Source organism: Pararge aegeria, chromosome 20 (assembly GCF_905163445.1).
Source record: "Pararge aegeria chromosome 20, ilParAegt1.1, whole genome shotgun sequence".
NCBI classification, from domain to species: domain Eukaryota; kingdom Metazoa; phylum Arthropoda; class Insecta; order Lepidoptera; family Nymphalidae; genus Pararge; species Pararge aegeria.
The window spans coordinates 15,222,654-15,344,549 of NC_053199.1; the positions used below are offsets into that span (position 1 = coordinate 15,222,654).

Consider the following 121,896-nt stretch of genomic DNA (forward strand, 5'->3'; position numbering starts at 1 on the left):
TAGGTTAGTTATGGCGTGAAGGAAGGGCAAACAAGTAAACACGCTTTCCCGTTTATATTATTAAGAAAGGAGTAAGGATGTTGATTAGAAGCAGGCGATATATCTTCGGCAATGTACGCTCCACGCACATTTAGCTCCGACACCGGAGCATCCTCAAGAGATGTTAGCTTTACAATAAATAATACTTAGAACAATTATTGGCATGGTCCCATAAATGTTCTATATGAGAGCAGGAATATCTTTGATGGCAAGAACCCATTATGGCCATGGCTAAACCAACGAAATCGCAGCATAACCACACAACCTTTAAAAATTTCACAAGTAGAGGTTACTATCATCGCTAAAAGCATTATTCTTTTACTATGGTTGGCGTTATGATGCAGAATTATATTCCTCATTAATGGGATATCAAGGTCCTTTATCCCATATTTTCTTTTACACAATCTATCCACGTCTTCTTAGGTCTAACTCTACTTCTTTTTTCTTCCATAAAAATATTGAATATTCATTTGCACGGCTAACATAAACATAAGACAAAAATGTGTCTCCTGGCTACGTTAGCCGTGCTGGAGACAAATCCCCCGTTTATAGAACTGACAAGGGATAACATTTACTTACCCACCTTCCAAAACACGGATAAGAAAAAGACGTGTACCCCCGTTTAATATTTACTGCACGTATAGTATTTGAATATTATTTCCACCCGTGGGAGTGGATAGAACGGTAGAAGATAAACATTTTGTCCTTTACCCGTGGCCAAAATATCTCATGCCCTAACTTGTCGTGCTGGTAACAAGATATGGTCGAAATCTTATCCGGTATCCAGCTGGCACCCGCACCTGGCCTCGTAAAGGCCTTCAATCTTGTAGAGAATACAGCAGCTGCGGCACCCGTGAGTATTATCCTAGACAGTAGATACCGCAGTCCCTTAAGGATGCGCAACGACGGACAACAAAGGTTTGTAACGATCAGCGCGGGCGTCAGCTGCCGGCCATCTTGCGCCATAAAAAATAGGCCAACAACTCCGATGGCGAAAGAACTTGTAGGCTGAGACACGGCTGCAAGGTTATCTGTAGATCGACTACATAAACTTAATCGAATGGCTTAAATTAGGACATTTACCCGCAGCTTCGCTCGTGTTATTGCATACATATACATAATATAAATATATAAATAAAATAGAGAATGTTAAGTAGTAAGCCCCATTTTTTTGCTAATCTCTTCGGATCGTACATTTCTAAAAGTAAAATAAACATAATTTTTTTTCTGGTTTAATTGTAACTTCGTCTTTTTCTGTATCAATGACAAAATGTATGAAAAATCCCATGAGTATTATTCGAGTAGTAATGCGTGAAACAAACAAACTTACAATCACATTAATAATATCTCGTCGTCTCGTGGTTAGCATGTTCAACTTATGATCACGAGGTCCTGAGATCAAATACCAGATTGAGTCAACAATATTTGTTGGGTATTGTTTTTCTGCAAATAATCTCTCAGTGGCGTGCATAGAGGGTATGCAGATGGTATAAAATGAAAAAATCTCCAGTACGAGTTATAAAAACTAAAGAAAAGGCATTGTAAGAGTTATAAAATGCCTAACCTTAAATATGCACGCCACTGCTCTTAGTGACAACTTACTAAGAGTTTATTTTTTGAAAACTCTATCAGTCCAATAAGGCAGTGAGAAATTGTGATAATAAGCGATGATGAAAAAACCTCCATGAAAAATTTCAAAGCCCATATCATCATTCGGAGAGCGTTTGACCTCTTAAGGTTGATTTAAAAGAAAACACTGCTTTGCGACGATATTGATATTAACAATTGATATTAGGTAACACTGAAATACACTGGATTTAAATAATTATTTGGCTTGTTACTGCAGAGTTATACCACACTTCGCGTGGTTGGCTGCAGCTCGCTTGAGCTTATCTACCTAGTCTATAAGGCTCAAAATCGTGCATACTTCTACAGTTCATTTTGTTAAATATTCTGTACGACTGATTTGCTACTCTAAACGGAGTGATACTAAGTCCATTTTACTTTGTCGTTATAGTGCATGTGTTTAACTTAGGCTTAGTAGTACTGTTAATAATTAAAAAATAATCTTTGCGATGCGTATCTTTTAGAAGTAAGGAGGCGACTTTGATCAGTTTACTAAGCCATACAACCCTCAGTAATTTCTTACGGCTCTGTAAGAGGGCTTACTACCATTGCATCGCTAAAAGCAATAATACTTGGGAGGCTATTAGGCTGTGGCTAGTGACCACCCTTTTTTGGCTACTAACCCTTGGGAAGGATGGAGGTTATGTGGAGCTCAGCTAGTTATTACCTTACCGAAAAGCGATTTAGCGTTCCGGTACGATGTCGTGTAAAACCGATTAGGGGTATGGCTTATAACTGCCATGCCTCTAACAGATTAGCTCACGTCCGTCTTAGACTGCATAATTACTTACCATCAGAAGAGATTGCATCCACCATCAGGTGCAGTCAAGAATTAATTTGTAGTTGGTTTTTTTTTCAGAATTATATTCCGTATTTTTAGAATGTAGGTTAAAATATTCGCTTTGCCATAACTTACAGCCGTCTCTTCAACTATAAACTTCGATGGCGAAAAAAAAAAGCTAAAGAAATGCTAAAGATGGCGGCAGGTGTGGAGTCAGCTGCGCACGCACCTTTGTATTAATTGCCTGCGCCCGCGCCGTGTTATTTTGTATTTTAAACCGACTTTTAAAGGAAGGTTATCAATTTAACGTAAATTTCATATTTACGACGATGTCTCCACCGAATTCCAAGTCATGTCAAGTCAATTATTTCTCTATTCAATTCAGGGCACATAGATGGCACTTTTGATGCGTTATTTACATGCAAAATATGTAGTAGCAGTAGTAGTCAGAAGTGATGGCAATAACTTCATTCGCAAACCTAAAACTAAAGATACGAGGGTTCCAAACGCGCCCTAGTCTAAGAAGAATGCTTAGTGTTAGATTTTCTACATATTCGATCACGTGAAAGTTAACTACGATTTGTATGAAATCTAAAGAGCGCAATCTAGTGAGAAAACTGTTCCGCAGTATTTTAAATAGATGGCGCCGTTCTGGCACTCTAATTTGTAGCTGTAGGTACTGGTCTATTTTTCCTTAGTTAAAAGCTCCACTACATTGCAAGCATCAATACAATACAAGAGAGGATCATTAAGAGCAAGAAACTGAAGTATAAACTTCTTTCGCCTAAATACTTTCGAATTAGTTTAGCGGTTCATGCCGATTGCGTTAGCTACTTCAAAGGCTCGTTACGTGCCATCCGTAGTGTATGGGTATAACGCGATTTTAAAATTCAAGTAACTAATATAATTACTTTTTTATTGTAATAAATATAAAAAATTCCCATTCCCATCAATTTAGAGCCTACCCCTTCGATACTGCTCATTGGAGCGGTATCGAAGGGGTAGGCTCTAAATTTCTGCTGGCTGGCAGGGTACCATTCATATATATAACGAAAAAGAATTTCTGAAAAACCATATTTAATCATTTAATGAGTATTTTGAACAAAATATTTTTCTGCTACAATTTTTAAAGTTTCCAAATTTCCACTAGAAGCTCCGGTTTTTAATAAATCAGTATCCAGATCAAATTGCATTTTAATTTCAAATGTACACATAATTCAATAATTATCAATTATAATTTGAATAATTTAAACATAAAAAAACAGTTCGAAGTCAACTAACGGGTTGGACGATTAATCTAACAACCAGGTGTACAGAATTAGTTAGATGTCGGTGGTACTGAACCACGACACGCGGCGTCGATGCGCCGCACGTGTCCACCCATCTGCCTAGTTAATTGCTTCTACCTGCAACTTGCAACAATTATCTTAAAGCCACTGACCGCCTGGTACTTACGATCGTGAACCCATATTTTATATGTAAAAGAATAAAGTTGGGTGATCGAACCATCTGCCCAAACAATTTGTTGTTTTTTTAAATCGACCTGAATTTATTTTTATTTTGCCTAGGTAATAAAAACCAAAAATGATGACTACAATTGGATTTAAAAATCGATATGGTTTCAGTTTCATATTGGATTAGATATAGCGCCAGCTCAACGTAAGTTAGGATGAAAAAAGAGAGAACGAGGTACGCACAATAAATTTAAAAAAAATCTGCATGAGTTGTAAAACCCATTTTGGTCACGTAGGAAATGAGCTGATAATCTTAAAACACCTAAACAAATCTTCATAAATTATAGTTAAGACATCGACCGTTCCAACGGAGTTAGAGTGCCACATATAGGTGGCACTGTAACTCCGTTGGAAGGTTTATCTTCGGACTACGTAAGTTTGACCACGTGTCCGAGTATAGAGTCCGGTTGAAATGGCTTCCGATCAGGCTGCCCCGCAATTTACGCTTACTTTAATTTCTATATTATATTCTATATAACCCCCATGCGCCATCTTATTTAAAGGAGCGTTTTTCCTTTCTTGGCTCTAATATTGAACAGCAAAATCTAAGATCGTGTTGTGACAATCGTTTACATATCCCTGCTAGTCACACACGATACTATAGTAATTTGACGGACTTACAGGTAAATACCTGTACCCCGTCAAATTGTGGAATAGCCTTCCCTCTGAAATTCGCAATTCCAAATCCCTACCCATCTTCAAAAGCAGATTGTTTAAGTATTACCTAGCAGATTCTTTTTATGAGTAGGTAGTATTAGTTCAAAAGATTGTATTACTATGAGGTACATACATTTGTTTATATATTTATGTATATATGTTTATTTTATTATATATTTATTTTATTAATTCTTATATGTGTATGTTATATACTATATATATATATTATTGTTTTCTTGCCTTTGTATGTTTCAATGTTTGCACTGTCCCTCTTGTTTTCTATTATTACTTTCGCCAAGGGTTGTCTGTAAGAGATTGCTTTTGCAATAAGGCCGCCTTTGCATACAACTGTATTTAACTTTTTTTATTATTATTTTCTTTAAATTGTTTTTAATTTTACTTTTTTTTTTTTTGTTTTCTTGTGTGTTTCTTGTATTGTTTCTAAGTTTGTGCAATAAAGTATTCTAAATAAATAAAAAATAAAAAAAATACAGACAATTCTTTTTCGGAAAGGTTTAAAAGATTTAAATTTTTTGCTAACAATGGTGTCAATTCCTTTCTACGTAATCATTATATACCATTACCGGCCCACTACAGGGCACGAGTCTCCTCCCACAGTGGGAAAAGGGTTAAGGCTGTGTTCCACCACGCTGGCCCAGCGCGGATTGGTGCACTCCACACCTTTGAGAACATTATGTAGAACTCTCAGGCAGGTTTCCGCTTGATTATTTCCTTCACCGTTAAAACAAGTATATTTAATTATTTAAAACGCAAATAACTTACAAAGGTTTTACTTTTGTAGCTGGGGTTCGAACTTGGCCCCCCGAAAGTGCAGTCGATGCCCTATAACCGCTTCTATTATTAGTATAAAAAAGGAGGACTTTAGTTGGCGTGGTGCGAGGATAGTACGGCGAGTTTTTACCGATCCTATAGGGGGCTAGAACTGGTGAGTCTCCCTACTGTCTGAGGGGGGGGTCAAGCTGTCCTGATCCCCTCCTCCTTAGCGTAGTAGCCCTGGCAATCGGTTGGGGCAGTTGGTAGACGTCTGGGAAGTATACATCGGGTTCCCCGGACTACTAAAGCCAACGAGAGGGACATGCCGTGGTGTTCTTCAGTTTGGGTAAACGAGTCCAACCTCACCTCTGTCGTGCCCAAAAGGACAGAGGTAGCCATAAAGCTTTTCCGAGACAATGGGACAAGGGGGCTATACTGGTGAAGGGTTCAGGTTTCAAAATCTGCCATACCCCTTCCAGATAAGAGAGTTGTTTTTTTAAGACTGGACAGGCAAGAAAAGATTTAAATGAAAAACAAACAATGTAATGTAGATTTTGCTAGCTTTTAATCAAAACCTTCAGATTATCTTAATTAGCCACATATAACATTTATCGTAGATAATATACAATGTACCTTATATAGATTTTGCTAGTATTAAATCTAAGCCAACGGATTACCTACCTTATTTAGCGACGTATATAACATCTATCGTAATTACATATAGGTAATAGGAATCTTATTAAGTCAGCAAACGCCATCGAAAAGGGATAGTTATTGTAAATAAACTTTTATGGTATTTGCATGCGGGAAAAGGACAGCTAGTATCGGTGTCCTTTTCACTCGCACGGAAATATGTCTATTCGTTAGCATTTGTTTATACACGGTAATTTTTTGATCGTCAGACATCGGCAGCCCGAATAACCCACCCGATCTACACTATGTAAACAATATACAAAACGATTGAAGTTTCAAGAATTTACAAAAAAATTAAACATTTATATCTGCATTTTGAAATTTGAAAACAGCTGATCATTTGAATAGGTTGCAATTGATTAAATTGATACCGCCGCAACGCGCCGCTAACACTTCATGCAGGATGATTCTTATACACGTAATTATCAATTTAATTTCCTTAATATATTTTTACCAATGAATTGTATTTATTGGATTGAATAACTGCGTCATGTTGTAAGACGAAAAAAAAAGTCACTATGTATGAAAATATAACGCCACTATTAAAGGTTCCTATTTTTATTTTTTACAGATTATTGTATACAAATTCTCACTATACACATATACTTTTAGTTACAATTTACAAAACAATATGTGGTGTGAATTAGAATAATAGAAATCTTAATAACAAGACACCAAAAAATGCCTCTTTAGCTCTTTAGGAAGTTTAACACTTAGGCACAGGGTTTTAGCCCATCCCTAAAACCCACCCTATATTAAAATATTAGATTTATATTATCGCAAATGACTTAGTGATGTGATATTTGTGATGTAATCGATTCTTCCAAGAATATTTTATACCTTTATTTCTATTTTATTTATTTATTTTCTATTCTTTATAAGTGTTTTTTTGGCATATTTCATTAAAAATAGCAGAAAGTTCTCGGTCTTGTAATTCCCGTCATTAAAACTAACAGCTTTTGTTCAACGACTTTTCAGAATTCAGTATTAATTTATTTCATAAAAAAACATGTTATTTTCGTAAAGTGACATCACACTGTGAAACCCACACATGTCCCTGTTGCGTAACCGCTGCGAGCATGCACGATAGAGTCGTTGTTCGCGGGCTTTTGCCACCGTTACATAACAAAGTAGTAAAAATTAGAGAAAATATTGAATATTTCACAAACTATCGAGTTAAAAAAAAAAGTCATAGAACATTTTTATTAAACCCTGTATATGATAAAGATCGTCGAAAAGTGATAATCATGAATGCAAACAAACTTTGAAGACTTATTTTTTTTATTCCACTAAAAATTTGCTCTTGACTGCAATCTCACCTGTAGGTAAGTGATTAGGTATGGCTTATGTTAAGCCCTACTGCCAATCGGTCTCTACCGTAACATGAATCGACTAGCTTCTTTACGGATAATGACTACAGTTACGCACTACAAAACCTATTTCGTCTCAAACTATAATATACAATACTATATTAACAATTTTTACAATGATTTTTACGCTATATGTTTGGTGGAATTGATGAGTCGAAATTTTTAGACAATATTATTTTAATAGTTTAAACTGTTCCATAGATTTAGACAAAAATTGGTTGTCTGTAAAGTCGGCTTACTGACGATAGTTGAACGTGACAACGTCGTAAGAAAATACTGATGGAATGGTTGCATTTTTCAAAATAAAAAATAAATTTTATTTGTTTGATAGATATTATCGTTGCTATAAAAAATTGACACCACATTCACTTTTCACTGCACTTCATCCTTGCCGAAAACATGTTAATGTATTATTGTATAGAAGCTGTCCACGCGGACGCATCGCTCACTCAAGTAGGAGAGAGACAGATGTCGAACACGGAGGCCGACTGTGCCTCTTTGTCACTCGTTCCGCGCTCTCGCTTGCACTTCAAGCCTTGAATGGAACACCTCAGAGCGAGGTAACGCCGCATACGTCATGTTTTTTCGTGCGTGCAGCCGGCTCCATCGAATTATAAGACGTTGTCACGTCAAAAGAAAATAAAATACGTATATACATACATCACTAGAACATAAATGTATTTTGAAAAAAAAAAAAGCGTATCGTATGGGCGCGTCTGTCTCTGCTGCCTGATTTAGGTACCACTGTGCCAAAGGCACAAGCGACCTGTTCTCCTAAATAACAGTACCAAAATAACAAAATCCGTGCTTCCAAGATTAACTTATTTACCCGACTTGTTGAACGGTATGCTTCGTTATTCGAAATTTAGCTTAGCCATTTATGTTTTGGTAAATACCTTTTAAATCTACCGAATGAGAGATCAGAACGATTGATAGAATACCGTCATAAACTATGGACACTGTGATAGAGGCATGCAAGTTTTGCATTGTTACTCCGGAAGTTAGAACATCATTATCATCATATCAACCTATTACCGGCCTACTACAGGGCACGGGTCTCCACCCACAATGAGGAGGGGGTGGGGGGGACCAGTGCAGATTGGTGGACTCCAAACTCCTCAAGAATATTATGGAGAACTCTCAGGCATGCAGGTTTCGTCAAGATGTTTTACTTCACCGTTGATGCAAATGATATTTTAATTGTTTAAACGCACATAACTTAGAAAAGGTAGACGTGTGTGCTGGGATTCGTACTCGGTCCCCCGAAAGTGAAGTCGAAGTCTTACCCACTGGGCTATCACCGCTTTAAGTTAGAACCCCGAAAGCAAAACCAAAATCTCCAGATTATCAACCTTCAGAGCTATCCTTCAATAGCTAAAGTACAAATCAATACATACGAAAAGTATAACCATATTAAATTAAGGTTCCAATGTAAAGATTTTAGCTTAGACTGATTATAAATTTTGAACATAAGTCGTTTTTGTTAATCCGAAACTTCAGAGCAAAATGAACCTTATGCACTCGTGAATTCTAAACCACCATGTTTATTTTACTGCCATTCTGTTGATTTTTTCTTACCTGTCTTAATCGACAACAATAAATATTGTAAATGAAACAAAAATAGTTTAATTTTTATGTATGCATCTTTTTATTATTTTAAAACATATTTAGGACTAAAAAGTAATGAAATGTTTACATTTTTAGGACAGGTTAGAAAAAAGGGCACTATGCCGAATGCAGAAGTTTGCTTTCAAAGGTGAAATCGGCGACCAGAAAAAAACATAGAAGCATAACTTTTGCTCAAAAATAGCCTAACGATAGCCTCAGTGGGAGTGGCTTGTATTTAGGAGACCGATTTAACGATTTTTTTCCAAATCTGTGTTATTATAATTAATATTAATATCAATTAAACTTAAAGATGATTACCATTTAAATAAACATTTTTATTATTTTTATTGTTTTACTATCAAAATAAGTTAGAAATTTATTTAAAAGTGCACGCTTTTATTTTGTCTTTTATGTTCGTTAATAATTTATATGTATAATAGACACATAAATTCAATTCACGGTTTAATCGAAGTTTGCTCACCTTCCAAATGGAACGCCTCAGAGTTATTACAATAACTAACAGCAACATGTGGAGACCATATCTTGTCTTAATTCCAAACAGGATGATCAAAATATTTGTAAGGTCCACAGAGAACGTGAGATGCATTCAGCTCGTATTTTGCGTCTCGAACTTTAATAAATTGTCCACATATATAGAAAAATGCATCAGCATCATATTTACACAATCGCGATGACATTTACAGTTATTCTGGACTTCTACAAAACACCTGATCGTTGTCATCATTCTAGTGCCATCTAGCTCTGTCGGAACGTTAAAACGCAACTCGGATCGCGCGGTATTTTGTAACGTATTTTAAATAATTAAAATTTATAAAATAAATAAAAATGAGTATTTTTACTACGACTACAAAAGCTAACTTTATACAAAAAAAAGGTATTTGTGTTTGTTTATTATTAACCAGGAAATCATTAAATTGGAAATCATTAAACTTTAGGACGCAGAACAAAAAAAATTCGTGGAGCCGTGTGCAATTTTGGGCGAATTCTATGTTTTTTTCATTCGCTGGGTGTAGTACATGTTATTTTAAAGCTATCCTCTGTATTTACAATTTTTCAGTGTTGGTAAATGACTCAAACGTTTGCGTGCATATAAATATAAGTGTCCATACTTCAAAAGTTGAGTCCCATTCATCCATTTTGAATAAACTTCCCCGCTAGTTTGATTTACTATCAATTTCAAAAATGAAAATTATTACATTTACTATGACTGCATGAAACCTTTTTAAACCATAACTTATGGTTTATTTTTTTATATTTAAATAGTGAACAGCAACGATTTTCTATAACTAGGATATTTACAAAATTTACAATTAATTCAGCAGTTTTTTTTTAAATAAAATAAAAAGAAAAATAGTTGAATACATTATGCATATTCAAAGTTTTTTTGTAGGTAGATTACATATCACTAGTGTAATAACTTAGATTTTTTTTTTGTATAACAAGTGTTTGTATACTCAACTAATTTATTGGCTACATCCAAACTGTATCAGAGTCTCAGAGTGGAAGCATACTAAAAACACATAACTGATCGATCGTATCAGACCTTATTGAGCCAAATGGTGTTTAAATAAGCGTAATCACATCCAGTGCAAACATTTTATCAATTCCAGTAAGTAAGAAAGCAGTAAAATGTCTTTACTATCAAAATATGAATACAATTTCTTAAGAAATAACAATTTTGCAACATCAATTACTGACACATTCTGTGATGTGAGCTTTTTAAAACATGATGTCTTAGAGATGCGTAGTTAGAAGTGGTCCACATCCATCTCATCCACAAAAATATTTTATTATAACATATGACACAAAACAAACAAATATCTGCTCGTATTCCAATACTATAATTTAAACCGTCACTTCAAAGTCAATATGGTGTAGGGCATAAAGCAACTGGACCCTGAGACATCTGGTAAAGAATGATACAGCCACACTAAACAAAATATTATTAAATATTTATTAATCTATATGTACACACTACAAATCTTTTATTCATATGTATAATATGTATATACATATATATATTCCTAACAGGCAATGTCCTTAGGCATCATTCACACTAAAGAAATTATCAGGTTAAGAAACACTTATGATGGAGCTGCACATCAAAATACTGTAGACAGCATGGCACTTAGTTAAAATTGAGGTTCAATTTAACCTCTAAACATAACCACACAGTTATAACGGATTAAACTAGCAACATACTTATTCTTCTTAACCTTTTCGCATGATATATGGGTTTATGCTTAAAGACAGACTAGTTGTTTTGGTATTGTTATATTATTTACAACCAACCGACCTTCTGACCTGAACCCTTCTTAGTATGTAATTTAATTTAACTAGCCAGATTACTGTCTTACATTGTAGTTGCTAAAAAAGGTTATAAGGTCAACTTGCGTAAGACGCTGCTGACACCATTTAATGAACAGCACTGGCTTAAGGCAGGCAATATATGGACCAGGATAATATTGGATATCAAGTAAACATTATACTAGTCCAAAGAAAAAGAAGTCACTTAAGAGACTTGTGAGACTTCTTTATGCATGCTCGCATTAATGACAATTACAGAACACAGCATATTATGCCAGGTGCCATAAATAGTGTGAGTGTTGCCACAAACAGACACATTGCTAGGATAAAATGAACTGCTATGTAACACCAAACAATAACAAATTAATTACATTATTCTATAATTCTATGGTGTGAATGATACCTTTAATATATACAATATGTTTGTTTTAATAAAACACCATCAAAACTAGTATATGCAACAAAAACTAAACCCCCAAGTGAAAGACTACATATTAATAATATTGTATTAATGATGACTATAATATTATTTTTAACAATCATGTTTTTTATTACAAATAAAAGGCACACGACTTTTAATATGGTACATTCACAATGATGTAAAAAAACCTGACATCATCTTATCAACCAATAGTATACAGCTCTACATTGCCACTGCCTTGTGTCTCTTGTGTCAAACAGCTGTCATTCTAGTAGCTTGGGATTCCAATTCAACTGTTTAACCACCACTTGCCACTTTCCACTTTGCTTTATCGCCGCTTTTTGAGTTATGTTGGTAACTCTGGGTCCGATTATCTTTAAGATTGATTGATTGATTAGATTTGGTCATGATAAACAGTTCAATAAAAAGTAAAAACAAGTTTGATAAAAATTATGTTTGACAATGTAACCATAAGCAAAACAATTGCTTGATTGGCACTTTGAAAAACTGTATACTGATCTTGCAGTCATCTGCCATCAACTAATTTTTGATTTCTTATCGATTGTCAAAGTAATGGTGAAATAGAAAAAAACAAAATAAGCCATTCTCCTATCATACAGTATGGGAAAATGATAGGTTTAAATTTTGAAACTTTACATACATTTACATAAAATAAATATATTTTTTAATCTTTTTTAATGATACCTAGACTCTTAAGTCATACTCATAAAACATAACATTCATTGTTATTAAATTTTGAGTAGTTAGTCAGTTTTCCAGCATTTTCAAAAAACACCTTTATAACTGGAACAATATTATTAATATGACATTATTATAAAAGGAATAAGTGTGGATACATACTTCACATTGCAACATCTGTGTTGACTCAAATAAATTTGTAGGATCACTTATCATACTACAAAAACCGTAGGCAATGTGTTGTCAGTTTTTGTAGTGACAGTAGTTTTGCCCCTAACCTGTAAGAGGGTTGGGCCAGTTTATATAGCACCTACCCCTTTGTTGCCACCACCTAGGTGATAACAATTATTTCATTTGAATCAACACACTTTGTATCATATTGTGTTACAAGCATGTAACTTACACAATGATCGTCCCGCTATATCTGGGTTTGTGAATTCTAGCAGTTTCTTTATCACTTCACAGAACGACCACTGTGTAGCACGATTAACTATCACTTTATTTTTACTTTTTAATCATAGTGCATGACACTGTGCTCACTGTCCATGCTTCTTCTAATCAAAGTCCATGTCCAGGTTGTACTGTCGATCTCTGTCGTTGGAGTTGAGTGACGTTGATGAGTTTGTTGAGCCCGTTGAGTTCGATGGTCGGGTCGGTGCGGCCCAAACGCCCCCGGCCGTCACTGATGAGGCAGGGGAGCCTGACGTGCTGGAGCTGTTCAAGGAGTCCCAGGTGTGAGTCTGCGATGGGATCCTCCGGATAAGTGTAGGCAGAGCGCCCACGCGGCGCTGGATCACGATGTGCGGTGTTGCTGAAAAATCAAAAATTCAATTTAAAATATAGTTAAGCGGTGATAGCCTCTTGGTTGGTACTTCGGCTTCTCTTTCGGAGAGCAGAGTTCGAATACCAGCATGCACCTATAACTGTTGTAAGTTATTTGCATATTTTTTTTAATAGCTTTTCAATGAAAACGAACGACATCACTTTTATGTGTACTATTACACATAAAAGTGATGTCGTATTTATCTATATATATTAAAGAGAAAGTGTGTGGGTATGTTCCGTACAGGCTCCGAAACGGCTGGACCGATTTCAATGAAACTTTCAGTGAATCTCCGGATTGAAATCCTGTAAAGTTTGGTGACGATCGGAGCACTCCTATTTTTGAACTGTCAAATACAGCTTTTATTTACTATGATTATATTCTATTGTTGGGTGTACATGGGTGTAGATAATGAACTTCACCCGCTCGAGAAGAGAATAGAAGAGAATGAATACGGAGAGAAATAAATGATTTAATATATTATGAGACTTAAATAAAAAAATTAATGATGTAAGTTTATTGTTTAAATAAAATAAAGCAAAATCTAGCCTGGCGAATCAGGCTGGGTACGCTAGTATATCATATAAACAAGTGAAAATTTAAGCAATAAATATATCACTTACTTTAACAGTGAAGGAAACATTGTGAGGAAATCTGTCTTTTTTAAAAAGGATTGATGTTTGTTAGTACATGGATATACTACTTTCGTGGTCTGAATTTGTCCATTCCACCTTGCCTCGAAAAGCATGTTAGCATGGAGTCTAAACCCCAAATCTACAAAAATATGTACTTATGCCAAATGACAAATACCAGCAAAAAAATTTTTTATAAGTTGCATAATATCCCATATGACATATGGCACAAGGGTCAAACAAGGGCACTCATAATGACAAACACTAGAAAGCTACAAATATATGATTTTCTTTTAATAAGATAGGTAACTTTGGTTTGGATTCGTTGATTATAACACGAGACCAGAGTAATAATATACATTATATAGATATACATACTTGTATTTACGAAGAGACTTGACAGTGGAGTACCTGCAATTAAAGGTAACAAACATTTTACTAAAAGTCACAGATATTAATAGAGGCTATAGTGTGTTCTATTATACGTTAATTTATCAAAACAGTAAAGTTCTTTGGTTCATGCTATTTTTTTTATATGATTAAATATACAATTAATCCGTACAAAAAAAATTTAAATTTAAAATTTCTTTGATTGTGATAATTGCTTTGATAATACTTTAAAGCAGTGGTATTCAAATAGTAAATTTAATTTTGGTATAAAGGTTGTTTTTTTAAGGTTGTTGTTGCGATTATTATTCTATGCCTAAAAATAACGGTTGAAATTTTCAAATTTCACATTTGAATTATTGATTTTTTTGTGTGTATACTGATAACTGTGTTGATTTACAAATACTATTATTTCAGGCTGAAATCTTATTTTTACCCAAATAAAACATGTCGTTTATTGCGTTGGGGGTTAAAAATAATATGACTCACGTAATCGAATGCGCTGCGTGTCGACAGTGATGGGCGGCGTAAAGGTGATGGGCGGCGTGAAGGTGTTGGTGGTGGCGGCGGTAGTGTTGGCAGCGGTGGTGCCGGCGTTGGCGGCGTTGGCGGCGGTGGTGGTGGTGGTGGTGGTGGTGGAGCTGGCGTTGGTCGGCGCGGCCGCGGTGGTGGCGGGCGCAGGCGCGTCGGGCGGCATCAGGGATCGGCGGCAGATGGGGCACGTGGCGTGCAGCTCCAGCCAAGGCGTGATGCAGGCCTGGTGGAAGAAGTGCTCACACTCCAACCGGGTCACCGTCTCGCCTGCAACGCAACGCAACTGGGTTAAAGCACATGCTACTAATTTTGTTTTTAACAGACTTGAAAAAAGAGGAGGATCTCAATTCGTCGGAATCTCTTTTTTTTATGTATGTTACCCGATTACTCGAAGACGTTTGAACCGATTTGAAAAACTCTTTTTTTGTTTTAAATAGGCATATTTTCCAGATGGTCCCATTAAAATTTTATCGAAGTAGGTCGAGCTGTTATTAAAAAATCAACAATAATGTATACCAAAGTAGCAAATTTCTTGTTTTAAATAGGCATATTTTCCAGGTGGTCCCATTAAAATTTTATCGAAGTCCGACTGACTTCGATGTTGCTGAGCTGTTATTAAAAAATCAACAATAATGTAAACCAAAGTAGCAAATTTCCTGGGCGTATGTTAAGGTCGGTTTCTTTTTTAATTTAACAATCATTTATATATTATAAATGAGGATACTCACTACAAGTTAAAGAAATTTAACTTGTAGTGAGTATCCTTATTATAAATATATTTATATTATTTATTTTTCTTTACAAACAAATCCAAAACATTCTCAGTTCCTACGCTACAAGGACACGGAGTCACATTATTTCAATTTTGCATGTGATGTTAGCTGTCTCTGATTTCTTTCAGTAAAAACTATGGTAGTGGTTACATCAAAAACTTTATTATAGTATTACTAACAACAGAATGGGGGGATGAGTTCCATTCCCTTTCAGAGTCCAATGACAGAGTGAAGATTGTCAGGGCATCATACGTAGGATATAGATAATAATCCTTTAAGGCCATACTATTTTACTCATTAAAGATATGGCAAATGGCCGCAAACTCAGTGGCAACAATGCATAGCGCTGATTTTCAGTCTGCTCCGGTATCAAACAGTTGCGTTATTATTATAACGGACACTTGCATTTTTTTATAAAATATTGAAATTGGAAAAAAAAATGAAATAAAATGTAAAAAAGAACAAACAAAAATGAACACAGTCAGTACATATTTATCAGCGAAAAGTAAAAAAAAAAAAGGTTTAAGAAAAATATTTGAAAAATAATTGAATTTCTTTAGTCTGTGTTTTACTACTACTACTACATGTAATTGTAGAGTCCGCCCCAAAAATGGGAGACGAAGCTGTGAGGGACAAGGAAGGAGACATAGATCATGGCACCCTCCAGCGATTCTGATATATAACCGTGAGGTTGGTGGGGCCATGGGTATAGTGGCGTGCATTGAATGCACAGGGTATGCAGATGATATAAAATGAAGGAAATCTCCAGTACGAGTTATAAGAAACTTAGGATAGGCATTGTAAGAGTTATAAAAAGTCTATCCTTAAGTAAATAAATAATAATAAATATAATAAATAAATATATTACGACAATACACACATCGCCATCTAGCCCCAAAGTAAGCGTAGCTTGTGTTATGGGTACTAATGAATAATTTTTATGAATAATATACATAAACACCCGGACACTGAGAAACATTCATGTTCATCACACAAATATTGTCCAGTTGTGGGAATCGAACCGAGGGCCTTGGAGTCAGAAAGCAGGGTCGCTGCCCACTGCGCCAATCGGCCTTTTAAGTATTTATGTACTGGAGATTTTCTTCATTTTTTATCTGCTGCATACCCTGTGCATACCCTCTATGCATCCCACTGCATGGGTGGCGGGTCGCCCCGACAGTTGCAACCATCGTACCCTGCTGGAAGTTCTCCCAGCACACGGAGCAGGCGGTGCTGGCGGCGGCCTGCTCCGCCGTGACCTGCTGCGTCGGCAGCGCCGCCAGCGTGTCGCGCGGCAGCGGCGGCGGGCCCGTGTGCTCAAGCTGTCCCAGCAGTTGCGTCACCACGGCGTCCAACCCTGCAATGTGCCGTGCCTTGGTCACTCCACGAGGATTTAGATTCTCGGAATTTAAAATTTTAAAATTGGAAACCAACTTTTTATTTTTTTCAAATTTCGAATAGAATGTTTACAATTAAATTATAAGTTACTCCGTATGTACTTACATACATACTTACATACGGAGTAACTTATAATACACTAGCGTACCCAGCTCGCTTCGCCGGGCTAGATTTTGCTTTATTTTATTTAAACAATAAACTTACACCATTAAATATTTAATTTTGAGTCTCATAATATATTAAATCATTGATTTCTCTCCGTATTCATTCTCTTCTATTCTCTTCTCGAGCGGGTGAAGATCATTATCTACACCCATGTACACCCAACAATAGAATATCATCATAGCAAATAAAAGCTGTATTTGACAGTTTGACAGTTCAAAAATAGGAGTGCTCCGATCGTCACCAAACTTTACAGGATTAATCGCCAGGTCAATCCGGAGATTCCCTGAAAGTTTCATTGAAATCGGTCTAGCCGTTTCGGAGCCTATACGGAACATACCCACACACTTTCTCTTTTATATATATAGCTATTATTCAATTTCTATGGTAAATAAATAATTCTCTCGCCTTTTCGTTTCATCGAGTTTCAAATCAAAGAACCTTTCCTACCCAGTACGCCACCCAGTACGTAGTTACCTTCGCCACCCAGTACGTAGTCCCCTGGCGTTCCGACCAGCACGAATGGCGAGCCCGCCGTCATAGCCCCAGCGGGGGGCCTGCCGCCGCTGATCATCCACAGCAACTCCTCCATAAGGGTAGGACTTCGGTTTGGATTGGGGTTGGGATCCCGTCGTAGCATGTGTGATGCATCGGTGGATCGCAAACCGACCGGGGGGGCTGGGGTGGTGCCATTTGATGTAGTTGTATTAGTTGTACTGTTGGTTGAAGTGTTCACTGATGTATTGCTTGGCAGGGTCGTGCTAGAACATAAAGAAATTAATATTATTACCACTAATGTTAGATTATTTAGACAGTTGGCGCAGTGGGCAGCGACCCTGCTTTCTGCGTCCAAGATTGTGGGTTCGATTCCCACAACTGAAAAAAAATGTGACGAACATGAATGAAGTTCAGTGTCCGGGTGTCTATCTGTACATTATAAGTATTTATGTGAATTGTATTCATTAAAAAATATTCATTAGCTATTTTAGTACACATAACACAAGCTACGCTTACTTTTTGGGCTAGATGGCGATGTGTGTACTATCGTTATTTATTAATTTTATAAAGTTGGTAAATAATTAAACTTCGGTTAACTATACATAATTTCATTTATGCCAGATATTTTATTAAATTAAATATAAATCCCAAATAAAGCGTAGCTTGTGTTATGGGTACTAAGATAACTGATGAATAATTTATATGAATAATATACATAAATACTTATAGTATATAGATAAACACCCAGACACTGAAAAACATTCATGTTCATCACACAAATATTGTCCAGTTGTGGGAATCGAACCGACGGCCTTGGACTCAGAAAGCAGGGTCGCTGCCCACTGCGCCAATTGGCCGTCAAAATTGCTTGGGATTTTAACAAATTTGTTCATAATTATTATTTAATTATAATAAATAGTTTTGGAGAGATAATTTTAATCATATTTGATTGACAACCATGTTAATGACATTGAGTATGTGGGTATTTTTATATAAACATGACTGCATTATCGATACACTTAAAGTCCTACATGCACTCGAACTGGGACGACACCGGGAGGTATCTTTGCATCGTAAACTAGCTGTCACAGAAGCCGTGATAGCCCAGGATAGGACTTCGACTTCACTTTCGTGGGGCCGAGTTTGAATCCCAGCACTCTCTAATTGGTCCGAGTTATGTGCGTTTTTTCAGTTCACACAGTTTTCCCTGATCAATTTCGTGACGGTGATCAATCTCCAGAGGTTTTCCAACTACGCGGTAGATATTACAGTGCGCATGTGTGTGCGCAAGCACAGGTGAACTAGGAAAAAAAGAACTAATAATGCCCGTTTTCACTAAAGACGAACAATAATCTAAGAAGATTCTTAGGCAACCGTTCACTAGTTATCACCTAAGAGTTGGTGAAACATTTTTTTTTTACCATAAGCTATGTTCCGGCACGATGTCGTGTAGTAACCGATTAGGGGTATAGGTTTAATATAACTGCCATACACCTGTAGTGGAACAAAAAAATTAAAAAAAAGACAACCCCTAGATCAGTAGGCGTTCAATTTAGGTGATGTCTAGGTTTAGTGTAAACGGGTGTCATATTAAAAACAAAACAAAAACTTACCGCACACGTCCGCCAGACATTAAAAATGCTAGGTCATTCAACCTAGGTGGATTACTCTGCAAAAAAAAACATTGATGATTGTATTTACAATATTATTAGTTGTCACCTGCGACTTTCTTCTCCTTTGTTTTTGTATTTAGGGCATCCGTAGGACCAGTTTATTTGAAAGATGTGTGGCATTTCATTATTGTGTAGTTCTACAGATATTTTTTGTTCTTATTTTATAAATCGAGTGTAGTTTTCAATCAACTGTATCTCTAGAAAGAAATGTTTCGTATAGATGTTGTACTTAAATACTTAAAACTCGCGATAACTTTTAAATTAAATGTCCAATTGGTTGTGTTAAAACCACAACTTGCACTGTTTTCTTAAAGTCAGTCATAATACTGTGTTCTAAGTAACCATTATTTTAAACAGTTTTTTCATTTATTTTGAATGAAAATACATATTTGTATATTATTTTTAGACTACCACAAAAAAAATGTTTACAATTAATTAACACAAACCACAAATATAACAAACATATGGTTCTGTGATAACATATAAGTGATAACAGATATATCAATATAAAAAATGATAGATAATAAAACCATAGACTTATTGGAATTCTATTCCTACGATTATAGAACAGATTTCACTGTCACATCACACACTGCAAAGCATTACAAAAATCCTCCCATATAAATGGGGTGTACATTTTCTATTAATCACTGCACACAACAGACATCAGGATTGTTTGCACTGTCACCCAGCGTGGGCCTGGTCTAGGTAGATATGTGGATTCTGATAGTTCAATGTGTTGCAGCAAGTGAGCTTTGAAGCTAACCCTTATAATACAAAGCTAGTTTACTGTATTAAACTCGTCGGAATTGTCCAGTCCCATCTCATCAACAGTCATATCCCCAATATTGCTCATGTCTGCATCACTGTAGTCATCACGGGGTACGGCAATTACCCCCTCTGAATCTGCCTCAAGCTGCTCTATGAAACCACCCTCACAATAGGGGCATATGTACTCCTGGAAAAAGAATTGTTAATTATTATATACAGATCACAATTAGTAAGGTAAGTCATAAAAACAGGTCATAGTAATAGAAGTAAATCTGCCTTCCTCTGATGGTTATACCTAGTAAGTCTAATATACAAATGTAAGCTCCAAGACAGAAATCACTAAATACTCAAGATCTTTCATTGATATAATAATTTTCTGATTTGCTGTTAAGGCAAGGATTTAACTCTCCAGTAAATTGTAAAAAAAAAAAAAAAAACAAGTTTCCAATGTCAGAACTCATTTAACAATATGTTATAATAGCTATAAATATATAAGTGTATAAGATAATATATAAGATTTACATTATGGTTGTAAAAGTTCCTGAAGAAAATTAATGCACTGATTATTGTTTGAGATATAAGCCTGAAAGGAATATCTTGGTTAAAATTTATAAAGACCAAAGAAACAAAACCCGGTTTCTTTCTTAATTGGGTATTTTTCTTTATTATTCTATGTGTAAAAGATATTGTTGAGTCATTGGTTTGTTTAATATGCTTTATTTTCAAACTTTCCTCAAGTGGTAACATTATTTGCCTTGTTGTTGTATGAACTTGAAGTTAATCTAGAAGATATGGTTGTGACTGTGATTATACCTCCATTCATATTTTGTAAATCCAAAGTAAACTTTAGGAATGGAGCAGGTTTCTAGAAAAAATCCTGCAATTCTAGTTGATGTCTAAACTTAATAATCCATACTAATATTTTAGGGAGTGGAGAGACAGTGGGAAATAAGGTTTTTTTTTTTTTAATCCAGTACAAGTTAGTCCTTGACTGCAATCTTACCTGTTAGGAAGTATGGTAGTCGTATCATTGGTTTCTACGTGACATTGTACCAGAACACTAAATTGCTTAACAGTTAATTTTTGTTGGTAGGGTGGTAACTATCCACAGCCAAAGCCTCTGACCAGACAGACCAGAGAAAATTCAGAAATTATACATTCCCAAAGTGCCCCTGCCAGGATTTGAACCCGAGACCTCCTATTTAAATTCATAGCGCTCACTGTTGCACCAAGGAGGTTCTCACACATTAGGATAACAGAAGTTTTCAGATTAGAATATGTTTGAAATAAAAGAAGTCTTGCAGTAGTTAAGCAAAAAGGATCCAACCCAGATTAGGTAGTTTTGGGATATTAAGAGTCTTTAAAAAAATGAGGCATGCACAGTGGCGTGCACTTCATACATGCACAAAAGCACTGCATACCCTAAAAAGTTTGTATTACTCATAAAAGGGGAAGGAATTTTCCATTTTATGCCATTTTCCTTCTTTATGCATACCCTGGTCAAAAACCCTGTGCCCGCCACTGGGCATGCAATAGCTAGGCTTTGTCTTTCACACTCTAAAAGGTGCTATCCATTAAGTGTATCAAAAAGCTGCACAACTTTTTATATGTTATGCTGTACCTTCTTTAAATCTATTTATTTTTAACATCAACTGTATTTGGCTGAGAAAAAAAATTTATGTAACTTTTAATATAATTTAAAAGGCAATAAATTAATTGGGATCACAAATTAAATTAAATTTCTATTTGATTTCAGGCTGACCCAGTAATCTTTTAGCAATGTTTATATATGTTTTAGAACTAACAAAAAAAAAAAAACTACATATACAACAAAATAAATGTTAATTTTACAATGTATTTCTATTCAATTATTAAAATCATTGTCATCAATGTTTATACCTGTCTACTCATTATAAATACTTTTATTATTATGATGATGATGTAATTGCATGTTAACATTGTTAAATGCACGACAGAGTATTCAAATTCATTTTATTAAACGTCATAAATGTAAGCCGTAAGCCTAAATTAAGATTTCCTACCGGTTGGTCTCGAAAAAAAGCCAAATTAACGATTGATTAGGATGCCCACGTCCTACACGAGCCGATTGCTTCATCTAGGATACTTAGTTGAAACGGCTAGACCTTGAAACTGCATCACGCAGGTCGTGATAGCAAGGAATTTAGGGGAAAATGTGTGAGAATAATAAGTAAACTATTGATTTTACCTGTTCAACATCTTGGAATTCCACAAGACACCGATGACAAAAGAACCGTGACGGTGGTCTACGCTCTACCATAGCATCGGCCATTCTTATTGTTTATTCACAGTAACACCCACAAATATTTTACAAATAATATGACACAGGAACTGCGTTTTCAATCAATGAACAAAAATTTATCATTCGCCATTTTTTAAGACATGCTTGCTTTTTTTTTAAAATACAGATTAAAAATTTTGACAGATGTGACAAAATGTGACAAGCAAAACAGGTAATATTATTTCTTAAGTATTGTTTATAAATCGCCTTCACTGATGCACTTATATCCATTTCATATTCTTGTACTTCCCTTTCTTATAATATTTGTCCTTTAACTGATTTAGTGATCCTATAGGTATTATTATATCTTTAAGAAATAATATTCTTTATTTGTGGAAAATTAAATGTTTTTTAAGTTTGTTAACAGATGATGATACTCAAAACTGTAACCTATTGTTTGGAAGTTATTAAGCGAAAAATAAAACAGAAATTGAAACACGACGTATTTTGGCTCTCATTAACACGTAAAAAACAGTCGGTTCAGTATGATTGTTTTTTAGAACCATAGATAATAACCGAAACTGATAACAACTTATTTGCTAGCAACATTTTCGATATCTGTCGTTGCGTCGCGACATGAATAAATTTACAAGTTAAATTTCGCTAAATATTATCCTGTAACCGGAGAACTATCCGTAGAAATGGTACATCCTTATTTAACGACCTATAAATAGCATAATGCCAATTACGGCAATGGTTCAAAAATGGTAATCAGTATACAAGTTGGTAATCTAAGCGTATAAAGCTTTTTGAGGTGATGTTATCGAATCCATGTGAAATAAACGCTAATCATGTGAATAATTGCTAACATAACAACTCATCGCCGTCCGCTGCATTGAGTTTAAGTTTATATATAAAAAATTAGTGCAAATATACAGTGGTGAAATCTAAAGTGGCACAATAGTTCAAGCCATATTGATCAAAATGAATGAAAAGGTGGTGCCGAATTTCACGAGCTACATCAATGTACTGCCAATGGTAACTATATTATCTGTCACTGATAAATTTCTACATTAACTGATAAAGGTAAATTTTCTACGTGTACTATATTGGTTCTTAGTGAACATGAAAAATTTTTTGATAAATAAACCAAATTGCAACTATTAGTCAGCTACTCAATAGTAATTTTATAAACGCAAAAGTTTTTCTGTATGTTTATTCATTTGTTAACTATGTTCCGCTCAAACACTGCACCAATCTTACATTCCTCTAAGCAAAACACTAAATTTAAAATAATAGTAATAGAATGTTCCCGGAGGAATTTAAAATATAGCTGTAGGTTTTTTCACATATTTGACTTTAGTTCTTTTGAATTGCAGTTAGTGTAGCTGATATTTAGTATTTATTTATTAATTAGTACAGATAAATCCACTTACACTTCGGACAAATTCAATTATCAATTATATTATTATTCTATTATTACCTACACAAACAAAATGTTATTTAAAATTAGGGCATAAAAAATAGAAAAGAAAAAAAAGATAGAAATACTATTAAAAATGCTAGCAACAATTAAAAGAAAACTAAATAAAAAATGAATAAAAATAAAAATCACATAAATAAATTATATAAAATCAAAGTAGTAACAGTAGTAAAGTCAGTTACATTCTTTCAGGGAACTAAAGTATCTGGTGTAGTTATTTTTTTCAGTCATTTGCAAATATGTCAAAGTTAGGAGATTCTATCAAAAGTCTAGTAGTATAAAAACTTTCTATAAAAGACTATGTTTTTCAAAGTTTAAATTGCAATTCAAATTCAAAATTTCTTTATTCATGCACTCCTATCACAGGCAAATAATATGTTTACATAATTGTAAGGTGGATTTTGACGGCCAATTGGTGCAGTTTGCAGCAACCCTGCTTTCTGACTCCAGGGCCGTGGGTTCGATTCCCACAACTGGAAAATGTTTGTGTGATGAGCATGAATGTTTGTCAGTGTCTGGGTGTTTATATATATATTCTATGTATTTATGTATACTATTCATAAAAAAAAAAAATATTCATCAGTCGTCTTAGTACCCATAACACAAGCTACGCTTACTTTGGGGCTAGATGGCGATAATCTGTGTATTGTCGTAGTATAAAAAAAAAAAAAAAATGGTCATAAATTTGGTCGCTAAATTAAACCTTAAACTACGAGGGTTCCAAATGCGCCCTGGTTTTAGAAGAGCCACAACAAACTTAGCCAGGTAATCACATTTAGAATCACATAGCTGTGAGAGCATACCACTTCATCCCTCCTGAAAATCCCTCCATACCAGATTTAGTTTTCATAGTAAGGTTTATGGGTACAATATTTGTCAAAAGGAGACCCATTGAAAATAAACATTGTAAATTGAAGTTTTCACCGTTATAGGTTTACATTTTAATAATTCCTAAAATTTATTTTCTGCTAAATATTACCTTGGGAATTTCAAATTTATGTTCTGCAAAAAGTCCTCATCCTAATTATTAAAATAGTTTCACGAAATGTTTTTTCATTAAAAATATTTATTTGCAGAACAACGGTGACAAAAATGGATCCTTACCAGAGTTAAAACCAAAACTACTGAATGGTAAGTAAGTTAAGATTTTTCTCCTCAAAGCTGGTAATAATAAAATTCTCTATTGCACAGAAAATGTAACATACTATATTACCAACTTATAAACGAATTAGGCTATATTAGTTCACAAGGCACGGAATTCCTTCCAGAATGAGAAGAGTACAGGCTGTGGTACGCACTGGTCAATTGTGGATTGGTGGACTCTTCAAGGCAATCACTTAGTGCAAGAACAAAAGTTGCTTGTGATCTGTACACAATTTAACTATTATAAGTTACACACTAATATACTGATTTGTCTATAAAAAATTAAGGGTGATTCTGATCAAATAATTAAGCAAATATCATTATTACAATAACAGTATTGATAATTTCTAGGCCAATCTTGGAACTGTGTCTTCAACTTTTTCGTCAACTTATCTAGATCATTTATGTTGATCAGAGATTATAAATTGAACCTTAAGATAATGATAAGGTACTAACCTTAAAACCATATCAACTTTCTTTTGGCAGCCATGTAAAAGCTGAAGCCTTACACAGTAGATGTTTAATGTAACCTGATACATTTATAAAGTTAATCCAATTAGGTTTGGCTGATCAAATTTTTACATGTTGTTTAGTATTAAACAACAAATTGCTTATTATATGAGCATAAGGGATGCAAAAATTCCACTAAGAATAAGTCCAGTCAGGTTATTTAAGATGATGGGATTGAGGGTTTATGAAATCTATGCTTGCATGAATGACTATTTTATTTAATGTTTACTGTTTTGAACCATAAATAACAAAATTCCTGGTCGGGTTCAGCCAAAAATTGCTCTGTATTGGGTTTTCTGCCCAGAAATTCCGAGTAGAAGCCCAAAGTTATGAAATAGGTATGTACATCGCACTACCTCGGAGCGCACGTATATATAATATACGCCCGCCAAACCGCATTGGTACAGCATGGCAAGTCTAAGCTCCAAGTCTATCTGAGGGTTAGAATGTTGATTCCCGCACAGCTTCCCTTCATCCCTTCGTCTTCGCTTCGGCATAAACTATTGCTAACAGCTATTCATAGATACAAATAAGCACTGCCTATTAATAGTAATAATTATGAGAGATAATGTGATGTCCCGCTAAGGAAAAATACGTGCACGGTACGAGCCACAGCACCGACTGCGATGATGTAAATGTCAATAATAACTGAATTACGTATGCTATGCGTGAGCCTACTAACTGTACCGCCATTTATGCAACGAACAAAACTGTAGGCACCAATACTTAACGACCGGATCTGTAAAGATGAACGCACATTCATCATGAGCGTAATCAACGCACCAGCCGAAAGCGACAAATTATAGATTACTTTGTGTAGAGCAATTAATACATTTTTAAGTTTGTCTGGTTTCTCCCTGGTGCAGCGATGAGCGTGAGAGCTGTGGTTTTGAGGGCAAGGGCCCGCTTCTGATTCCCGGCCAGGGGAAATTTAGGAATATATAATTTCTGAATTTTCTCTGACGTGAGACTTGCCGCTAAGCGATTAAGCGTTCCGGTACAATGTCGCCTAGAATCCTATTATAGGGGATGAAAGAAAAGGGGTATTGGTTTTATAACGACTGCCATTACCCCTAACAGGTTACCCCAAAAAAATGCTTTTTTTTAAGTACCTAGATAAGATATCGGGAAACCACTGTTGGTGGTTTAATTACGAAGTGGGAATGCATCCTTACTATAAAAATCAAAGTATTGTAAAGCGCATCATTGCATCTAATTGACTATAAATAATTCAGCTGCGCGTACGGCGCTTGCGGTGCTGACAAATGTGCAATCAGCATAAACGGAAACGCGCATCAAAAAGTTTGCGATTCTATATCTTTTGAAATTAGGTCTAAATTAACATGCGTGCCGGTTCGGTGAGCGATGTTTTCGCACCTTACTTTATGGTGGTGCTAGAAAAACATAGCAGTACTTATGGGAGTTAGTTGATAGGTGCTAGTGTATGGCGATGGGGGTGCTTCAACGAGGTATTTTTTATTTTATTTAAATTGTTCAGCGTAAATATAATAATTCCATCAGTTTAATAATCTAGGGGAAATCACTCTAAATTAATATTATAAACACGACAGTGAGTCTGTATGTTGCCTATAAGGCTATCATCACCCGCAACTTGTAGCCTAATTACGAGATTTGCTCTCTCGCAATCGAGGAGTCGTTTTCGAGTACCAAACTCTGTATTGTCAAAGTGAAATAGACCTAATTTTACTCGTTTTAGTGTCAAACCACGTATTCGTGATTTTTGTTCTGTCAGAAGCTCGAGCTTAAGATTTATAGGCAAATTTGAGCATTAGAATAAAATTAAAAAAGATTAATATTACTCCGATCTTAAAGCACAGGTCTCGTCTCTCCTAGGCGAGACGGTTTTCAGAACATAGACCCACCACGCTGCTCCAATCGTCGAAAGCCCAGCAACCTGGGCTTTAAAGTCTATAACCACTAAGGGGAATAACCGAGACCGATGGTATAACTCGCTCTCCGAGGCACGCCGATTTCCTAACTCAGAGCTGGTAGTGAAAATTCTTTCCAAGAAAGTACACGATACCTTATATAATTTTTGGCCCGAATGGGAATTCGAATCCTGGAACTCGTAATCAGTAGTTTACACATGCTAACCACTAGACCAACGAGGCAGATAGTCACCTATGTTAGGCTCTATTATTGCACCGATTTTGATGGTATTTGGCACATATATAGCATACATCCTGTACGATTACTATCCCGGCTACATAAATGCTCGCGGGAATTATAAATTTATAGCGGGAATTACAGTACATTAAATTTTAATTCAATAAGTCTTTATTCAGGCCTATCACAGGCACTTATGACGTATTTAAATCTATTTACATAATTGTGAAGCGGTGCTAGAAAATATATTCGCCAACTTAGGCTAGGTGGGTTCCAAACGTGGTGGTCAACAAACTTAGCCGGGTAATTTTTTTTTTACCATCTCACAGTTAATGTTTGCTATGAAGTTAGTGCAATTCATACCCAAGCATTTTTATCGTTTCTTCGTGGCGCATAAGGAACCGAGACCACTGGCATCCAAACCTATCCCCATTTGACCCCCCCCGCCCCCACGCTGTTGGTCACATCCAGTTTTATTTTCTACGCCGTACTTGTTTAAGGATAGGGTTTTCCTTAGCAAGGGCCCAGAGACCTGAATTGGAAATGGTGTCAGGCCAAAAGATACCAGATGTTACGCAGGCACTCATTAATGAAGACTTACAGCTTATTGACAGTGTGCTTCCAATTTTCGCAACCATATAGTAGGGCACTGTTTTTTTATCCTTTCATCAACATCATTATATCAACCCATTACCGGGCCCGCATAGTGCTCGGGACTTCTACAATGAGAAGAGGTTTATTTCTTAGTCAGTCAGTGTGGATTTGAGAATATTATGGAGAAGTCTCAGGTATGCTGGTTTCCTGACGATGTGGAAGCAAGTGATAAAACGCACATAACTTAAAAAACTTAAAGGTGCGTGCTGGGATTCGAACTCGGCCCCCTGAAAGTGAGGTCGAAGTCCTACATACTGGGCTATCACCGCTTCGTTCGCTATTATCGTTTAAATAATCCCTAATAGGATTTCTCTATACTCTTACGTTTTATGTAAACTTTGAACTTATTGAGTGGCATCTCAAAGATTTCATTCGGAAATTGTTATAAAACAATCTATAGGTATATATATGAAACAGACAGTGTGTGGGTATGTTCCGTATAGGCTCCAAAACGGCTGGACCGATTTCAATGAAAGTTTCAGGGAATCTCTGGATTGACCTGGCGAGTAATCCTGTAAAGATTGGTGACGATCGGAGCACTCCTATTTTTGAACTGTCAAACTGTCAATGACAGCTTTATTTACTATGATGATATTCTATTGTTGGGTGTACATGGGTGTAGATAATGATCTTCACCCGCCCGAGAAGAGAATTTAATATATTATGAGACTTAAATTAAAAATTTTATGATGTAAGTTTATTGTTTAAATAAAATGAAGCAAAATCTAGCCCGACGAAGCGGGCTGGGTACGCTAGTGTAAAATACAACATACAAGGGATATCCCTTGACTGAATTTATTTAGCCCATCAAACTGCACACAGGCACACAGGTCACTACTTCCCGTTCTACGTTATATTACCTTAGTTTCCTCGTTCGATACCCACGGGAAGATGGTGAGTTGCTCTCACCCTGTTGCTCTTTAATCTTATGAGACAGTAGTCTCATAAGATTAAAGAGCAACAGGGTGTAAGGTACACACAGGTGTAGCCGCGGGTAGTGCTAGTTAATATAGTTGAATGCATACTAGTTTATCGTGGAATATAAAATTAACTATCGTACCCACTTGACATTGTTATTTATCGTAAAGTGTAAATCAATAAAATAAATACAATTGTATTTTGTTGTTATGCATGCGAAACGTAGTGGTGAGCGCTGTGATATTGTGAGTAGAGTGCCCGGGTTCGATACCCGAAGGATAATTGTGTAGATTACATTTTCAGAATTTTGTCCGGTCTGGTGGAAGGGCCACAGGCTTAGGCCGTGACAAGTTACCACCCTTTCGACAAAGACGTGCTGCAAAATGATTTAGCGTTCCGTTGCGATGTCGCGTTGAAGCCGTTCAAAAAATTGCCTCCGTCAGACGCGAGAAATCAACCTCTACTAGAGGTTAAACTACGTATGGGTATACATTGTTTGTCCAGATACGTATAGTTCATAAGGCCGAGGATCTGTTTGGTGTGGAGTATACGGATTGAAGTAATTATAAATTACACCATACAGATTCTGCTGCTGTTCGCGGAGTATAGTAAATTAAGCTTTATTTTCATAATAAAAGAAGCTTATTAATTTTTCCATACAAACGAAATCAAAATATTCTGAGTGTTTACTTATGACAACCCTACTGAAGATAAAAGGTTGACACGCGCACAGTACCTCGCATAGCAGTCACGTGATTTTAATTTTGCATTTGATGTCGGGGCCTGTAACTGACTTCTTTCAGTAAAAACTATGACGGTGGTTTACTCAGAAACTTTTAGCTTACGTTTTCACAGACTAGTCTCAGCGACAGTACACAATGTACCTCTAAACCCTGTGGAGTATTGTCCTGATTTTTCGCATAGAGTTAGTTGAAAAGACGGAGAGTTACGTAGGCTAATTTGTATCCCGGTTGTTCCCGGAAAACAAACGGTTCCCGCGGGATTTACAAAAACCGTAATTAACGCGGACGAAAAACGCGGGCCACAGTTAGTATTTACATTTATCCCACTTGACCTAGTGAGTTAGAATTTTGATAATTTATTATTATTCATACTCTCAAGTCGAAAACATTAGCAGTTAAATACTAAGAAATATGAAATAGAGACAGACTGAATCCTTAAGAGGTTTATTGATAGGGAAAACCGTCGTAAACAAAATTATCACGACCATCGAGGGTCAATTAACTCGCCAGCAATATAATCGTTTAGTATGTAGGTATGTATAATACAACCGATTATGACTATCAAGAAGAATATATATTGAGAAAGGAAACATTCAAACGCGAGAGGAAAGCAGAAAATACATATGAAGTTATACTTCTTTTGGAGCGTTAGGGAAAAATGATGCTAGTAAATTTTTACGATGCGCATCAAAAACTAACTTAGCACCCATAACACAAGCTACGCTAACTTTGGGCCTAGATGGCGATGTGTGTGTACGTGTATTGTCGTAGTATTTGTCGTAGTATTTGTCGTAGTATTTATCTTCTAACGATCTAACGCGTTAGAAATTATACTTCTCCTCCTAAGTACAAACACGTTTTTTATTTACTTAACTGTATACCCCGAGTATGATATGAGTAGTGGATGTTTCAAAGGAATTTCACCCCGGGAACCTGCTTAATAACTTCAGACTACGTATACCTTTTTTATCGTTATAAATGACGACCCAAGCCAGATAATGGTAAGAGAAAAATCGGAGGAGCTTACAAGGAACACTTCCCACAGAGCATCACGCTGTGTTCGTCAAGCTGAGGCGTAGGTGTTAAGCCTTATGTGCCTGTACTTGACCACCGGCCGTACATTGCTGTGTTCAGACCGTAACACAGCAATGTTGCTTGGCACAGAAATAAGTATGGCGCTAACGTACTCCCTCAGAGGGGCTCTATCAGAAAAAAGCTCTACTAATGTTGCATTCAAATTCAAAATTCAAAATACATTTCTTTCAAGTAGGCAAAGTATAAGCACTTTTGAAACATCAAATATGTCTGTTTGTAGTGACACTCTACCACCGGTTCGGAAAGCAGATACTACAAAAAAAGAGCCGGCAAGAAACACAGTAGTTGCTCTTTTCTAACATCAACATTTACTATGACTTTTATATCTTGCGGGAGATGAGAGCGACGCAGGCTGCTCCAATCTACCTTGTCATTAAAAATTCATCAAATGTTTAGTAAAATCACTGTATTAGATTTGTTTTTACCCATTTTTTTTATGTATGCATTGTTAGATCCAGAATTACCTGATTGCTTGCAATGTTGTAATTTAACAAATAAGAGGTACTTATATTGATCATATTATCCCATTACCGGCCCACTACAGCCCACGGGTTTCCTCCCGGAAAGACATGGGTTTAGGCCATAGTCTAGCACACTGGCCCGATTGCTAGATAGAAATATAAAATTATCAGATCTCAAAGACCAATTATCAACGAAATTCATCACCAATCTTGTCTCCCTTCTTTCTCAGTAAATCGTTATTCAATAATTCTGCATAAAATCTATCAATCGACAATGCTAACAGAAAATCCACCCCAGAGATTTTATATCCCTCACGGTCACTGCATTTTAAAGGTTATTACGCGAGCTGCAAAAACATTGGTATCTGGTTCAATGTCAATCACTAAGGTCAATGGAGAAACTCTTCAGGGATTCACTTTAAAGATTGGAACAACCTTCATTCATTTTATGTGTCGTTGTTAAATATTACTTTGACCCAGCGTCGTTTCACATTACCTAGAGTCATCGGATTAGTTAAACAGTGATCTATCCTCGACCAAAAGATTACTGCGACCGTAAAAATCTTAATAAGAAGAAACTAGAAATGTTGTGTACGCGTCACCTTGTCGCCGCTAAAGAGACTCAGGGTAGGTACTCGAATTTTAACAAAATATTTTGAACAGTTATCGACTTCATTTAAATTATTAAACTAACAAACAGCAAATTAAGTAACAGAAATGTATGAGCGTGTAGTACTTTTAGTAATATGGCTGCTGGGAGCCGTCGTTTGGTGACAAGCGTTTTCTATACTTAAAGTTGGCTAAACTAATTGATAGCGTCTCATTAAGATTACTATGACTGCGGCGGAAACTGGAAGATAGATGGACACACAAACACTTACATTACATTTCAAACCACAATGTTTCATTTAGAAATAGATAGCACCATCTTTGGACCTTTCATTATTAGTTTATCTCTGAGAATTGTTTGTTTTGTAAAACCGAATCAGCAATCTATATTTAGATTTCAAATGCAGTTTTTACACCTACATGTCTAAAGATAAAAATGACCCTTCTAAAGCTTTTGTTTGTGATTAACAATAACCTTAATATTCCCTAAACCATGGTTAAAACACTTCACTTCAATCATATTGCTTTATGAAACTCTTTTACCTATAAAATACCCAAACAAGTGATGCTAATAATTAGACATAGCACCAGTTATGGGTTCTTCAAGGTTCATTTATAGGTCCTTTCATATTATTGTTGTGTATTGCTTTTTTATCCCTTTTTTTTATTTATATATTTTTTATGTGAATCAAAAATAACATAAAACAAGCAGATGCCGGCCTCATAATATTTTTTTCGCAAGCACAGTACTGATAAAAACAGATGTATGAGTAACGTAATATGAAAGATAACGTGCAGTGCACCCAAATAACAACGTATATCGTTGTATGATATCTGCATTATGTCATACCTTTTACTTGACCGAAGGAAACTTGGAATTTTATGAATCATACATATTTTAACTGGCTCGTGTATTTAGGGCATTAACGTTGTATAGCTGGCAAAGAAAGACAAGAGACAGCTTTTTCTGACAGAGCTCGTCCAGCGAGGGACTATCGCCATGCTTATTTGTGCCGTAAATCAGCATCGCTCTGTTCCGGTCTGAACGACGTGGTTCCTCTAATAACAGGAACCTTGCCCTGCTTTATGTTGCCCTGACTATCAGCCATGAGCCATCTGCTTGGCGTGTCACCTATTAGGGTGCGCTCATAAAATACGTGAGATGTTTAACGGGGTCGGGTCAAATCGAGAGGGGGGGGGGGTCTTGGCAGATATCACACAATTTTTTTTCCTGATTGAAACAAAAAATTATCAGGGGGGAAGGGAGGGACGGGGAAAATAAAACACCTCACGTAATTTATGGAGGCCCCCTTACCATAAAAATAAGCGAAGCAGCTTCGCTTTTGGCAATTTTTTAATCGTATTACTTTGTCTTGTCATCAGGCGAGCAAGTGGTTGGCGTGGCGGAAAGCGTGGTCTTGTTAGCGCCGCTGAGCGAAAGAGAGCGCGGCCGCTTCGGGTCACTCTTCGTGACCAACTATAAGCTCACCTTCGTGCCTATCGACGCCTCCAGCAACGATGTAAGCTTAAAACGCAGCAGTAAAATCCCAATAAAACGGGCAAGCGCCAGTCGGACTCGCGCACGTAGTGTTTCATGTCATATCATCTGTAAAAACGGCCAAAAATCATGGCTGTTGTATTGAAATCCCCTTTATATTTTCCATTATATTCCGCTTTTTAGTATTTGTTGTTCTAGCGGCCAAAGACATATATCATCTATGAGAATTTCTACAAACAGTCTAACTATCACACTTCATGAGATAAAGCATGGTGACAGACGGACTGACAAACAGCGTCAGTCTTAGTTATCCGGTCCCGTAAAGCTGTCAACATTGGGTACAGAAACCTAAAAATCAGTCATGCTTACTCATTCGAATCTTTTGAAATATCAGGTCTGTCCGTTTTTAGTTTCTCTATTATTGCGTCGGAAGGCGGAGTCTGCTGATAGGAACCTGGCAGATAACTCAGCGGCGGCTCTTTTCCAAACAAAAAAATTTAATGTTCATTTTTCTGTAATTAGAGAAATTAAATTTAAGAGCCGGACAAGCAATTTTGTTATTGACGACAGGCAGAAGTCTGCCAGTTTCACTAATACTGTTTAAAGATGTAGGGCAGTTAGTCTTATACATTGACGGCTCCATATATTTTTCTTGTGAATAGTGTCTTAGTAAAAGTAGTTTAAAAAATATATTACCTTCCTTCCAGGAATATGGTCAAAGGAATCAGCTAGTTGGGGCATTCGATGTACCGTTAACAGGAGTAGGTGCACTGTGGCAAACTGATGGCGGTCTCACGAGGCGTAGGAGGCTGGTACCGCGGTCCGATGTGCCGGCCAAGTTGAAAGGGTTACAGGTGGTTTGCAAGGTGAGAAATAACAGCTCTCCTTTCATCTATAGCTAAGCCAGTTTAAGTTAGTGTAGTGGTAGTGTTCCTGTTAAGTTTAAGTTCGTGAAGAAAATATTTCCGTTTTTAGACTCTTTTTCCAAGCTATTATAAGGAATTCAGAACCACAAAAAAAAAATTCACACAGGCACGTTTCCCGCTAAAGTTAATATAAACAAACACTCACCGTTTCCTGGTAGTTAATTTAATAGTTTCCAATGAAAATTTTAAAATTTCTTGCACACATAATTGAATGGAATGAAATAATTAATATTTATTTAATAATTTTTTGCGTTTTTGGGTTAGCATAAAGATTTTATTCCTAAAATTGTAGGTTTATTTATGCAAAATGAGAGGTGTTCAACAAACGACTCTGAATAAAATTCACGCCGGATTCCGTTATCAAAAATATCTTTATCAAATATTGTTACATACATAGAATGGGCTTGTATGATCTTTGTCTGTCCTGAAGGATAACTCATAAAACAACGGACACTACAAAAATCTCTGAGACTTCGAAAATCTAATAATTTTTGTGTAAACCACTGCCATAGCTTTTTTACTGAAAGAAATCAGATACAGCCCTAACATCACATGCAAAATTAAAATCATGTAACTCCTTTCCTGTCATTTTATTAGGTACTCCTTGCATAGCGTAGGTACTATGCGCGTGTCAGTCTTTTATCTTCTATAGGGTTGTCATAAGTAAACACTTAAAATATTTGGAATTCGTTTGTATGGAAAAATAGATAAGCTTCTATTGATTTAACATTTTAACAGGTTTGGTTGGTTGTCCTTATGAAATATACTTATGCTTCCTTCAATATTATTTCGTAATTCTGTTACACGTTGTATATACGTGTACGCTCACGACTTGTTACAGTTTTAAGTTTAATGTTTTCTCTACTAAGCGATTTTTTGTAATTCTATTGGGAAATAAAGATCGTGTGACAATTCTATTCCAGAACATGAAAGTGCTCTCATTCAATTTCACGAACTCTCCCATCGGGAACGGCAGGCAGGTCGCGATAGCGCTACTTCACCACGCGTTCCCGAAAAGACACGACCTTCTCTTCGCGTTCGAGTACCGAGAGCCGTACTACCCCACTCTCCCCTCAGACCTGAACATGTTCCAACGACCGGGCGACTGGAAGAGGGAGCTCGAGCGGTGCGAATGCCCCCATTGGAGGATAACGTGTATAAACGGGACGTCCGATGCGTTCATGCTGACTGCTGGGGAGACCCTGATAGTGCCCAGCTCGGTGCTGGACTACAACTTGATAGAGAGTGCCAGGCACTTCCGCTCGGGGAGGGTGCCGGTGTGGGTGTGGGGGAGGGCGGAGGGCGCCGCGCTCTTGAGGAGCGGCGAGCTGTTGCCGACGGAGCAGTCCGCCACTGCCGAGAGCGTGCTCTTGGAACAGGTGAGAGCGTGACAAAGTTTATACATTCCGGTATTTCTTATGTTATTTAGATACATTTAATTATCTTACATAAGCATTTTTGTACATATCTTTAATATGTACTATGTTTTATGTTAATTTAGTTTAAAATCCTAATATTTCACTAATGTTTTTTGTACCACCTACAACATTTCATATAGCATTTTCTTGTATGCCTTTGGTTGCCTGGAAGAGATCGCTATTTAGCGATAAGGCCGCCGAATTTTACGTTCTACCTTAATGTGCTGTTGTATTTGTATGTCTGTAAATTTTCTCTGTGGTGTACAATAAAAGTGTATTCATTCGTTCATTCATTCATAAGCAAACATATACGCGAGTCCGGTGGCGTGCACTAGGTTTCTTACCAGGTTATGAATACAGCCGGGAAATTACATAACACGGCAAATCAAATCCTCCTCTTCAGAGTTATATATTAATTTTTGGGTAGGCAGTGCTTTTGTGCATATATGAAGTGCACGCCACTGCGCGAGTACAAGTACGTACGCGACGCAAACTCACACACTCAATCATCGAGTCAACAATTTAAGGACAGCACTGTCGCCTGTAATACAAGTTTTTACCTAATTCAGTTGATTTTAAATTCCACCATTAAATACATTTATTACATACTCACCAATATAAAATGTGAAGTAAGCATTAGAAAAAAAACGTCCCTTGATAAACAATGAATTTTAAGCTTAATTTGTTATATTCTGTGAAAAGCAGAAGATTCCGTGCGGTGTTGTTTAAAACTAGTCAACAAACATGCTCTACAACAAACATGTCTTGCGCAATGTACTCTCAATAGAAACGGCTTAGCTCTCAAACATTTTATATAATTTTTTTTTTAAATAAATAAATATACTACGACAATACAACCATCGCCATCTAGTCCCAAAGTAAGCGTAGCTTGTGTTATGGGTACTAAGATAACTGATGAATAATTTTATGAATAATATACATAAATACTTATAATATATAGATAATGTGTTCATCACACAAATATTGTCCAGTTGTGGGAATCGAACCCACGGCCTTCAACTCAGAAAGCAGGGTCGCTGCCCACTGCTGGCGCAGTTGTCAATTTAAAGAATAACTTTATTACATTTTTTATATGAGCAGCCTGCCTAATGTGCCTATTAAATGTCATAATTACATTTTAATCGTTATTAATTAATGTTGCAATTCATTCATCTGACCAATTATTATTATTTTTTTTGACCTCAATTAATTTGACGTATGATACACAACGACGAAATACAACGAGTTATCTAAAAAGGTACCTGGCATCGATATCTTCCACAGCTTATAGGAAAAAAAACTACCGAACACTTATCGGTGAGTTGAATTTTTTGTCAATGCTATTTGCACTTGTAATTGACGTGCAAATAAAGTGCAAGTTTTTATGTGTGTGCTATATTTAAAAACGTGTAATATGCATGTTGTTAGTGCTCTTGATAAATAAATAAATAAACATTGCATGCCGAATTACTGGCAATACACTGTACCCTAAACCGATATTATTATCGTTTGAAAGAACTGTTTGATCTAGTTTCCCCCTCGCCTTTTTACCATCGTACCGCGAGGCACCGTAAGGATCTGTCGATATACCGCGGACGCGTACGAAGCACTTCGCATTTTCGTTTCTGATCCGCACCGCTAGGATCTGGAATGCCCTTCCAGCTTCCATTTTCCCCAGTTCCTACAATATGAGTACCTTAACATCAAGAGTGAATAGGCATCTTCTAGACAAGCGCGCTCCACCTTAGGCTGCATCATCGCTTACCAACAGGTGTGATTGCAGTCAAGCGCTCGTCTATAAACATTACAATATATATATATCGACTCCTTGAAGTTGACCCGCACGTCTGCTTTCCCCAGGTCCGGCGCTCCCACCCCAAGTTAAAACCTCCGCACGTGCTGTACCTGTGCGGCAACAGCTTTTCCAGTATCAGCAATGCGGGCACGCTGCCCTCTCTCAGCACGTTGAACTCCGCGTACAAGAAACTCGCGGACCTCTGTACCCCCACCACCCTGTCCGGCTTCTGGGTAAGATAATTTTTACTAATATTTGAAACGTGAAAGCTTGTCAGGATGTATGGATGTTTGTTACTCTTTCTGGGAAATAATACTGCACTGATTTGACTGGAATTTAGAGTTCCCGAATATTGACACTATTTCAGGCCTTGAGATGACATAGAATGCTTTTTTGAGTTTAGAGCTTAAATAAAAATAAAACAAAAACAACGAGCAACCACCTCGAATCACCTTGTAAAGATGTGAAATAAAAATAAGGAAATTCATTTTTTCATACAAACGAATTCAAAATATCCGTAGTGTTTACTTATGACAATCCTATTGAAGATATAAGACCGGCACGCGCATAGTACCTACACTACGCGACGAGTGTTTAAAAAAGTGACAGGAGTCACACGTTATGTTAGTCCTGTATCTAATTTCTTTCAGTAAAAAAGATTGCTGATTGAATTTGAGTACACCACTACTCAAATTCTAATTGTTTTTTTTATTTTGGCAAATACAGTCATTACATGGAAATAACTTACTACATATATAATAACAATGTTATAACATAGACTAAACATTGCCGAAAAAGTACAGTTAATTTACAATATTAGAAAATTATAAAAGCACTGAGCAGAGCAGTAAGGCAATAAGTGGTGGGAAAGAAAAGAAAAGGTACATAATTATTTAAAAACAGCAAGAAAAAAAAGATACAGTTGAATATAAAGATAATGTATAAAGCAGTGGCGTGCATTGGATTCCTTACCAGGGTGTGCATACTGCAGGAAAATTGAACATAACGGCTAAAACTCTCCTCCTATACAGGTTATATATCAATTTTAGGGTATGCAGTGCTTTCGTGCATGTACAAGGTAAATCAAAAGTATTTTTTAAAAGATGCAATGTTAATTTTCTTTTGTTGTTTTGAGCTAGAAAGCAGATCCACGTCAAGAAATTCATCATTATATAGTCTCACAGCACGAGAAACGGTTTAACTGATAAGTCTCAGAGACAGTGCATAATGCCTGTGAAGTATTATTTCGGGTTTCAATAACAAGTTGTATAACTCTTATAGGATAATGACTTTTATGTAGAGCTACATGCATACCAAGCAACTATATACTTGTTGACGGCCGATTGGCGCAGTGGGCAGCGACCCTGCTTTCTGAGTCCAAGGCCGTGGGTTCGATTCCCACAACTGGAAAATTTTTGTGTGATGAACATGATTGTTTTTCAGTGTCTGGGTATTTATCTGTATATTATAAGTATTTATATGTATTATATTCATAAAGATATTCAACAGCTATCTTAGTACCCATAACACAAGCTACGCTTACTTTGGGGCTAGATGGTGATGTGTGTATTGTCGTAGTATATTTATTTTATTTTATTTATACTTCCATTTCAAGGATTTCTTACTGTTCGCAGATACAAGACTCCCAGTACTACTCGATCCTTGAGTCGTCCCGCTGGCTGCGCTACGTGGCCAACTGCCTCGCCTTCGCGGACGACGCGGCCTCGCACCTCGCCAACAACCAGACGGTCGTGGTTCAAGAAGGTACCATCATCAGATCACATCAGAGCTCAGCAGAAATAAGCTTCTTTATTTCTGCTGAGCAGTATTGTTGCAATGCTGTGCTCCGGTCTGAAGGGTGGTTGGTGTAATTTCAGGGAGATGTGGCTTGATACCTACGCCTTAGTGCATGTTCTGACATGACTGCAGATCACAAGGTCCTTTTTTTTTTTTGTCGTGGTGGAAAAGCTTTATGGCTACCTCTGTCCTTTTGGGCAGGACAGAGGTTATGTGGAACTCGTTTACCCGAACTAAAAACCACCACGGCATGTCCCTCTCGTTGGCTTAATTGGACGTCCGGGGAACCCGTTGTACACTTCCCAGAAGATCACAAGGTCCTGGGAGACTATGAGAGTGCACCTGTGTTTCTGCCCACACATGAGCACAAAGTATAAGTAGCGGCACGAAAGTCTAGCGGTGACCGTTATTGCGCAGAAGTCGAAAATAAGGTATCGTGGGGGAGTAAGAGGGTCGCGGGGAGGGTGTGCGTATTGTTCGCACGCGCTTATTGGCTCTCCAGTCGTATTCCGTCTCCCGTACCGATACGACACCCCGCGCACTTCCAGTGTACAGTCGCGTTCTGAATTGTATTGTTATTATTGTTAATTTTTGTTGTTGTTTTCATTTATGTTATTATTTTTCTACGTAGCAGATTATAAAAAAAAAAAATGAAATAAATATAATACGACAGTATACACATCGCCATCTAGTCAAAAAATAAGCGTAGCTTGTTTTATGTGTACTAAGTTGACTGATGAATATTTTTTAATGAATAATATACATAAATACTAATAATATGTATACATATAAACACCCAGACACTGAAAAGTAGTCATGTTCATTACACAAACATTTTCCAGTTGTGGGAATCGAACCCACGGCCCTGGACTCAGAAAGTCGGGTAGTAGATGGCGCATTTGCGATACCATACTAATTGTAGTTAAAATGTTTGTTTGTTGGCAGGCGATGGAGTGGACTACAGCGCGGTGGTGTCGTGCCTCACTCAGCTGCTACTTGACGTGCACTTCCGGACCATAGCGGGCTTCCAGTCTCTGATACAGAAGGAGTGGATAGCACTCGGACACCCATTCTGTGACAGGTGACAAATACATCTTTTAATACTAATGTAATACAGGTTCTTACCTAAATCAGGGATAATAGATTTTAAATTGTACCATTATAAAATAAAATAAAAAATAAAATAAAATAAAACATTTATTGCATACTCACCAATATAAGATGTGAAGTACGCATTTGGTTGCATAATTATTATAATTACTTCACTTTACTAGAATAGAATAGAATTTTATTGTTCACTGTTTACACATAGAAAGGCAGTTGCCAAGGCCTAGAAAAGTATTCAAATCAGTATACCCACAGCCGGGCGTACAATTATATTATTAAATTAGTATAAAATAAAAAAAATAAAAAAATCTAAGTATAATCACAATGTAAAATCAATGTCAAAATAAATATAAGTATAAGATTATTAATAATTAAACGAAAATGAAACAATCAAATAAAAAAAGAATCATTAGAAGAAAATAAATTAAAACTAAACAGATTCTTATTTTATTTTTATTCCTTTTAAATCTCTCTCTACTTGTACATCTACCTATGATAAATAAATATAAATAAATAAAATAAATATTTTGGTAGTACTAAGTATAAAATAAGGTAAAATGTAATTTATAAGATTGTTAATAAAGGCTTCCATTATAACTTTTATGAAACGTGCGAAAATCATAGAATCAAAAATATACAGAACCCTTATTCAGCCATTATTGCATGAAGTGAATTGTGAATTGTGTGTTAAAACGCTCCACGCACGTCTAGAGCTCACATACTTTTTCTCATTTTCACATTTTACGTTTAGAATGGTAAAAAAATTACTACCAACATGGAATGTAATGAATAACCGCCTGTTCGGGAAACACTACTAAATTGGAGTGGTTTTTGATGCTTCAATATCAGTCGTGTATATGGTTATTGTATGTTCTTAATGATGTAAGTAAAATGTTGATGATTTCTATTTCTGGTTGCATTCATTTCGTTGGATATATCTATAAAAAGAATAACCTAAATTTAAAAAACATATAAAAATTTTTGGAACCGACAGGATTTGAACCCGAATTTATAAAAATTTATAATTCCTTGAAGTGTAGGTAAAAACACTAATAAAAATTATAAAAATAGTCTGTAAACTTTACATTTAATTTTAATATTATATTTAATTATTTTTTTCAATTGTTTTTTGTTACTTATATAACTTTTGCTTGGTTTATTATAAATTAAAATATTAAAATTTGGTCAGTGGATGGCTACGCATTTCCGTGGTGTCACAAGGTGCCAACTGAAAATCAGCGCTGTATGCTCCCACTGGCGCATGCAGCACAATGCTGAGCTGGCACCTTTTTTCTAGGTTGTTCCACACATAAACCACGTGGTGTCGTTAATATTGTAATGTGTGGCGCAATGTAAAAAATATATTTTTTCATTCTTTATTCTGAGCAACTGTATTGAACACAAATTTCCGTCACTCATAGGTTCGGTCTACCCAGACCGGGCAACACGAAAGAGGAGTCAGAACGGGAACCGACAGCTCAGATAGCGCCCGTGTTCCTCCTGTTCCTGGACTGCACCTGGCAACTCCAGCGACAGTTCCCGGCCGCCTTCCAGTTCACGGAGACCTACCTCACGACGCTGTGGGACTGCGCACACAACCACCTGTTTGATACCTTCCTCTTCAACTGCCCCCGGGATAGAGAGCTAGCCGTATCTAAGGTGAGATAGTCAAAGACAGAACTTTCTTTCTTCAGACTTAACAGTAGGGGTTCAAAACCTGTTTCAAAATTCAAAATTCATTTATTTCAAGTAGGCCTAATACAAGCACTTTTGAAACGTCAAGTCTGTCCGTGTGTAGTGACTCTACCACGACGACGGTTTATTTACTTTACCGGTAAGGGATTGAGACCAAGACTAATGAAAGCGATTTAATTCTTTAAAAAGGTCTAGTTAATATTTGTTAGCGCTATCAAGAAAGGAAATATTCTACGTCCGTCTTTTATTGTAATTATATATATATCTATTACGATAACGCACACATCGCTATCTATCCCCAAAGTAAGCGTAGCTTGTGTTATGAGTACTAAGATGACTGATGAATATTTTTATAAGTAAAATACATAAATACTTAGAATATACATGTAAACACTGAAAAATATGTATGCTCATCACACAAACGGCCTTGGACTCAGAAAGCAGGGTCGCTGCAAACTGCGCCAATCGGCCGTCAATAATTGTAATTAAACCAATCCAATATCTTAATAAAATTAGATGATCAGCTAATAATGAATAAATTTAATCGCTGATAGTTTTGATGAGCGGTTGACCGGGTTGATTGACCGCTTGTGTACAATCTCACAATTAAGAGCCCTCCCCGCTTCTAGATACCTTTGAAAGGATCATAAATATCGAAGAAATTAATTACAGTCAAAGAGAAAATCAAATCAAAATTCCATAAAACGCCAACAGGCAGATTCTCCGCATGATTCACATTAAAAAAGTCGATAACTATACAGGCCTGACCTGGGAGTCGGATCCACTCCCTCATGACACGTAGTCGAACATGCTAGCAAACCTGAACAGAACTGCTAATAAAGGGAGTCGACTAATCTCTGTCATCTCGTTTTGCAGAACTTCGTCCAAAGGCCGCTGTGGGACTGGGGCGAGCAGTTCTCGGAGCAAGACATTGCTCTGTTCTACAACCCGCTGTTCGCGCGCCGGCCGCCCGCCACTCCCGTGCAGAGGCTATGTGAGTTATTTTTATACATCTAATATTTAAATTACGAAACTGTGTTTGTTTGTTTGTCCTTTCTTTACGCCCTAACAAAGCCACCAATAAAGTTGATTTTTGGGAAACGGGTAGTATTACGTATTTTACTTAACTTTGCTATACTTGTGTTTTGTTTATGGTGTTCCGATGAAATAAAGTGCGTACCTGACTGCAAGATGGTGAAACATTTAAGTTCAAATAAAGAATGTAAATTTTTAGAATATGAGGTATTAAATAGTAAATTATGAATCAAGTGTGGTATTGTATTTTCGCCGATAGTGTAATTATCAATGCAGGCGCGTTTCATACGTCGTTTTTCATGACACATGCGAAGAAAAAAACAGGCCGAATTTTTAAAGTTCCTAAAAAATTCATGTTATCAGAAAACAACTGACCATTTCTTAAATATAGTTTAACGGGTACATACCACGATAATATTTTAGGATTTGTCGTCTCAGGCTGTATAGATTGTGTAGGCAAAAGGCAGGCATGCACTCGCGATTCGTCTCTCGATTATTATTTCCGACGGAGTCAAATCTAATATCGATCTGCTTCTCTATTACCCGGTTAAATTACAAATCAAATGGTCCATCTTCATACAATATATCTTGGAGTGAAATAAAATGAAGTTGGAAAAGAGCAATCTGCTGAATTTCTCAGTGGTCTACCTTCCGAACTGACTTGACGTTTCAAAAGTGCTTATAAACTAGGCCTACTTGAAATAAACGAATTTTGAATTTCAGTGAGATACAAACTTAATTTATCGGAACACCTTATATAAAACATTAGTGCAGTAATGTTAAATAAAACACGCGTTGGATTATAGGCCTTAAAACTATGTAATAAGGCGCTGGCTGAAAACCAGTCCCACGCTTTTTAGTTTGCAGCTATAATAAACCAGCACCTCTGTCACACATTTTTATTTTAAATAAATTTATGATACAAATTTAACATTTTACACAAATGTGTTGAAGTAAAAAAGTTTTATTTATTAACACTACACCACTACACAGTTAGGAAAATAAAGGATGAATAGAGAGAAACACAAAAACTGGAGTAGAAAACAAAAGGCGGCCTTATCCCTGCTGCTAAAGCGATCCCTGCAAGGCAACCTTAGGATTAGGACAACAAGAGCGAGAACAAATTTTTAATTTTTTTTTTATTTTTTCCTATGAGAAAGTTTGAAAAAAAAAGTTACGGGTGAAATCTGCACTATAATAGTTACCCGTTAAAAATGTATAGTAATAATTAATAATGTCTTTGCACTCGGAATTGTTTTTAATGTTCAAAATTGAAACCGACTTGAAAATCATTGACTCCTTTCCAGCAACTGAACTATAACGAACACTGTCAAATGTCATCTGTCAGATGTCATATCTCAAATGTCACTTATGACGTATGACGTCTCAAATGTCCGTATGACGCCATCTAGCGGGTTTTGCCTTAATTTAAATGTTAAACCAGAAAATATAGGCACTTAATTAGTGGGCGTAGTGTCCGCAGGGCACGCGCCGGCGGGCAGCGAGCGAGCCGGGCGCCTGCAGCCGTGCACGTCGGTGGCGGGCGCCGAGCTGTGGTCGCAGTGCTACGAGCGCTGGCTGGCGCCGCTCGATGCGCCGCGCGCCGGCCCCGTGCAGTACTACCTGCACCACTGCGCCGTCAGCGACCAGGTCGGGCTGCGGCTACACTGTCAAGACTGATATTAGGCTATTTTGTTTATTTATCTATTAGCTGTTCAAGGGAAACAAACAGTACTATTACACATATAAACCAATGAAGTTTCCACAACTTAGTTCTACATATACGATAACATTAACCACAATTGCTCAGGAATAAGTACCTACCAAGCGAAAATTATACAAAAAAAGTTAATTAAAACAAAAAAGAGAAACAAAAACTTTAAAGCTTATTATACTTATTTTGCCATAAAAAAAATCCTTAAAGTGCCAATTTTGACATGAAAAATGTCCGTCTCACAATATTTGCTGTTGAAAGCATTGAACGCATAAGAAGTTGTTTGGCGAATACCTTGTGTTCCATCTAGCCCACGCAAAGGGAGGTTTCCGCCTTGCATGTAACCTACCTACATGCAAAATCGATATTACTTAGAAGAAGTTGAACTACTATAAACTTTTTATTTAGATTCCCACAACTGGAAAATGTTTGTGTTATGAACATGAATGTTTTTCAGTGTCTGGGTGTTTATATGTACTTATATTATGAGTATTTATGTATGTTATTCATAAAAATATTTATCAGTCAACATAGTACCCATAACACAAGCTACGCTTACTTTGGGGCTAGATGGCGATGTGTGTATTGTCGTAGTATATAAAAAGAAAAAAATAGAAAACTTAATTGCGACATAGTGACAGTTCATTTCTTCCACAGATACAAAAACTAAACGATAAGCTGTCAACCATGTCCATACTCAACCGTCATTCAAACGGCGACACGGAGTTAAGAGAACTCCCTCCCACTCCGGTAGTAACCCGCTTTTACCCCTTCAGCGTCAAGAGTAACGAGACGGTAACAAGAAGTCTAGACTCTATGCAGGTGAGTCTGATAGACGCAAGTCAGTTATTGGACTCGCAGTCACTGCTGAACGCACCGGATTAATATTAATGTCATAATTAAATATAATTTTTCTGTTTTGGCTTCAAAATAATGAAAGTTAAACCGCTCATGGCGCGATGAAATGTAGATTATTATTTTAATTATTGTTTCAATTGCTGGAAATTAAAATGTAATTTTACACGTTTAACCGCAATAGTAACTAAGTAATGCATTTTGCATTTACTCTTATGATGTGCGTAAAGAAAAAAAAATATAATTACCTCTCCAAGTATTGAAATTTCTATTCAAAGATTCATTGTGATTCAAAATAAAATGATGTAACCTACACATATATGTGTAGGGTATATATATTATTGGGAAAATAAATATATATTTTGCATACGTGTAAAACTCTTAGTCAAATGATTACGAAATAGTATTCGGTATTACTAGGTTCACCGAATTTTCATTCAAAGCCCCAAAGTTGGTGACAAGTTATACCTAGTACTATAAGTAGGCTATAACAGTCCATTGATGGACACGAGGCCTCACCAAACGGGTGGGTATGCACACAATAACCACGCTTTATATATATATATATATATATTTATTCCCAATCGTATATATATTATTGGGAAAAAAACTACCTACCTAATAAGGTATATATGCATTATACATTTATATAGTAGTAGTTCATATACCTCATGTATTATGGGTTTTTGATGACTTTGCTTATGAGTAAATTAATACGATGTCAGTAAATACTTAAGTTTATATAGTTAAGTGGAGTCAAAAATTTAAACAGTAAGCGGGTCGTCTTGAAGCAGTCTATATTGTATTATAGGACTGAATTGTAGTGCTTATGAAACAAATTTATTATCAAATGACATTCAGTGCCGATGTATTGAATTAATTTTGCTACAATCACTGACCTGAGGAAAAAATAGACGGAACGAAAATGTTTACAAAGTTGTCAGTATCCCTAGCACGAATTTGCGTTACGTGCATGCATACAATAAATCTGCTTTATTTTTACTATCCTACGCTGAGGGTCCTTTGATCATTTCCTTCGGTCTCTGACTACGTCATAATGCAAATAAACCCTATAAATAAGTGGACGGATTTCTTTTTTAATGAGATTGTCTATTTGCACCAATATTCAACCAGAAATAAATGGATAATGGTTGGTCTTATTGTACATATTTTTGGAATAATAGAATGGGCGGGACTTGAACCTGCATTTTTTTTGGGTTATCGTGGTCAGAGTGCTTTTCCAAATCAGTCAATTTTGATGCTTAAATTATCCTTTTTTATCAGACAGAAGGCTGGCCAGTCTCTAAATAAATAATCATCAGTCAGTCTTATTATACATATACAATATTGTATATTGATTTCAGTGAACAAGTAGTATTAACGATTGGAGCTTTGTATGCACTGATTTTGAGCAAATGCTTCTGGTTTAAACTATTTACAATAAAAATAAATTAAATGTTACCGTCAAAAACGTTTATTTTGCATCACATTAATGCATAATTATATCGCTGGATGTTGTTGCTCTAGACTCTAGATTTGTATTCTTCTATTTCTCTAGGTATGCCTTAGAGTCTAGAGCATTATTTTATGTCAATTTTCTTGAACTAATAATGTTTCTACCAGGTAGGGTTCAAATTTGACCAGTCTTCTTTCCTCTTAGTGTAGTGGAGTAAACTTCAATAAAATAATTGAATAAACAAAAGTTAAAACAAGAATAGTAAAACGACTTAAGCCATTGTATCGAAGAGTATTAATTAATAGATTTTAATATATTTTGTTCGACATACTTACATAAATTATATGTACTGAGTATGAATAGATATGAGTAAATAATGTTATATTATGTAAATATTTTAAAAGGTAATACTGTAAAGATTTAAACATTAAGGAAATGATGGGAATGTAATATATTTTATGATTATTTAGATTCTAGAACAAAGTACCGTTATAAAAACAATAAACATACTTAGTTTAATAATTGTATTATTATACGTACTTTTTGAGTACTTTTTAGTTAAACAGTAATAGTTTCAAGCTAACTTACCTTGTGTTATGCACACATTACGATTATGTATATATTCAATGTATGCCTATGACTTTATATTCGATTTTTCTGAATTTTACATTTCATTGCAATAATTCACCCTGATAACGACTGTTTAGTACTAGTTATTATTTAAGTTAATTTTATTGTATTATAAGGCCCAAGCAAGCCTAGACGCTTTGATCATACTTACTTTCGTTTTAGTTAGTTTTACTAGACACCTAAAGGATTTGTGCGCTTTCTAATGTATGTTTGTATATATAGTTGGTCGCAAACTGCAGTAAGTGCCGAAATAGTTGCACGCAACGCTTTTTGCGCTCATAACCTTGCATTTTTAATATCGTCGACTAAACTTGCAAAACTCGTAAATCCATTTTTGGATTCCGGTTTAGATAACAGTTATCTTCTGAGAATTGATTTAAACTTTTGTTTAGGGTTTATTTTTTGTTTCGTGACTCTTATAAAAATGCTCTTATAGTCGTTAAAATATAATAGGCCCGCTTTGACATTTGTCATCGCGACGTAACTAGTTATGGAACCATAAGACTCAGGACTCGATACTCACGATAAATCAATTCAAGTTTGTATCAGTACTTGATTAATATTATTATGTATTGTAAAGTGTTCGTTCGTTCAAAGTATTCCTTCAACTTCACAACCAATACGCGTGACTGGCTGTTGATTATACGTCCACTTTTCAACATGTTGCAACAGAGTTAGTACTATATAACAACAAACACAAAAATCGAGTCAAATTAATGTCCAAAATAGAAGAGCCATAGTTAACGTAATAGTAAACAATATATATCAAACTTAAACGAGCGCACAGTCAACTTTACAAGATGAGCAACGAAAAACTGCACAGTGCGCGCGGGGACGCTTCAGTCATGTGCCGCTTGGTCAGATACATCAACTCAGACTCTATTTAGAACCCATTTTGAGAACCAAGCTCATTCTTTGCAGTAAAGATAAAGACACAATATTTAATTTCGATATTCAGTAAAAAAATGGTTACAGCTCTAGTATAAAAAAAAAAAAAAAGGCTGAGAACGTAACTGTTTTCGGAACGTTTCGCAACAATTATAAATTGCATGCTACTGTGAAGTAAGCGCAAAAAGAATACTCGCGATACAGTGGCGTGCACTCCATACATGCTCAAAATCACTGCATACCCTAACATTGATATAAAACTCGTATAGGAGGAGAATTTGTGCCGTTTTATGCAATTTTACTGGTGTATGAATACCCTGGTAAGAAACCCAGTGCACGCCACTGTCGCGATATATTCTTTCATATTATTTAATGTCCCAAAAAAATTTACGTATTTTTTAAAACACTGTATGTAATTGATTTTTATTTTATTGTTTCTTTCAGTTTCGTTCCAAGTTACATTCTATGGTCTTGCACAAATGTCAAAACGGGCCTATTATATTTTTACGACTGTACTACATAAAACATTGGATAGTTTAGCCGACGATATCCAATTTACAGCTCTGTTGCAGCGTAGTCAACGCCGCAGGGAAATGTCTCGTGCAAAGCTTCAAGTGTTATTCTGTTACCACTCTCTGTATATTTTTGGTTTAAGACTTTAGTTCTAGACAAAACAGAGTAAGTTTATTTGTATTGTTAATTAACAACAATATGAAGGGAGTATATTAAGTTGGACCAGATTAAACAATAACAATAAACCAAAATGAAAACTAGATATTACTTGCACATATTATAATATGTTTGTTGTACGTATGGCAGCTAATCTACTGAAAATAATTTGTTAATTTTATTATAAATGATAATATATTAATTGTCTTCGTTTTGCACTATTTTATTCACCCGTATTCACATAAATGACTCTCGCTGTGTCAATGAATTATTGAAAGCATGAAACAGCACAGCCTCTGAACCTATTTCATTTGCCATCTATTTTCCCAATAGTCTTTGGCCTCATATTTAAATATCAATTGGACGTAGTTAAACGAAAAGGACCCAATCTATGTTGCAGTAGTTTTAAGACATTTAGGGTCTGAGAAATAAATGTGGCATAACGTCGGAATAGTAGTTTGCAGTGCAGTGTTTTTTTTGTCGGAGCGTGAAAAAGCACTGTATAATATCACCATGTTATTGTGTGTGATTCTCGATCTCCGGCACGCACTTCTAACTTTTCGGAGTAATGTGGGTTTTTAATTCAAGCAAATAAAAGGAGGTCCAGCATCCTTCATGATGGCCTAAGGACTATACCTGTCCGATTCTGAGAGGAGAACCGTGCCCCGTACTAGGCCTTACTGTGGATTATACCATTTTCCCTTTGTTTCTTCTTAACTTCATGTCTTTTTAGCCCTTTTCAACCGTCTCACTCTCTCTTTGGCCCTTCTCTTTAAGGTCTTTATAAGTCTCCACTACAACCTTAAGTTAATTTCTTTAACTACGTCCAATTATATCTAATGTATGTTCATTGGCAGAAAAGAAAATAAAACCATTTAATTTATTATCCACTTAAATTGCTAAGCGCGGCCTTATCAATAATGCACACATTATATTTGAGTTTTGAAATAATAAAGTTTGTCCTTGAATATAAAAGGGAAGATTTACACTGAGCCATGTGACGTTTTCATTACTTGAAAACTTACACCAAAGCCTTACTTTGACGGCCGATTGGCGCAGTTTGCAGCGACCCTGCTTTCTGAGTCCAAGGCCGTGCGTTCGATTCCCACAACTGGAAAATGTTTGTGTGATAAGCATGAATGTTTTTCAGTGTCTTGGTGTTTATATGTATATTATTCATAAAAATATTCATCAGTCATTTCAGTACCCAAAACACAAGCTACGCTTACTTTGGGTCTAGATGGCGATGTGTGCGTTGTCTTAGTATATACATTATTTATTTAGTATATACTAAGCCGCGCGGTCTGCGTCTACAGTGGCATGCAATTCAACGTCCGTCTTCCGCTGAATATTACCTTCATTTGCTATACTCCGCGAAAAGCAGGAGAATCAGAACAGATCTTCCGCTTTTTACTCATTCTTCCGACCAATAGCAGGTCTTTTGATTCCGTCACGTTTTGTGATTGGTCGTTTTGCCCTTTATTGGATACGCGAACTGGAAACTAACGCCAGTTTGCTTTGCTTTAAGTTCTGGTGATGTCATTTACTTGTTACATTCTTCCGCTCAGCAATTGAAGTCGATAATTTGCTTGCATTAGATATTTCATTCAACCGATTAAAACATTGTATTAACTTACGAGTTGCTTTAGTTTAGAGAAATTCGTACGAAACCTGCCAATAATATACATAAGTTTTAAAATTGTTGACTTATTGTGCGAAAGTTTAGTCTTGTATTATTAATAATTATTGTAATATTTGTGTAGTTTTAAAAATGTCGGTTATAATACACGGATGCCTGTTTAGACTAAACCAAACTTCAATTCAATTATGTTCAAGGCTCTTAAACAAACTTAACCTATGTTACGTTTGTCAGATGTCATCTGTCATGTTTGCAGACGATCGTTGCTGTCAAATTAACGGTTCTGCATATAAAACTGGTCGCCCATAAGCAATAACTGTTAAATAAAACTCATCACAAAAAGATGAAGACCTTCTTATAACTTACATAAAAAAGTGAATTTACAAAACTTATTTTAAATCTGAACAAATGTTTTTGGTTTAGTTTAAGCACGTAAGAACTGTAAACCATCTTTGTAATTAATATTTCTACAAACTTTCATGTACAGTTATGTGCGGTACGAATAATGTGCCATTTTCATGGACTGTTCACTATGTTATAATCACAATATACAGTACAATACTCGTCACGAAAGTTGACGCGGGGATTTATATTGCACCTTAAAACTTTCTCCACAAAAACGTTTTAAGATGATCGTTTGTTTTGTCCTTGATGATATTCTTAAAGTAGATATATCGATATGTATGTACTTTAAGTATGTGGCCCAAAACGATAGATCGATATTTATCTCATATCTACAACCCTAACCACAGTACAATAAAATTATAATATCAGTAAAAAAACATCTAAATTTTATTAAGGGGTTTCATTAAAGTAAATACGTGCGTTACTAAACTGTAAGAAATTGCAAAATTATAAAAGTACAAGCTGATGCCGTCGACCTTGTCCGCGTTTAATTTGGGTATTACAAATCTCTCAAGCACCTTTTATTTTCCCAGATTGCAATGGTCGGTCTCCAGGATGCAAACAATTTTTATGTAAAATTTCGCTCAGTTGAGCGGTCAATCCATGAATAGGTAACAAAGCCTTTTTTTTATTATGTGTGTAACTTTTACCAACAGCTTTTCCGGAATATATATCGTTCTAAGTCCATTTACGGGATGCAACATGTGTGCAAAATTTTATCAAGATCGGTTCGACGGTGAACCATATAACGGTAGAAGACAAACAAACAAACAATTATTATAAATCCAAGAGTGTGTACTCTTGGATTTATAATAAATGTATAGATCTACAGCAAAGTTCAACTTTCGTGATGAGTACCTGTAAGTGTTTGCGCAGACGATAGATTTATTAGTAGGACGAAAGTTCACATTTGGACATTGAAGATTTAAGTTTCTCAACTTGGTAGTTTTGAAATGCTTAAATAAATCAACGTAAGCAGCTCTCATGAGGTACGGACGAAAAGAAATGTGTCGCAGAGTCGCTGGGCACGAAGATCGTGGAGAAACCTTTGCCAGCAGTGGACTGGACACAAGAATTCGACATTTATAAGTTTTTTTTTAAATATTTTGCTGTTAAATTGAAATGATCATTATTAAGTTAAAACTTAACATACATAATATGTTAAAGTTGAATTCAACAACACCATCATATCAACCCATAAGCGGCCCTCTACAGGGCACGGGTCTCCTCCCATAATGAGAAGGGGTTAAGGCCGTAGCCCACCACGCTGGCCCATTGCAGATTAGTGGACTCCACTTAATTGTAAAAGTATTTAAATGAACCTTTTGTAAAATGTATCCATATTGTATTGTGATAAATATAATAGACTTATAGCAATTCTTGTAATTTAATAATTTTTTTGCGAACAATATAATGATATATACCTACGAGGTTTGTCTATCGTCTTCGCCTACACTGAAAACTGAAAATTCACGAGCCCAGTTTTTATTTTAGAAATAGTTGTAAAGATGTAAAATCGCCTTGGCTGTATTTTATTGTTGTTTAGTGTACCTGACAACGCGAATTGCAGAAATGTTCAAAATGAAACAAATAAAACGATACCTTAGAAATTTGTTATTTTTCTTTTCACGGCCATAATACCTATCTATAGGTTTTATAAAAGCGCAACTGATCGCAGTCTACATTTTTTTATAATAATAATTGATGGACCAATCAGGTAACTTACCTGATGGTAAGTTCAAAACCATAGACTATAAACAGTACTGCAACACTTCATGCGAGTCCTCAACTCATGGACTTGTAACACCTCTTCCAAAGTGCCGGGTATTCTGGCCTCCTGCCAGCGAGTCAGTTATACCCTTCCGGAAACCACTAAGACAATTTCGTAAATGCTTCGCCTTCGTATTAAATAAAAAGGGATCTTGTAGTCATATAAACGCTTCAAGTTTAAATCAGAAAATAAAAAACATTTTTCTACGTTAAAAATATAATAAATAATAATGGTTTTATTAAAATTATATATTTTTAACTAAAGGTCTACACAAGCTACACATAATCACATTACATAAAACAGCATAATTGCAGTTGGCATAACTGCATCGAAACTGATAGCTATCGTCAGTGTACAAACTTCACGCTCAGTTCGATGCAACTCAGATATTTAGTGCAATAGAACTAAATCCAATCCCTAAGAGCTTTACAAATAAACATGACGTAAAGGCGGGACACGTTTGCAGTGGTTTGCCACACTTACAGCTCATTCTCAATGTGGGAGCATAAAGCCGTTTCAATAAGTATTCCGACGTAATGCCACGTTTATTAGTAAGGCTATTAAACAATAGAACAAGTTAAAAGTACCTACAATCTGCACGTGCATTGCCTACCTACTTGAGCATTTAAGACTAGTGTCTCCAGGAATGTTTGAAAATCATTCGTAAAGCCCATAACAATACCACTTATTTTTTTATTCCACTACCAGTTAGCCCATAACTGCAATCTCACCTGGTGTTGATGATGCAGTCTGAAGATGGAAGCGGGCTAACCTGTTAAGATGAATGCCATTTATATAAACAAATAATCCTAATAATTTGTATGTAGTAACTATAATTAGCTACAGCCGAGGCCTCATACCAGATCAGACCAGAGAAAATTATGAATTTATAAATTCCCAAATTTGCTCCACCGGGAATGGAACTCGGGATCTTTCACTGATAAGACCGCACCGCTTACCGCTACACCATTCCTGCTTTTTAATCAAAAATTTCGCACCCATAAAACAGGATAACGCGCGTTCAATGAAATTCCAGGATCACACAATACTTTGAACATCTTATCTTATACTTATATAAAAGCTTATCTACCTTATAATTTATTTTTGTACTTTAATTCCTATTATAAACAAGTATATATTTAAAATTTCTAATAGTGCCAGTTCTGTTAAATACAAACTATAATCTTAATTGACAGGTTTTAATTATTGATATCCTTTCACAACGTTCTTTGTAAAAAAGGATAGCAATATTTTAAGTTCAATTCAGAAATCGGTGTGTAACAAAATTGGCACCGCTTTAACAAAAGTGAAACAGCTAAATAAACTATTCCCATTGCATATTCAGTATTTAATGGAAAAATTGAGTGCCAGATCTTGCAGCGTTACAATTTTACCAAGGGTTTTATCGACCTTTCTTCACGTTTTAACTCCCTCAATAGTTTGCCTCTCCTTCAGTTTATTGATCCTGTTCAAATACTTCTTCGCGATTCGGAACCGGTTCACCACAAGGGTCCTCTGCCAGCTCAAACCGGCGAGGCGCTGTTAAAATACTTTACCAGTTTTTATTGACATAAAATCACTTTCATAATAAATAGATGCTTAATTCCAGAGACATTTTGGGAAAGAGATAAGCGGGTAAGGAAACGGGTTCCCTTTAGAAAGTACAGAGTTCGATCCCCGATATGTAATACAGGCGAATCCCTACGTTTCGAATTGTTTTGTAAAACATCATTTAATTTAACGGTAAAGAAAAACATCGTGCAGAAACCTGGATGCCTGATTGTTTTCCGTCATGTTTTCTCAAAGGCTCGTAAAGTCTACGGAGTCTAAAGTAGTCGGTTATCTCATTCTGATGGACGTGTGCCTTGAAGTAGGCCGGTAATGGATTACTCATTCGAAAAAAAATAGTGTAAAAACCTTCGCATATGCGAGGAACCTGTCCTGCAAAGTGCCGACCTGTGTCCATTAACCTGAGGCGTAGGTGTTAAGTGCCATCTACGTGCGATAACACCGGCAACGTCTTACAGACCGGAACCCAGCAATATACTGCTGGTCGGTAGTACTTCCCCGGTTGATCTGGTCACAAAAAATCTACTACTAATAATAACTACAAGATAGGTATAGAAAATAATCAAAACCACATCAACGAACAATATTTTTTATTCATGCCTCGAATAAGTTAAAACAATCAATAAATCAAACCTCAGTCATTGAAACAAAAACTAACCTAATCTATGCTAAAGCACAACCAAGCCTATTCGCGGATAACAATTTTTACACACGCAAGTCTTTCTCACGTGACTCGAAGAAAAAGCTTATATAGGTCAAGGCGTCCGTCCGTCCGTTGATACTATAATCTACCATTAGTAATGAATGTTCTCCGAACGAGGAAAACAAGTAGGAATACAGGTAACTAAACGTTAATTCGAAGAAAAATAGTGTAGGTCGAAAAAAAGGGTGTCAAATAAGAATTCTACTTTAGGAAGAAGTAAATTCAAGAAGGGAATTATAATAAAAACCTCTACCTACAGAGATACAACAAATATGTCGGTTAAACCCTTTTCATAATAATTTCTCATAAATTACTATAGATAACAAAGAAATGGATTTCAATTGGGTTTTTCACAGTTTCTTTTAAATAAATAAAAGTTACCACAATATCTCGTCATACGGATGTCGGTAGTATTTCTCGAGTTATCGTAGGGGTTATTCATAATAGTATCATATTCTGTATTTGATTGCTTAAAACGATGATAGTAAGCCCACTGATCTGATAAGTGAAGTTTTTTCTCATTTTTGTATTTGTACTAGGAAATATAAATGCTGCACATTGGCACAACTCACATTCAAACTTTAAATAAAAATATATTTAAATGCATAATAACCAGTCAAATTGCTATAATTAAAACATCTTGAACATTTGACCATAACGGAGAAAAAAAAACAAATAAAAGTGCAATAAAATATCGGTGCATTATACAAAGTGTAACCGAATTACGAAATAATGTTTAAGGATGCATAAGTATATTTCATAAGACTGTAAAAGTATTAAATCGAAAGAAGCATATTAATTTTAAGTGTTTACTTCTGACAACCCTATAGGAGATAAAAGACAGACCCGCGCATAGTACCTACACTATGCGACGCGTAACTAATAATGCGACAGGAGTCACATGATTTTAATTGTGCATGTGATGTTAGGGTCGTATCTGATATCTTTCAGTAAAAACTGCCGCAGTGATTCACTCAAAAACGTTTCGGTTTCACAGATGTCTCAGAGACAGTACATAATATACCTCTAAAGCCTGTGAAGTATTATTTCGGTTTTCATTTACACGTTGTATATGTACATAGTTTACATCTTTTTGGATTTATAGGAACTAAACCCAGCTAGTCCGAAGAGCTGTATAAGCGCTGTATAGCGGGTACAAAAAGCAATACAAGCCCGCTATAGTAAAACATAATTTGTTATCTGTTTTTTTTTTGTTTTAAAATGTGGTTATTCAAAACCAACAACAGTAACAGTTTCTCTAATGCCGTAGATCCCCATGGGGGGCGGTAACCACTTAACATCAGGTGCCCCAAGCATGGCTAGCTAGAAACAAAAATGTCATCCACCGACAAGGGATGCAATCGACTTATCCACCTGCCAAAACACGGGAACATGTTAAAGGCTAAGTTTACCCGGCAGGGTGATTGCGTATCTCACCACAGGCCTGTCGCAGAGGCGTATTTCTCGCGATCATTGCCGCCAAACGTCACTTTTGTATTTTTTGACGTGACAACGTCTTATAATTCGAAGGAGCCGGCTGCACGCAAGAAAAAACAAGACTTTTGCGGCGTTACCTCGCTCTGAGGCGTTCCATTCAAGGCTTGAAGTGCAAGCGAGAGCGCGGCACGAGCGACAAAGAGGCACAGTCGGTCTCCGCGTTCGACATCTGACTCTCTCCTACTTGAGTGAGCGATGCGTCCGCGTGGACAGCTTCTATACAATTTACATGTTTTCGGCAAGGATGAAGTGCAGTGAAAAGTGAATGTGGCGTCAATTGTTTATAGCAACGATAATATCTATCAAACAAATAAAATTAAAATTTTCTTTTGAAAAATGCAACCATTCCATCAGTATTTTCTTACGACGTTGTCACGTTCAACTATCGTCAGAAAGCCGACTTTACAGACAACTATTTTTTTTTCTTTTTCGTATGGAAAAGCGACGTATGCAAACGTCACTTTTCGCAAGATTTACGTAATCACCCTGCGGGTTTGATAACATACGTGATACGTCATACGTGCACTCACGCTCGTTAAGATGTATAAAACTGTGGGTAAAGATACATTTTGTCCTTGCCCCGTGTAGAAAATGTCTTCTAGCTAGCCGTGCCGTTTAATGAAATGTCACCCCTCGATATGTCCGATCAGCTCGTTGAAGAATTACTGGCCATTATACAACTCTTCGTACTTGTCGGTAATATTTTGCTTTAGGATAGCAAACAAACAGTGCATTATACGCATATTTTTATTATACATTATATGTATAATAAAAAGGGTTAAACTGATAAGAACTTTAAGTACCGTTTTTGGGCACAATGCATCCAATTTTTTCTACATTCAGAAAGCGCTATTGAAATCAATTTATACAATACTTTATCAGAGTAATAAAAGTTTATGTAAACAACTAATCAAATCCGCCTTGGGATTCAATATTTTGGAAAGCAAAATAAGTTTTTACGAAATATTGAAACCCTTACCTAACCAATTCCAGTCTACTCTAATACAACTTGATATAGCTGATAAAAATGCATAGCATCTACAGACTACCAAACTGACTGTGTTCACGTTCCAACAAGAAATAATAAATACACAAAATATCGGCTGCCGATTCAATTAGGAAATGGTGGACAAGTTGGCTAGTGTGTAGATTCTTAAAGCAAAACGCATAGTGTAACGAATAAATTCAGAACTAGGTATCGGATACAACGGTGATACCATGATGATCACAAAGAAACACTTCGCGGGGCATGTAAGGGACACGTCCTGCAAGCGCCCTCTGTCCATCAACCTGAGCCGTAGGTGCATGTTATTATTACACCGGTAACCTCGCTCTTCAGACTGAATAAGGATGGTGATAATACTCGATTCAATGTTGGTAATAAGAACACAATAAAACAAATAAATAAATATACTACGACAACACACATCGCCATCTAGCCCCAAAGTAAGCTTAGCTTGTGTTATGGGTACTAAGATGACTGATGAATATGTTTATGAATAATATACATAAATAATAGCAATATACATATAAACACCCGGACACTGAAAAACATTCATGCTCATCACACAAACATTTTCCAGTAGTGGGAATCGAACCCACGGCCTTGGACTCAGAAAGCAGGGTCGCTGCAAACTGCGCCAATCGGCCGTCAAAGTCATATTGAATGTAAAATCATAAAAGGATTTTACATTCAATATGTCCGATTATTAATTTTCATGTATGTATTTTTGGTATTGCAACATATGCAGTGGCGTGCATAGAGGGTATGCAAAGGGTATGCGGATAATATAAAAATTAAATAAAATCTCTAGTATGAGTTATAAATTCTTGAGGGTAGGATTTTTATAAGTCTTACAATGCCTATCCTAAAGTTTTTTTTATAGGTTATACTGGAGATTTTGTTCATTTTATATCATCTGCATACCCTGTGCATACCCTCTATGCACGCCACTGAACATACGTTAAATAACGAAGCGCTGAATTATTCGCTTCCACGTAGAAGTAAATTTTTTCTTACTTGTCTTATAATGTAAACAATATTTTTGTTCCTATTTAGTGTAAAGTATATTATCAAATTGTTAAGAAAGTCGCGTTCTTTTGTTATTTTATATTTTTTCATCACACTTGCTCGTAACTTGGACCTTGTTACATCGAAATAAGACTCCTAATCTAAGATATTAGACACGCGTGTTTTATTTAAAATGACCGTACTTGTGTTTAATTTGTGATTATGATTTATTATCTTTAGTTTGTCTTTGTACCTGCAAGTTATAAGTATGAACATGGACCATTTTGAATTTAGCCGGGTGATACAGATTCTTTTTTTTACCAACAAAGAGGTTTTATGCTGTTAAAAATAGTAGGCATTTCCTTAAATGAACGATAATATTTTTGCGAGTGAATAACCACTTTCGAACAAATTCTAGAGAGCGGCCTTCGAAATTTTCATACAGTGGAAAAACAGCAAAATATGGTCCGGCCTGAACGTATTTAAAAGTTTCTTTTCTCTCGTGAAAATCTTCGTATGAAACACGTATGGTACATTACTTGTTTTTAAATTGCAGTGATTACTTGATGCGTAATCTAGTATTAATACATACTTTCCAGTTTAAAGTAATGCAATTTTTTTTCCATTATAAGACAAGTTAGAAAACATGCTACTACATTCACATTTATAAACGTATAATTACACTCGTTTGGTCACTTTACAAATTGTAAAAAACTTGAGTCTTTTATAATCTGTGAATTGAACAAAAATGCATTACAAAATCTTTTAGGTATCATAATGCATTTTTTTTTTTTTTTAGGAATTTTTTTAAATTGTTTATATTGAGTAAATTAACTAAAAGGACAGAGTCAAATATAGATTTCTTCTTACCTGTCTTAAATGTGAACAATTGATTAATAACTTTTAAATCGAATATATGTTAAAAAAAAATTGAAAAAATAATTATGATCTTTTTGGCGGACATTGGCGGTTTTTATTTTACTATCTCCATTACCACATTGCTATTTTAAAGCTTATAAATGTTTAATTTATCGTCATTTTCAGTATTTGCAATAAAATCATAATATTATAAAAATGCAGCGTAAACGCCCTAAGGTGTGCGGTCACATTGCGCAACAGTATTTTTTTTGAATATTAGACAGGTAACAAGAAACTAATTCTAGCTTTCGCATGCTAATAACTAGCTCATAGTGATAAAAACAAAATGGCCGGCAGTGTGGATGCCGGTCGAACACAGCGCGGACGGAGAGAGCCGCGTCAGTGTCAGTTGTCGTCTTCCTCATTCTCAAACATGTCGTTGTAATGTTGCGAGTGCTCGAAATCTTTCAGGTCCTGAACAGACAAACCATTTTGACCGGTGAGAATGAATAAGAATACAACCCCGTGGGAGTGAAGGGTGGGCGGAAGAAAAATTAAGTAACGTTAAAAAAAATTTAACGTTATTTGAGGAAAAGCTGGGCTAATGCTATTGATGAAATGTGAAATTTAATTGGCGACATTCATTAATCATAAAAAAAAATATACAACAAACGAATATTATACATAAACGGCCATATCTATACATAGCTCAGTCAGCATGCATAAGGTCGCTTTGTTGGTGTTCGTTATGTTTACACAAGGATATTTTAAGTTCTAAATAAATAGGTCATGCTTTTAACTTGAAATAACCTCATGTAAACATAATGATATATTTTCAAAGATGAAATTCAAGATGTTAAATAAGAATAGCAACGCACCAATAATAATTGCTATATTAAATTATGAAAATTAAGCTTCATTTGCTATATTCCGCGAACAGCAGGAGTATCTGCATGGAGTAATTTATAATTTTTTCAATCCTCATACTCCACACCGAACAGATCTTCGGCGAAGTAACCTCTACGCACGTTACTTAACAATTATTCATTGTAAAGTCAACATCTCCTGAAGATGGTCCGGTTTCGGAGAGAAACGTGCAGTTGTTGGCAATAAGTTAACTATTTCAGAAAGTTTTATTCAAGACTTAAAGCATGGGAATACCGATGACCATAGGTGGCAGTAAAGGGCCGCTGTCCCCATTGGAAATCTCGCAGATAATGTATGAACTCTCTTAAAACTATATACAAGCATGCTATGTTTATAGATTCATACAAGTTATGACAACCCCGCATATATATATATATTTATATATATATATATATATATATATATATTTATGAGAGCGGACTGACCTGAAACATGCCGTTGGCGACCGCATAGCCCGTCATGGCGAGCGCGGCGAACACAGCCGCTAGCAGCTTGTTGCGTGTCTGGTGGGGGAAGTGCGCCGCCTCTCGCTCCGACTGCGTGCCTTGCGACTTCTTCTTCGAGTCCACGCGGTTGTAGTCTGGGGACATACAACCCTCGTTGAGATAAATTTAAAGATTTTAATATAATGACAGTGCCAGTCAGTACATATTTGAAAATTTAATGTACGTTCATAAAAACATTTCTAAATTTAAGAAAAAATGTGACTGCAATAATTTAAACATTAGAAGTAAGAATAAACTTACAGTGCAATTACTAGGTTACATATAATTCATAATTCGTTTAAAGGAAATTGCATACAATTCTACAATAAACTACCAATTGACATCTTGGAGATGTCTCTTAAAAAGTTCAAAGTTTGTATTAAAGGTAAGCTTATAGAAAAGTCCTTTTATAGTATAAAGGACTACGTAATCGATAAAAAAGCTTGGGTGTAAATTACTGCTCTAACCAGGTTGCTCTTCTAATAATTTAAAATGACATTGTGAGATGGTGATAACAAAAAAAACACCCGACTAAGTTTGTTGTGGGCTTCTTAGACCAGGACGCGTTTGGAACCCTCGTAGCTTTAGTTTTAAGTTTACGAATGTGGTTATCGCCATCACTTACTACCGTGTAATTCTTATGTACGCATCAAAAGTGCCACCTATGGGCCTACTTGAATAAAGATATTTTTGACTTTGACTTTGACATCGGAGATGATCAATCGCGAATCGTGTGGTGACGTCAGATCAGGATACAAGCCTTAGTACAAGATCTGTTCGCTCGCCATCGACTCGTTTTCGCATATTAAACTCGGTGTCTCATGAAGTGAAATGGACCTCATGTCACTAGTTTTAGAGTCGCAAATGGTAATGAACTAAATGCTTTTACGTCATAATGGAAAAACAAAACAGAATCTAAAGACAAAAACGTGACTCTAAATTGTTTTTTTTTTTGCACAGATAGAAAGTGTACCTTTTTAAGCCAGGGTTTTTTTTTCTATCACCATCTCAGTCAAATTAAATTTAGTAGCCATTAAGTTAGAGCAATTCATACACAGACTTTTATATAATTCATGTAATCTTTAATATTATAATAGTTTTTTTCTATATATTGTTAGTCTACCTTCTTTTTAAATTTTGTTATATTTTTATATAAGATAAATTAATTTTTCAAATAAGTATTGTTTATGCACCTCATTACTTATTCAGAGTGGCGGGGAGCCGTTGGATACAAGCGGCCCAGAATCGTAGAGTTTGGAACGCCCTAAAAAAGACCTATGTCCAGCTATGGACGTCAATCGGTTGATTTGATGATGATGATTATTGATTTAACTTCTTAACCGTTGGAAGAGGCCTTTTTTTTTTAAATACACACATCGCCATCTAGCCCCAAAGTAAGCGTAGCTTGTGTTATGGGTACTAAGATGACTGATGAATAATATACATAAATACTTAGAACATACATATAAACACACAGCCCCTGAAAAACATTCATGCTCATCACACAAACATTTTCCAGTAGTGGGTATCGAACCCACGGCCTTGGGCTCAGAATGCAGGGTCGCTGCAAACTGCGCCATTCGGCCGGCAGTGGACTGTTAAAGGATATCTGTGAGTATTCTGTCTTGCAAGAAATGAAAGCGGAGAGGTCAAGTGTTGTCAGTCAAGTCTAACTTCTAAAAAAAAAAAAAAAAAGAATACAAGCTACATCTGTACCTTGTATTCTATACTGTAAGATTCAGTGGGTAAGTCGCATAACAATATTAATATACTTTGGTCTCACCATCCGTAACACTTCTGAAGTTCTTCTGACCGATGCGCGCGACGAATCTACTCAAGTTGGCGATCCCTTTGACGTGATTAGCGAGTGTTGCGTTGGAGAAGGGAGCCTTGACCAGCGGCGCGAGGTACGCAAACACTATCGCGTCGAACGAGGAAGGTCTGTTGCCAAAGAAGTATTCACTCTCCCCCAATCTGTCTGAGAGGGTCTTAAGGCATTTTTCAGCTTCACTGTAAATCTGGAAATTGATGGTTTTCACTTCATATATGCATAGAAGCACTGCATACCCAAATTATTTTATATAACTCGTATTGGAGGGGAATTATTCCATTTTATGCCTTGTTCCTGCCTTATGCATACTTTGGTCGAAGACCCTGTGCACGCCACTGTTACCGGCCCACTACTAGGCAGAAGTCTCCACTCAGAATAAGACCGGTTTAGGCTGTAGCTTACCACGCTGCCAAAGATCGGATTGGTAGTCTTTTTTTTTTAATATTAATAGCGGGCAAACGAGCAAGTGGGTCACCTGATGGTAAGTGATCACCGCCGTCCATAAACATCTGCAGCACCAGAGGAGCCACCGATGCGTTGCCGGCTTTTAAGGAATTTGTTTATCCGCCCCTTGAATAACCCTAGATCACACAGACCTTCGAGAACCATTCTTCTTCTTCTTCTTTCTCTGGGCTTGTATCCGCACTTGGTCGGCCGGAACCTTCCGTTCGAGAACCATTATGGAGAACGCTCAGGCACGCAGGTTTCCTCACAATGTTTTCCTTCACCGTTTAAAGCAAGTGATATTTCAATTGCTTAAATTAAAAACGCACTTAACTCCCAAAAGTCGGTGGTTCGTGCCGGGGCTCGAACAAGGTCTCCGGAAAAGGCAAGCCGATGCCTTACCCACAAGGCTATCATCGCTTCCTACCCCTAACAGGTTAGTCTGCTACCATCTTAAACTGTATCATCACTGCCAAGTGAGGTAGCAGTATTGGGCTAACTAGTAGTGTAATATAATGATGTAGTATTATAAAAAAAAAATAACAGGTGCCACTTACAGTTTTCTCAATTTCTTTCAAGTCTGTGTGTTCACCAAACAGCGCATCAACCATCGCCTTGGCAGAACTCTGATACTTGGAGGGATAGTAGAAATTAAATGGTATTTGCAGGGCTTTAGCGTAAGCAGGTCTTGTGATGTCTCCATAGTTCTTCTCATCAACCCACCACGCATATTGGTAAGCTGGATACAGTTTGTCTCTTAAATATTGCGTAAATGCGCTCGCTTCCGCTGCCTGCTTCTGGTTCAAGTGGACATCTGTGCTGTAATGCTGAAAACATATCTTTAATAGACAGAGTGACAAAATGGTGCACAATACTTGTCTCGTGGTGCTCCGTTTTGTTAGTAAGATTTCAGTGCTTAGTTGTATGTTAAAGTTGTAAAAAGACAATGAATGAATGAAAATAGTTTCATTGCCACACAAAAAGTGCATAAAACAGAAAGCAATAACAAAACCGAGTTTACAATTTGGTGGCCTTATCTGTACATAGTGATCTCTTCCAACCAATGATATAAATTATAAATCTATATTTATAATAAAACTGTAACTGGAAAATTTCTGTACATTCAATATATTTTGAAAATTTTGACCGGGGGATGCTTTATAATCGATACTGAGTCCAAAACTGATTTTTATTTCATTTTTTTCTTTTTGTCTGTCTGTCCGGGCATCATGTAAAAACTACTGACCAGATTTAAATAAATTTGGTATAATGGTAGCCTATATACCCTACTCATCATCAAATATCTCATTAGATCTTTTGAAGTGTTTCTCCAGTCTCATGTGGCTTGGAAATAATGAAAACCCAAAATATGGACCATTGGTTTCTGAAAAGTTTTCTTACCAAAGACTTCAGATATGCTACAACTTCTTCAAAGTTGGTCAATACAGTCCGTCCGTCTCTCATAACAGGCAAAGTACCTTTTGGTGTAAAAAATGGATTACTAGCCTCACGTACTTTAACAGGAACTCCAATAAATTTCATATAGGTCTGAAAACACAAGAAGTTATGTTATTTTTATGATGTATGAGCAAAATGTGCATATATATAGTCAATTGCAGTCTGTTTGGTGTGGAGTATAAAGATTGTAGATATTATTAATTACTTCAAACAGCTGCTTCCTGCTTTTTGTGGAGTATAGCAAATTAAGCTTAATATTCATTACATATTGTAATATTTAACACAGGAAAGCCTGCTTCTATCCAATATCATTATCATCATCCTCTTCAGTATATAATTATAGCACAACTGGGAATTTTAACATCCATCCACAGTGATTCAATACCAGATGGTGTGCGTAATGCTAACTAATGAGGGTTGCCTAGCCAATATAGGTTTGTTGGGTAATGCAGTTTTCCAGCTATATCAATTCTAATATTTAAAACCTTAAGAGGTTTAATGTTTAAACAAGCTTTATATGGATAGAGGGTGGGTGGGATTTATGGGTGTCAAAAATTAAAAAAAAGAACTAAATTCATTCATTTAAATGTAGGCCATTATAGGCACTTTTGAAACATCAAGTAAGTATGTTTGTAGTGACTCTACCACCGGTTCAGAAAGCAGATTCTACCAAGAAGAGCCGGCAAGAAACTCAGTAGTTGCTCTTTTCAAACATGAACATTTACAATCATTTTTCTTTCTTTCGTCAAACCAGGGGATTGACCAAAGCACCAACAGAAGCTCAGCAGCAGCGAAGCAGAAGAATATTAAGCTCAAAGATAAGTGGAATCTAAGGAAAATTAGGAGGGCCACAGGAGTAACGGATGCCCCCTGAAAGATTAAGAGGCTAAAATAGCGCTGGATTGGCCATGTGGTTAGAGGATGATGCAGAAAATATTACTAATAGCCAGACACAGAGCACAGTGGAGAATTCTAGAGCAGGTCTATATCCAAGGTCAGCCTGACTGAGCGCGCAGGTGTTACAAAATTTTATTAAATTTTTTTTAGAAATAGGTATCACATAATTTTATTAAATTTTTTTAGAAATAGGTATCACATAATTTTATTAAATTTTTTTAGAAATAGGTATCACATAATTAGGTAACAGTACTGTAGTGTAGTGTATACCGCTACATTTTCAAGTCGGTGAAGCTGAGGGGCAAGGCTCTTATTTACCCTAAATTTAAACAAACCTACTATTAAACAAAGGGCATCAAATTAGTCAAGGCACCCAAGAATTTGCACTATTGCATTAATTTTTAAAAATATATAGAAACGCCGGTCAATACTACTATAGGTTACGTGAATATTTCTCTCACTTACCAAAACTTTAAGGCATTCCAGATCAATTGACGCAAGTCCCCATTCTCCACGCCATATATCTAATTCTATACTAGCCATTACTAAAAGTAAAACTAATGTTAACTGAAGTAAACTTTTAATTTTTCTAACATTGCACAACAAACCTAAGGCCGTGTTCTTTTGTTTTTAATCTGCAGAGTGCAACACACAGCCCTCAGCAGAGCATAAAATGTATGTCTATGGTGCAGAGTACGGGTACCGGTCCATTTACGATTTAGACCTTTTAGATACATTGCCACAGTTAATAAATAAATAAACTTAACAGTTAATAATTAAATCAATATACATAATAAAATTATTTTTCATGGTTGCCAATTATTGTCATTCACTGAATCCTCCTGCAGCCTCTCTTAGATTGCGTATTTTAGCGAATAGGGAGAAAATCATGAATAGTATCAGTCAATCAGAAAGCGTTCCCTAACGTCATATTGTCGCAATCATGCTAACGACAGTCACATGCTCATTGCTCAACACAATCGACTGCTTGTATTGTCAGATTAAAATTTGTCTAAAAATCTGAAAAATTTAAGTAGGCTCTGAAATACTTCCACTTTCGGCTAGCCAATTCTGTATGTACCTCCGTTTGTATCGTCCGCGCTCAACTTTAGATAAGTCTATCTTACAAACTTTCTTGTGCTATTGATAAAACATATGCCCCGATATAAAATGGAATAAAAGATCTTAAAATCCGACTGATATTTCCTGTAGTAGTGCTTTCTAATAAATAAACTTAAATGCCATACTAACCCTTTGTTGGTGAAATTTTTTATCAATCTTGAATACATTAGGTACCTATCATATTAAATGTCATACTTTATTTATTAACCTCTTTATTTGTACACCACTATGAAGTTATGAAAAAAAACAATAGAAATACAAAGACAGAAGTAGAATACAAAAGGCGGCCTTATCGCTTGGTAGCGATCTCTGCCAGGTAACCTTTGGATATGGAGGGTAGAGGTAAGGAGAGTCATCTGTGTATATGAAAAAGTGTCGTCAAAATGTATTAAATTAGGATGGCGCCACATTTGCATCAGGGTAACTCTTAAAAGAAGCGCCAAATATAAATATTGTTAGAGTAGGCTTGAAAAATAAACAAGGAAGTATGGAGATACAAGGAAGTAAGGTTATATTCACCACAATATTTTGTACAACGTAAGTTGTTGAAGTTCTCAATATTTAACTACTTTAGTCGATAATGACATTAAATTTTTTAACTCGGCATACTTCAATTCATCTACGATTGCTACATTCATACCATACCCTGTGCATCCACCAGCGCCATTGTGGAGGATTTTTGAACTGTTATTTAGCGCAAAAACTGGACACTTTGTCAACTTTTCTCCCATATAAGATGACTCTCCTTACCTCTACCCTCCATACCTTTGGATTAGGACAAGATGACTACTAGATACTTTCTTTCCCGTAGAGGTGCAAATTAAACAGTTAAGTAGAAAAAAAATCACAACCTATTAAAAGATTTTTCTTATGATTCCATATTGTCACACATTGTTTTTGTATAGTGGCCTGCCCGATAGGAACATTAAATCTGCCTTGTTTCCTTGGTTTTGGTACCTTCGTCGTTCCGTAAATTCAAAAATTCAAATTCAAAACTGAGTAATCTTCGTGCAAATCGTACATCTACCGCTGACCTATAATATACTTATTACTATATATATAGATATAGTGTAATAGAGGTCAGTGTGGATTGAACGCCTTTCTGAAATTTTAATATAGCAACACTACTATCTCCCAGGCTAAACGGTTCCGTGGTTCCGTCACCCGTGTTAAATTTCAAATAGATATTGTGTCTGCCTTATTGGTAGCTGAGTTAGGTCTATTTTACAAAGTAACACTGAGCCTAAGCTACAAATTATAAATATTTTGATAAGTGAAACTGCGTGAGCCGTGGAATGCGAAAAAGTGAACCTAAATTCAAATTCTTCTTATCCGGGTTTTCATTGGCTGTGCAAAATATTTTGGGATTTCATTTTTTGTGAACTTATGAAATAGGCATTCGGTATTCGGCAATCAGTTCGTGACCAACAAAACCGGCACAAGGAGCCGGTTTTGTATACCTACTCTTGATTCTAAATCATTAATTAATAAACACAATATGTCGTTACAGTGGACTTTCATAGCCGGATTTCTCTACTTTGAAATATTTCTCATAGTACTGATGTTAGTACCTTTATTCAGTGCCAAAAAATGGTACAATTTCTTCCGTTCTCGATTTTTTCAAATATTCCACGAGAAAACCGCTATTTATTTCTACGGTTGGGCAGGTGTTTTGTGCTTGTTTTTATTTGATTCTATAAGAGAAATGATGAAATATTCGCATTCGAGTGTGGCAGGCCATGTACATTTGGCTAGCGATCTGAAGGGAAGTGTCAAGCTGTTTAGAGCTCAGCGTAATTTCTACATTACTAGTTTCTCAATTTTCTTGGCGTTCGTAATTAGAAGATTGGTAGTAATGATAATTTATCAATATGAACTGGAGCTCAAAACTACTAAGCTTATGATTGCAGTTGAAGACAAGGTGAAAAAATATAAAACAACAGTAAACTCATTGAACACTGAACAAGAGAACACTTTGGAGGTGTGTAAAACAACTAAAAACAAATTAGAATTGGTTGAGAGCTCATTGGAGGAGCAGAAATCACGGGTAAAAGAATTAGAAGAAGAAGCGACAATGTGGAGACTTAAATATGAAGAGCTTAAAAATACCATTGATGGTCATGGAGATAACTAAAGAGTATCTCCATACAGCTGATGATTATGAAAGATTGGTATTGGTATATTTGACACTGGGATTTAAAGTGCTGTTTATTCACTACCCCAAGAAGAAGTGAAAGAATAAGAACACCTTTCATTCATTTAACAGGCAGGCAGGCAATTTTGGTGCAGCGGGTCATGAAATCAGAGTTGTATGCAGACAAAGTTGTTGGGAACTGCTAATAAAATTATATCATGGTGAATAAAGTGCTCCAAGCTGTATTTGCAAGTTACTAGTTTTAATTTACAAACATTGCTTTAAACTCACAGAATCTGAATGTGCAATGTAGGTTGCAGTAATAAGTGAGAAAAAAGCATTGTTTGTAAGTATGTGTTTTTAAGTCTATGTATCTGTATAGTACCTACCTACCAAGTTGCTTCAAGATTTCTAGTATTGTTAAAATGTTATTGTTAGAAAAAATAAAAAAAACTATATTATATTGCTGTGCTGTCTTGCTTGTTTTTATAAATATGTTGCGTTAAAGGAAAATACTATGTTACTACCAATATTATAATTAGTGAAACTAAGTAATTAACAGAATTCTAAATAATTATTGTGTTTTAGGAAATGTAATTAAATTACGCTTTATTCTTTTTAGTATGTGAATTAACAGTAATCATTTTATCTCGGGTATGGGACCTTTATAGCTTTATATATTATAACCAGACTAAAAGTTTTGTTTTTGAAGAATTGGGAGTAACCAGACTGATAATATATTTGTATGTGTGGTATTTTATTTTATTAAAATGATTGAATATACACAATTATCTTAAACATTTCATCCCCATTTTCATCCAATTACGACAAATTTTAGTACGTCGTCGTACGTTACGTCTCAGTTGCTGCCGCACCACCAGCCCTTTGATGATGGTGGAGGTTAGGTATTCTCAACAATCAAAATCCCCCTTAGAATCCATATTCCCCTTTGGCAGAAAATAAAGATGCTTAGTATATGCCTATTTATCTATCTTCAGAAGCGCGCAAGTGGAAATAATATCCGAATATTATAGTGTGTAATAAATATACGGGCATACATTTCTCCTATTCCACGTTCCCGTGCTTAAACAGGGGGACACGTTAATTATATCCCCTGTCAGGGTATAAAATTTATGTCCTGCCCGAGCCAAAGCCAGAGCAAATCAAATTAAGCTGTCAAAGTCAATTGACGTAATAGTGCAATATTCACAGAAGTTACCATTGTCATTGATAAAAGTGCATTGCCTTGTAAAAAGTAAACCAATCCAGAAAAAAAAATCGAATCAAGCTGTCAAAGTCACTTTTGACACAAGTGTATTATTTGCAAATACCTATAATAATTTATAATACATTTAAAAAAACTAATAATTAGAAACTGCATTTAAAAGTAGGTAAATAAATTTAGCGCGGATACGTTAGAAAGTTAAAAATCCTGTGTGACGTATTCATACCGTTAGGTACACTTTATCTTATGAATGTGGGAATCTTCAATAGAGTCAACAGCAAAGTAAGTTTCTTTTTATGTTATTTATTATACAGAACTAAAAATTGATAATTGAAATAAAATATATTACTAAATGTGTAAAAATAAAAGAAACGGTCAACAATAACAACAAATCTCAGTTATAATACTAATGTGTGACAATTATTGTTAAAACCGACCCACTAGCATTAAAGCAGCACAGGATTTGAGCTTTAAGTCCGTCTCTCCATAGAAATGAGAAGATGTGGCACATTAAATAAATTGTGGTTAATATATTTTGATGAAATTCTTAGTGGCAAGGCTGCTAGAAGCAGGCTGCTCCGCTCTTATCTCTCACAAGATACAAAGATGTAAAAAACTCTAAAAAGATGTTAAAAAAGAGCAAGGCGCCAAGTTTTGCTCAAGCTTCTCCTCAGTAGAAAATGTCTTCCAAACCGTTGGTAGAATCACTACAAACAGACTTATGTTTCAAAAGTGCTTATAAACTAGGCCTATTTGTTATTTAAAAAAAAATGTTTTTTTTTTGTGGATGATTGTAAAGATGAGCTGGCTCAGTTTACTTCTAATGAGTGTTTGCAGGTCAAGGAAGAGGACGGAATGTATGCAGAGTGGAACTCCCTGCCCTTAGAAGGTGGGGGTAGAGGTGTGCTAGGAGCAGTTGGTGGCCGGGATGTTGTGCTTGCTGTGGTACGACAGCTCGCCTCCCACCAACCCAGCCCACTCACCACTGATGCAGAGGTAAGTTAACATTACTGAATCTTTTAAGTCAAAGTCAAAGTCTAATATTTCTTGTTCAAATAGGCTCATAGATTGCACTTCTGATGAGTACATTACATAAAAAATGATCTGATGATGGATGAATACATGAATTTTGTATGATCAAGACAACAATAAAATATGTATATTGTAGAAAAATAGTCGAGATAACTACATTCATAAAACTAAAACTATGAGAAGTCTAAAAAGAAGCCTTCAAAAAACAACAAGCCCTCCAGCACAAAGGATTGATGACACAAAGAGAGTGATTGGGATGTAGAGTGTAGTAGGTGGATGAGGAAGGCTGAGGATCGGTCGTGGTGGTGCTTCTTGGGAAAGGCCAATGTTCAGCAGTGGACATCAGCAGGCTGAAATGATGATGATGATAATCATGAAACCAGAATGATATTTCTGTGTTTATAAATTCAACGTGTTTGCATGTAAAAATTTCCATTTACCACTAAGCTACGGCTCATACTGCCCATGCCGAAATTAGTATATCCCTATATTTATTAGTCTCATATATATATTATAAATATATTCCTTCTGGCCGTATCCGACCACAGCAACTCTTTCTAGGTACCATTATAAGCGTACATGCTGTGCTCTCAAATGGCTGGCATAACCACTTTTTATTTTAAATGTGCGATCACATTGACAGTCTGTCAGTACTCCACCAATTATGTTGTAATGTACGGCCGGCGACGGTCTGGCCCTTATCTCATTACGCCTAGCATCTTGTTCTGCGTTATTTTTGTTATTGGTCTCATAGCGACTGCGACTATCTATTAATCTAGTAGGACTAATTGCAGTTTAGATCTACTTTTCAAAGGTTCTTATTACATTGAGACACTTTTAAAAACTAAATTAATAACTTACAACTTTAATTATTGAATGTAATAGCTAGATCCTTTCTTCAAGTCAATTTGTGCAAACTTTGAAAACTCTGTTGGGGAGCCTTGCTTTGACATCCAGTCTGTCTGTTCCTAGGTTGAGTGGGTGCTAGAAGTGATCCGTTATGGCCTATCGTTACCCCTAAGCGAACATGAGGCTCTACGTGATTGCGTACGCGTTTGCTGCTCCTGGCTCGCTGCATTGCTGCCACCGGCGGCGCCCGCGCAGCCTCCGCCCCCCGCGGTACCCCCGCCGCTAGCTGCAGAGCCCCACAGATACGCAAATAAAATATTGAACCATTTGCATAATTTGTTTGTGCCGAGGCCTAATGAAAGTGAGTATCTTAAACAAAACATCATATGTAAAAGTCATTCACGTAATTAGTGAAGGTAGATCAGACAATGCGTGCAATATTCTTTATTTGATTACAAATTAATTGTAACTTTTCTTTGCAAGCACTTGCATTCATCTATCAAACGGAATTGGGTAAGTTAGAGCAGCATATTAGAAGAATTTAATCTGCTTAGCGATTCAAAATTTAAATGAATTCTACATAATTAAGAATTTAAGAATACTTCAGGATATTAGAAAGGATGGAATACAATTACTACCGAAAGAATACCACAAGTAGGTTTTATTGAGATAAATAACTCGATAAAATGCAAATGCAAAAATGTTACATACCATTAGCAAAGTTTATAAATTTTTGAAGTTCATCTACAATGAACACAATGAACACGCGGTTGCGTGTTAATAAATTAAAAAGTCTAACCTTACAAATTGAGGTTTAAAAGTTAGTGTACAAGTGAGGATTGATATTTCTATATCAATCCTTTTTTTAATGCTGGGAATTCCATTTACATATCCCCCTGAAGACAGGAAAAACTCTTAGCTGTTTCCGAAAATGTATGTGAGCTAGCTGACAAGAAGCTAATATAACCAGCAAATATTGACCCTGAAATATGTATCGGAAGGTGGCAATCTTATAAGCAAGCAAGCCGTGCTCTGCCACCGCGTGCTCCGGCTGGCTCGCTCGCTGGCCGACAGCGCGAACCTCGGCTCGCGGGAATGGAAGTCGCTACTACTGCTACTTCTGGCCGCCGCCGCAGCGCTGTTGGCACCGCCTGCGCCGTTGTACGGAGCCGCAGAACAGTTGTGCGAGCGAGTGCTATGCGTGCTCTTCGAGGTGTGGATACTGGCGTGTCACAGGTAAAAACACTTCTATCAATTTACTCGGTAAAATACTCGGCAAATGAAAAGATTTTTTTTTAACTTCACTTGGAGGAAATATCAAATACTTTAAGTTGTCGGCTATAAAAATAGGATTTTACGCATTGCGGGATCGTACTCGGTCCTCCAGAGAGGGAGACTGTAGTCATTTGGTCCAGATTGGTACCTGGTACTGAGGAAGAACTACCCACTATGACATATGGAGCAGAGACATGGTTACCCTTACAAAGAAGGTGGTGCACCGGCTCAAAGTAGCTCAGCGGGCAATGGAAAGAACGATGTTAGGGTTGTCTCTATTAGATAAGATTCCCAACGTCGAGATCAGAAACCGAACTGGAATCACTGATATCGTTCAAAGAGCAGCGGAGCCCTGAAATGGAACTGGGCGGGTCACATATGTCGAAAGGAGGACGGGCGGTGGAGCCGAGTGATTCTGGATTCGCAACCGCGCACTGGACACAGCAGCATTGGCCGACCACCAGCTCGATGGAGAGATGATATTGTAAAGGCAGTAGGGAAGAACTAGATGCAGCTAACCAGAAATAGACCGAGATGGCGTGCAAATGAAGAGGCCTTAGTCCAGCAGTGGACTGAGATAGGCTGATGATGATGATGATGATGACTGATGAAGAACAAGGAGCAAAACATCCGATAAATACCAGCGAAGTGACGCCAGGTAAAAATGGATAAAATACCGCGGTACGCTTGAATTTTTATAAAAATCAACAGAAATTGCCGTTTCCACAGCACTGAGGTACCAGGATAACATGAAATCGAAGCGATTTCTTACACCGAAGATCGAGGTAGATATTTGGAATCGACAGAGGTGTTCAATTGCCGTTTTCACAAGAGCTATCGCGTCCGAATCACCTCTCTGTTCGCTGGAATATTTTTATCTATCTATATATATATAAAAAGCAATGCCACTTTTCGTTACGTTACTTTTCTTTTCGATACCAAGGATGGGATGTTCATATGATGGCTGATTATTGTTAGGGAATTATGCGTGATTGTCCAGGACAATCACACTCAAGAAAAAATTTTTAATGTATAATTTTCAAATAAATTAATGTTTCTTTTAAATATGTATTTTTGTTCCTTCTCATGAACAAGAGCTTATATGAAAAATGGGACTAGTTTTGTTGTATCAGGTCTAAAATCTTAGGCGCCAAAATGAGTAGGCCAGTGTTGCATTAAATCATTAGTTTTCCGTGCGACGTGACGAGTGCGACCCCGCAGGTGCTTCCCCGGGCCGGCGCTGTGGCGCACGCTGCGCGAGCAGTGCGTGCGCTGGCGGCACCGCGCGCCGCTCACGGAGCAGTGGGCGCGCGTGTCGCTGTGCCTCACGGCGCGCCTGCTGGCGCACATGTACGGCGCGCTGTACCCCGCCATGCCCGTCTGTGAGTAGCGACGCTTCTAAAACGTGGCGCCGGCCAACCGCGCGCCAAGTAGTGCCAAATTTGTGATCAAAATTCATTTATTTCAAGTTGGCCTAATATAAGCACTTTTGAAAAGTCAAGTCTGTCTGTGTGTGACTCTTCCACCGGTTCGGAAGGCAGATTCTACCGAGAAGAAGCCGGCAAGAAATTCAACAGTTGCTCTTTTTCTTAACATTCATTTTTCTATCTTGTGAGAGATGACAGCGGAGCTGGATTCTTCCAAGCAACCTTGTCATTAAGAAATTCATCAATTGTATAGTAACCTCGCTGTAATAAATGTTTTTTAACATATTATTTAAACTTTTGCATTGGTAGGTCCAAAATTACCTTAGGAATCATATTATAAAAGCGTATACTCAATCCTTAGATTCCTTTTGTATCTGTATCAGGTGAGGAAGATGCCAACCTGGTCCCGGCCGATATGAGCGCGGAAGCAGTGATGCAGAGCTGGTACCGAATCCTGCACACCATCGGCAATCCAGTGGATCTCACCAAACCCCATCTCATTAGCCACACTCCTGAGTTCCTTCAGGTGACTTTAGGTTTTAACTACTCTATCTAATCCTAGAAGGGAAGAAAGGATTCCATGGCAATTTTAATTTTTACCCAAAAGAGGATTTTAAGAGCCTATAGATGATTGGTATCGTTCAGGTTGTCCGGGAATTTTAGGCAAATTTGGGGAAACGAGCAAAATATGAAACGAGCGAGCGCGTCCCTGAACCTAACAAGCCGATGGGAAAAGTATTCGTACCACCAAGGAGTGCGTAGTGGTATTTTGTTTTTAAACCTCAATTTTATTACCTGCTGAATTGAAGCATTCTTTTAAACACCGTATTTATAACACCACGCTGAGCAGGCTGGGTTTGCTGATGCTCGATTTCCGTTACGTTCACTCGGTCGCCTCGTACCACGCCCGCGGGAAGAAAAGTGGTGTCAACTGTATTCTGATCTGCCGTCTCACGCTACTATGCTACGTTATATCTCAATAACATAAAATTATTCGGCAGTATTGGATGACGGCCGAAGAGGGGAAAGAGGGTAAAGAAGGTCGCGAGGCGTGGGTGGGATCTTTGGCTCACATCTTCCACCGCGCTATGTTGGGACTCGCGGCGCATGTTGACGCGTTCTTAGGTAACTATCCACTGCTGATTGTGTATACATATTATAGTTTTAACTATCGTTAGTAATATTTTCATTCCGACGATCAGGGCTCGAAAACTAGTTCGATTTTCCAGGTTTTTTTTTCTCAGTAACCAGTTATCAGTAAAACCTATGTCCAACTATGGGGAAAAGGTCAGATCACCCGGCAGTGGCAGACGTCCCTTGAAAACATACAGACATGCATACAGTTAAAATGATATTATTCGCTTTAATTAATTGAACCAAAAGGATATCGGGTATCTTTGACCTTAAGTTAACGATTAAATAACGTTCAATAAACTTATATTATCCGGTTTACATGTCAGACGAGCAAAAAAATTGCAGCCAATTAATAATAAATTGTATGCAACTAATGCTTAAGCAATGACCAGACACATATCTGAGCATTCCACCGCTAAGCTATTTAGTGAAGTAAACCGATAGTGGTGTTGCATAGGCGAAAAAGAATCAGAAAGTTTCGTACTTTAACTGGATAGTCAAACTAAACCTTCTTAATTGAAATGAATCCGTAGCCGGTTTAAAAAAGTCTGGTTTCCAAGCCCTGCATTTTATAAATACAGGATAAAGTTTCGCCTGCCTACAAGGTTATATTTATTGTGTTAGTTTTATTATCCCACCATGTTCCATATTTCTTCTACGCCTTTGGTTGCCGGAAAGAGATCGCTATATAGCGATAAGGCCGCTAAATTGTACCTTCTACCTTAACGCTGTAATATATTTTCACTTTGTGAATTTTCTGTGTGTGGTGTACAATAGAAGTGTATTCATTCATAAATTCATTCATTTTCAAAAAGATCCTTTATTATTAAAGAATGCGAACACTAACTCCGTAATTAAAATTGTGATTGCGTGATTATTAGTATTTCAATAGAATCTGAACCCTCTGGATGAACCGTTGTAGGTGTGCGAATATTTTACCCTGTATATATTGCTGGGCTCACGTGGACTCTCATAGTTTTATACATTCTTCATGCATTATTATACTTTAATGATGATGTTAAACCCATTCGGGGTTATTTTTGACCGCAAGGCCGCAACCCTGTAGCCCTAACCGGGCATACTACCATCGAGAATCCACGCGAGTTCAAATTTTTTTAATTAATTAATATAGATACATTTAATGTACACAAGAATTTGATAAAAGGCACAATTAATCATGGTTTGGGGTACGTTACCACTTAGAAGATTGGAGTAGTGTAATAAAAACGTTTAATAAATCAAAAATTTTGTTGTATCACCTTTTCTTATAATAGTTTTATATTAGTGGCAATTTTCCTTAAATACGGGCATTTAAGGAAAATTCTATTGGAGCAGAGACTCAAACTGTTGTTATATGCCTTTGCCGATAAATTAATTTAGCATTTATGTTTTGCTTCATTGTACTCCGCTCTGCTTCAGTGGTAATGCACCTTTAACTGCATTCTATTATTTCTTCTAGAATAGTCTAAACAAATAACTTACATGCACTTTCGAGAACAGTAAACAATAAAAGTATTAAGGTTTTCCCATAATTAACAATTGCAATTAAAATAAAATAGAGTAAATGTTTTGAGGCATTTTTAAGATTCATTTATTTTTTGTTTTATTTAAAGAAATTCATACTGAATTGATACTGATAGTTGCTTAGCTAAAAATACAGCGCAAGTCAATTGAGTATATTTTTTAACAGCTCTCCAATATTTTTTAAAAATCGCATGATCAACCCGTCTATATTGAAGATTGAAATTGAAATTGTAATTTATTTATTTGTATGTTTGTTTGTTTGTTTTTTTGTTTGTAAACCTTATTGTACAAACATTTAATGACAGAGAAAAAGTAAAAAAAAATAACAGTTACAAAGCTTAGCATTAACATTTGGGTCCAAAAGCTTATCGCTAAAGCAGTTTTTTAATATGTTTATCAGTTTTTTATTATGTATTATGTGTAATTTTTTTTATCAATTGATAGACAGTAGGACAATAGGATATAGGACTGATAAAAAGTCATATATTAATTTCGGCTTCGGCAATATGAGAACCGTAGCTTAATTGGTAAAGTGATCAGACTACGATGACCAGAGAGATTTGTAAATACATTTTCAAATGTATTATTTAATATTGACGGGGATTAATTAAATAGCTAAACTATTTGTTTTTTGTATGATATAGTCAGTTGTGAGTCCCGAACACTTTGTCAATTTCACTTGCGCTATATTTTTACCCAGGCGAAAATGTTATGTTCTGTTAAACGAGCTATTGCAGCGAGAGCACTGGTAGCGAGTTCTTTAAGGGATCTGCTACTCCATCTATACTCTATTTTCCTTAACTTGTCTTCTTATTAAAACAATCTGTCATAACTCTTAAGTGTAAAATAATGCTTTAAGAAAAAAAACCAAAAAAACATACATTTTATTTGTTTTTATTATAAAACTTACTCCAAAATGTAATAAACAGATTGTTTACATAATAAGACCGCATATAAACGGGCCCTCAAGCTCCTATAATTTATGCATCGACTTAACACGAACTTTTCTATATTTGGCCGATTTAAATACACATTCAAGAATGTGTATCTATTTAAGGATGGATATAAAAGTTCATGGTAAGTTTATAGGTTGTTGGTGTTATTTTTAGTGAGTGTATAGCATCGTTTCTTAATCTATAGGCTCGGACCTAAAACTTTTTTTTTCTGTAAAATATACGATGGGTCACAAAAGTTGAAAAAGTTGTGGTTTATCACGCAATAAATACAGGGGTACTTAAAGACTCATATCCAGTTACTTTTCCAGTTCGCTGTACGTACAACGAGCGTGGTTCAATTAAGTTTTTGTTAATTTTTGCGCGAGTGTAGTCAGCGTGATACCATTATTAGGATGCGAATGATTTAGAAGCATTCGAAAATGAGGTTCTAGCAAAATATTATACCAGTGCTATTATTAATATGAAGTTTTATACAGCATAAAAAGGTAAAATGTCATTCTTAACCCTAATTCTGACTAAATTGTTTTCCGCTGTATATAATTAAGTAACATTTAGTCAATATTTGGTAGCGTTTTAGTTTGCAACGTTCCGCAATCGAATACGAACATTTCGCGCTTTTAGTTTAGAGGTTTAATGATGGCAAAAAGTGAGGCAACGTTTTTTCGTAGACCGTGCGCGCAGATTCTCAGGAGACACCTGAAATCCAGTTCAACTTAATTTCAACTTCCGTGACGCATACAAGCATTTTTAATAAATTCTTGGCAGTTCGACAGTCTCGACAGTTTAAAGGTTAAGTAACGATATAATAGCCGTAGTGGATTAGTGGTGTGGTGTGGGTTGAGTGTGTCGAGTGGGCAGGGCGCAGCACGGAGCGCTGGCTCGTCGAGAGCTCCGCGTCGGGGGGCGGGCTGTTCCCGGGGGGCCAGGGAACCCCGGGGGCCGCGGACGAGGGGGAGGTGACCCCCCCGGCGCACCGCCGCCTCGCCAAGTCGTTCAGCACCTCGCGACCGCGGGACAAGCCGCCTGAGAAAAGTATGGACTCTTTGAATTGATACGTGGGACATGGAAATTAATAGCGCATACAATAACGATCCGTACTCTGTTCTTTATTATTCCTATTTAAAGTAATAAATGAGAATATGTCCTTCCTTCAAGCCACCAACCAAATTGACTTTTGCATAGAGTCAGTTGAGAGAACGGAGAGTAACATAGGTTATGAAATTCAGCTTAATTTACTATATTCCGCGAAAAGCAGGAGAATCTGCATGGTGTAATTTATAATTTCTTCAATCTTTTTACTCCACACCAAACAGATCTTCGGCAATGTACCCTCTACCCACGTTTCGCTCCGAAACCGGAGCATGCTTAGGAGACGTTGACTTTATCCCTTTTTATCCCAGGAATATAAACGGTTCCCACTGGATTTGTAAAAATCGGTAATAAACGCGGACGAAGACTATCCAGTCTTATTATATAAACAATTCAATCAATTGCGGTTGTTTCATGCCGCAGAGCAAAAATAACAAAATAAGTAATATTTAAACTTCCAGCCAGCTGCTTCCAAATTTTTAAACGCAGATTTATGTTTTGATTTTTTTATCACTCGACTTAAGAGTTACTGTAGATCAGATGAAATTGATTAAAGTTTCATAAATGCGCTATTCATTTCCAAAATATCGTTATATTTTATTTTTGTTTCGTGTGTAAATATTGAAGGTTCCATTTTGCACTAATATTTTAGTTACTTACTCAAATGTAGATATTTTGTTATACTCGTACATGGAGTTTTATTGCACTGAGCTTTTTGCTTTTTTTATCTTATTCCTTTTCTAGAGTAGTGTAGAGTTTATTTTTGAGTAGTTTGTAGATATTAGTAACATCTAATCACAACTGTTGATAATGTTATATTACTTTTTAGATTATTCACAGTTTAAAAAAACTTATTTTTAGTAAAGTTTTTTTTGACGTGATAACGTCTTATAATCGCCGGCTGCACGCACAAAAAAACATGAATCATTGTCACGTTCCGCCTGAGCCGAGCGTGCAAGAGAGAGCGCGGAGCAAGCGATTTAGAGAAACGATCTGCCTAAGCTTGTGACGCTTCTATCGTCGACGCTATCACGTAAAATTACCGTCCGTAAACCGACTTTACCGATAGACTTTGTTTTATCACATTTTGATTGCACATTGCAAACATTGGATAACTTTGTGATGTTTAAGGTACACCGCGCTCATCGCTAATGGGTCTGTCTAGCAGCCGTCCCTCCAGCGTTGTACCAACCACACCACCGAATTCAATCACTTCTCAAGGTAATTTCTATCACTCTACTCTCTCTACCTGTGGCTTGTACTTTAAACAAAGTAGTAGGAAGATGGCATATGTTGGAAAAACACTCCTCCTCCTCCTCGATTAATATATTTTTTTTAAGGAAAGGCAACGCTTTTGTACTCGTACGAAGTGCACGCCAATTCTCTTTGCTCTAGAATATTGTTCAAATAAATTATGAACGATTCATAGGAGAGTATGGAAATATTGGAATAAAGATTGGTTTGATTTGATTTTCAGCAGTTGGATGATACATTACAATAAATATATTAGATGTAATGTATGATAATCAATGACAATAGGTTTAAATGAATATAGGAATATTAGGACCCACTGGATTTGATCTGGGATCTCTTTTAGGTAATGAAGCCACGGTACTCCTTCACACGGAAGCTCAAAATAATGTATAATGTACAATAAAATGAAATAAAAATAAATCTAGTAGGCAAAATAAGCAATTAAAATATCACTTGCTAGAAACGGTGAAGTAAAACATCGTGTGGAAACCTGTATTCCTGAGAGTTTTCTCCATAATGTTCTCAACGGCGTGTGAAGTCTACCCTTCTCATTCTTAGAGCAGACCCGTGCCCTGTAGTGGGCCGGAAATGGGTCGATATGATGATGATGAATAATGCTCCGATGTTTGAGCGAAACGCATATTTTGGTAGATCTCTGTGGCGGGGAGTATAAAGAAGTACTAAACTGCGTCGTTCGATTTTATCTGGTCGCCTCTTTTTTGCGCCATTATGTCTTTTTTTCTGCAATTTCACAATTGCAGTCGCATAGCAATTGCTAAAAACGCGCGGCACAGAAAATCCGTGGTTAGATACAAATTTCACACGGTGTGCGTGGTGTAGATTGAGTCACCGCGAATATCTTATTGTCAATTTTGGTGCGTCTATGTGCGTGAACTGAATAAATACAGTAAAAGCTCCTTATTCGCGCTTTCTCCATTCGCGTTTTCACTGTTTGCGGATAAAAAAAACACGACCCAATTCCCATATTCGCTGCGAAGATTTTTTTTATTGGCGTATCTAAACGGTAAATCGGTATAGGCTGCAGCCTGAAACAAGCTCTGTAAACGTGACGTTTAATTTGAAAAAGCTTTGTGAAGGTTTCAGAATTGCAATTGAATTTGATCGATCTGGAAAAGAAGTTTAAATTTTAAGAGTACTGTACTTTCAAAAAACTCAAGCATTTTTGTTCACAGTGCCTTGAAGGTAAAATTCGTTATGCGGAATCAAAAGCGCACGAATTCTCTTCTCAGTGCGAGCTAGCTTTAAAGCCCAATGTACATTGTACCTTTATATTTGCAGTGGGCGACACAGAGAAGCCGCCCTTAACGCCACTGCGTCCCAAAGTGAACTCCATCTTCCATCTATTTGGCGAATGGTTGTTCGAAGCGGCTCTCGTGGGAACAACGCCGGCTAATAATATTCCACGTAAGTAGTCGGCTACCGCTGTTCCCGTCATTCTCTAAGCTAAGAATAAGTAAAAAAATAGATTATAAGTCCTGTTTAAAAAGAGACTAGCGAATGTCTGAGAATTTAAAAAATTTACATTTGATCACTTTATTGTTCTTATTGGAATTTTTTTAAATTGAATCTGTTAAAAAAAGCCTAGTTGGTGGCCTTCGGCTTCCATACGGGGACATCGTGTGCTATCCCCGGCGCCTCCTCCAATTTTCCGCAGTTATGTGCGTTTGAAGCAATTAAATATCACTTTCTTCAACGAAAACATCGTGAGGAAACCTGCATGCCTGACAGTTCTCCATGGCACCCAAAGGCACGAGAAGTTTACCAATGTTAAAGTCATCGTGGAGGACAAAAAAAATTCAATATTTTCATTTTTTTTTGGCCTAATGTTAGCACTTTTGAAACGTAAAGTATGTCTGTTTGTAATGACTCTACCACCTCTTCGGAAGGCAGATTCTTCCGAGAAGGAGCCGGCAAAAAACTCAGCAGTTGCTCAACATCATCATTTAACAATTTAACAATCATTGTTCTATTTTCTGTGAGACGAAATCGGAGCGGTTTGCTTCCAGGCAACCTTGTCAATAAGAAATTCATCAATAGTATAGTAACCTTGATGTATTAATTGTGTTTTTTTACATTCTTTAAACTTATGTAATGGTAAATCTAATATTACCTTCGGTATCATGTTGACTGAGGCCTAAACCCTTTTATTCTTATAGGATACCCGTGCTCCTAATTGGGCCGGTAATGAGATAATGAAGAAATTGAAACAGTATGAGGTTATTTTTTTTTCTACAGAAAGAGCAGAAGGCACGCCGCCTCCACCTTCCCTGTCTGAGGCGACGCAAAAGCTCAATATGATAAGCTATCAAGCAGGTATTTCGATTGTAACTTTTTTACGGGAACAACTGTTTTTAATAACTAATCAAGCAATATTGTAGCATAATTTGTAAATACATATACCAGTTATAGCAATTCCGCTGGATTCCAGGTCGGGCCGTAGCCCTGGGTACGCTGTGCCGGGTTATCTGCTCGAAGCAATGCCGCGAGGAAGTGCTGGCGCCATACCTCGCGCGAACATACGCGGCCTTGCAACGCGGCCTGAGAGATCCCGCCACGGCCGCAGCTGTTGTTTTAGATGCTGCTGATATATTTAGGTGCTTTTAACCAAAGATTTTTATCCATAAAAGGGCTGTTTTACACACTGTTAGTCTTTACAAAAATATATCTTATAAATCAATTAACTTAATAAAAAACATCTAAAATCATTTATTTCAAGTAGGCCTAGTATAAGCACTTTTGAAACGTCAAGCCTGTCTGGGTGTAGTGACTCTACCACCGGTTCGAAAGGCAGATTCTACCGAGAAGAAGCCGGCAAGAAACTCAGCAGTTGCTCTTTTCCAACATAAACAATTTACATTTTACATTTTAACATTAATTTTTCTATCTTGTGAGAGATTAAAGCTTACCTAGATGCTTCCAAGGATCAAGGATTCATTAAGAAATTCATCAATTAAGTATTTTTTTTAAACTCTTGTGAACTCTCTAACAATCAGCAATTTAACGTTAACTACGATTTGTATGGTATCGAAAGAGCGACATCTAGTGACAGTACGGTTTCCCAGTATTTTTACTAGATGGCGCTACTTCGATCCCATATAGATCGTAATTAACTTTCACGTGAGCCCTAATGGGTTGATAATGGTGTTGATGATAACCAGATGTATACGGCGTTATGCCTTGCTCGAACGCCGTATGGTGGATTTGAAAGATTATTATCAAGTGATAAAGTGAAGTCCACCAATCCGCACTGGTCTAGCGTGGAAACAACGGCCTAAACCCTTCGCATTGTGGGAGGAGTTCCGTATCATAAGGGGGTCCTCCAATCCGCACTGGGCCAGCGTGTAGAACTACGGCCTAAACTCTTCGTGGGAGGAGACCCTAGTGCCCTTATAATAACGGAGAACAACGACTTAACCTGCTGTGCGAGGCACGCGGAGGCACAACGCTTATATCCTTACGGGCTGGTACTGCGAATTTCTTATCAGAAAAGCCAGAACCTATCAATTGTTGGTCTGACCCCGGAATAAATTTCCTCGGAGCTCTCGATTGTCGCGAACTGATTCAAGTATGACATTTGCAGATTAGATCTAGATGGCGTATTGGTTCTCGTACCGGACTTCATAACCGCTCTGGACCGAATCCTCTCTGAACGTGAACCAAAATTGGAATGCGGCCCCATAGACAAGCGGGAGCTACGGAAGGCGGCTATCAGTCTACTATTGTCTCTTGTCGCCTTCCCTTATCATTACAAGGGTTTGGCTGTACCGGAGTTTCCTGGATGCAATGAGTAGTAAGTATTGCTCAAATGTAATCCTTACTTCCTAACTAATATTATAAAAAAGAAAGTGTGTTTGTCTGTTTGTTTGTCTTTTCTTTAGGGCCTAACTAAGCAATCAATTAAACTCAAGACCTCAGATTGTGGGCTCTCTCTATTTCTTCAATTCGGGTCGTCATCGTAAAAATTTTTAAACTATATTTGTGTATGAATGGTTCCTCTATTCTTTAAAGAAAGCTAGAGATCTTGTCTGTCTGGAAGTCGTAAACTCGTGACGCTTAAGAGAAGATACAACGTGTAAATAAAAACCGAAATTATACTTCACAGGCTTTAGATGTCTCTGAGACTTATCTGTGAAACCCAAACCTAATAAGTTTCGTGTAAACCATAATTTTTACTGGATGATGCGTGTCAGTCTTTTGTCTTCAATAGGGTTGTCATAAGTAAACACTTAGAATGTTTTTAATTCGTTTGTATTGAAAAATAACTATGCTTCTATCATTATCATTCAACATTATTTCGTAATTCACACGTTACACGTTGTATATCCCGTAGCGCGGGCATGACCATCGGGGACTACGCTCGCGGCAAGCTGTCACTAATCTGCGTGTCCGCCGTACAAGTGGAGAGCTCGGAAGCCCTGGCCGTGCCGCTGCTGAGTGCTTTGTATCTTTGCGTGCGCCACAACGCGTGTGTCTCCTCATTGAAGGTACAGTACTTGGATGACCGACAATCTTTAAATAAAAAAGGATAATAGTAGTTAAAAAAAAACACGCTTGGTATAAAAAACAAACTAATGTACCTTTACCTTTACCTTGTAGTTAAGTTAAGTTAATTTAAAATACGTGATTTTTAGATTTTCTTAAACTGTTATTTTTATTAGAGCAAATTTAATCGATAATCCATTGACCATTAAATTTCTTAATATTAGAGAATTCAGGGAAAGAAAATTAGAATTAACATTCCTGCCAATAATAATTCCTGTCTTATCGGTTATAGATGTAAATTCTATAAATTTACAAAAATTTTTGTATTACAAATTGTTAAATGGAATAATCTTATCAAATAAGTGTATTGTCATTGGTCCTGGATATATCTAAAACATTTTGAAAGGGATAGGACCGTTTGAAGAGTGTTAAAATCAAGTCCAAAGGAGTCTGTTACAAACATACAAGTAAAAAAAAAATATTTTAAAAAACATTTTAACAAATTGCCGGCCCATTACTGGGCATGGGTCTCCTTCCTGAATGAGAAGCCGAAACGCTAATAGTTTTTGAGTAAACAACTGCCATACTTTTCACTGAAAGAAATCAGATACAGCCCTAACATACGCAAAATTAAAATCAAGTGACTCATGTCACAATACGCATCGTATAATGTAGGTACTATGCTCGTGTCGGTCTTTTATCTTCGATAGGGTTGTCATAAGTAAAAACTTGAATGTTTTGAATTAGTTTTTATTGAAAAGTAAATATGCTTCTTTTGATTTAATATTTTTACAGGTAAAGTGATCCCACTTATGAAATATACTTATGCATACTTCAACAGTATATACATTTGCATGTTTAATTGAAGGTACATAGCGCGCCGCCAGGTTCGACTGTATCACATACGTCAGACTATAAAGGTGAGTACTTTGCTACTTATGCACTGTTTTTTTTTTTTTTTAATATTCATACTAGTGTATAAGTTTGCCTACTGGAACACAGTTTATACTAGTTCGGTAGTTAATGTACAATCGGATTGTTTTACAATTACACATAGGTATATGTGATGTGAAAAAAAAAGTTTACCTTAATGAAGACCATTGTCACGTTCTTCAAGGCTGACAAAAATGATTTTAATTATAAGAAGCATTTATCAATTATAAAAAAAGCAGTATTTAACACATAATGTCTCAATTCTGCAAGATTTTGAAAATGTTGCCATTGTTATTGTTAAATTACCATGACACAGAAGGAACTGGTTTTTTGGGCATATGCCGCGAAATTCCTTTAGATTGTTTTAAGGGTTTTGACAAAAAGTGAGGCCGCGTAGAAAAGACTTTTGCAGTCTTAGAAAACCTTCCAAGGAATAAGAGATATGTACCACTAATTAACATCAAGTTCTTTTAAAAATCACATCAAAATAAATAGCTTTGGATTATGAAAGTAAACACAATACAATGATTGATGATAGTAATATTGATTTTTTGTAAAATAAATATTTATTTACAAATATTTATTTTGATGTGATTTTTTCGAGATTAGTTTTTATCATCGGAGTGGTGAGAAAAAAAACTTACCTACGCAAGAGGATTTTAATAATACAGTTTCAGATGAGTGCAATTTAAATATAATCAAATCAAATCATCAGCTTTCCTGTATATTTTACTATACCATAATTATTCGAAAGTCATCGCACCACATCACAAATCACAGCTAAATACACAGTAGTTACATGATACACATACATCAAAATTTTACTACCACGCACAAGCTACATTTTGGTTTGCTACGCCATCATACAAATGCCAAATAACTTTGGTCTAACCTAATGACACTCAATGAATGAATTTCTTTATAATAATAAAATGATAAATTTTAAGAAGTAGTGGTAATTCTACAAGTTTGATGCTTCTTGCCTCCAACTTGACCTTGCTAACTTCAAACTTTATCAAACTCTCCTAATTACGAACTTTCCGTACTCGGTAGAGTGAGGCAGAAGATTCGATCTCTAGTAGGGTTCTGCATTGTCTCTGGTCTGGCATTATGAAGAATTACGTGGTGCTAAGCGATTTAGCGGTAGGCTCAAGGTTACGCCAAATCCTTAATAGGAGGTTAGCCAGCTACCTTCTTACACTGCATCATTACTACCAGGCTTAATTGCAGTTCAGGGATAACTGGTAGTGAAGTAAAAAAAAATTGGGGGGTGTTTTAGCGCGGTCGGATAGCAGTGGGCCTGTGAGCACGGAAGGGTCACAGGACGACTTCGCAGCCGACGTTAGGGAGCTAGACCCATCTTCGCCTGTTTTCGGTAATTTCGACTTTATTTTGCTATTCAATAAGGTTGATATTTGACGTTGAATAAACTAAAGTGGATTATCAGGCTAGAAGGATCATTATCATATCTATAAATATGATCATCATCATTATGATCACCAATAAGTCTTTATTATAGGTCTAAGTTCGTGATAAATGGCCTGTACATTAATCCTATACTTCATTGACAAATTTTAAAGTAGTTTCTTGTACTAACTTCGGTTTCCGCGGCATTTATACCAATACCGTGGCAAGAAATATAATGTGTTTACTATCAACCAGCGTTGGGGCAGCCATCTCTTTTCACAAAATTTGAAAAGACCTACAGAAGAAGCTACTAGAAGCTTGTTTCATTGAAGTTTTGGTATGAGTGTACAGTTGAATAAGCCATATTTTAGGCCCAGATTTTCTCTATTCCGGCACAGAGAAAATATTATTTTTGAGGTCCACTATAAATGTCTACAGAAATGTCCTAGAAAATCTCAATAGTTTTGCAAATACTTCTTCTTGTTTTATATGTTTATGTTTGTCAAATATCATCCTTCCAAGTTGCGTTTTTTAAATAATGTAAAATTGTTTCCGCACAACATTAATGCTTTTTATATTGTTTTGTATTCTCGTTACGGCTTGCTGAACTCATATTATTTTATCATCTTCTTATTACGTATTTCAGAATATCATCTTTAAATTTTTCCCGATATTGCAATGTTTACAGAGTTAATTTGAATTCGAGAATGGGCTAACTGTATTCTTTATGGCAGCTGAAATGAAGTCCATTCCAGTTGCCATAGAGAAGGCGAAAGACGACCTCACTGCCGCAACGGTGAGCGCTGTGAATTTGAGTAGGTGGTCCCGGGTTCGATTCCTGGCAGGGGCAATTTGGGAATATAATTTCTGAATTTTCTCTGGTCTCGTGTGGTGGGAGGCTTGGGCCGTAGCTAGTTACCACCCTAACGACAAAGACGTGCCGCTAAGCGATTTGGTGTTCCGGTGCGATGTCGCATAGAAACCTATGTTATGACTAACATACTCCCAGGTTAGCCCGCTACCATCTTAGACTGCATCATCACTTACCAGGTGAGATTGCAGTCAAGGGCTAACTTGTAGTGGAATGAAAAAAACGTACAAGTTTCTATTCTTATCAATTCGCTGTCCCTCCTTTCCATTGTAAATCTTGTGTGTGCTTTCTTGTGCCTTGAAAGTGTTCGATCATTGATTCTACGGTAAAGTCATGTTATAGGAGCTGCTTTAGTAGTACGCGCGACCTACTTGGTATGCCATCGATTGATATCATCCTGGAAGGGCGATTTACAAGTGTCGCTGGCTGCATTGGAACTCCTCTCTGGACTCGCTAAACTCCATTCTTCAAAACCCGGTAAGTAATAATTTCGAATGAATGACTTTTTTTTTTAATTAATGGATGATAATATATGTTATTGTATTCTGATTTCATGCTCCCCAAGAGTTTATGATCGGTGAGACCATCTATTTTTCATTACCGTAAGTTAGTGTTACCGAGAATAAAGTATCCTATGGATAGTCTGAATCAAACTTTACGAAGACACGAACTTCGTGCATTTCGATGCGCAGAATTAAATATGCGGTATCAGCCAATTAGCGGCACGGTGTACCTGCGCGAAGCTACACTCGCAGCTTACTTCCGCGACGACATAATGTTTGAATCGAACTATACCAGGCTATTAGATTAACATAGTAACAAAGACCAAATATATAGAGATACTAGCGGACCCCAGCGCCATCTGTCGGGTTGATTTGTGAATCTAAACTAACAGGGTGTCCCCCAAAGGCACTCCAAAAGATTTATTCTAATCGGTCCAGCCGTTTAGGAGGAGTTCAGTGACATACACACGCACACAAGAAATATATATGTATATAAAGATATATATATATATATATGTATTTTAAACTTAAATTGCTGCACCAACCCGTTTCTTCGTATTTCCTAACGTCAAGGTTGTCTGGAAGAGGTCGCTTTAGTGATAAGACCGCCTTTGTACGCCCTATTTTCTATTCTAAGTTTCTTCTGTATATGTATTTACAATAAAGTATGCAATAAAGATTTCAAATAACAAACAATCAAAGACTTTTAATCTCCGGGATACCACGATATAGGTGTTTTTCCTGGATATGAAGGACCTGTCCGTCTTGATGATGCAAGTTATGTACGTGCCCAATTTCATTAAGATCGGTACTATAGTTAAGCTGAAAGTAGACAGAAATCGCTCTTTAACTATAAGACCACCTTTTTGTGCATACCTATGTTTAAGTTTAATGTTGTTGTCTTATAATTGTAAGTTTGTGTGGTTTACAAAAAATATTTACATACATACATAGATAAAAAAACGAACAAACAACAAATTTTCGCATGTGCACTACTAGTGGTTGCCCGCAACTCCTTTCGCGTAGTATTGGGATAAATGCAGAGCTTTTGTGCATGTATGAATTGCACGCCACTGCTCCCATGGTATTTTAAAAAAATAGCGACGAAGAACTCGCGCAATAGTAAATGAAATATTGCATAGTACAGATTCCCCTGCAGTGCAAGGAGTAAAGCAAATAAAAACTTTAATTGTTCCTGTACAGAAGCGATCGAGCGCAAGCGGGCTGTGCGTTGGATCTGCGACTACATCGGTGTGCAGTGCGGCCGGCCACCCCAAGCGCATTCGCGGGACCTTCACTCGTGCGTAGTGGCGGCGTACACCTGCCTCGCGTCGTGGCTGTGCGCGCCGCTGCTGGCCGACCCCGACTGCCTCGCGGCTTTGCTCGAGGTAGTCGAACTGGGCATATCGGGCTCCAAAAGCCAGGGTACGTACATTGAACTTGAGCGTTATCTTTCTTAACCCCTCTTATCAATGGCCTTATTTCCTCAACTACTCAGGTTATCGGAACTGTAATAGATTCAGTGGCGTATCCAAAGTTTTCGACCAAAGCAAACCTAAAGTAAGAAAATGGCATAAAGTAGAAAATTTTAGGCTATCCAGTGCTTTTACGCATTTATGAACTGCACCTCACTGGATAGACGACTTGTCTGAGGGAATCCCCCCTAGGGAACATCCCCTTTTCATTCATTTTGGTTTTATAATGACTATGTTTTGTCTATAATGACTGTTATTAAAAAAAAAGTTTATTATTATTTTAATATTATTATTTTAAATTGACTCCAAAGATTCCTTATCTTTGTCATAATTATTATTTATAGCTATTTCAAGTCATTTAACTATTTAAACACAATGTAGGCTATGCAACTCCAGCAAATTGTGTATCTATATAACAGGATATTTATTTTAAGAATAATTCACAAATGTATAGCTGTTAATTAAAAAAAGTAAGTTAAAGTAATTTTTAATATTGCAACGGGTTCCTAAAAGATTGATTATAGAAAAAAAAAAAAAATAAAAAAAAAATATTAAGGCACTGCACACATAGCCATCTAGCCCCAAAGTAAGCGTAACTTGTATTATGGGTACTAAGATGACTGATGAATATGTTTCTGAATAATATACAAAATACTTATAAAATGCAGATAAACACCCAGACACTCAAAACCATTCATTGTCATCACAGAAACAATGGCTGTAATACAACAATGTTAACACGCAGGTAAACCCGGTGAACCACCAAAGATGAAAGATGAAAAGGAGCTGAAACCAGTCTCGATGCGAGTCAGAGATGCTGCTGAATCACTATTGATGTTAATATTGGAACAGGTAATTTAAATAAGATAAGAAATAGATATTGAAGCGGTGATAGTAATTTCAATGTTGACCCGAAAGTCAATATTGAAGTGAAGCCCTGAACGAGTTCTTTCTGTGGTAAGCTTATTACAAGATTTGTCGCGGAGTTCTTTTCGTGTATTGGACTCTGTATCGTCAAAGCAAAATGGACCTTACCTTACTCGTTTTAACGTCGCAAATACTGTATTTCAAGCTAAACATTAATATGCAAATTTGTGCTTTAACTCACTGCAAATAAGATCCATTTTATACATATGTTCAAGTTTTTCAAACTCGAAAACAAATCTTCAAATATGTCCTAAAGCTACAAGTGAACCAACGGAGTATACTAATAAATCTACCAGGGCTGAAGAAATATAAAGAATTATTGAAATGTCGGTCTTCTATTCAACTTTGGTTTGACTTCAGGTGGGAACAAGCGACGGGGGCAAATGGTGCAGGCTGGACGAACGTTGGCTCTCAGCGCTGGGCCACGGGAAGCTCAGGCATTTTGTGGCCGACGGCAACACGCTCTTGTCACTACTAGAGGAGCCGCTTGCCAACAGCCAAGAACCGCAACCTACTATTGTTGGTAAGATTGTTAAACGAGTCTTAAATCTAATTTTATCAATCTGCCTGCTGAAATCCGTCGAAGTAATTCCCTTTCTATAAAAAATCTTTAAAATAAATTAAGTTACGCTTTATTCTTCGTTTGTAAAGAAAATGACACTAACAATAGAAAAAAAAAGGTATTTAATACATTGAAAGTTTAATTATAAAGTACTAGATGTGCCCTGCGGCTTCGCCCGGGTAATATTGGGAGGCAGCGTACTGCAACATAGTCTACATGTATAGTCTCATATATAAGATTTTTAGATTTTTTCACAAACATTTTTTTATCTAACGTATTTTTTTTTTCAATGAAATACTATATTATTTCTAATACCTCCAAAAATATGTATAAAAGGTTTAATGAAGATCGGTTCAGTAGTTTTCGCGTGAAAGCGTAACTAACAAACTTGCATTCACATTTATAATTTTAGTAGGGATTATCTATTTATCTCAATACCGGATCATCAACTTTCACTGAACATTAAAATTTGAGATTTTTGTGCAATTGAATCAATTAAATCACCGGAATGAGCCCGCAGACTTTGATAATTGAAAGTGTACAACCTTTGAAAAACTAAAATGTCGAATGTAGTATAGCTAACTTTAAGGTGTCGGTTTTTCATCGCGGCGTGCGCGCGCATCGAAAAAAGTGAGCTGGCGGACGATGTATTCCCCTCTCACTCGGTTTCGCAACTACCTTCATCCTTTTTAAATCTTGTAACCATGTGCGCCGCATTTCGTTACATCGTATAAATAGATAATATAAATATACTACGACAATATACACACCGCCATTTAGCCCCATAGTAAGCATAACTTGTGTTATGGGAACTTACATGACTCACGAATATTTTTTTATATGAATAATACATGGAAATACTTATAATGTACATATAAACAAATAGACACTGAAAAACAATCCTGATCACCACACAAACATTTTCCAGTTCTGGGAATCAAACCCTCGTCCTTGACTCAAAAAGCAGGGTCGCTGCCCACTGCGCCAATCGACAGTCGTATAAAAATTACTCCCATGATTTCATCCTAACGCCGCTAAAGAAGTATAACTTCAAAAGTGTCAATTAGACAGTGTTTGAATCGTCTCTCAAGACTTACAGGCCAATATATGTAAAACGCACATAACATAGAAAACTTAGAGGTGCGTTCTGGGATTAGAACTCTGTCACCGCTTATTAGTTTCCGCGTGCGATAATAGTTATAGGAGAGAGTATGTATTCAGTAATCATCCGCTGCGGCTGGGGCCGGTTCGCCTGGTCGCTCAGCAGCCGAGGCGCGCCGAGGTGCGCGGGGCGCGGTGCGGCGGCGTGCGCGCGCCCCGTGCCCATGCTCGAGCCCCCGCCGCGCGCCCCGCCCGCCTGCCTGCCGCTACCCGCGGCGCCTCCCTGTGCCGTGTGAGTGACACACACACACACACACGCACGCACGCATTCACGCACATACGCACGTACGCACAATCCGCATGCACACACTGCATATTCAATAAACATACGCGTGACACGCTTGACAGAGAATCGCAAGTTCTAATCGTGTCCCACAATTTATATGCATTTCAAAAATATATAACACTCATATTTCCCTCAAGTGCAGGTATAAACACTGATAAAAGACAGTGGAATCGCTTTAGAGATTCATCATCGCATGCACACTTTTTGACGAAGTCAATTACATTTGTTACACCAATGTACCTTTTTTTGGAAGTGCATGGGCCTCTTAAAACATGTATTTTATCTATTTTATTATGCTCTAAGGGCGAAACTCGTCTTGGTGTTGATATAAATGTCTTGTGAACTCACTTAATAAAATCGTAAATATCACATCGATACACAGTAACCCTTTTATGATTCCCGACAAACTAACTGAACTCAAGTTGATGTAGTGAAGGCATCTTTGCTCACGCCATCAGTTCCAGAACTATCAGTAGCCTATAACACATGGACAAAAGGCAGAGGCCTTTTGTCCATCAGCAAACATCACAACCGATGGTAGTGGACGCTACTGCCCGTTCCCTGTATTATTCCCTAAATAAGCTTTTACGTGAATTAGAGGGGCTGTGACAACTGCATTCGGATCTGACACCATAGGAAAATTTCCAAAATACACACGTCCAAAAACATCGCAGATATGGTTTCAACCGAATAATTTTCCTGTAAAAATACAATAATATACTTTGTTTTATCAGCGACTCAGCGTTCCCGACACTTGATGCAGTTTTACGGCAACTGAATGACACAGAAGCGCCAACTCTCTTCAAGCTTCTAGAACAACAAGCAACCATAGAGAAAAAAGTTAGGGACAGTGAGGATAACGTGGTGAGTAATCTGCTTTAACTTCTTTTCCTTCAATAGCCTATTACAGTTCACTTCCGGAATAAAGACTTGAACATAATCATCACACTGGTCGGACTGGTTGTTGATCGCAATGGATGGTAGAGGTAGCCCAGAGGACGCTTCTGTCCGCTCTGCGGTATATTCCATATAGACATATGCAAAAATAAACTTGCCGTGCAATATACTAGACTACATAAAATAAGTAATTCATTCAAAGGAAATTGTATACAATTTTACAATAAATTACCAGTTGATATCTTGGAGATGTCTCTGAAAAAGTTAAAAGTTTCTATTAAACGTAAGCTTATAGAAAAGTCCTATTATAGTATTAAGGACTACGTCAACGATAAAAATGCTTGGGTGTAAATTATTGCTCTAACCATTCTTGCTTCATTGCTTCTTTAATAGTTTTAAATGACAATGTGAGATGGTGATAACAAAAAAAAAAAAATAACAACCGGCTGAGTTTGTTGTGGGCTTCTTCTTAGACCAGGGCGCGTTTGGAACCCTCGTAGCTTTAGTTTTAAGGTGACGAATTTAGTTATCGCCATCAACTCACTTGTATGTCATATTTTACATGTAATGTACGCATCAAAAGTGCCATCCATGTGCCTATTTGAAAAAAGAAATATTTGACTTTGACTTCGACTATGTTTCCTCTACATCAACTTCATATCCACCATGGATGTGTGACCCTTAAAAGCTGGCTGGAAAGTGGCGATAATATATATGTTGTTAAAATACTAAAGCACTATGACAATTTCCAATGAAATGTTTTCCTAAAAGTATTCGTAGGGATATCTCAAACTTAAAAATCCGCGAGAATCATCAAATTATTTTGCACTGGGTCACCCAGTTTTACACAGTTGGAATAAATTGCCTGAGGACGTAGTAACTTCAGGATTTTTTAAATAAATCAAGAATAGACAACCAATATGAGGGGGAGAGAAAGCACAAAAATTTAACAATCTGCCTACTTGTTTACGTCTGCTAGTAGTAGACCTCAAGAACAGGACACCTCATCCAACTACTTCCTTTTACTTTTTTTTCAACTACTAGATTTTAGCAATCCATCGGGCTGGAGGCTGTGCTACACTGCCATTCCTGCTATCCTACGCAAATTATCTGCCAAACCCTTCTCAGAATAGCTTGATTATTTTCGAGAGTTTCTTGTTGCCGAAGTGTGTCCATCTTAGCTTTTTATTCACTAAAGGTAAGCTCTTGACTGCAATCTCACCTGCTGATGTAGTAATGATGCAGTCTAAGATGTTTACGGTCTTACCGGTTAGAGGTATGGCAGTTATATAAAACCCATACTCCTAGTAGGTTTCTAAGTGATACCGTACCTGAACGTTTAATCGCCGAACCCTCAGACCAGACCAAGGAAAATTCAGAAGTTATGAATTCCCGACCACGAATTTCGAATTTGAAAATTTTGTGGTCGTAAAATAACTTTATACCCAATTATAACTTTTATGTGACTCAAGTTTTGTTTTGTTTTGTTTAATTATCCTTGAATCGAAAAACCATTCATCTTATTTGTATCTTATCTTATATATTATGTAAGTAAGATTGTTGTGTGTACAGATGCCAGAAGAATATGTACCGCCTGAACCTGTGACGGAATTTCAAACTGCAAGGTTGTTTCTCTCGCACTTTGGATATTTGAACATAGGCGGAGACAAGAAGGTATTTTTATTTATTTTTCATTTAATTATTCTATTTTGGTCTATATTCTAAAAGCGTATTTACTTGAACAACAATAAATGATTAAATAGTTCTAGTCGAATGTCCTTTTCTAGAGATATATAGAGATCTATTCCCCGCGGTTTCACTCACGTAAACGGTCCACGTCCTTAAGCTGCTATTGTGGCTTAACTATGATAGTTAGATATGTTTCCGCACAGATTTTTTTGTAGTTAATAATGAGTACTTTAATCAAACATTACATAATTTTTATGTTTCATCAATAGTTTTCTCAGCGCATGGCAAATAATGAGTTTTGCCATGCGCTGAGAAAACTATTGATGAAAGCCAAAATTGGGCACCCTTCGATTATATTAGTGCAATTTTCTTAAGAATCCCTTTAAAATAAATTATAGCCTTTGTAACAATCTGATAAACTACTTTTTCAGTAGTTTCAGAGCCTATTCAGTATAAACCAACAATTAAATATTTTCTCTTCAAATAATAATTATAGATTAGTACAGATAGGTACATGCGATTTTTTTCAATATTATAGATTGTCCAATCAACACTTGAACTGAAATAAATACATTGAAACAAATGAACTGAAATAAATATAAATAAGCGTGGTGGAGACCCGTGCCCTGAAGTGGGTCTGTAATGGGTTGATAACGACGGACGATTGGCGCAGTGGGCAGCGACTCTACTTTCTGAGCCCAAGGCCGTAGCTCGATTCCAACAACTGGAACAATTTTTGTGTGATGAACATGAATGTTTTTAGTGTCTGGCTGTTTCTTTGTATTTTATATATTACTAGCCGTTGCCCGCGAATTCGTCTGCGTTTGATTTTGTTTTTTTGATGTGGCATTATTTTAGTTGTAGATCTAAAAAAATTAAAGTATTCAGTATCGCAGTAAGCCTTAAATGAGGGGTTTGCTGCCGTCCACTGAGGAGTTCTCTCCGCAAAATTATACACATATCAGACCCTCTATAGTACATAAATAATCATTTTAATCGTTTATAATTTGTCGAAGTTATGGTGTAAAATTGTCAAACACTTATCCCCACTCTCAAGGAACCGAGCTTAATGTCTAAATAAAAAGTATCCTAACACTTCCAAGAATATGTGTACAAAGTTTCATGAGGATCGGTTAAGTAGTTTTTGCGTGAACGCGTAACAAACAAACTTACATTGACATTTATAATATTAGTAAGGATTTATGTGTATTATTCATTAAAATCGTCATCTTAGTACCCATAACACAAGCTACGCTTACTTTGGGGCTAGATGGCTATGTGTGATGTGTTCGTTATCATGAATGAATCATTAATGATGAAGTTGATGTTTGCTCAGGGAGCGTTGCCGCGGCTGACGGCGCTGGACAGCTCGGTCGCGGGGTTCCCGGGCGCGCTCCGGCGGCTGGACGCCACGGGCAGCCGCGCCGCGCTCACCGTGCACGTCATGTACGTGCGCGCGGGCCAGCGCTGCGCCGCCGACATCGTCGCCAACGCGACCGGCGACGCCGTCTCGCCCGCCTTCGTGAGGATGCTGCGCGGGTGAGTGGGACGCCGCTAGCGCGGTGGAAGAACCATCTATAGCCTATAGCAGTCCGCTGTTGGACCAGAAGCCTCTCCGAAAGGGAGGGTTCGCTTGGGTGTATAGATATCGAGAGTGCCAAGTGTGAGGTTGCCTGGCAGAGATCGCTACTAAGCGATAAGGCCGCCTTTTGTAAACTGCTTCTGTCTTGTGTTTTTTTTATTCTTCTTCTGTTTTTGTTGTGTGTGTTTGTTAACTTACTCGATCACGTGAAAGTAAACTACGATTTATATGGTATCGACGAAGCGCCATCTAGTGACTACTGGGAACCCGTCCTATCACAAGATGGCGCTCTTTCGATACCGTACAAATCGTGGTTAACCTTCATTTCCGGCCGGGGCAATTTATAATTGTTGAATTGTCTCTGGTCTGGTCTGGTGGGGGAGGCTTTGGCCGTGGCTTGTTACCACCCTACCGACGAAGACGTGTCGCAAAGCGATGTAGTGTCCCGGTGCAATGTCGCGTAGACATATATCATAGGTATGACTACCATACTCCATAAAAGATTAGCCCGCTACCATCTTAGACTGTATCTCTAAGATGGTAGCGGGCTAATCTTTAGGTACACTATATACTCACCTATAGGTGAGATTGCAATCAAAGGCTAACTCTTAGTCAAATATAACACAAAAAAAGTTATTGTCTGTAAAGTGGGTTTACGGACTATAATTTTACGTGATAACGATGATGTCACAGGCCGAACGCTTAGGCTGATCGTGCCTCTCTAGCGCTTGTTCCGCGCTCTCGCTTGCACGCTCGGCTCCGGTGGAACGTGACAATGAGTCATGCTTTTTTGAGCGCGAGCGTAAGACGTTATGGCTTCAAACAAAAATTATTTGTTTTTCAGTTTGGGCACTCCGGTACGCATCCACGGCCACGCGGGCTGGACGGGGCACGTGCGCACTAGCTACGACGCGCAGCCCCGCCTGCCGAGCGAGCCGCCGCCACCGCCCCCACAACATCCGATGACGCCCAGCGTGTACGACGGGCGAGAACAGGTATGATAACCGACGTAGCTGCTTACGCGTGACCAAAGTCGACCATGAAAGGATACAGCTAGAACCAATCCTGCTTTGCTGCAGAATTAAGCATGGCGGTAGTGAAATTATGACTGTCAATTGATCGACTCGATTATTAGCATAGAGTTAGTTAGTACAGCAATATTAGCCAAACCTATTTTAACACCAAATATCTTCCTTCTTTATCTAACTTAACCTTCGAAAGAGGTTTATTACGAAATGGTCCCTTTTAAATTTCATTTCGAAGTCAGACCGCGACTCTTCAAAAAATGGCAGCAAATAAACCGCGAAGTTGATTTTTTTTGAAAAAAATATATCTTCTTTATATAGATGTGTGGTTTTCTCCCCAGGTGCTTTATTGGTCGGACTCGACGGACGAGATAGCGTTCGTAGTGCCGTCGGGCCACGAGCTCAGCGAGGCAGATGATCACAGCGACAGCATGAAATGCGACGTGGACGGCTCGTGTCTCTCTGTCAAGTTTGTATTGTCATTTCATTAATTTCCCACACTTGTTTTTAAGTTTTAAGCACGTAGTAGTATATTTATTTATTATTATAACTGATTATTGGCCCACTACAAGGCACGAGTCTCCCCCCACAATAAGAAGGGTTAAGGCTGTAGTCCACCACGCTTGCCCAGTGCGGATTGGTGGATTTCACACGCCTTTGAGAACGTTATGGAGAACTCTCAGGCATGCAGGTTTCCTCATGATGTTTTCCTTCACTGTTGAAGCAAGTGATATTATAATAACTTAAAACGCACATAACCAAGAAAAGTTAGAGATGCGTGCTGGGTTTCGAACGCGGCCCCACGAAATTGGAAAAAAAGTCCTACTCACTGAGCTATCACCACTTCCAGTAAACTATTAACAAAACCTCTAATATCAAGTCCCACGTAAGTCCCATTTCTCTTCTTTCTATTTAAGTTTAGTTTATTTGTGATATCTTTATACTACTTTACTTGTTCTTCTGTCGTCTTTTTTAGCTGTTAGTTTTCCTAACCATTACAATGAAATCTTATAGTATTATAAAAAGTTGAAGAGTTTGTTTGTTTAATTCAACTCGATGATCTCAGGAACTACTTCTCAAAAATTATTTCAGTGTTGGATAGCCCATTTATCGAGGAAAGATATATATATATAATCACTATATGGTGTATGCTTTATATTCTCACGCTAAAACATATGAGCACCAATGAAGAATGTTTCAAAATCGGGGTTTTCTTCCTTTGAGCAACTACTGAGTTTCTTGCTGGCTCTTCTCGGTTCAATCTGCTTTCCGAACCGGTGGTGGAGTCAATACAAATATACATACTTGACATTTCAAAAGTGCTGGCTGCTAGAAAGTAGGCTTACTTAAATAATAATAATAATCTATACAGGCTAAAAAAAATGGATACAATGGAACAAAATTTTACTAATAATTAAAATAATAAATTGTGTAGGTCTGTATGGGGTATTGGCGCGTGTTTGTGCGTGTGCGTGCGTGTGTGCATGCGTGGGAGTGCGTGAGTGCGTATATGAGTGCAAGGGGATGCTTGTATGCGTGCGTGAACACCATTTAAGACATGAATGTCCGACCGAGGTCCGAACATTCATCTTTGGAAGTTGTATATATAGTCAATTATAGTGAACACTTCGCGAGCGCGATGCAGGATTTTTGTGGCGCCATCTAGTTCGGTAATGTGGAGACCGCTACAATAATCTTTTGTATATCTTCAGTGTCGTTATAGTTATGAGTTGATAAACAGGCTTTCACCGATTTTGCAACTTCATATTTACTGGCATTAATTAGTTTTTCGTTTACCTTTATAAATCTATTGTATACATGTTGCGATCTAAACTCAAATTGTGCTTGTGCAAAGCGAGTACTACTCCTCGGTAAAATAAAATAAATGAATTTTGTATTTATTTTTTTGAGAACTCGCGCTGCTTGCGTGCATTTTGTTATTTGAAGTCCTATATAAACTTGCTTACTCGCAGCAAGGGTGCGGAAAAGGCCGGCGGCTCGTGGTGGGACGTGTCGGGCGGCGGCGGCGGCGTGAGCTACGAGCGCAGTGTGAGCGAGAGCGAGCGCGGTGAGCGGCGGGCGCTTGACAAGACGCGCGCGCTGTCGCTCGAGCTAGACCGCCCCGCGCCGCCCCTCTCAGGTACGCACACTGCCACTTTTTTTTTTTTAAACCTCTTTAGCCGCGTTGGGTGAACAAAAATGAATGGAATTCGCTTCATCGTCACCCAACACTTTCCAAGACTCTTCACAAGCACCCAAGCACATACATTTGCACACTTATACACACACACACACACTTACACTCATTCATGCTGTTATGAATATCCAAACTGATTGTTTTGTATATGTTGTTCTTTCACCTATTGCTTAGTTGTCAGAATTTAGATTAGAACTAATTAATAACAAAATAATTTGTAACGCTGTTGGACTACTAATAAATAAATAAATGACTGTTCGATACTTCTATGCATCGAAAAAATCCGCGGGTCGCGGGCAACGTGGCGGGCACTCGCATTCACGCATCGGCGTTCTCAGTGCATTTACTACATTAATTGTAACAAAATAAATGTCTTAGTTAACCAGCAATCAGTTTAATTTCATGATCTATAATACAGTCCACTATATATATACGTTCGCAACAATGACCTATATGTAATGTGTGTACCGTGTAAATAGGTAAATAAAATAAATAAATAATAAATATCCTCAACAATACACACATAGCCATCTGGCCCCAAAGAAAGCGTAGCTTGTATTATGGGTACCTACTAAGGTGGCTGATGAATCTTTTTATTAAAAGTTTACATAAATACCTTAAATATACAGATAAACACCCATGCGTTACCGCGTTATGCATTATGCGTCCTCCGTGCGTTATTAGTTTACATTTTATGTATACAAAGAGTATATCTCTCTACGTGTGAAAACTGAGAAATTTGTGAATTGTATGGTCTATAGCTATTATATTTTTTAATAATTATCAAATTCAATGTGTGTATCTTCATCATCATATCAACCCATTACCGGCCCACTACAGGGCACTTGGCTCCTCCCACAATGAGGAGGGGTTAAGATCACAATCCACCACGTTGGCCCATTGGTAGACTCCACGCAGCTTTGAGAACAGTTTACAACTTTTATTTATTTATTTAATTATTTTTGGTGCGAAAATTAACGACCAACTTAAACTTTACACTTCTTTCTAAACCAATGATTCAAAAATAATAAGCTAATAGCTCAAAGACACGATTCAATCTTTCGCTTCTATCGGCAGTCCCACAAGACTGCCACCCATTTAATTTTTTTACATACAAGCGCCTGAATGAAATCACAGATGATGGTATGTGGTGATGCGACATAAGATGAGCGCAATTTACTTGAAGGAACCCAGAATGCATAGTGTGATAGTTTCGAAAGCTCGCCAGGAGTTTAAGCACTTAAGATAAAAGCTATTGTTCGACTATAAATCAGTTTCTTTATCTAATTTTCCAAAATAACCTCAGCATTACACAGTAATACATATACAGTATTACAGTGAAGCTGTGATAGAGCATTGGGCAGTGGCGTGCACTTCATACACGCAGAAAAGTAGTGCCTACCCTAAAAGTTATATATAACTGGTGGTATATAATTGCCGTTTAATGCCATTTTCCTGCTGTACGTGCACGCCACTGGCATTGCGTAGGTTCCGTAGCCGCGTCATGAAGCAGTTACAAACGTACATTTAAACTTTGGCCTGTATAATATTTGTGTGCTATTAATATATTGTGCACATACAGGAAGCGGAAGGCGCAATCGAGATTTCACACCGAAGATACTCATTATATGGTTGGAAGACTTCGAAGATCATCTCAATTTGCCGCTAGGTAAGATTTTGATAGAGATATTAGGCAAGTTTTGATAGGAAGTGTTTTAGCAAGCATACCTGGGCCAAAATGTATGTATGCTAAAAGTGTTTAGCTAATAAGGAAACTGTGTTAGCACGTAATAGCATACTTAAATAATTGTTAAATTTACGTGAGTTTATATCAACACATAAGTGGTGGAGTGCATACACTCAACAATTGTTACTAAATAAACTTAAAACTCAATAATTAATCCCACTACTCCCAAGATATTATAGTGATACGTTTAATAGAATATGCACAAGTAAATTGACGCCAGACGCCAGTACGTAAAACGTGTCTTTGTTGCATTTTTCAATCAGATGCTATTGCGAATTTTGAACCTATTTTTTAGAAATTCTTAGTTCCAGTTCGAGTTTAGATATTGGCTTGATTCATCCCCGTGCCTTAAAAGCAGAAATTCGGATCTTCGTACTATGAGAGTGAGGGAATAGGGAGTGCTCCTGTGTCTATGCTTTAAAATGTCTCCCGCATAGGTTGAAAACCTCTCTCGAGATTGACCACAATCGGTCAGGGAACATTCACGCGTTCATTCGTCATTACCGTGCACGCAGACGACCTGGTGCGCTACTGCGAGACGGGCGTGCCGTGGCGCCGCCACGAGACTAGCGCGCTGTGCGTGAGCGGAGTGCGCGCGGGGCTGGCGCGCGTGCGCGTGGGCGGCGCGGGCGGCGCGGGCGTGCTGGCGGACGGCGCACTGCTGGCGCCGCGCCTGCTGCCAGACTGCTTGCGCCGCGCCGCGCGCTTCCTTGCCCGCCGCGCGCGTCTCAACACCGACTTGTGAGTATTGCGCCATACATCATTACCGTGCACGCTGCCTACGAGCTCGTGCGCTACTGAGAAACGAGCGAGCTGTGGCGACACTTGTCAGCACTGCTCCATTCATCATTACCGTGCACTGCTCCATTCATCATTACCGTGCACGCTGCATATGAGCTCGTGCGCTACTGAGAAACGAGCGTGCTGCGATGACACTTGTAAGTATTACGACATTCATCATTACCGTGCACGTCGTATACGAGCTTGTGCGCTACTGCGAAACGGACGTGCCTTGCCTCAACACCGACATGTGAGTTTTGCTCCATTCGTCATTACCGTGCACGCAGTACGCTAATTCGGCGGTTTAAAATACGTGGTTGTTATTTAATAGCATTCCGAAACCTTTCGGAAGATAACCAAAATTGAATAAAAACATAAATTACTGAATGAGAAAGGTAACTTTTCTGTTCAAAAAACCAACCTTGGCCACTAGCCGCCTTCAATTTTAATTTTCTGTTCTTTCTATGTTGAGAACCTGTTTCTATGTTTAAAATTTATCGCAGGTACCAGCCACCGCACGTGCGAAGACGTCACCTCATCCAGGACATTGCGCAGCAATATAAGAAGGATCTGTCAGAGCCAGAACTCCTGGAATCACTGTTTAAGGCACCCTAGATACATTTATTTGATTGGTAAAAGAGAAGATAATTCTACAACCAATTTTATATGAAGATTCTATTTTTAATATTGAAAAATTGTAACGATAAAAGTAAAATTAACTTAAATATAATCAAATTGTTTAAAGTCTCGTTTTAGTGTCTTATTAATAAACGTGGCATAAGAGACTATTTACGCAGTGTTTGTCACAATTCAGAACTCCAAAATCAATACATATTAATTCTGATGTTTTGCAACATTTATAAATAAGACCCCTATAAGGTCCTAGTAGAACGTTTGTAAGACAAAAAAAATTACAGCTTTGACAAAAATACATGGACTATATCAATCTATTTAAAAATTTACTAGGTGGCTACAATCAGAGCTATAAATATTTACGCATGTATCTTTACCACGGTTGCCATTAAACCTTCATAACTTGCTACACACTTGTTTTACAATATTTTAACTGTATTCCAAATGGAGTTCTTTTCACTTTGGCATTATGTACATACGAGTATATAAAGGTGTTCTCGACTATTCAATACTCACACAATTGCAAGCAACGGTAATGAAATACACAGGCAGCACCTCTGGTTCTTAGATAGGCAATAACACCTAATTATTGACAAAGTTCGCTTGATTGCGTTCGTTAGCTCAAAATATTTATTATGCAGTGTGAGTTATAAAAATAATTTTATTTTTCAGGATAGAATACTAATAATTTACATTCTTGTAATTTGTTTCTACCTTTGTTAATAACTAGACGATTGGGTTTTTTTGACCATGAGTTTAAAATTAAACTCTTCATATAATTTTGTTTTTTTTGAGTATAGGTTACTCTCTGTTGTATGCAAATTACTATTCTATTCTGCTGGAATATCTTGTTATATACCCGTCTTTTTAAAGATTTGGCCCAATATTTAATGCAAAAGTTTGAACTATTAAGCATATGTTTTTTTTTAAATATTAATTTTATAAGCAGTATTTTGTTAGATCTGCATTATTTATAAGCAATTAATAACTATGAATATGTTAAGACTGAATTATTTTAATAGTAATTAAAATGTACTTAACATTCCTTTGATGTATATTATGTAATGTAGGAATAAATTTGTTTTGTATTTAATTATTGTAATGAAATTATAATATTTATTAAAATTATTTCGTTAAAGGTTTTTTTTTTTCTTCTATTCATTTAATTCTATTCGGTTCCACACACTGACCTCTATTATACTATAGTACGCTTATTTGAGGTCAGGTCTCAACTTAAAAACTTCATGTTTATACTCACGAGAGAACGCAGCTTATAAGTTTTTTGTTTTTTTTATTCGCTTCTGATGCGTTGTGTATTACATAAACGATTCAATCGTCCCGGCACGAGTCTCGCCCTCGTGGATTTTTTTACCAGAGAAGTAATACAAATAGCAATTCACACTTGAGCATCACAAGTCTATGATTGCCACTAACTATCAGGGATTCTTTGCATATTAAATTTTCAAAACACATCGTACATATTGAAATACGAACCTGAAGTTGCGATAAAAGCCCACATACAAACTGCAGTCACCTATTTCAGTATATTTAATAAAAAAACGCCTGATGGTATTATTTGTATGAGATCGATTTGCGAATAGCGACAATCATGCCTGCTTGAAAGCAATTTGGAAAGCCTTTCTAGGTTTGAGTGGGCTTATTTACTCTAAGCTAAGCTAAGGCTAAGTTACCTGATTTATTTATTTAAGTAATTTAGTAATTTATTTAAATGGCAGCAGAAGTGTCTTTATCTATGGCAAGGTGCAGGGTGAGAGACGTACACGGGCGCGACGGTGCAGGGGCCTCGCCACTTTCTAGTCGTATATCCTATATATATATTACATTTCTTAAGATTGACTTTCGTTTATATAGACATTTTAACATTAGTAGGTACGTGTTTAATGTTGACCGCAGCCTTATCGCGGCTAGGGTAATAATTGGACACCGGCGTTATATGGGCTACAGACGCCTCGTGATAGAAAACATCATCTCATATTATAATTTAAAAAAAATCGTAATTTAGTTATTTCAAGTAGGCTTACTCTATAAGCACTTTTGAAAAGTCAAGTCTGTCTGTTTGTTTACTCCACCGGTTCGAAAGGCAGATTCTACCGAGAAGAAGCCGGTAAGAAACTCAGCAGTTGCTCTTATCCAACATCAACAATTTACATTTTAACATTTTTTTGCTATTCTGTAAAAGATGAAAGCGGAGCCGGATGCTTCTAGGCACCTTGTCGTTTAACATATCGTGCGAATTTATTGGATGCCAAATGATTATCAAGCCTCACGGCGCGCGTGAGGGAGAAGGTTGTAATGATTCTGATTGCACTTGCTGAAGTAAGTTTGTTTTTTCCTGTGGCTTTACACAGATTAGCCAATGCCAGGTGTCTATATGTTTAATAAAAGTGCCTATAACCTGAAAATAAATACACAAACATTATTGATAAAATACACTGGCTGACTGCCATAGACATTAGATTAAAAACTATTCTATTTGAAGCCATTTAATAGATATTCCATCTTGATTTGAAATTATTCGGTAAAAATTTTCAATATTGACGTCTATTTTGTGTTTTGTAGAAATATATTTATTTTTTAATATCAAATTGACGTGATGGGTGTTGTGTATTAAGAAAATCTATGCTGTAACAGTATGTTAATACATCAGGCGCATGAAGAGGAAAGTGGGAAGGCGGGAAAAGCGGATATTCAAACCTTAGAGGATAATTCGAATGAGTTTGAGACTGCAGACGAGATATATCAGATTATGGCTAAAACTAACGTCTTTGAAGGAGATGGTAAGACACATATAACAGGCATACGAAAATGCTAGCATTATTTAAATGTTTAGGCAGGGTTGGTTGGTTTGTATATGTTTTATTGATTCGGGACAGTGGTTTTGGTATCTTGTATTATGGGTGGTATTCTGCGGCTTCTTGCGTATTATAAATTATAATGACCCATTGATGGTTGTGTAAAAATATTCCAGTCCAAATAAAAACCAATTTCAGAATACACTATCTTATAATTTGTCAATTACGCAAACAATATACTTCCAATTTAGAGTCTTAAAATAATTACTCTTTTACTAATATATTCGTTTCCCTTTTTCCTTTTCCTTTTTAAAATCTCGCCAAATCATCCCAAACGCCCGATGTCACTCTTTTTTTCCTATCCTTTCTTCTTTTTTTCCCGCGTCGCTTTAGTCGCCAGTCCTTCCAACTTTCCAACGTGCCAGCACCTTCTTATCAAATATAAATACTCCAAATCCATTACTGTTTTTATCAAAAGGATTCATTTTATTGCTTTGCATATCATCTCGTATTGATAATCTAGCTTAGAATGGCATTTATCTGTGAAGAAAATTCAAGTAACCTTACAGTTGATATAAGGAATAACGATTTAACAGTTTTCAAGAGGCGTATAAACATTGAACCGCCAGTTACGGACTACGTACGTTCAGGCTTACTTTCATTGCTTGAAGCATTATTATTTAAATACTGCTGACGTTTTGATTGAGAATTAAATTTTTTCTTTTTTAGGATGTCAAGGAACTGTAAACGTGTATGTCGTGTAAACTGTAATTTTAAATATTATTTATTTGAGCAATGGTAGTCCATTACTCAAAGAAATAATATTTCACTTTGTTAGAAAATAATATCCATACGTTACAATATTATTTGGACATTTTTTTTTTATAATTATAGGACAAATGAGCATTAGTAAGCCCCCTGGATAAACCACATGCATTTCCTCTACTTGCATGTCCTCTACTTATTAAAAAAAAGTTGTACAAATAATATTGTAACGCGGACGCGGAGTATATGGTAAAAAAGTTTAACTTTTAGGTGATAAGGCGCTTACTACTAGCGATTTAGTTCTCCTGTATAAAAATATAGACATTGGTACTAAACTTGTACCTAACACTGACCCTGAACCGAATAGAAGTCCAAATCAATATGTAGAAACTGTTATATACAACGATGATAGAAGTTCTGAAGGATCGGATGTCATTGAGAATATTAGTAATGAAGACCTTTATCATGTTTGTGCTATTAACAAAGAACGAATAGACCTTTTAAACAACTTTGGAGACAAACTCTGTCATAAATTCGGCAATATAGAAATGCGCACATCTGATTTAACAACCGATTATGAAAAGCACTTTCTGTTTAATGATCCTTTTATTAAAGAACAACTCAAAAGTTTCCGTGCGATATCCAACTCCAAGCAATCGGACAGTACTATTCTTCCAGCATCTTTGTTGGATTATATTTGCTGCAAACGCCTGGAGGATAATTATAATTTTTACATGGACAACATCATTCAATATGTTCAGAAAACTATCGAGCAGTTAAAACGTATTAGTAATGGAGATTATTTAACTGAAAAGGCTAAAGCGAAATGGAGTGAAGTTGTTGCCGGGAATGATCATATAACTGCATGCAAAAATATTATTTTGGCCGGTTCGGCTACCATACCACTGAATGCCGCTGATAAACGAAATGATATGAAAATAACATGGGATGATATAGTTCATTCTGAGATGGATGTAAGGTCAATAGCTAAAATATTAGAAAAGAAAGTTATTGTTGAGGTACCAAAAATTATTTGCGGCACTTACAGATTAATCAGTAAGCACTGTAAAGAAAATCTCATTATAACATGCAAAAAAGATCCTAGAGAAGACTCACGCGTAGATGTTGTCTTTAAATTACAACACTCTAAGTCAGGAGATGTCGTTAGCAATATTAATTCTATTCAGATTTTAAAACCTTCACCTGCCCTTGAAGCTGAAAAAAGTGAGTTGACATAAGAATTGTTTGATTTCATTCATGTTCATCTTATCACACCATTACCGGCCTTCTTTAGGGCACGGGTCTCTATCCACAATGAGAAGGGGCCGTAACCCACCACACTGGCACAGTGCGGATTAGTGGACTCCACACGCTTTTGAGAATATTATGGAGTACTCTCAGGTATGCAGGTTCACCGTTGAAGCGAGTCTACATATAACTCGGCACTCGACTAATTAAATCTAAATTAAAACTTTATTAATCTTTTTCAGAAAACTGTTTAAACGATCTCCTAGCGCTGGAACTTGAGAAAGTTAACGCCATAGGTCATATAGTTGAACAAAATAATAAGATAATTGAATTAGATGAAAATATAGAAGCTCCCCTAAATGATGCAACAGATTTTAGCATAGCAGAAGACAGAGAAACAGAAGCCGACAAGTTTTCAGAAGATGACAATGATTTTTCTCCGCAGTGCGATTTACAAATTTGCGAAGATAATGAATGTGATTTCATTCGAGCTGAGGCAGACTTAAGTACGATAGCTACTGATGACCTGCACTGTATAATTAAGAGATTAAGCATGCAATCGCCTGTTGTAGAAGAAAGGGAAGAAAATATGAAAAAGAAAAAGTCACCTTTGAGGGTAAGAATTAAATCTCCGTATGAAAATAAGACATCTGTAATGGAAGAGAAAAAGAGGAAAAAACTTTTAGAGATTAGACAGAGGCGGGAACTGAAAAAGAATGAAATGAGCGTAAACTGTAAAATAAAGAAGAATCAACACGAAAAAAGTGTCGTTATGGCCCAAGCGTCTAATTCTGTTACAAAGTTGTCGATAACAAATAAACACTTTTATAACTCTATTTACGGAGAATCTATAAATTTAAATAATACAAACTCTCGAAAATATCACAAAGATGCACCTAAGGTAAGTGTTCCGTTCATAAAATTAGAAGATGAAGAAGCAAATAACTATAAAAGTTCTTCTCCAACTCCTTTAACAACACCTGAAAAAAATGGTCAAAAGTATATCAACCACAGCTTTTACTTAGATGACGCAGACACAGAAGTTATGCACCTGGAAAATAAATTAAAAGAAAATCAAGAAGTTGCAAAGGATGACTTTGCTACATCCACTGAAGCTAATGATATAGTCGTAAATTTAAATTTGATAAAGAAATTAATGGTTGCATCAACAACTGACCTAAGTTTGACAGATACTTCATCAAGTGTGCCTCTGCAGGTTTTGTAAGTACTTGAGATTGTATCCATATTTGTATTATCCAGATGATATCTGTATATGTTTCCCTAAATTAGTATTTTTAAATAAAAAATTTTAATTAAGAATTTATCAACAGGTGTGAGAATAGCTTTATCGATACCGAAAAAGATAATATAGAAAATAATGTTTTAATGTCGACACAAAGTACTCAAGCTGCAGTTTCTATAAAAACACAAAAAAAAGAAGTTTTCACCGAATATGAAGAAAATTATAACCCGACTATGACTTCTGTAAAATGTAGAAGAAGCATTGATAAAATATATGAACTTATAAAAAAGATAAGTGAAACGGGTAGCTTGAAAGGCATATGTAGAGAAAGTAGAATAGCAAAAAATTATGACAAATTGGATTCCAGTGACAGCGGATCTAGTATCAAACATCAGTTGTTAACTTCTGTTAACTCAAGTTGTCTTAATTTTAAAAAGACAAACACTGGTTTTAAATCTTCAAATGACACAAAGAAAAAATCCGAAAAGCAGACGTCAATTATAACAGTTAGCTCAAAATCACGAAGTAACAAATTCATCAATAATACAAATAGTAAAGAAAATAAAAAACTAACTTTTTGCAAAAATCAGGAAACCCCTTTAAAAGCTATATCACAATTGATTCGTGAATTCGATAATGTCCGTAAGACGAATAATAAGAATGGAAATGAACTTAAAATGAATAAAAAAAATGAAGCTTCGGCTGATAGTAAAAGTTACTCTCGACCAAATTCCCAGAAGCGAATACCAAAACAAGATCAGAACTTAAAAGAATCTGAAGCGATATTCTTAAAAAACTCTATGTTTAAAGACAAAGATCGTGGATGTGGGCCTATCAAAATTTCAATATTGCAACACGAAGAAAAGTCTTCAAATAAACCGGATATAAAAAAAATTGCTGATATTATAGATGAAGTGAAAGAACTCAGGGGAGAAGCAGTACGCGGACCACCCAAAAAATCGACTAGATTATATAGTTTAGCACAGCCTAAAAAAGCATATCTTTCAGCCCAACAAGAAGAATCCCAAAATAGGTTTGGGAAAAGAGTACCAGATAGACTGTCTAAGCCAACGATTCCAATAGCAAATCCAGAGGCAAGAATAACAAGTTTAAGAAGTAAACAGAGAAAAGTCTGTGTCGGACTTCCCGCAACCACGAAGCTAATACATACAGTAGGACCAGCATTAGGTGTGTAAAGGTGAATTTTCATCTACACGTTTAGTATAGTTATTAATTTATTTATTGAGAATTAAAAGTAGCATTCGAGAGTAAATGAAAATTCACTTCAACGCAATAAAAAGTTTCAAACGCAGAGTACATTTTTTATATAATCCTTATTTCAATTATAGAAAGATCAAGAAATAAAGCTTTGACCAATAGCAGTCCTAGCCGAGATGGAAATAATAAACACTCTCCGGTAGGAAGACCGTGTTTGAACAATAACAGTATTAATAGGACAACAGAACTACGGTAATAAATCATAGATTATCACAAAATTATTTATTAAATAGCTCATAAAAATGCTGTTCGAAACTCTGGGGTTAAGTTCCAATACGTATTTTTTAGAAGTAGAAAAATTGAAGAAACGAAAGCAAACGTAACGAGCCACTACGGATGGGTGCCACCGTCGCTGGAGCTCGGCAACTCTTACAATGCGCATAAATCGAGAGTCCCCTTAATACCAAATGACTTAGATTTGGGTAAGAGGATTCTGCTTCTTAAACCGCGCTGTACATGTTTTCTATTTCCACTATTTTTCACCTTGTAAAAATTATTTAAGAGTATATCCGTTCATCTAATAATCTTTTGAGTGTCTTTCAAATTCGACAATTACATTTTTGATACATATGTAATGTATCAAAAATGTAATTGTCGAATTATTAGAATGTATTATGTAAATTAATTGTAGTAATTGTTTCTTCAGTATCCATGACGTCGTCTCCGTCTGGTCCTGAAGAATCTACTGTTCTTGGCAAAAGGATACACAATATAATTGATGCCATGGTTAACAGTAATATGCCTACATTAGAGGCTCTCACTGAATGCAAAGAGAATAAACCAGGTGATCATCTTGATGATGGTTCTATAGCAGGATCAAAATCCGATGAGGTTCTATTATCACTATCTGACTACCCAGTTGATATATTTGAAGATAAAAATATCGATACAGCGGTATCCCAGATACCTAAGGACAACAACGAAGATGAAGGGATCGATAGAAATTTAAATAAAACTCTTCATGTAACTCGTCTATCTTATTCTACCATTGAGTTATCAAAAGTAGATCAAATATCAAACGGAACATTTCTGAAACCTTTGAGCAGCAATAACTCGATGTTTAATATGACCTCTAAAAAATCTGAGCAGAAATTTTTCATTTTGAACCGAAAAATAGATTCTCTTACGGAACTTAAAATGTTACCTGTGCTTTCGAATAATCGTATAGACTTTGGTTTCACAAAATTTCCTATGCAAATCGCAACTGTAGGTTACGTTTTTCCTCATATTGTTAAATCTGATTCTATGAGTAAAATACGTTCAATAAAAAATGAAGATTCCGCGTTAAATAGTAAACAATATGAATATGTAACAGACAAAGCTTTGGGAAAATCTATTCAGTGCTTGAGAAGTTTTAATAAGAATAAAATCACAGAAGCTATAGAGAGAAGAGAAAACGCAATTAGTCAGATACCAAATGCAAATAATAATCAAGATTTTCTTGACTATCGTGAAGTATATGCAACTGTTGTACAAAAGAATGGAAAGAACGTTCAAGAAAATGCCGTAGAAGCTGGAACTATCAAAGATATTAGTGAGGCTGATATTAAAAGTTCTAACATTAGTAATTCGACATCGCTGGATATTCTAGTAGGTCTTTTAAATGAAATAAAAAAGATGACAACGTATGGATCTCACTTATCTAAAGAAGAGCCCGTATCCGACTTTCATCATGAAAGCAAAGAGTTAGAGATGATTCTTGACAAAGTATCTCTAAAGCAGAGTTCTGTACATCACAGTGTTGATAATGAGATGTCTCTGCCTTCTCTTGACAACTTGCAAATTTTAAAAGCGCGTTCTAGTAAGCTTCTGCACTTACCACCTACCAATAAAGTCTCCAAAGATATAACGATTGTTGAAAAAAAAGTAACTGCAAATACCAGCATGTCTTATGTACCATTGAGTGTGGATAGAGAAGTTAATGCAATGATTTTGCCAACTAGTTATATGCACAGGTTTACTGATGCACCATCTCTATTTAACAAGCTAAACGTGAGCACCAATGTAACCGATTCACTTCTAAAGCTCATCAATAGGCCTTCAAGGGGATCAGTATATTCCTTTACCGAGTGTGAAAGTGTAAGCAATTCAGTATCGAAAGAAATGTTGCAGGTCCCTTCAAAAAACTTGGGAAAATGTATTGATTCTGCAGTATCTCCTCCGGTTTTAGAAATACAATACCTCAACCCTAAAGAAAAATTTGCTGATATAAGGACGCTGGCGATTTATCAAAATAATTATTCTAATGTTGAATTTGATTCTTTGCTGAAAATGAAAAGAGATATTCTAGTAACTGTTTACTCCATTCTTGTATTGACCGTATTTGCTGCTTTATCATTTCCCGAAATAATGTATCGTGTATATTAGACATACTTTGGAACTGGTACAACTTAATAATTGCGTAGTGCTGGCATATTGCATTAGATGATTATTGTTAAGTTTTTAAATTGATTGTAAGATAAATTATGCTATTTTTTGGACATTTATTTATTTTGAATAAAATAATCTAAATTTTGCCTAGTTTATTTGGTCTCGGGGCTTAAAGGGCTTTTTCATAAAATGTTATTTCTATGTCCTATTTTCAGTTATATACCGTCCGAGTTTACAAATCCCGTGGGAACCGTTCGAAAAAGTAGCCTTTGTTACTCTCAGTGCCAATCCAGTTTATTGATTGCTTACCTACTTAATTTGGGCGTGAAGGAAGGTCAAACAAACAGATAAACCCTCTTTAAAAAATATCAAGGTTTTAATTTTTCGAACATGCATGTATGTCTACTGTTTTCTTTAAGTAAAAGACGCAGGGAAGGCCGTTTGTCAATGTCAACAATTTCACAACTATCAACTACTACTACGTAATTATAGAGGGTAGAGGTAAGGAGAGTCATCTGTGTATATGAAAAAGTGTCGTCAAAATGTATTAAATTAGGATGGCGCCACATTTGCATCAGGGTAACTCTTAAAAGAAGCGCCAAATATAAATATTGTTAGAGTAGGCTTGAAAAATAAACAAGGAAGTATGGAGATACAAGGAAGTAAGGTTATATTTACCACAATATTTTGTACAACGTAAGTTGTTGAAATTCTCAATAATTAACTACTTTAGTCGATAATGACATTAATTTTTTTAACTCGGCATACTTCAATTCATCTACGATTGCTACATTCATACCATACACTGTGCATCCACCAGCGCCATTGTGGAGGATTTTTGAACTGTTATTTAGCGCAACAACTGGACACTTTTTCAACTTTTCTCTCATATAAGATGACTTTCCTTACCTCTACCCTCCATATACGTAATGAAGACGACCCGAAGACATGGCTGTACGGTGATATACCGTTGCCTTTTCTCTATGGGAAAGAATAAAGAAAAAAATAAGTAAACAAGACCGACAACAACATAACCTTATTTATTAAACTTTAGGAAACATGGAAGTGTTTTAAAACTATGATCCATTTAGAAAAACACCTTGCCACATTGTTTAATAACTTATTATAATGGCAGCCAAGGTTAGTAAAGATTAGTTATTATTTTATTAATTTGTTTTCTTGCAGTTTGAAATAGGTCAATTTTTTTCAATAAAGACCCTCGTCTCATCGCCTCCCTTTTAATCGAAGATTAACAGAGAAAATAATTAACATTTACTTAGGAAAAATACAACATCTTTGTATCCAGTCTAAAGGACCCATTTTTTACTTATAAATTATCTTACCAATAAATTAGCAGCAGGAGATTTTGTTGTTAAGGGCTAACATATGTAGATTAGATACTTATACTTATACTGATGGCTGATGATGGTGTAAATTGGATTAGATAAGCACATTATTTTTGTCTCACAAACAATATTTTTGTACTAGCTCATATCTGATAGGTTTCTAGAGGAAATTACACTCTTGTCTCATTTTTATTACACTCTGTCTCATTTTTATTACACTCTGCCTCATTTTTATTCTCATTTCTCATTTTTGACACTAAGTTCAACTTTTGCACTAAAACTTTAAATGCAACAGAAAAGGCTAAATTTCATTGCCTCTTTGTTCTTGGTGAAGTGACAGCGTTTTATTTAAAATTGCCTTCGGTTGACAACCAAAAAATTAAACTAGAAAATATTAATATAATGAAAAGGTGAAACTACATCAATAAAAAGAGTTTCGATTTGTAAAATAAATGAATGTTTAATGAAGATTAAATTATTCATGACTATTTTATTTTAGGGTCGCAAAAAGGTAACAGCCAAATTCACAGCAGATAATATAGACAGCACAGCACCAGTTAAAAATATATTAGACGAGTTGCAGCACAGAAATCCGCAGGCTTACTTGTTCTATGGACAAACCCTCCGGCCTAAGAGGACAACGAGCAGGCATGAGAACTATCATTTTACTTTACCAGGTTGATATATACATGCTACCTCACTATAGAATACCCAATACAAACACTTTTTGTTTGTTTATCATCATCATTATATATTTATATAACTATTTATGTTATATATTTCCATGCTTCCATATTTCTTTTATAAGATTTTTAGTACTTTATATTAATTATGGTTAATGTTATTTTGTGTATATATACACCTTATTTGTATATATATGTAAAATATTTAGAATAGTGCTATGTTTATATGTATCTTATTGCATCACCTACCTCATATCTATGTTTTTCTGTACACCTTTAGCTGCTTGGAAAAAATGTTACCCTCTTGGTCTGTTTATATCTCTCTAACTACTTTTTTCTTTGGTGTACAATAAAACATTATTTACTCATTCATGATCATCACCACCATTCTAATAATATCCCACAGCTCAGCATAGGCCTGCTTTAATAGGGGAGAGGGTTAAGGCCTGACGTGCGCTCTTATACAGGATTCAATAATCATTATTTTATGTTCATGAAAATAACTGGAACTAATGGCATAACATGCTCTACACGGTAAGGGAATTGAAAATCCCCAAAATTCCGCCATCACCCCCTCAAATAATGGGTGTTAACGCAACACTATTTTTTACTGTTGAAGAACTATCTAACGCAGCGTTAAGCTCTGTGCTTTTAAGTGGTCGAAAAGGTCCTGGGTTCGACTCCCAGCAGCCCCTTCGAGAGGATTCCTGAAGAATCTGAAGAAGAGCAAGATGGCTGCGGTGCATTTTTCTGTTCCTGCAACACTCTGATGCACTAACATAGCAACCATTTGGGGAAATACATAATACAACAAGAAGATGCCAAAATTTCCTTCTTCCAGCAAAAAGGTTTGCTGGCAGAAGAAGAAGAAACAAAATGTTGTTTATTTTTGCCTAAAATACGTTTCTACTCTATAGGTCACCCCTTAAACGCTTTCGACGATGATTGGGATGGGGAACTGAATCCAGACTACTTTGAACAGTTTTCATACAAGAGTCTGCCGCCCAAAATGATAACGCCCATGAAAAACGTTGACAAGGCTGATCCAGTAACTTGCTTGATGTTGGAGAAAATTGAGTGGTACCGTACTTCAGCCAATCTCAAACGCATTGCTAGTAAGTGTTTTCTCTTAACTTATTTATTTATTTATTTGGTAACTATGACCCATCTACACTACCTATAACATAACAGAATAATTAAAAGCTAAACTAAATAAAAAAAACTTACATTAAATATTAATAAGCAATATACAAAAAGTTAAGCAGTATACAAAAGTCTTCTTATGGCAAAAAAGTCATCAGTATGAGCCCTCGCGAACATTTCTGATGCACTACAATAACTTATGATCGGGCAAAATTCTGTCTGCAAAAAGTCTAAAGAGCCAAAATAAATATATTCAATAATGCTCTATTAATGATTGCGTCATAATGTAGGAATATTAACGGAGAGTTTTCTCATGCATTGGCATTCGAAAGGTCCAGTGAAATAGTAAGTGCATTAGGTATATACAAATAAAATAAATTCATAAATAAATATACTACGACAATACACACATCGCCATCGAGCCCCAAAGTAAGCGTAGCTTGTGTTATGGGTACTAAGATAACCGATGAATATTTTTATGAACAATATACATAAATATTTATTTTACCAGATACTCCTAACATAAACTTCTCTCTTTCTGCTCTGTTAGTTATACCTGTCTTCTCTCTCATGTCACGAAATGCTCCTTTTAATTATATCAATGCTCGTCCAAAAAAATTATCGTCGCCTAAGAAGTTTCACGTCAAAACCCAGGCTACCTTAACGTGATGGAACACTACGAGACCCTGAACGATGAGGTGGTCCAGTGCCCCCGACACCTGGTGGACATCGCGGCTCACCTGGACAGCGATCCCGACCGCTACTTCGACGCGTCCTACAACTGGTACTACGCGGGCCGAGGCAACTTGCAGCTGATATGCGTTGATTGGATCGACTACTTGCTGCATAGTGAATTTACTACTACTTGTGAGTCATTTATTCATAACTTCTTCCCTACACGTATAGCGCACAACATTTAAGACATATTTTTGAAGTTATATTTCTTTAGCGGTGTAAGGAAAATATCATGGGAGTTAAATTATATCAAATTCAAATCGTTTATTCGCAGATTGGTTTTACATTGTATACGATGTAACGAAATGCGCGCGTACATTTACACGATTTTAACAGGATAGGTAGTTGCGAAACCGAGAGAGAGGGGAATACATCGTCCGCCAGCTCACTTTTTACGATGCGCACGCACACCGTCACTAAAAACCGGCACCCTGAAGTTAGCTATAAGGTTCGACAGTGTACACTTTCAATTGTCAGAGTCTGCGGGCTCATACCAGTGATTTAATATATTTCAATAATAAAGAAGCATAACTTCTAACGCGTGTACATAAGTACATACACACTTTACTGTCAAATCTTTTTTTGAAAAACTAAAATGTTAACTACAGCTAATTTAAGGGTGTCGGCTTTTTGTGACGGTGTGCGCGCGCATCGAAAAAAATTACTCCCATAATTTTCCCCTAGCGTGCCAAAAGAAGTATAACTTCAATAAACAGTGATAACATGAAAAACACCTATGAGTGTTGTTCGGGATTCTTCGAACAAGATCAGCAAGTTTAGACAGGTTGACTTTCTATAACCGTGAACGTATGGAGGGTAGAGGTAAGGAGAGTCATCCTATATGGGAGAAAAGTTGAAAAAGTGTCCAGTTTTTGCGCTAAATAACAGTTCAAAAATCCTCCACAATGGCGCTGGTGGATGCACAGGGTATGGTATGAATGTAGCAATCGTAGATGAATTGAAGTATGCCGAGTTAAAAAATTTAATGTCATTATCGACTAAAGTAGTCAATTATTGAGAATTTCAACAACTTACGTTGTACAAAATATTGTGGTAAATATAACCTTACTTCCTTGTATCTCCATACTTCCTTGTTTATTTTTCAAGCCTACTCTAACAATATTTATCGCCATCCTAATTTAATACATTTTGACGACACTTTCTCATATACACAGATGACTCTCCTTACCTCTACCCTCCATACGTGAACGCTTCAGAAAAATAAGGAGATGAATCAATAGTTCGCATTACATTTAGCCAATTAAAGAAAAAAATAAATGTGAAGTACCTTTTCTTTGATTTCAGATTTATCAGATTTTAGCAAAAACGACCTGAATATAAACATGAATCATGTTGCTACATTCGATTGCGGCGAAGAAAATTACATTCTCGAAACTATTACCTCGTCAGAACACATTATAGTTTTAAGAACGAAATATATAATTTTCATTTTGAAATTAATAAAAATAGATGACAGTATAACACTGGAAAAACTGAAATCTATCAAATCTGAATTACCGTATACAAGTGTAGCATTTGACAACTTCCATAATAATATACTTTATATCACGACCTTAGATCAAAAATTAAGTATAATCAATTTAGATAGAATGAAAGCTAGAAGTGTTCAGTTAAAAGGTAAAATATCAACTTTAATTGATAACTGGAATACGGTGGTAAGTTCGGAAAGAGGGTTTTACATTCACGCCGCTAGAAACAACATATCGATTTATGACAAAAGGTCCAACAATGTTGTACATTTATGGAAAGATTTAAGAAATATTACAGACGATTACACTTGTAACGACATAAGTGTGGCAAAGCATTTCGAAGGAAAGAACTCCTTGTATTTCGGCACGGACCATCATCTCTTCTTGATGGACTTGCGTTACGGCGTTAAAAGTGGTCCAAAAGTAGTCCAGCGCTGGACGCACGGTATGGAATGCGTGCCCACATATATCGACCACTGTCACTTTGAGTTCAGCAAAGATTTAATATGCCTAAGCAGCCAATGGTGTGAGGATATGTGCGTGGTGCCAAGTTATAACGATAGATTAATCAAAGACACAAATTCTGGTGGTGTGACTATCCCGTACCGCCCGCCAAGCATACGGAGTAGCTTGAGCGCGGCAAGACAAGCGATGCTCTGCCATAACCTATACAACCCCATAGATACTAGAGTCTGCACATCTATAACTGGAAACTTGGTGATCGAGCAAGGAGAAAAATATGATATACTCCTGCAGAACTCACTGGGTGATATATCATGTCACACGTTGTTTCCCGATCATTTTGAGTCGTTCATTGAGGATGATAGTGCACAGAACTTGCACGAGTGGAGTGCGACGTATCAGTTGGAGAAGAAAGAATTCGAAGTTTCCTCGATAGAGAATATAGCAAGTGTAATGAAGAAATTAAGAAAGATACCCGATGATTACAGAATCAATGACGATTTTCGAAAAGAGAAGTGTAAGTTTGACGAGAATGAAATTGTCGAGGCTTTCGGGGAGGAGGAAATTGATATTGGCTTGCAGGAAGTATGGACTGCGAGTCCAAACGAGACATTAGTTGACGAGTCATCGTTGGCACTGAATTTGTATTATTCTGATGATGACAAAAACGACTCGCGTATCCAGAAATGACGAAGCAATACACAAAGTGTAGGATTTTATACCTACTTATATTTGTATGAAATCAAAAGAGCACCATCTAGTGACTGTTTTCCAGTATTGTATGATGGCGCTCTTTCCATTCTATACAAATTGTAGTTAATGTCCCTATTGAATAGGTAGACAATCTTACACTGGGCACTTAGTACTCCCTCAGTATTAATTACATTTTACTCGAAATTGTAGACTGACAATATCGAAACATTTGCTTATAAATAAATAAATATACTGCGACAATACACACATCGCCATCTAGCCCTAAAGTAAGCGTAGGCTGTGTTATGGGTACTAAGATGACTGATGAATAATATAAAAATATACTTATAATATTCAAATAAAAATCCAGACACTGAAAAACATTAATGTTCATCACTTAAATATTTTCCAGTTGTATGGAAACCACAGCCTTGACTCAGAATGCAGGGTCGCTGCCCACAGCGCCAATCGGCCGTCGAATTCGTACATCCTGTACTGATTTCTTTTTTATAAACGTTCTAGTAGGAGCGCTTACTGCAGAAGTGTGTTGGAACTCAAGCTTTGAAAAAATTATCCATTCTACTTTGATTTTAGTGTTTTTATATTCGGAAAACGACTCTGCAAATATTAACGTGAAAATACAGTTATCGAATAAAGTGTATAGATGACAGATAATGATTAATGTTCTTCTTCGTGCCTATGAAAAAAAATTCAATATTTAAACGAATCCGGCCAAGAACTGGTTCTCTAGATATAGAGGAGCTACTAACATAATGTTTGTTTTACTAATTAAAATAAGGATGTTATCGTGATATTTTATACAATATATTATGTAAAATTGGGCGCAGTTTTTTTTTGTTTCTTACGCCACAATGGGCCTTCTGTAACTCCCAAACCATATTAGTATGAATAGTTTTTACATAATATCTTCCGATCTACATTTAGTGTTTATTCTCTCTAAGGATCAGAAGAGACATAAGGTTATATCTATGGGCAACTAAAATACCAAAACCTTTAAGAAAAAGCCAAATGCGTTCGAGGTAACGTGTAGATTTGCGTCTTACATGCAACCAAGAACCGCAGACGCGGGTTGAATTTTTTGGATTGGTCTTGGCTATTGTAGATTACAATAATTGTAAAAGAACTTTTTTACAATTATCAACTCTGCATAATATACAGCAATATTATTTCCACTTGTGAGCAAGGCACAAGTGGAAATAATATCCAGATAATATACGTGTAATAATAGATGGGGGTAATCTTCTCCTATTCCATGTTCCCGTTCT

General features: G+C 36.6%; 7 protein-coding genes across 12 annotated transcripts; 5 read left to right on the forward strand and 2 right to left on the reverse strand.

Annotated features, from left to right (window-relative positions):
- Window positions 1-9,511: 9,511 nt before the first annotated feature.
- LOC120632574 (E3 ubiquitin-protein ligase RNF115) lies at window positions 9,512-22,574 on the reverse strand. The gene is made up of 8 exons (XM_039902472.1): window positions 22,389-22,574; window positions 20,181-20,348; window positions 19,331-19,386; window positions 17,697-17,980; window positions 16,855-17,016; window positions 14,842-15,153; window positions 14,344-14,376; window positions 9,512-13,321 (listed from the first exon to the last, which is right to left on the reverse strand). The coding sequence occupies exons 1-8, from the start codon at window positions 22,470-22,472 to the stop codon at window positions 13,065-13,067; spliced, it is 1,356 nt and encodes a 451-aa protein (XP_039758406.1). The 5' UTR covers window positions 22,473-22,574; the 3' UTR covers window positions 9,512-13,064.
- A 483-nt stretch (window positions 22,575-23,057) lies between these two features.
- LOC120632691 (myotubularin-related protein 10-B) lies at window positions 23,058-46,593 on the forward strand. Its single transcript, XM_039902660.1, has 12 exons — window positions 23,058-23,459; window positions 24,981-25,035; window positions 33,548-33,684; window positions 34,370-34,528; window positions 35,512-35,967; window positions 37,867-38,034; window positions 39,436-39,565; window positions 40,544-40,679; window positions 42,127-42,364; window positions 43,277-43,394; window positions 44,901-45,085; window positions 45,807-46,593. Exons 1-12 carry the CDS (start codon window positions 23,406-23,408, stop codon window positions 46,032-46,034), a joined length of 2,064 nt encoding a protein of 687 aa, XP_039758594.1. The 5' UTR covers window positions 23,058-23,405; the 3' UTR covers window positions 46,035-46,593.
- Window positions 46,594-54,590: 7,997 nt separating this feature from the next.
- On the reverse strand, window positions 54,591-66,807 carry LOC120632600 (metaxin-1). 2 transcript variants are annotated; one of them, XM_039902526.1, is made up of 6 exons: window positions 66,608-66,807; window positions 65,189-65,335; window positions 64,345-64,614; window positions 63,296-63,530; window positions 61,453-61,607; window positions 54,591-55,001 (listed from the first exon to the last, which is right to left on the reverse strand). In XM_039902526.1, exons 1-6 carry the CDS (start codon window positions 66,683-66,685, stop codon window positions 54,879-54,881), a joined length of 1,008 nt encoding a protein of 335 aa, XP_039758460.1. In that variant the 5' UTR covers window positions 66,686-66,807; the 3' UTR covers window positions 54,591-54,878. The 2 variants fall into 2 exon arrangements, with proteins under 2 accessions (XP_039758460.1, XP_039758461.1); XM_039902527.1 differs by lacking the exon at window positions 54,591-55,001 and adding an exon at window positions 59,136-60,574.
- Window positions 66,808-68,407: 1,600 nt separating this feature from the next.
- LOC120632793 (B-cell receptor-associated protein 31-like) lies at window positions 68,408-70,181 on the forward strand. The gene has a single exon (XM_039902801.1). It carries the CDS (start codon window positions 68,763-68,765, stop codon window positions 69,396-69,398), a length of 636 nt encoding a protein of 211 aa, XP_039758735.1. The 5' UTR covers window positions 68,408-68,762; the 3' UTR covers window positions 69,399-70,181.
- A 566-nt stretch (window positions 70,182-70,747) lies between these two features.
- Window positions 70,748-105,385, forward strand: LOC120632587 (ral GTPase-activating protein subunit beta). Of its 3 annotated transcripts, XM_039902508.1 has the most exons (32): window positions 70,748-70,905; window positions 71,461-71,619; window positions 72,628-72,865; window positions 72,988-73,017; window positions 73,506-73,740; window positions 75,001-75,161; window positions 75,590-75,732; window positions 76,208-76,331; window positions 79,679-79,852; window positions 81,041-81,130; window positions 82,463-82,588; window positions 83,420-83,497; window positions 83,613-83,778; window positions 84,765-84,974; window positions 85,515-85,668; window positions 86,535-86,586; window positions 87,879-87,974; window positions 89,220-89,354; window positions 89,443-89,454; window positions 90,584-90,805; window positions 91,601-91,707; window positions 92,143-92,305; window positions 93,566-93,737; window positions 94,526-94,655; window positions 96,261-96,362; window positions 97,714-97,916; window positions 98,804-98,954; window positions 99,326-99,453; window positions 100,958-101,124; window positions 102,764-102,850; window positions 103,444-103,669; window positions 104,212-105,385. In XM_039902508.1, exons 1-32 carry the CDS (start codon window positions 70,870-70,872, stop codon window positions 104,321-104,323), a joined length of 4,389 nt encoding a protein of 1,462 aa, XP_039758442.1. In that variant the 5' UTR covers window positions 70,748-70,869; the 3' UTR covers window positions 104,324-105,385. The 3 variants fall into 3 exon arrangements, with proteins under 3 accessions (XP_039758442.1, XP_039758443.1, XP_039758444.1); XM_039902509.1 differs by lacking the exon at window positions 89,443-89,454; XM_039902510.1 differs by lacking the exon at window positions 72,988-73,017.
- Window positions 105,386-106,940: 1,555 nt separating this feature from the next.
- Window positions 106,941-114,204, forward strand: LOC120632797. 2 transcript variants are annotated; one of them, XM_039902805.1, is made up of 7 exons: window positions 106,941-107,139; window positions 108,190-109,143; window positions 109,410-110,388; window positions 110,499-111,598; window positions 111,760-111,880; window positions 111,977-112,110; window positions 112,335-114,204. In XM_039902805.1, exons 1-7 carry the CDS (start codon window positions 106,995-106,997, stop codon window positions 114,053-114,055), a joined length of 5,154 nt encoding a protein of 1,717 aa, XP_039758739.1. In that variant the 5' UTR covers window positions 106,941-106,994; the 3' UTR covers window positions 114,056-114,204. The 2 variants fall into 2 exon arrangements, with proteins under 2 accessions (XP_039758739.1, XP_039758740.1); XM_039902806.1 differs by having other exon boundaries at window positions 111,980-112,110.
- Window positions 114,205-115,070: 866 nt separating this feature from the next.
- On the forward strand, window positions 115,071-120,899 carry LOC120632688. Of its 2 annotated transcripts, none has more exons than XM_039902656.1 (5): window positions 115,071-115,198; window positions 115,904-116,081; window positions 117,005-117,202; window positions 117,885-118,097; window positions 119,271-120,899. In XM_039902656.1, the coding sequence occupies exons 1-5, from the start codon at window positions 115,187-115,189 to the stop codon at window positions 120,605-120,607; spliced, it is 1,938 nt and encodes a 645-aa protein (XP_039758590.1). In that variant the 5' UTR covers window positions 115,071-115,186; the 3' UTR covers window positions 120,608-120,899. The 2 variants fall into 2 exon arrangements, with proteins under 2 accessions (XP_039758590.1, XP_039758591.1); XM_039902657.1 differs by having other exon boundaries at window positions 115,904-116,052.
- The last annotated feature ends 997 nt before the right edge of the window (window positions 120,900-121,896 follow it).

Excerpts from the sequence above, each read along its gene's own strand:
- LOC120632574 (XM_039902472.1), bottom strand. The coding sequence starts at position 22,472 with ATGGCCGATGCTATGGTAGAGCGTAGACCACCGTCACGGTTCTTTTGT. Across the intron at positions 20,349-22,388 it reads AATTCCAAGATGTTGAACAG|GAGTACATATGCCCCTATTG; the intron begins GTAAAATCAATA and ends TTCTTTTTCCAG. Across the intron at positions 15,154-16,854 it reads CTGGGAGAACTTCCAGCAGG|GCGAGACGGTGACCCGGTTG; the intron begins GTACGATGGTTG and ends GTTGCGTTGCAG.
- LOC120632691 (XM_039902660.1), top strand. The coding sequence starts at position 23,406 with ATGAATGAAAAGGTGGTGCCGAATTTCACGAGCTACATCAATGTACTG. Across the intron at positions 25,036-33,547 it reads AAAACCAAAACTACTGAATG|GCGAGCAAGTGGTTGGCGTG; the intron begins GTAAGTAAGTTA and ends TCTTGTCATCAG. Across the intron at positions 43,395-44,900 it reads CACTCCCGTGCAGAGGCTAT|TGGGCGTAGTGTCCGCAGGG; the intron begins GTGAGTTATTTT and ends GCACTTAATTAG.
- LOC120632600 (XM_039902526.1), bottom strand. The coding sequence starts at position 66,685 with ATGGCTAGTATAGAATTAGATATATGGCGTGGAGAATGGGGACTTGCG. Across the intron at positions 64,615-65,188 it reads TAGCATATCTGAAGTCTTTG|CATTACAGCACAGATGTCCA; the intron begins GTAAGAAAACTT and ends ATATGTTTTCAG. Across the intron at positions 61,608-63,295 it reads CTTCAGAAGTGTTACGGATG|ACTACAACCGCGTGGACTCG; the intron begins GTGAGACCAAAG and ends GTATGTCCCCAG.
- LOC120632793 (XM_039902801.1), top strand. The coding sequence starts at position 68,763 with ATGTCGTTACAGTGGACTTTCATAGCCGGATTTCTCTACTTTGAAATA.
- LOC120632587 (XM_039902508.1), top strand. The coding sequence starts at position 70,870 with ATGAATGTGGGAATCTTCAATAGAGTCAACAGCAAA. Across the intron at positions 73,018-73,505 it reads CATCTATCAAACGGAATTGG|GTGGCAATCTTATAAGCAAG; the intron begins GTAAGTTAGAGC and ends ATGTATCGGAAG. Across the intron at positions 98,955-99,325 it reads TGTACGACGGGCGAGAACAG|GTGCTTTATTGGTCGGACTC; the intron begins GTATGATAACCG and ends TTTTCTCCCCAG.
- LOC120632797 (XM_039902805.1), top strand. The coding sequence starts at position 106,995 with ATGTTAATACATCAGGCGCATGAAGAGGAAAGTGGGAAGGCGGGAAAA. Across the intron at positions 111,599-111,759 it reads TACAGTAGGACCAGCATTAG|AAAGATCAAGAAATAAAGCT; the intron begins GTGTGTAAAGGT and ends TTTCAATTATAG. Across the intron at positions 111,881-111,976 it reads AATAGGACAACAGAACTACG|AAGTAGAAAAATTGAAGAAA; the intron begins GTAATAAATCAT and ends CGTATTTTTTAG.
- LOC120632688 (XM_039902656.1), top strand. Across the intron at positions 116,082-117,004 it reads CTATCATTTTACTTTACCAG|GTCACCCCTTAAACGCTTTC; the intron begins GTTGATATATAC and ends TCTACTCTATAG. Across the intron at positions 117,203-117,884 it reads CAATCTCAAACGCATTGCTA|GCTACCTTAACGTGATGGAA; the intron begins GTAAGTGTTTTC and ends GTCAAAACCCAG.